Source organism: Pipistrellus hanaki, assembly GCF_964339955.1.
Source record: "Pipistrellus hanaki genome assembly, chromosome: 6".
Lineage (NCBI taxonomy): Eukaryota > Metazoa > Chordata > Mammalia > Chiroptera > Vespertilionidae > Pipistrellus > Pipistrellus hanaki.
The window spans coordinates 44,175,594-44,319,772 of record NC_140508.1 but is presented as its reverse complement, the minus strand read 5'-3'; the positions used below and the strand labels follow the sequence as shown (position 1 = coordinate 44,319,772).

General features: G+C 42.7%; 1 protein-coding gene across 7 annotated transcripts; it reads left to right on the top strand.

Annotated features, from left to right (window-relative positions):
• The first annotated feature begins 25,070 nt into the window (after nt 1-25,070).
• On the top strand, nt 25,071-94,141 carry RNF152 (ring finger protein 152). Of its 7 annotated transcripts, XR_014795422.1 has the most exons (4): nt 25,137-25,307; nt 26,507-26,631; nt 86,108-89,803; nt 89,842-94,141. XR_014795422.1 is itself a non-coding variant. In XM_084888897.1 (3 exons), the coding sequence occupies exon 3, from the start codon at nt 86,133-86,135 to the stop codon at nt 86,868-86,870; it is 738 nt and encodes a 245-aa protein (XP_084745023.1). In that variant the 5' UTR covers nt 25,071-25,106; nt 26,507-26,631; nt 86,108-86,132; the 3' UTR covers nt 86,871-94,141. The 7 variants fall into 7 exon arrangements, 6 of the variants coding, with proteins under 6 accessions (XP_084745023.1, XP_084745022.1, XP_084745021.1 ...); XM_084888897.1 differs by lacking the exon at nt 25,137-25,307 and adding an exon at nt 25,071-25,106 and having other exon boundaries at nt 86,108-94,141; XM_084888896.1 differs by having other exon boundaries at nt 25,137-25,303; nt 86,108-94,141.
• Nucleotides 94,142-144,179: the final 50,038 nt, after the last annotated feature.

The window sequence follows — 144,179 nt, the reverse complement described above, 5'->3', positions numbered from 1 at the left end:
TGCTAGTACCTGAGCTCATACAAGAGGGTATATGACAGGGCCTTGAGCTCGGGGCACAACATGTCTTGGGTAGACTACTGAATTGTACATCCTCATGGTCCTGTAAGGCTCCAGTTTACTCTCTCTGTGGGTCTTTGAGGAAATCAGTTAAGAGTGGGATATGACATGATCATAAAGAATCTGGGAGCCTAAGCTGGTTTGGCTCAGTGGTAGAGCGTCGGTCTGTGGACTGAAAGGTCCCAGGTTCGATTCCAGGCAAGGGCATGTACATTGGTTGCGGGCACATCCCTGGTGGGGGGTGTGCAGGAGGCAGCTAATCGATGTTTCTCTCTCATTGATGTTTCTAGCTCTCTATCTCTCTCCCTTCCTCTCTATAAAAAATCAATAAAATATATTTTAAAAAAAGAATCTGGGAGAACTCATTCCTTCCAGAAATCCTGTTTAGTGCTCCCTATTATCAAGAGACCTTGAGTCAGTGTGTCACATGCCAGGAACATCTTGCTTCTGTCTATTGAAAACAGAAATTTCCTCAGTAAAAACAAAACAAAACAAAACAAAACAAAACAAAACAAAAAAACATGTATACATACCAGGATTCCATACACGTATATTGAGTGCCTACAGTGTACAAGACTTTCTAGTAGCACTCATCTCCCAAAAAAGCAGTTTGGAATAACTTCAGGATTGGCACAGATTCTGAATCACTTTGGACCTAACTTATAATCATAGAACAATGGAAGAGATTGGAATAAACCTTTGAAATGCACTATTTTTTTTTTTGCCATTGTTATTTTTTTAAATTTTTTACTGTTTAAAGTATTACATATATCCCCTTTTCCCACCATTGACCTCTCCCCAGCCGTTCACATCTCAAACCACACCCCTCCCCCAGCACATGCTTTCATCCCCTACTGCAGTGTTTTTCAACCTTTTTTGGGCAAAGGCACACTTGTTTCATGAAAAAAATCACGAGGCACACCACCATTAGAAAATGTTAAAAAATTTAACTCTGTGCCTATATTGACTATATATAAAGTAATTCTCTTGAATAGGAATCAAATAAACACAAAGAAAGTATTTTATAATTACTTTATTATGAAATATTAAGTAAACAAAATAGTGAAAAATTATAAAATTCTTGTCTTGTCTGCACCTACGGCACACCAGGCAACATAGTGTGCCGCGGAACAGCGGTTGAAAAACACTGCCCTACTGTCTGTGTCCATCGATTACGCTTATATTGAAATGCACCAATTTGACTTGGCCTACAGAATCTCCATTTTAAGTGTAAATTGGGATGGCAAGAAAGACCCTCAGATGAGCCTGCAAATGGAAGAGACTCAAACTGGGCACTGATATAGTGGCACCTGGATTCTTGGGCAGCTGAGTGTCCAGGATCAGAGATGCTCATGAACTCCCTGACTCACCCTGAGAATTTTTATTAGCAGGTAAAACATGTTTTCTTTCTTTCTTTTTTTTTTTTTTTTTTTTTTTTTTTTGAAGGATGATTTCAACAAAATAACTGTGATGAGCCACACTCTAATTGACTTGGAAGTTCCAAATCATGCCAACAGTATTTTTTAAGACATGAGCATATATATTTATACCCACAACCAGCATTCTGTTTCACTCTCTAGTTCTGACAGAACTGTAGGAAAAAATATCCTTGATTCTATCCTGGTGTCAGTATGAATTGCGTTCTTTAGTCACTCATTATTTGACGACAGCAAGGTACCCTTTCCCTTCCATCAGCCTTTCCTCACTCATAGATGTTTGAACGGATATAAGAAAAATAAGTTCTGGCAAGCAATAACTTGCAACTGCAGCTGTTTGATGTAAAAAGAAAACAAGGTAAATTCAATCCACTGCAAGGAGAAGCCTAGTGGCTGCTGTCAGAGAAGTGGTATCAAGGACCAAAGGCCAGCTCTTTTTCCCACTAATTCACTGTTTTATTACTTCCCACAGCCGTCTGGAAGGTACAGGCCACCCTTGCCTTATGTGGAAATACTTCTCAGCCGAAACACTAATTGGCCAGAGTCAATGGAGTTGGCTGGGCTGTTCCCTATTATTTTGTTCACAAGGCACCAAAGACAAGGAGGCATTTTTTTTTTTTTTTTTTTTTATGGGCGAGAACCAAATATTGCTATTATAAGATCACTAGAGGCCCGGTACACAAAATTCATGCATGGATAGGGTCCCTAGGCCTGGCTGGCGATCAGGGCTGATCTGTGGGGCAACTGGTGGAGTGATTGGGGCCCCCACTCACACCCACCTTGGCCTAGCGCTGCCCACTCACCTCCTCCACCACCCCACCACAGACCTGCTCTTATCCGAGCCCATCAGGGCCGGCAGCACCTCCAGTGATGCCTGCTGCCAACACTGCATCACTGATGCCTGCCATATTTTGTGCCCCCCCCTGGTGGTCAGTGCACATCTAACTCCTGGTCAGTCAAACTTCTGCCCATGGGGACAATTTGCATATTAGGCTGTTATTATGTAGGAATTTAGGAAAGGGGCTAGGAAGAGAAATATAAAAAAGATAATCAATGAAACTAACCAAAATAAGGCCTCACGCTGCTACCCCTGACTTGGCCCCATTCTAGTTAAGAAATGTGCTCTGTAGCTAGGCATCTATTGATGGGATTTAAGTTCTGGTAGTGCAACTATTGGCAGTTTTAGCATTTATGTGGCTAAGATTGGGGAGGGAGCAGGGTAAAAACTTGCAATTCAAAAAATTGTATTGGAAAAGTTATTGATGAATGATTAATAATTTCATTAAGAACTAGAGGAAAATGGCGATTTCATGACAATGAACCACAAAAAAAGAATTCTGCAAATTTCAGGCAAAAAGCTGATAATTTTTGATTATCTAACAAGACTAATTGGCCATGCATGCATTTTCTATGTATTACTTATCTATCACTGTGCTGTGAGACAAATTACCCCAAACATAGAAACCACAGATATGTATGATCTCACCTGGTTTCTGAGGGTCAGGAATTCAGCAGTGGCTTTGCTGGTGGTCTGGCTCAGGGTCTCTCATGAGGTTGCCATCAAGAAGCTCACCAGTATCCTGGCTGGTGTGACTCAGTTGGCTGGGCTTTGTCTCTCTCTCTCTCTCTCCCCCTCTCTCCCCCCCCCCCGCCCTCCCAATTTCTCTAAAATCAATTAAAACCCTATTTTAAAATATTAAATATTTGTCCTTTATTGAAAACATGTGCCACCCTCTAGTCCAGAGGTAATCTTTGGGCCGGACAAAATTACTCTGTAACATGGGTATGTATAGGGGGGCAAACCTTTTCCTACATAAAACAAAGTTAATTTTATAATAGAAGAATATTTAAAATAAAATTTAAAAAAAAAACTTTTTTTTTTCCCCTCTGAGAATTGTGAAGCTTCTCTATATTTAGGTCAGGCTTCTCTATATTTAGTGATGGCTGCAGAAGAGGGGAGTGATCAGGCTTAAAATTAAGGCTGTAATGTTAATTGGCAGCAAGAATTAGCTTCAATGGGAAAGCCTCTAGCCTCTTTATTTAAACTGCAATTAAGAGAGAAAATGTTCACTCTTATCCCCCGGGGCTGGGTCTGTCAAATGCAGGACTAGTTCATGGAGGAGGGCTTCTTCCTCCCAGCCCACACTCCCAACCTGCTCCCTTCCTAAGTACATGTTCTGTGTGCCTTTGTGGTAAACATTAGACCTCAGCTGCTCCCATTTACCTCTCCAGCATCACCAGCCAGCCCTGCCCCCGTGACAGTGTGTGTGCACGTCTGAACACGGGTACCTGGGCACAATGAACGCGCACACACACACACACACACACACACGCACACACGCACACACACACACCTGTGCTTTGGCCACAAGAACTCTCTGCACACTTGAACTCTCATTCCTCCTGTCTCTGCTTTTGCCGATTCCTCACCTTGTGTGACTGTTGAAACCACTTATTGGCCCCAAAAATCTGGCTGTGAAGAACATGAAACCAAATCCAGTTTCTCTTCGTTGGCACGCGTTTGGGAAATGTGCTGGTCTGTTTCAGGTTTCTGTTTTCGAGCTTTCGTCCCCTTGCCTTTGGGTGAGTGAGAAGACATTCACAGGGTCCAATGAGTGGACTGCTGCCCAGATTCTCCTGAGCTACATTTTAAATACAAAGAGGAAAGTCCTAAATTCACTAAACAGCTGGAGTCTCCAAACCACAGAGAAGTTTCCTGACTTTTTCAGGCAAGGACTGAAGCTTTTCAACTTCTACCACAACTTCCTGGTAAGCCCTGTCTGGGCAAAGCTAGTGTTTTGTCCTCATGAGTGACAAAACACTTGACAAAACACTTGAGGAAGGCCTCAAGGCAGTGGCTGTGTATGAAGTCATGTAGTATATGTTTATTCTAAGAAAGAACGGGTGAACCTGGACACATGGACATGGAGGGATGCTTGGTAGGAGGGTGAACTATTATAGTTGGACTAGGGGCCCAGTGCACAGATTTGGGCACCTTGAAAGAAACTGTGGATTGCAAGGCTACAGTGGGCACAGGGGCGGATCTCGGCCCATCCTTCACACACCCCAAACCCCTCCTGCTGCGGCCCCCAGTCCCCTGTGTGCCAGCAGCCCCGCTCCTGCTGCCCTCGGAGCGATTGGGGCCAGCGCCTTCAGCTGGTGCAAGCTGTGGCTGCTGCTGATTGCTCCTCAAGAGCAGGGGGAGGTGGAGAAGCCCTCAGGGGCGATCAGTGAGGGCAGCCACCACTCACACTACTGATGGCGCTAAGCATGAGGACTGGTGCCAGGCTCTGGCAGCAGGTGTGAGCCGTGGCTCCAGCACTGGCTGCAGGTGTGAGCAGGGCCACCACAGGCAGTGGGTGTGAGTGGGGCCATCACCGGCAGCAGGTGTAAGCACCCGGTGGAACCGTGGTGTGAGCAAAGAATTTTCAGTAACCACTAGAGGCTCACTCTGATAATAGCCCCTTGGTCTGGCGCCCCGCTCACCTGCTCCACTATCCCACTGCGGCCGATGCCCACCATGTTCTGTGCTCTGCCGCCTGCTGCTGATACCTGTCATGTTCCACAGAGCACGTCATAGTGACTGGTTGTTCGGTTGTTCCGCTGTTCAGTCTCTTTGCATATTAGGGTTTTATATAAATAGATTGCTATCTGACATTTTAGGGGCATATTAAACAATCCTGATGTGTCTAGCTTCTTTGCAGTAGTTGAGTTCCCATGATCCAGGGTAGGGCTGCTGTGTTGCACAGCCTGTGTACTTTTGCACCTGCCATGCACCACGGTGGTGAAAAAGCATGGGTCTCGAGGTATGCATTGCCAGATTTGATTCCCAGCTTCAGCATTGGCTAGTTAATTGATGTAAGGAAGTTCCTTAAAGTTCTCCAAATGTATTTCCTCATCTTTCAAATGGGGAGGATAATACACCATTGTGTTGTTAGGAGGAGTCAATGAGGTCATGTATGCCTCTGAAAAAAGTGGCAACCCAGGTACGTGCCTGTGACCAGGCTAAAAATGGACCCGGAGACTCAACGACTCATGAAAACCTAAAATAAGGGACAGAATTCTTTAGTCTAGCAAATACTCTATAAAGGAGACTATTTGTTTTATACTTACAAAGCAATTGAATATATCTCATAGCCTAGAAGAACCCTTGGAGTCTCCCTAAAGCTTTCTTGTTAAATAACTTTTAAATCCCAATGCTACTGGAGTCTTAGAAGTTGTGTTTTTGTTATGAATGATGTCATTACTTAGGAAATAAATATCCAAGCCACATCCTTTTTCAGGATTATATTGAATACACTACACAGGTGTAGATTTTTCTGTGTATGCAGAAACTGTATGCCTTAATGTATACTTGCTAAAGTGATTATGTAAATTTTGGAAAACAAGCAAATATTTGCTGCACAAATATTTCTAATACCTATACTCTATATTACATATCCTAGGAACTATATTTTACCTTTCTATTTGGTTTTGCAAGTATGGCTTCAGAATAATAATGATGATAATAGTCAAAATAGCACTGCATAATTTTAATTGAGAATAATAAAATGCTCTGGAACTTGATAGTGAAGATAAAACTCACACAACTATACAGTTAATTTCTTAATTTATTAGGAAAGGGTTGGCAAAGGTAAAATTCAGCCTGGGTCCTATTCATATAACACTGGTTATGAATTAGTGGCATCTGCATTAACAAAGTTTTCTTTTTAATGACACTGTAATTTTTAAAAAGATTTTTTCAATTAAATAGCATTTTTTGGTGTGTAGTTGCATCCATAATGTCTCGAATACTTGAAAGTGCCCATTCATGAGAGAAAATGTCACCCTGAAGGTTGTTGTCTCAGAGGCAGCTTTTTAAAAAAATCCTCACCTAAGGATATGCTATTATTAATTTCAGAGAGAGTGGAAGCAAATAGGGGAGAGAGAGAAACATCAATGTTTAAGAGAAACATAGATCCATTACTTCCTGCATGTCCCCGACAAAACTTGGGTATGTGTCCTAACCGGGAATTGAGCCTTCAACCTTTTGTGGTACAGGATGACACCCCAGCCAAGTGGGCTACACCAGCCAGGGCTTAGAGGCATCAGTTTTGAAGACATGCCTGATTCATTATTTGTGATCAAGACTAGTTATTTTAATCCTGGGCTGTGTTTGTTCCACAGCAGTCTGCTCTCTCATGATGGCTGGGAGGCAGCATGGTACATGGGAACGAACGCCAGAGTCAGACAGACTTGAATTCAAATAACATTTCCACTGCTTACTAACACGTGACATTAACTTATCTAAGCCTCAGGTTCCACATCTGTAAAATGGGTCCTTCTTCATAGGATAGTTAGCAGAATTGTACTGGACAAAACAGGGATCATGCTTTTCAATGCACCATGTCAATGTCAGCCAGTGATATGAACTCACTCCAGGTCTTCCTCTCCTAAGCCCGGCAGTGTCCAACATCCACAAACGGCTTAGAGGAAATGTTTATGGAACAAAATTGAAATCTGTACCGCTATCTGTACTCGAGGGCTCAAGTGAAAAAGAATTGGGCCTCATTTGATTTTACTGTGGGACAGTTGGTTTGGATTCGCAGTGGTTCTCAACCTTTCTAATCCCATGACCCTTTAATACAATTCATCCTGCTGTGGTGACCCCCAACCATAAAATTATTTTCGTTGCTACTTCATAACTGTAATTTTGCTACTGTTATGAATCGTAATATAAATATCTGTTTTCCGATGGTCTCAGGCGATCCTGCTAGCAGTACTCAACCTGTGGGTTGTGAATATAGGTTGAGAACTGCTGCTGTAGAACCTAAGACCATCGGAAGAGTTGAGGCATTAGAAAGGTTGAGAACCACTGGAAGCATCTCAGAGCCCTTTTAGGTTGGATGCTAGATGAGCCTATGTAGTAATATCAGAAATAGATATTTGGTCTTTGTCCCAGGTTCCTAGCACCGAGCTCCCAAACCCCTTGGGATTTCCTGAGTTATGGGGTGATTGGGCCTTTTTGTTTGTTTGTTTCTTTTGTTATTTATAATGAGCTCCTTTCAACCACTAACATTTTGTTAATGAGGTGACTCTTGATGGGGGCGGTGGATAGCTTCAGGATGCGGGCTGGTGGCCAGAAAGACCAAGCCTAATCAGAAGTTTGGAACTCCCTGGCCTCTGAGGAGGAGAGAGGGCTGGAGTTTGAGTTTCATCAGTAATGGCCAATGATTTTTTTTTTTTTAAGGAACTCTTTCTTTTTAAAAAAATATATTTTATTGATTTTTTACAGAGAGGAAGAGAGAGGGATAGAGAGCTAGAAACATCGATGAGAGAGAATCATCGATCAGCTGCCTCTTGCACACCCCCCACTGGGGATGTGCCCGCAACCAAGGTACATGCCCTTGACCGGAATCGAAGCCGGGACCTTTCAGTCTGCAGGCCGATGCTCTATCCACTGAGCCAAACCAGTTTTGGCAATAATGGCCAATGGTTTAATCAATCATGCCTACTTAATAAAAACTTCATAAAATAAAATAAAAAAAAACAAATTAGGGAGTTCAGGGATCTTCCAAGTTGGTGAACATATCCATGTGCCAGGAGGATGGTGCGCCCAACTCCACAAGGACAAAGGCTCCTGCATTGGGGGCCCTTCTGCACTTGCCCTGTGTAGCTCTTCATCTGGCTGTTCACTCGTGCCCTTTATAATAAACTCTAATAGTAAGTAAACAGTTTCCTGAGTCCTGTGAGTTGTTCTAGCAAATTATGGAACCTGAAAGGGAGTGGGGTGTGGGAACCCTGAAATCTCTAGTCAAGTGGCAGAGAAGTGCGAGGAATCTGGGCATCCCGTTTGCAACTGGCGTTTGAAGTGAGGAGTCTTGCAGGACTGAACCCTTACAACCACTCAATCTGATGCTAGCTCCTGGTAGTTATTGTCAGAATCAACTGAATGGTTGGACACCCAGTTGGTGCCAGAGAATCTGAGCGCTTATAATGACCATTTCCGCTGAGTTTTGTCACCACCCCACCCCACCCATGACTCTTGTTTCTAAACCATTAACTAGAAGGGTGACTGGAACAAAGTTTCTCAGAGGTGTGTGCATTTCTTCCCAGCATCTCCACAGTGTGTGTGCAGTGACACTGAGAGGGCAGGTCGCCTCTCTCTTCGAACCATGCTGTTAGCAGATGGGCATTTTAGAGTGAGAAATTGATGGCCTAAAAGAGCAGCTGTAGGACCAAGAGTCAAGAAAATAGGGAAGTTAATTACTGGGGCCAAGGTCATCCTTGAACTGCAGATGGGGAAGCTGTGTGTATGACCTGCCACAGGTACCATTCCTAGTATGACAGCTTTATAGATATGTTCAAAACACTGCCTGGTCCAGACTGAAAATATCCCTCCTGCTCCCCAGGATTTTCTCATTCACAGCAAATCCTCTGCGGAAGTGGGTAGAGTATAATAAACATAAATAACTATGTCTCATCTTATTTATCTTGCTATATCACTAGGATGAATCTCATTAAGAAGCTTCTTCCATGCCCTCAGAAATCATGTCTATGACTGTGGTTCATATTTTCAATTTTGAAAAGCTTTCTCACAAACCATTATCTTTCACTTCTGAGTCCATGAAACAAAATTAATTTCCTTGCCTCCTTTCTGTGGTGTGTCAGCTCAGCCCTATTGAATTGGAAGCTAGAGGACGTGTGTTATAACGCTCCATGAGAACTAAAAACGTTTTCCAGGTTGTAAATTGTTTTTTGTTTATTTAATTTTGTCTTTCACGAATTATATATTCAGCATTTGCCTCTGGGGTCTTTTATGCATTAACAATTCAAAAACCATTGACCTATAATCATATTAAAACTTTCATTTTATCTCTAGTTTAACTATAATAGAATCCTCTTACAGGAGTTGGGCAGAAGCTTTGTGAATCGATAATCTCGCCTCTAAAATACAAGGGCTTAATGGAGTAAGTAGGGGTTATAAATTTAAATCGTGGGCCATTTTATTATTGTAGATTCTGTCATTACCATACAGTTATAAAGCATTGCAAATTTTATTAATCTCTCTAGCCATCTCCTGATCAGTTTTATTGTATTTTTTATTTTGTCAGGATTACTGACCTGTCCAACAGGTGAAAAGGAAAGCAGTTCTCAGTGGAAGAAGCTGTCTTCAGTTTCCTCCAGTTGGCCAGTGAGACCTGGGCATCTCAGTGATTCAAAATCAAAGCCATTTCCACAATAGCCTGGGGGTGGGGAGTAGGTTATGTCACAAAGCATCTCATCCTTACAAAAAGTAGTTTCAGGATGGACATTTTGATAGTTTAGTTGAAATTAATTTCTCCAGCTAAATTTTGTCCTTAATCATTGAGGTGAGTCCCTTGTCCTGTTCCTGAATGGAAAACCAACAGTGTTTAAAATAGCAATGATGCTAAATGTCTGAGAGGTTTTGATGATCCAAACAAGTCATAATGTCCTGTTAATGATATCTTAATTTAAATTTTATTATTCTCTTTTATTGGGGATTATATTATATCAAAAAGGGAGACAAGGCTAAAGCTGTAGCTAGCTATATTTGGCTATTTAGTTAAACACCTGTGTGGCTGTTTATTTTATTTGATTTTTGCACAATTATTTGGAATACCCTATAGTTAAGCCAACTGGATCATTACAACAGCGAACACAATTGACTATGTAACATTTACTTTGGGCATGTTAGGACAAATGAGGTGATGTTTTAAGACTGTGTAACAGTTTAGTGAATGGGATGGTCTCAATGGATACAAACAGGACATGGCGTGACTTATTTTTTTCTTTGAAGCTCTGTGAGATCTCTGTCCTCTTGGCCTGTGATGGCACCACGAGTATGTCTCATTGTTTTTGAGTGACTTTCAGTTATGAGCACCATCTCACTTAGGAATCTGTGACTCCCTTTCAAGAATTAAAATGTCTCCTCTAGTCTAAATAAAAAGTTTTCCCATTCAAGCTAGAGCTTCTTTCTTCCCTCCCTCTGCCTCACCCTAGGCAGGTGACAGCCCAAAAGGGCTATTTCCTTCACTCTTCTTCCTGCTTTCCTTACCCTTTCCCCCCCTTCCCCAGCCATGATCCCATCTTGGTGGCTTCCAACTTCTGCCCAGGAATGGAAGGAAGCTGCCATTCTGACACCTGACACATTTATCTAATTATTCTTTTCCGTTTCTAATCTTTCTTAAATAAGCTAGAGGTGGACTACGGGGTCCTCCCCCCCCCCATTATTCTCAGCATTAGGGCTATACTGACAACATGTGACAACAAGAAATGTCCCATTGCCCAGCAAGCGTGTTTCAGTGGTTGAGTGTCAACCCATGAACCAGAAGGTCATGGTCCAATTCCTGGTCAGGGCACTTGCTTGGGTTGTGGGCTTGATCCTCAGTAGAGGGCATGCAGGAGGCAGCTGATCAATGATTCTCTCTCATTATTGATGTTTCTGTCTCTTTTTCTCCCTTCCTCTCTCTTAAATAAATAAAAGCACTAAACACGTTTTTACATATATTACAGCACAGGTAGATTCCTGGGTAGCAATTTCACGTCACATGGTCAGAGTTCATCAGAGATCAACACAATTCTTAGAGATTCTTTCATTTATTAGGAAAGAAGTGACTATAGAAAGTGAATGGTGAGTCCTGGCTGGTTTGGCTCAGTGGATAAAGCATTAGCCTGCGGACTGAAGGGTCCCAGGTTTGATTCTGGTCAAGGGCATGTACCTTGGTTGTGGGCACATCCCCAGTGCGGGGTGTGCAGGAGGCACCTGATTGATGTTTCTAACTCTATCCCTCTCCCTTTCTAAAATCAATAAAGATATATTTTTAAAAAAAGTGAAAGGTGAAAGAATAGCCAACATTGACCTTTGGATGCTATTGTTATGGTTGGGGGAGAAGTCCTCATCCCCGGCAGTGGCTGGTGGGAGTGGGCTTCTTGCAATATCCTGAGAAACGTAATCTCTAAGACTTGCATGAGAGGACAAGGTATATAGAAAGTTTTATTTCTGTGAAGTTATACCCCTGAATTTCCAAGGTCCTGTTTCCCTTTGTTCCACCAAGGAAGAAGTCTTATTTTGCCTTTATTTTTATTTATTTATTTTTTAAAAAATATATTTTATTGGTTTTGTACAGAGAGGAAGGGAGAGAGGTAGAGAGTTAGAAACATCGATGAGAGAGAGTCATCGATCAGCTGCCTCTTGCACACCCCCTACTGGGGATATGCTCGCAACCAAGGTACTACATGCCTCTGCCCGGAATCGAACCCGGGACCCTTCAGTCCCCAAGCGGACGCTCTATCCATTGAGCCAAACCGGTCTCAGCCTTATTTTTCCTTTAACAGGACTAAGATCAGAGCCAGTGTCCAGAGTTTTTGTTCCCTATTGAAGCAGTGTCCAGTCCAGCATCAGGCTAGCATAGCATGTGTCCCCTGCTGCAGTTCATCAATCCATTGCTGATGTCACAAAGAAGCAAAAATACTTTTTAAACCATTTTTGTGTGGGGTCCATATGGCTACATGGCCATGGAAGGAACATAGGCAGGAGCAAAGCCAAAGGAACCAGAAAGCTAAGAGAGTCACAATCCAAAAGAGTGAAATCTTTTGTTCAGAGGATTATGTATCCCCAAATTTTCACAGGTTTGTAGTGGCCCTGCCCATTCTTGCCAAGATTTCTGTTTCCAGGTTTGTCTGACTGGCACCTTCCCTAGTCACCTCAACTTCACTGCACATGCGTCTACCTTCTACCTTCCCTTCCCCCAGTGACCTGCAGGGAACAGGCCAGTGGTTCCCTGGGGAGTGTGAAATTGTAGCTTCCTGGTGAAGCTGCCTGAATGGCCATGCTTATGTCTGGCCTCCCTTTTGCTCCTTTGCTATTACTAATAACTAGCTAATTATAATGGTATCACTATTATTTTACATGTTAGGGCCTAGCAGATCTGAGTGTCTTCTTAGGTTATCTCCCTGTGCACATGATGAGGTGACACTGGTGTCCACATTGACAATGATTTTCCCATTGGTCAGAGACAGAATCAGGGCCACCTGTCTCCTCTTGGTACTACATTGGTACCCCCTCTTGTGTAGTGGGTGGTCTGAAGATGGAGAGGCGTTCTGAGCTTGGTGCTGTCTCTACTTTAATTTGTTTATGCTTTCATTTAACTACATTGTTAGTATTAAATCAATGTGGATGATTTTGAAGAATATAATCTAGAAAATTCAATTATTTAGTGCCTGGAGCATTTTTCAAAGATTAAAATGCTGCGTAAAAATGTGTAAGCCTTTATTATTAAAATTAAATAAATGTTTGCTCCATGCAATTAAATTGCATTGTCAACATAGTTTGTATAACTCCTCAAAACACATTTTGTGTTATTTTTATTTCCACTTTTCCTAATTCCCCCAGGCAGAGTTAGAAACAGCTTTCCTCTGTTGCTCCCATAGCTTTTTCTTTACACTTCTATTTTAGGTAGATTCAATTCAATTTGATTTGATTTAGTTTGAAATAACATTTATTAAGGGTAAACTATGTGCTAGTTACTGTGGTAGGCTCCAAGGAACAAAAAGTTGAGTTACACCTTCCTCCCAACATCTAGAGTGCGTGCAAATGTGTGTGTGTGTGTGTGTGTGTGTGTGTGTGTGAACTTTAATGTGCCAAGGAAAAAACATCAGCCTAAGAAAAAGTCTTATAAAAGTTTATTAGAGCCAAAATGATGACAATAGTCAAGAAACAAAATCTCAATGGATTGAATAAAATGCTCCAGGGAATGGCAATTTTGCAGCTTATTTTATACATTAGAAACAAAGCAAGGGATGTAAAGAGAGTGACATGAAATTTAAAATTAAAGACTTTCCTTTGCCTGCAGACTCAGGACGTGACTATCCACCAGGACCCATTTAAAGTTAGGAATTTTGATGTTCAAACCACCCTGTACGGTTACTTTGGTCTCTGAAAAGGAGGAGAGAAACACCTTCCTGTTTACCTCTTATCTATAAACATGTTTCACGGCCTATTCAAACTCAGAAGCAAAAATACTTTTAAAACCATTTTTGTGAGGCAGCAAGTTTGATAGAATATGAGGTTAACTGAGTGTAAAGGATCAATAAAATAAATAAATGGTAAAGATAGGGGCAAAGAAGGTGGAAGAGAAGGACTACAAAATTAATGGAGTAATTTCCATTTTTACATGCTCTGGAACAAATTAGGGAGGATGTGACATTTTATTCCTTGGGAATTTGAAAGACTATTAGTAAAATTATTACATTCTGGATACTTTTCTGGGAAAGTATTTTTTAAATTGTTTTTTCAGCTTATTTTTATTATTTTTTATATTTCTGGTTTCAATTTTGGAAATTTACATTTTTCAGAAAATCACCAGAGTTTGAAATTTATTAGCATAGAGTTGAACATGGTATAATTGCATATTCAAGTCTATGCTAATCTATTTAAATTCTCCTCCATATTATTGTTGCATACTTTACCATTCCTAAATTTGTGTTGTTTCTATTTTTTTGCTTTCTTGAATTTTTCAGCCATGGCCTATTTTGCCTATTCTCTCTCAAACTTGTTGACCATAGTTTGGTCTTTGGACCTCTTTCTTTTTTTTTTTTTTCTTTTGTTTTGTTTTGTTTTGTTTTATCTTCTCCCCCCCCCCCCCCCCCCCCCCCTTAGAGAGATAGATGAAAGAGAAAGAGAGGGAGAGAGAGAGAGAGAGAGAGAGAGAGAGAGAGAGAGAGAGAGAGAGAGAGAGAGAGAAAGAAATATCAATGCCTCTTGTACTCCCCCTACTGCAATACAGGCATGTGCCTTGACAGGAAATTGAACCAACAACCTCTGGGTGCATGGGACCATGCTCAACCAACTGAGCCAGAGCCTCTTTTCTTTCTTTATGGAATTTCCTGGTGATCTCATTCGCATCTAGGATTTTAACCAATGTCTACCTGGATTGCTTTAAAATCTAACCTAGACATAATGTCAGTGATCCAGACTCACATGTGCAATTGCTTGTTGGTCTTTTCCACCTGGATATGTTACCAGCATCTCAAATACTTCTGGCTCCTATATTCACCTTCCCCTCCAGCCATTCTCCTAACTGACTGCCTGGAATCTTGAGGATGACACTGCTACCATTGTCACCATTGTAAACAAATTCCGCAGGACTCTCCAGAGGAATTAAAGAGAGTTTTATTCTGATATGATTTGCAAATCAGAGAATGTACCTTCAGCATGAACTGAAGATATGCTCAGAGATAGGAAGAATAAGGCAAGGGTTTTAAAAGTGAGAGTTAAAGGAAAGGGTTGCTAGGGAAACGTTGTGAATTTACATCTTTCATTTTCTGACTGGATTTTCAAAGATCAGCTGACTCAGTGGTTGAGGTCAGCAAGGGGGGTTGTGAAATAAGAATGATGTGTACTTTGGTTGACTCGTGGTCAGCAGGAATATGGCCAACAGTTGGAGTCGATCTATTGTATGTGGCAGGAACAGCCTCAGGTGTCTGACTAGTGGGGTCAGACCAAACCGAGTTTCAGCAACCTCATAACTTGGGTTCGGGTTAGGAAAGAATTCAAAATCCAGACCCAAGCCGAAGCCGGTTTGGCTCAATGGTAGAGCATTGGTCTGCGGACTGAAAGGTCCCAGGTTCGATTCCGGTCATGGGCATGTACATTGGTTGCGGGCACATCCCCGGTGGGGGGTGTGCAAGGGGCAGCTGGCCGATGTTTCTCTCTCATCGACGTTTCTAGCTCTCTAGCTCTCTCCCTTCCTCTCTGTAAAAAAATCAATAAAATATATATTTTTTTTAAAAATCCAGACCCAAACTATAAGAGAACTTTTATTGGGTCAACTACAGAGGTAGAAAAAGTAATTCCTCGAAGAAATGGGTGTAGGAAACAAGTTATAGATAGAGGAAAAGAAAGGGCCCTTGGAGTTTGGGAGTGAAGAAGCTAATGGTAATGTGCCTGGTGAGTTGGGGTGGGGTGGAGTGGAGGAGGGGAGAGGAAGGCATGTTCCCTGAAGGGAGAGTGCGCTAGGTCCTCCGTCCTAAGGGTTTTAAGGGTGGAGATTTAGGGAAGGTCCCAGGGGAAGATCTCAACAGACTATTCAGCAGTTTTCCAGGTGTGTCCTTTCAAGGTTGTAGTTTCCACAGATTGATTGGCCTGCACTAGGGCAGCTGGTCCTGATGTCAGCGGTGGCTGGTTTTGTTGTTCTGGGCCTGGAGCTGAAATACAAAGGAGTCATAGATGTTATCTCTAGAGAGGAAAGTTCAGGGAGACAAACTGCAGGACCAGTGATGTGCTAGGGGAGGAAAAGTCACCCTGGGGATGAGGTCCCACCCTACAACTGATTGTCCATTGCTAAGCACCTGGGGCTTTTCACCTGATGACCTTCTGTACCTGGCTCAAGGTCCTTGCTCGGCTGCTTTACTGCCTACAACAAATTCATGTGATCAACAGGTGAGCAGAATTGTCACAGGTAGGGTCTAATGCCTCAGTTTCCCTTGGATCCTGCAAAATCCATTAGTAAAACAGTTTTGTGATGAAGCTCAAGCAGACATTGCAGAGAATGCAAATCGTCAAGTAAACAGAGTCAGAGTTTAAACAACAAGATGGCTTCCTTGTCACCAGAGCAAGGTCAGAGAGGGAATTGCAAAAGGCAGAAGGATCTAGATATTTGGTCACAAAATGACGATATTAGAATCCTCACCATCCAGGTTGTTTTCCCATGGACCACTTCTCTGGGGATAGTTGTGGGAATCCAAAGGAAAACGCTTGTGGAATGTTTCCAAGGACAAATTTCATGGCACTGAAAGGAAGTCCAGGGGACAATCCAGAGGAAACAGTGGCCGTGTCTCCACTTTATAGTTAGTCCCTCCCTCCACATTTGTCATATACCCACTTGCTACCAATCTATGGGTAACTTTTGTAGATCGCAAGGAGCAATTTTCTTTTTTGTTGTAACCCTGAGTGCAGCTGTTGCAGATGTGAAGCATCCATTGGAGCCTAGTGAGATGAGGTTGTTGAAGTAAGTTCCTCAGGCTAAAAACTTTGTCATCACATTGGTATTTTTCTGCAGTTACTTGTCAAGCCTCATCACTGATGTTTCCCTATTATCTCCAGTTTTTAGCCAAATTCTCTCCAACCCCCAGTTGGCCTGGCTGGCGCTGTTTTCCAGGGGTTCTTCAAACTGGCTGCCAATTAGAATCTCTGCAGAGCTTTTAAAAACTCCCTTGCAAAACAAACAAACAAACAAACAAACAAACAAATAAAAAACTAGTTTTGCTCAGTGGATAGAGAGCATTGGCCTGTGGACTAACAGATCCCAGGTTTGATTCTAGTTAAGGGCACATTTTTGGGTTGTGGGCTCGATCCCTAGTAGGGGTCACACAGGAGGCAGCCAATCAATGATTCTCTCCCATCATTGATGTTTCTATCTCTGTCTCCCTCTCCCTTCCTTTCTGAAATCAATAAACAAACAAAAAAACTCCTTTGCTCGGGCCTCACTCAAGACCAATTAAATCAGAATCTCTGGGGTGGAGCTTAGCCATCTTATTGTTTAAAAGTTCATCCTGCAATTGTAATGTGTAACCATGGTGTCCATTGGGATCTGCTGCTGTCCTGGTTTTTAATTGCTCTGACCTGGGGAATCATTCACATTTTGTGAGAATCAATTTCCAGTTCTATAGAATGTGATAACACTTGCCAGCAGGATTATTGAAGGAGCAAAGGAAACAGCAGTGTGAAAAGGCTGGATACCGGTAAGGAGCCAGGCACTATTAGTATGATGATCACACTCTCACCAGTTCTAGTCACCTTCTGGGCACATGGGTAATGGCTTTCCAGCTGCTCTCCTCACTTCCACCATCTCTGTGCCCTTCAATTCACCCTCCAAACCAGGACCAGAACAGCTTTTTAAAATCACACTTTTGCTCAAAAACTATCTTGCTTTTCATTTCCAAACAAAGTTCATCACTAGACATCCTCAAACAGAAACTCAAACTACTTTTCTAACTTACTTTCTATTTCACAAGTAGAGCCAGCACCCAGTGAATGTATGAGTTCCTGTCATATCGTAGCATAGGCCTAGTGCTGTGGGGAGATGCATGGGCATGTGACCTGTAGAGTCACACAGAGCCCAACCCTAAAGGGCCAATGCTTCTTTTAATGTTCTTGCCACCGTTTTAACATTTTTAATGACTTTTGAGCCACAGTGTCAGTCTTGGAAGCTACCTGCTGACCTTGAGCTCTCATAGAAGAGACTTTGGAGCACTTGAGATGTCTTAAGCCAAATCAAGCAAAATTTCCCCGATTTTGCGGTGCATAGGAAGAATCTTGGTCTGGGATTTAGGGAAAGTGCTTTGGGTTCCGCAGACCTGGATCTAGTTCCTGTTCTCTGTGTACTGGTTATGTCACGTTGGGCAAGGTGCTTAAATTTTCTAGGCACCAGTTTCCTCATCTTTGAAGAGGGGATGATCATACTACTTCCAATTCCTGCCAAGATGAATGGAAATACAGTAGGTAATGGTCAGCTACACTATCTGGTACATGAGCTCAATAACCATTCACTAACAAAAATTATTGTTATTCACTGATTTTAGACTTGATTTCTCTCCTGAAGTCCCTTGCCTTGTGGCAGAACAATTTGTATTCTTTAAAAAAAAATAAAAATAAAAATAAAAAAAAATATATATATTTTTTAAAGAAAAGTTGTCATTTTATTTATTTTTTTAATTAAAAAAATATATATTGATATTTTATTGATTTTTTACAGAGAGGAAGGAAGAGGGATAGAAAGTTAGAAACATCGATGAGAGAGAAACATCGACCAGGTACCTCCTGCACACCCCCTATTGGGGATGTGCCCGCAACCAATGTGCATGCCTTTGACTGGAATCTAACCCGGGAACTTTCAGTCCGCAGACCGACGCTCTATCCATTGAGCCAAACCGATTTTGGGGAACAATTTGTATTCTTTAAAGTAATCTAATATGTGAACATGCCAAACTGCTGTGGACACTCTGAAGGGGGGAGATATGTGCTTTACTCCACTCCACCTCCCAGCACATTCCACCCACTGGGAAGGAAAGGAAGTAATAGTAGAGGAAAGACATTGAAGCAGGAAGAGGAAGAAAGGAACTGGAGAACAATTTATTAGGCTCTGCCCTGTGCTGACCTCTTCAAAGGTCTGACCTCTGGCTGATGCCAGAGAATGCCATTTCTCCTCCTGACCACTAGAGGATGCCCTAACTTGATCCTCTGGATCCAGAAGGGACAGCAGCAGAGGTTTGTTCCAATGATTGTGGCTGGTCCTGGCTGAGAGCAGAAACATTGGGGGGTAGGGGGGCGTGGGGGAGAGGCGGCGGGCTGGGTGAAGCCAGGTACAGGGGTGCCAGGTCAACTTGGGGAAGTTGCAGCTAGGGATGGAGTACTGAGATCCTGGAGGTACTGGAGCCAGGTTCTGGGAACCAGTGGGGCAAAACATTGGATTTAGATTTGGGTCTTGAAAAATAGTGGTGGAGCTTCCTGCTGCTTTTATTCCTCAAATCTGTACTATTTCATTAACTGGCAGTTGGTATAGTGGCCAAGTAAGGGGAGGAGCTAAGTGGATGCCAGGACCTTGACAGCTGATGGAAAGGGAAAATATGGAGAACAGGAGGAAAGACATGGATGAACAGAAGGCGAAGTGTACCTGGTGGGAAGGAGAATAGGACAGATGATAGAAGTGAGGGACAGAGGGGTAAGAGGAGCTATACCTTCCAATCCTTCTCTGGCTGATCAAATGGAGTCACTCCAGCCCTTTAGGCAGTGAGAACAGCATCTCACATTCATTGTGCAGGAATGGAGTTCAGTGTATTAGACTTCCCTCTGCCATACTTAAAGCAAAGACACTAGCAACTTACTGGTGGGTGTACCCAAATGTTACAAATGTGAAAACACCAGATACCTGCTATTAAGGAGGGCATTCAGAGGCTGGTGGCATCATAGTCTAAGTTGACCTTCAGCAAGGACACATTTTGTTCATGGTCATCACCCAAACTGATTTGTGGATGCCTAGCCTACGGCCTGTTAAACATGTTAACTGTCACTCCTGAGTCACATAATTTCAACCAGCTGTTTTGGATGCCTGTCATAGAAATCAAAGGTGAGGTTAAAGTAGAAGAGAGATGTCTTTGTTCAGCCCATCACTACTGTAGAAAAGCAATCTGGATATGGCTCCTGCAAAATCCTTTGGGGTTTCCAGAACACTTCAGTATTTCGTTCTGATGAGGCTTTGTTGTCCTTAGATAGTAACTGGTTCTAGAAAAGGCGTTATGTTTTGTACCCCTTTCACTCACCAGAGCCATTTGTCCATTGGAATTGGCTTAAGTAGGGCCCCCAAAATAAAAACCAGTTTTGAAATGTATACAACGCCCCCGTCTGCAGGGAGCACCGGGAGGCGGTGCGGACACGGAGATACGGGGCGGCCAGGCCTGGGGGCGCCGAGGGCGGGTCCAGTCCTCCCGGCGTCTCTCCCGCCACGGCCACCGGGCCATCGTCATCGGAGGGTCCCCTCGAGATCCCATCGCCATCGGGGCCCTGGGCACAGCCCGGCGGGGTTCGGGGGGCAGCTGATCTGATGTTTCTAACTCTAACCCTCTCCCTTCCTCTCTGTAAAAATTCAATAAAATATATAAAAAATTCAAAAAAGAAATGTATACAACGCTATACTTAGCAGCCATTTTTAGTAAAGTATCATAGACTGTATGTGCTTGAAGACTTTCTTTTAGATTTTTAAAAAAGACTATATATACTTCCAGGTGATAAATATCCCATAAGGGAAAAATACATTTTCAAACTGAGTAAAAAAAAAAAAAAAAAAAAAAAAAAAAAAAAATCACTCTTCTACCCACATTTTTCTTCTTTAACTTTCACATAACACAAAACACTTCCCTTCTGAGACTTCTGGTCACCAAATGTGTGAATTTTTTTCTCCCACAAGTGATTCTCTGCAACACCAGTTGGGTATTGATAATTTAACTCATTTACTAGGGCATAGTGGCAGATCCCACAGGTTCAGGGCTCAGTCCTACAAGACTGTTCCCCGCCAGGAATTGCCAAGCACAAGTCCAGGTTGTCACCCGTGCTTCTGACAGACGGTTTGTAAATCGGAGGTTCCCAGGGCATGCTCCTCAGGTTTGATTAATTTGCTCACAGAACTCATGGACAGCATTTACTTACTGCTTTCTGCATGGAGCTGCCATGTGCTCTCCAAATGGACACTCTCCCCCCCACCTCCATGTGTTCACCAACCCAGAAGCTCTCTGAACCCCATAGTTTTGGGATTTTTATGGAGGCTTCAGCCTGTAGTTACGATCAATCACTATTTACTCCACTCTAGCCCTTCTCCCCTCTCTGGAGAATGGGGTGGAGCTGAGAATTCCAAGATGCTAATCCTGGTTTGGCCTTTCTGATGACCAGCTCCTATCCAGGCACCCACCAAAAGCCATCCCATTAGAACCACAAGAAGACACTTCTATCACTCAGGAAATTCAATGGGATTTAAGAGCTAAGTGGAAGAGACCAAAATATACTTTTCTAACACAAAAACTTTTCTATTTCATGCAAATCAATTGATTAAACATCTATTAGAAAGGATGATAATGTATTTGGTTCAATATGCCCCTTTGTCTGATCATTGATGGCACATGAAAGTGGTCCAAAAAATTAAACAACAAAAGTGGGCTTAACATGGGTGCCTGCTTCAATGTTTTTATTTTTATTTTATTTATTTATTTTTTTAATTTTATTGATTTTGTACAGAGAGGAATGGAGAAAGATAGAGAGTTAGAAACATCGATGAGAGAGAGTCATCGATCAGCTGCCTCTTGCACACCCCCTACTGGGGATATGCCTGCAACCAAGGTACATGCCCTTGACCGGAATCGAACCCAGGACCCTTCAGTCCCCAAGCCGATGCTCTATCCATTGAGCCAAACCGGTCTCGGCTGCTTCAATGTTTTTAAACAACTTCGTTGAGGTATACTTTATGTATCATAAAATCCACTTGCTTTAAATGTACAACTATCACTATAATTCAGTTTCAAGATTCAATTTTAATGTGTAAACCTCATCCATGTTAAACGGAAAACTCACCATCATGATTGGCCTGATTAAGATCTTTAGGGTAGAAAACACGGAGCAGGATTTGTTTCCCTGTCCTGATCCTTCTCCCTCCCATCCTCCTTCACTCCTTTTCTTGGTTCTCTCCCTCCCACTTAGTGTGGTAGGCATAACTGGGAGGATAATTCCTGCCTTGATCAGAAGGACAGTCAGGAAAAGCAATGAAAGAGATCAACACATTTTTTTGATGGAAGGGTCATCGTGGATTGAAGGGTTGTCCTGTGTAATAGGGGTCACCTTTATCTCAGCCTCACCCAGATTCTGGGAGATTTAAGGGCTCAGCTCAATAAACATTTATCAGGTATCACATGGTGCAATACAGAGATAAGAACTCAGTCCTGTCCTGATTTAAGCAGTTTTAATTCAACCTCAAGAGACTAAGCATCAGTCAATGCTATTGGTCTGACTGACCTTGTGACCCATTTCCAGCATCTTGACCTTTGCCTTTGGGAAAATTCAGGCATACTCCATTTTATTGCATTTGGTTTTATTGTGCTTCACAGATGTTGCTTTTTTTTTTTTTTTTTTTTTTTTTTTAAACAAATCGAAGGCAAGTCCTCCACCAGACAGAGATTATGACTCACTTCATTGTGGTGGTCTGGAACCGAACCCGAAATACCATACCCCGAGATCTGCCAGTACAGACCCTGATAACCAGGAAGTCTTCCCTATTGATTGACAGTGCTTGTTCCACATTTCCTTCAGCTCTCTGTTCCAAAGGCACCTCCTTGAACATGGAGCTAAAATTTCAACCCTCACACAGCCGGCGTGACTCAGTGGTTGAGCATCAACCTATGAACCAGGAGGTCACCGTTCATATGTAAACTTTAAGGGTCAACTAGAAAGCATCTGCCTGCGGTGACATGGAACTAGACAGTTAACTCGATCCCCAGTGTGGGTGTGCAGAAGGTAGCTGATCAATGATTCTCTCATTACTGATGTTTCTTTCCCTCTCTCCCTCTCCCTTCATATATATATATATATATATATATATATATATACACAATATATATATAAATATATATAAATATAATATATATATATATATATATATATATATATATATATATATATATATATATATAATAAAATTTCAACCCTCTCCAATGGAAACATCATAACCCCCTTCCCTGCTTGATTTTTCTCCCCTCCCCCTTTTCACCCTCCAATACAATTTATTTCACTTATTTATTATGTTGTGTATTCTCTGCTTCCTCCATTAGACTGTAAGTTGTGTGAGGGCAGGGCTTTGGATCTGTTTTCTTCTCTGTCCTAACCCTGGTTCCTGACACATAGTCCAAACTCCAGGAATATTTGTTAAATGAATTACTGAATGTCTTCTCCTTATCTTGTTCCCCAGTGCGGGGACCCCACCCTGATAATGTACTTTTATCAAGACCTGGGATGATGCCTTGATCCTATCTCACCCAGGCATGGACAGTGCCTCATCGGGAATGGGATTCTGGAAGCTTTGAGCTTGCAGCTCTGAACACTACCTGGTCCCAGCTGCCTTGATCTTGGAACTGTTTCACTTATGTATCTGTTTCCATGACATGTTGTTGCCTGTTCCTCCCCTGCCTCACACTGTTGCTGCCTGGCTCAACGCTGGCCCCCCAACTAGCCTTAAGAACTGGCTTATCCCAGTCTGCCCCAGTTAATTAACCTTCTCTGTGTGACGGCTTTACAGGACTGGACAGAAGGCAGAACTCCCATGATGCTAGGTGAATTAAAACACCAGCCAGTGGGAATGAATGACCAAGGATGGAAGCATTTTCCCCTAACCATGCTGAATGCTTGAATTCTCCCAGAGAATTGCTTTGAAAGCAGCTGAAAAAAAGTTTAAACGTTTTGGACTCATTACTGATCCCTGAAATTAGTTTCTTAAAAGTAGTATAAAGTCACTCTGGTATAATCTTAATATTTCTAGGCTACATTTTCCTAGTAAAATCTTGGGTGGTTATAACTCACCGTCCTATTCTAAGCCCCTGGCCAACATCAGTTTTTCAATACTCTCATTAGTTTCTCAAAAAAAAAAAAATTTTTTTTTCTGTCCCAAAGTTGAGGCCAAAAATACTCTTAAAGTCTTCTACTCCAAGATCCCTAAGGCTTTTTTAAACACACATATAACTTTCACTGCTGCCAAGTATACGGTAGAAGCTCTAACTTATGAGCCAGGTGAAACTGTAACAGATCCTGGAGAGGACCGACAGTCATTGGGCTTTATCTGTCTCCGGGTGACTGATTTCTCCATGTGCTTGGTGATACCACATTGGAAACACTACTAGCAGGTTTTATCTGTGAACAAGACAAGGATGGTTGAGTGGAGTGCATGAGGAGCTCACATAGAGCCCCCTTTGGTTTACGGGGTTTCCTTCTCATCATCTCTTCCAGGAGCCATACATGGGGAGGTTTAGGATGGCAGTTCTTTTCCGGGGACACGCCTGGAGGACATAAAGCCCGCTCTGTTGGATGACTACCAGACCCCTCAGTGGAACCTGTTGCTGCTTGGAAGGCTTAACTCTCCCAATCATAGCACAGCGTTCTGGGTCTTCATTCTGCAAAGAAACCTGTTAAAAAGGCACCAGACAGTATGGACATCAACCTCTACCGACGAACTCCCTCTTCCATTCTCCTATTTTGCAGGAGATCATTGCTTTTGTTTGTTTGTTTGTTTGTTTGCTTTTAGGGGGTGAGTGGGTGGGTGGGAACTAGACATTCTAAGCACGTCCCTGTGGTAGGAGTTCGGTTTTAAGGTGGAGATTAGGGTGGGCTCGAGGCCCAGTGGTTAGCGCGGCCACAGATTCCTCCAGACTTTCACCTCCGAGTTCCTCTTACCCCATCCAAGGAAGCCGGGCGGTGGGGGTGCACCCAGGCCTTCTGTCCACGAGGGTTGGACTAGGTGAACTTTAAGGGTCAGCCAGAAAGCATCAGCGGGGACACGGAACCAGGCCGTTTGAGTTCACGCGAGGATCTCAACTCCTCCCTCGCTCGCGCCCCGGTCCGGGGCTGCAGACCGGTTCCCGCCGGCCTGGCGGGCGACCAGCTGCCTCCCGCCCCGCCCTCCTGTCAGCTGAGCTCGGCCTCCGTTCACACCTGCTTCCTTCCAGCTTAGGTGCCACCTTCACGCGTGGAGAAGACCACGTCGAGGTCCCCGCTGAGGTTGGGCCCTTGGGGTTGCAGGCCGAGGAGGGCACGAAGGGGAGTGGGCAGCTCCTCACCCCGGGGGTGGTTTGCGATCCCAAACAGACAGACAGACAGACAGACAGACAGACGGACTGACGGACAAGCAGGGGGGCGGGGCTGGAGGAGGAGGAGCCGCCGGGGAGGGCGGTACCGCGGGGAGCCGGGTCTGGCCTCCCGCCCCCGCCCGCTCGGAGCGTTGGTCTGGGCGGCGACACGGGAGCTCCGGCTCGCAGCCCAGCGGCGGGCGGCGGAGTGCGGCGGGAGCGCGGCGGGCGGCGGGGCAGGTGGGGCGCTTCCCCGGCGCGGCGGGCGGGGCGGGCGGGGCGCTGGGGCTGCAGACGCCGCGCTCCCTGCGCTCTCTCCCGGCTCCGCGCCGCGCGTCCGGCGGAGCTGGTGGCGGGAGCTCCGGGACCGGGACCCCCGGGCAAGGCTGCCTCCGCCGCCGCCTCTATAAGGAGTGCCGAGCCCGCCGCCGGGAGAGGTCGGTGAGTTTCGATTTGTGCCTCGGCTCTGCCTCTCCAGGGTGGGGGGCGGCGAGAGGGGCGCCCGGGGGTGTCCGCGACCCCCAGTCTGCCTCCCCGGGAGCGGGAAGCGGGAAGCGGGAAAGGGGAGCCGCCGCCGGGTGCACGGAGGGGCACCTCCTGGCCTGTGGATGGAGGTGGCGGGGCCGCAGGGGTTTCGGGGAAGCAGGGGCGAGGGGCGCCGTGGGGGAGGCCCCGGGACGCGGGAGGTGGTCCCTGGAGTTGCGTTTGTTCGGGGCGCTGGCGGAGTTGGGCTGTCGGCGGGGGCTGGGGAGGGGAGAGGGAGGAGGATGGCGCTGTTGGTGGCTCGGCCGAGTCCTCGGATGCCCCCTGGAGCTCCGGTCCGAAGGCGCTGTCTCCAGCCCGCGCCGCGCGCGTCCCGGCTGCGCCCCCGCCCCGCACACCCCCGAGTGGGTCCCCTCGCCAGCCCCCGGGGGCGCGGCTTCCCCGCCCGCACAGGCTGCCCTCCTGCGCCCCCTGCGGCCCCGCGGCCCCTCCCGGGGGGCGGGGGCGCCGCGAGGGGCCAGATGTTGGGGGTCTTTTGTGCCGACCCACGCGCCTGGGGCGCTGCTCCTGGAAGGGCGGCGGCAGGACAAAGCGGGCTGGGCTCGTGGGACTCTGCCCGAGAAGCGGCGCCCCCCGATCCCGCCTAGGGTGGGGGTGGGTGGGGGGAGCGTGGCTTGGTTTTGGGAAGAGTAGAGACATCGGCAGAGCAGGGACAGGGACTTGGTGAGGTGGCAGACGGCGTGCGGGAGAAGAGGATGCTCGCGAATGCAGCGCTGGTGTGGGTGGCTGGGCGCCCCGCATTCCCCTGGAGCCGGGTGTACCTAGTAGGTTTTGCTGGTGTGTATTTGCCCCAAGATGTTATCCTCCTCCGCTTTCTCGTATTTCGTTCTTGAGAGATTACAGTTGGTAGCAGAGGCGCTACCGCCAGAGGAGAACTTGGGGGGCGGGGGAGACTGCAGATGAGGGGTGGGGGGAGGTGGTTATTTATCCTAGAGAGACAATTAGGAGCGTCCCGCCCCCTCGCAGCCCGCCAGCCCTCCACACCTCCGCCGCCTCCCCCCGCCGCCTCGGAGCACCCGCTCCCCGCCGGCCCGGAGGAAGCTTGGATTTCTCTCTGCTGCGCGTACCTAACCCCGACTGCATGTATTTCACCGCAGGCTGAACAAAGCTCGGACTCAATTGTGCTTCCTGCTTGTCAGCCTCTTGCCTCCCCAAACGCGTACCATTGCCACTTGATGTCATCCGACAGAAGGGGGTGAAAGGGAATCGGTGACAGATTCAGGTAACCCCCTCTTCCTCCCAAATAATCTGGGTAGCCGCCTGGGTGTCCATGGGTCCTTTGGGCCAACAGTGTTTGGCACGGGGCCGGCGGGGTGTTTTCTGCATCACATACCATGTGAGGAGTGGGGGCTGCTGGAAAGAAATCGCTGGTGACTTCAAATCTTCCTTTTGAAGTCGTTGAGGGCAGGCAGGGTGCCTTTGGGGCTGTGTAAATGACACCTGGTTTCTTTGGATGAGAATGTTGATATAATAATCAATACATAGTTGTATCTGAATGCGGGGTTTGGATAGATACTTGCTTTCTTATCTGTAGTAATATATTTTGGCTTCAGTGGGACATAGTGTTTGTTGAGAAGGTGTCATCCTAAGGCTGATTGCAAATTGGACTGGTGCTCCATGAGAGCGCCGGTCAAATGTAGTGACTTTCTTATGATGTTTCTCCTCCATTCCTTCCTTGTAATAATAGTGTTTGCAGCATCACCCTGCCAGCTGTAAGTTCCTGGGAGGTGGGAGGGAGGGCTGTTGGGGAGGCGGAAAGGACAGAAAACAGAGCTTTAGTTAAGTTTCCATTTATAAAGCTGTGAACCATTAGGCTCTCGGTCTGCATTTTATCTTTAGATTGTTGGTTCTTTTCCAAAAACTCTGGCCTGTTCTTTTCTTTCCAAGGATAGTCCTGTTTTGACGGCCACCTAACCAGATCTGGGGTTATCTTGAAAGAGCTCAATGAAAACGTAACCTTCAGACAGCAGTAGGACACCTTGGCACTGGCATTTTCTCCTAGAGGGCAGGGTCCCCGCGTCCAGGGGATGAGCATGGCTATGGACATGGACTCGGGGTTTGTCTTGTGGGAAGGAGGGGCTGCTGAGGACTACAGGCTACTGGTTACTGGTGTTCTTGCTTGCTCTGCAGCAGTGGCAGCAGCACAGTATCTGTGGCAGATTCTCTGTCCCCCCGCCCCTCCCCTCCAAACCCTTAAAAAAATAAAATAACTTGAAAGATTTGTCCTTCACCTCCAGGGTAGTTTTGTCTTGAGAGGTGACTTAAAAAAAAAAATATAGTGACACTGGCATTTATCCTTCTCCTCTAAGCATGCCGGAATCACTGGGGGAAGTAGGTGAGTTACCCAGTCCCAGCTGAAACAAAGGCCAAGGTGTTAGATCAGATTTGTAATGCTGTTTGGATAGAGGTATTTTGACAGTTTTTATGTCAGCAATAATGCAGGGCGTGTGCTGTGTTCCTGCAAGAAGAAAAACCACGTGATGTTGGTAATAGGGAATGTAACAATGCAATAGAAACAAAGGGTGTGGTGTGTGTGTTTTAATAGAAAAAATAAATACCTCACACACACACACAGTTCCGCAGGAGAAAACAGCTACCTGCACATGTAAAATGCGTGTCCAGGAACAAAGATGAACATAGGGCAGTGTTAGGTGTCACTGTGGCTTTAAATTATGTGTAGTAATAATAAATCACAATAAAGTGTCGTGTTGCTGTTCGATTTTTATTTTATTTTTACTTTTTTTAGGTGGAGGTTTTCCCCGCCCCCAGATGTCTGCAGTACTGTGTGTAGCTTTAGGTAGTAGGGGCAGCCCTAGAGGTTATTAGACCAACCTTTGCCTCCAGACCTCTAACTTCAGCATTCATTTAATTCACTCAGCAGATGTTTATCAAGCACCTAGTAAATAATGGGCCTTGTGATAAAGGCCAAGGAGTGGGGGTGTGGTGTGACCATATAAAAATGAGCCACCTTCAGGGAGCTTACAGGGTAATCGAGAAATGATGACCTGATGCTTGTTAAGTTCAATGATAGCTAGTGAGAAAGAGAGGAAGACTAGTCTTTGACTTCTGAGGAGGGGGCATATGGCCATTCAGCCTTTCCTTGAATGCCTCTTTCCTTGGGGCGCTCACTACTCTGTAAGTGACTGGGCCTGTTGTGAGAAGGTGACCTTTTCTTCAGAGCCTTTCAACTCTTCAGCTGAATCTCACGAATGGTTAGGTTGCACTGTTGTTGAAAGGTCATTCTGTTTTCATTCCTTACTCTTTCAGGGTTGTTTGAATGTGTCCATCCTGTCGGCACCCTCCGCATTTCAAGGTTTTATTCATTCCTGGCTGCACTTGAATTTTGAAACAGAGTCTGCTTTTCTGAATAATCCTGATTTAGAAAACAGAGGGGGTGGGGGAGGAGGGCGTCTTTGCAGGTTGCTCTCTTTTTAAACTAGTAATGTATCAGCAAGATAGGTTAGGTTATTCTGCAGTAACAAATAACCTCCACATCTCAGTGGCTGAGTACTGAGTCTTAGTTTCTTTCCTGTGGTGTGTGTCCAGTGTGGTCAGCAGGTAGTCCTGCTCATTGTAGTCACTCAAGGACCCAAATCGACGGAGGTGTGATCTCGGGTGCTTCCAAGATCCCCGCAGCATTGGAAAGGAAGCTAGAGAATCTTGTTTTCATGACATGATCTGACCCAGAAGTGACTTGCATTGCCACTGCCAGGCCTAGCACTGTGACCCCATTTAACCACAATTCAATATTTCTTGTACTGGAAAGGGAAAACGGGATGTAGGGAGCAGCACTAATAGCTTCCACAAGTAATGTGGCCTAGGCAACTTCATAAAGTGTATACCTACTGGGCCTAGCTTAATGCTTTGTAGGTGTACTAGGCATTACACAAGAATCAGTGGAATGAATGAATGAATGAATGAGTGATACATATCTTAATCTAGTTTTGCCCTAATCTAATATGACTGTACACTGGTCATCAAGTGAAAAATGATAAATTTTTCTCTTTCTGCATAGTTATTTATTCTGAAGTGCTAGGCCAGGAGATATTTCCAAGGCTGGTTGATTCTAGGAGGTTCGGTGCTTAGCATTATGTAACCAAGAGGTGTTACCTACAGACTTTCTCTCCCTCACCATCTGCCGCTTGTCTAAGACTTCCTGAGTTTGTTTGGAACAGCTCAGGGTAGAAAAAGTGGCAAAGGGCCTAGCATCAACCAGGGGGTGGCCTCATCCACAAAGATGAGGGTAACAGATGGGACCTAGAACAGGCAAGGAAGGGTGTGGGGAGGGTAGCCTTGTATCACACTCTTGCCACTTTGATGTTTAGAAAGAGCGATTTGGAGAGTTCTGGTGCGTGTGTATTTCCATCAGCAACCATGGTGACTGTGATGGTAATTTTTTTTTTTAAAAAATATATTTTTATTGATTTTATACAGAGAGGAAGGGAGAGAGATAGAGAGTTAGAAACATCGATGAGAGAGCGTCATCGATCAGCTGCCTCTTGCACACCCCCTACTGGGGTTATGCCCGCAACCAAGGTACATGCCCTTGACCGGAACCGAAGCCGGGACCCTTCAGTCCCCAAGCCTACGCTCTATCCATTGAGCCAAACCGGTCCTGGCTGTGATGGTAAGTTTTAAGGCCTTTCTTGCTGCACGCTCCCTACAAACAGTTGGGTGAAACGGGCATTACAAAGAGCTCTGGATCAAGCAGTTGATGGCTGGTAGAGAGATTTGGCTGTGGGAAGTGCTGGTCACTCAAATATCTCGGTTCATGTTGTGATAAATACATGCATGGGTTAGAATTTTTAGGATTTGATGAGGACTTTTAGCAAAAGCATGGAATTGAACAGAATAGTATTGCTTCTGACTCAATCAACTCGATGAAGTCATAAACAGACAGGTGACAGAGTGAGCTGACCTTAGCCCTCAAGTCACAGTGACTAGAGGACATGGGTGTTGACCTGAGAACACAGAGGCTGCCCCCTGGCCCAGTGTCCCTTGAGTAACTAATGGTTGCACCCAAAAAACTTCTGAAGTGGGAGATGAGCAGCCACTAGGGGAACCAGATATAGCCTTGACCTCCGAGAACCAGTGTAGGCTTGGGCTGAGAGCTAGGACAGACTGAGAGGGAAAATTAAGCCCTGAGGGACTAATCTTGGAATATATTTGGGAAGCTCCAAAATACATTTCTATATTTTGTTTGGCCTCTGACTTCCCACCACTTTAATTTCCTAACAAAGCTGGCTAGGTGGACACTTGTGGAATGAACTTGTGGTTCCTGGTGCTGCCAGGGCCAAAGTCACAGCCTGAAAGGAAGAGGCGCTGGTTTTCCTGCCCCTTCCCTCATGGCTTCTGGAGCTGCGCTGGGTAGTCCAGGGTCGGCCTTAATGATAGAAGTCACAATTTGGATAAGATAAGCACTTGTTTTAAAGGATTTTCTACTTCTGCTTGACTTAGTCATTGTCAGACTTAAAGAGGAAGGCCTCAAGTTGTGTATATGCAACTTGCATTTCCTTTGAGTGCCTCTCAGCCTGGGATTTCCTGGTCTGACCTTGTATGGCTGCTTGAGGCTGAGAGGGTATTCCTTGTGGATCTGGGGGTGGGGGTGGGTGGGTAGAGGGGGCAGGGAAGCTGCTTGTGCTGTGCTGGGAAGGGAGGGGATGAGTGGGAAAAGACTCCTTATTCACCAATTGATTTGTTAATTCCTGCATAGATTAAACTCATTGCAAATGCCCTGAATGATAAAAGTTATTCTAACATCACGGGGACTTCCTGGAATGTCAGACCTTCAGACCTTCATGCAAAAAAGGGGTCAAAATGAGAGGTCAGATGTGGGGCAAATGCAGATGTGCCACCTTGGGACAAAGTCAGGATAAAGTTGGGATAAAGTGGAATCACAGATGCCCTATTCCAGTGGTCTGCAGACTCATTAGTCAGCAGAGCCAAATGTCAACAGTACAACAATTGAAATTTCCTTTGAGAGCCAAAATTTTTTAAACTTAAACTTCTTCTAACGCCACTTCTTCAAAATAGACTCGCCAGGCTGTGGTATTTTGTGGAAGAGCCACACTCAAAGGGCCAAAGAGCTGCATGTGGCTCTCGAGCCGCAGTTTGCCGACCATGGCTATTCTGTGCTTTTTTTTCTACTTCTGCTTTTCCCATCTTACTCCTACTTACCAGGAAATGTGACTTTTCTGGCTTAGTTCCTATTTATAAATTCAAATAATCACACTGGATATGGATACACTCTTCACTGAACTTCTGTGAATTAATGAGATTTTGGTAAAAGCTTTGACAGGTAGACACTGTGGAAATAGGGAGCATTGTTATTATATTGATATTCTGTTTATGAATGGGTTAGCTGTCCCTCCTGAGTGACAGTTCCCACCTTTCCCTTAATTTGCTACTGCCCCATCCTGACTGAGAGTCTTGTTTCTCTCTGGGCTATTACTGTGAGTACCCTTACCTCTTGGCTTCCCACTAGCAATTCATATTATAAAAAACCCTTACAATAGCACGCTGTTTAATTGTTTGTTCCCTGTGTAATAACCTTCAGTGGCTTATGGTTTTTGTTGTTTGTGGGAGGGGGGAGAAGCTCATATTCTTTTCTTAAAAGCTATTCCAACCTTGACTTTTGCTCTGCCTGATTTTAAACCACCCCATTAGCTAGGGTAGTTAACCTACTGTTTCTCAAAAACACTTTGCATAGCCTCTTTCTTAATTTTGGAACATTCTGTGGCCTACTGTGTCTTCTCTCTATACCCCATCTTTAAAGGTGGATTCTGCTCTTAACTCGTCTGAAGAAGTTAACTCTATCACTTCGGAACTTACCAGTCCTTCACTCCAAAGTTCTCTGGCAAAGTTGCCTCCATCTTTCATTTCATTCAACATTCACTCATTCATTTTACAGAGGGCACTTATCATATGTTGTCTTGTATTATCACCTAAGATTGATGTGTCTTTTTGTTTCTGTTTAATTGCAAAATACAGAAACTTACTCAAGCTGAAACCAGTTTAGCTCAGTGGATAGAGCGTCGGCCTGTGTACTGAAAGGCCCCAGGTTCGATTTCGGTCAAGGCCATGTACCTTGGTTGCAGGCACATCCCCAGTAGGGGGTGTGCAAGAGGCAGCTAATCGATGTTTCTCTATCATCGATGTTTCTAACTCTATCCCTCTCTCTTCCTCTCTGTAAAAAATCAATAAAATATGCTAAAAACAAAAGAAGAAACCCACTCAAGCTAAAGGGAGGTGTAGTAAAAAGATGTCTCAGGATGTTTTGTGTTTTTTTTATCATCAAGCCACACATCACCGGAGTCCTAGTGAACAGGACTCTTCCAGTCATTGCTGAGTAGGGGGAGAGGATGAGGGGTACGCATCCCTCTTCGAGCTGGTAGATGTAGAGACCAGGACCAGCAGGATCTCAGTTCCTTTGCAAAATCTTTAAGATTAGATGAGGTTTGACCCTATTTGTACCTCTCCTCCTCCTCCCCTCCCGTATTTGTACAAAGTAAAGGGCTCAGTAAATAATCATTTACAATACAGAAATGATTTTGACTTACTGTGATAAAGGAATTATATATACTTTTGGTCTATAGATTTAAAGGGACTTTTAAGAGAGACTTATTTTTAAGAGCTTTGCATACTTGCATTAATAATGATTAAAAATTGAATCAAATTATTAGATAGAGCTGCCAGGCTACAGCCTGCATACCAGTGGTTGGGAGGAGAATGGGCTCTATGAGGATTATCATTCTAACAAAATGAATTGTTATTGACGGTCTGTTTTACAACTTCAATTAGCCGGCTTCTTCCAAAGCAACAACAAAACAAGAACACCCTCTTGGTGACATAAAGCAAGCAGTATTAGAACTTTGCACCCCACCTGGTCACCCACAATCTTAAGGAGCAGGCTGTGCTGTTTGGGTTTGACACCAGCAGGTAACAGTTGCCTACAACTGGCTAACATATCTTCCTAATTATTATAAGTTGTGGTCATGAGTGCCTTTGTGATAGATATCTGTTTTACCTAACTTCTTTTGAATATCACCCACCTGATAGAATATCTTTTTAAAAATATATATGTTTTTATTGATTTCAGAGAGGAAAAGAGGGAGAGAGAGAGACAGACAGACAGACAGACAGACAGACATTAATGATGAGAGAGAATCATTGATGGGCCGCCTCCTGCTCGACCCTTATTGGGGCTCGAGATGGCAACCCGGGCATGTGCCTTCGATTGGGAATGGAACCTGGGATCCTTCAGTCTGCAGGCCAGGACACAGTTTCCACCAGCCAAACCTGCCAGGACTAGAAGATCATCTTGGAATGCTTGATCATTATGGATGGTATTATTATGAAAGAGGGAATGTGCTCTACTGCTTGGAGAAAATGGCCAGGAATACATTAACATTAAAATGTTCTCAGGTTGACAAATAGTGAATGGAACTAAGATAAATGTCCCCAAACAAAGTATTTAGTGTAATGTTCTTGTGCAGTTGTATTGCTCTGGAGCAGGTTTGCAAATTGCTTCCTTACAGGTTAATATGAGATTAAAAGTGGTTGGAGAGCACTGGATAGAGTACTTTGTTGAGAGAATTTGCTCCTTTGTTGCCTGAAACATAAGGATTACTGTCATTTCATGTGGTACCAGCTAATTCAGTCATGCAGGTTGAAAGCCATTTTGAACTGTGGTAAGTACCTGTCGATCCATTACTGCTCCACACGGATGCTTCAGAATATATCTTTTCACCTGTGGGGGTGGATAAAATAGCATTGGAAACACAACACCAATGATTTAGGTATACAATTGTTTTTATTAAATTTTCTTAAATATTGAGTGCCTACTGTTTGCCAGGCATAATTCTGCAAAATTCTAACTAAAATATCTGCCTTGCTGTAACTTAACATGTGAATGAACTTAACTCATAATAAATTTGATTTTCTGCTTTTTAGGCAATGGTAAAGGTAAAAAGGGCAGAGAATAAAAGAAATGAATCTGATACTTTTCTTTCAATTCTTGATTCTCTTGCCATATATGCCCACGTTACTTGATTCAAATTCAGTTGAGTAGTTAAAAACATTATGCTGATTTTTACAGAGAGAAAGGAAGAGAGAGAGAGAGTAGATAGATTTGTTGTTTGTTTATACTTTCATTGGGACGATGCTCTAACCAAACTGCCAGGCCAGGGCTTCTAAACATTTTCAAGCGAGAGGAGTTTGAATTCAAATTTGAGCTCTGCCATAATGACCTTTAGTGAATATGGTCTGACTGAACCTTTGTTTCTTCATCTGTAAAATGGGAGACAATCAACCTCGTGGAGTTATTGTAAGAGTGAGGTCATTCATATGAAGTGTTGCCTTATACCACAAGTGCTACATAAATGGAAATGTGATTGAACTCCATTTTATTCAGCATCTACCATCCAGCAGTCATTGTGCTGGAAATCTCAGGATGAACAGTTTGGTCTAAATGGAAGAAGCTCTTAAACTAGCCACTGAGATAAATAACCACATCCAAATAACTACAGCCTTTGGCATTTATGAGGAATTTCTTCTGTGTCATTGTCATGAGAGCCTTTGTAAAGCTTTGTTTAAATGGCCCAGAGTTGAAAATGATAGGCCTTCTGAGGAAGCCAGAGAGAGCTTGTTCTGAGACAGCCCACAGCCCAAGGACACCACCTTTTTTCTCCTGTGGCTTCACTCCTCTCCAGCAAACCAAGGACCTCCTACAAGGGACCTCCCTCTCCTAGGTCTGGACTCAGTTTGTCCAGCACTAAGAGGATACCTGGGTGGAAAAACTTTCCACTTAAAACCAGAACAATCCCAGGAGACCCAGGGTAGTTTGCTCACTCTTCTTAGGGGTCCTGTCCTTGTCCTGTGATTGCTCGGAACCCTGAGTCAGGCTTTGTGGATGTTTTTCATCGTTAGACAAAGACAGCCACCCTCAGAGAAGGGGCAGGGGAGAAGGCAGGATAGACAGGTGCAGGCAGTGTGGCTTTGTCAGTCCCCTAATTTATGAATCTGCTTTTTGGAATGGGATTATTATTATTTTAAGGAAGATAGCTGTTTAATAAAGGCAAGAAAGCTAGACAATACAAGTTAAATGTAAAATTAATGGGATCTTTAAGAAATTACACTTCAACAGTGGTATCGCTGTGCTTGGTAGGGTTGAGTGGCACAGGATTTGGTATACTGCAGGCACTTGTTGAAGGAATGGTGTAATCAATTCTTCAGAAATAACTTGGAAGAGTGGGGTTTTAGTTCCGTCTGGGTTGGTGCTTATAGGATTTCCGTCTGGGCCCTTTGGGAGCTAATTTGAAAATGCATGAACCTAGATCTGCTCTGGGTTTCTCGGCGCACTAATGTCTGGAGTGTATTTATGTATGAGCCTCTGCTCTTCTTTTTTTAAAAAAATTAATATTTTATTGATTTTTTTTTACAGAGAGGAAGGGAGAGGGATAGAGAGTTAGAAACATTGATGGGAGAGAAACATCAATCAGCAGCCTCATGCACACCTCCTACTGGGGATATGCCCGCAACCAATGTACATGCCCTTGACTGGAATCGAACCTAGGACCCTTCAGTCCACAGGCCAATGCCCTATCCACTGAGCCAAACCGGTTTGGCAGCCTCTGCTCTTCTTGACTTTTTTTTCTTCTTCTTGGTGGAACCACATGATGCTGGCAGACAAGTTGCCTTTTTCTTTTGCAGCTAGGATGCTTCTGGGATGTGCCCATGTTTTGAACATGAGCATAGTGTGGACTGTGATGGGGGTGCTTGTGAACACAGTGCCCAGTGCTCTCCGCCCAGAGAGACGGGAGAGATTTCCTAGTGAGTCTGTTCGCGCCATGATGGGCTGGGAAGGGAAGCAGGCCTGTGCCATACTACTGAGTGGAGATGTCTGAAGCCCTGACTCCTGGTATTCCTTCTCTCTGAATCTCTAACTCCTGAGATTGATGGTGTATTGGACGTTCTGTGGTGGATTGTTTTGAACTAATGACAATTTTAGCTTCAGGCTCAAAAAACTTCTGCCCACGCCTGTTACTATCTAGAAGAACTTGAATTAGTGACCTTGGCCATAGTAAGAGATTGTTGACCCACCTATGTGGCAGGGCAACTTTTATTTACTAAACATCTGCTCTTATCATCCTGCAGTGACCTTTTGAAGCTCCCCCAAAGTGCATGACCTCATCCCTAGCTCTGGATGTCTTACATACCTGTCTGCCTCTTTCTGCCTCTGAACCTCTCCTGCGTAGGGGGCTGGAGGAGTGTCTCTGACTTTCTGTTTTTGGTTGCTTCCTCTTGCTAATCTTGTCTTCTGTCTATTTGATTATCAGACCATCCAGAAGAACCTGGAGGGCAGAGAAAAGTTTATTCCACCCACACAAGGGCAATGGATAAGACCCTTAGATAAGACACCCTTTTCCCAGTGTTTAGCTGATGTCTCAAACAATAACCCTTTGTGTTGTTTCTTCCTTGGAAGTGAAACTGGTTATCTGGGGGTGTTAGGTTGGTGTGCGGGCTGGACCAGCAGCCTAGTGCCAGCAACAAGTCATGAGCAGTCGTGAGCTGGCCGGTCGCCAGTCCTGTGAATCCCATCCACAGAGCACCTGAAGGCAATTGCTAGGCATCTACGTCACCCCTTCTGTCAAATTTCCCCGTAATCGGTATGTCTGCCAAGATATATTCTTTATGTTCTCGATAAGCCAGAGTTCTTCATGGTCTATTACTTCGTCTAAGAAAAAGGGGAATCTTTTAGGCAAACAGAATTCATTTAATAAATTACTTTTATTTCATTTAGTGCACCAAATGAAAAACATCAATTCAAAGAATTAGTGTTTCTTTTCAGAGTCAGTAGTTCACTTTTCCCCCCCCAACACTGGAATCAGGCCTATCAGAAATTAATCCTTCACACACCTTGGAATTATGATAAAATAATAAAGTACTTGAGAATTGCATCCCTTGGTGGTCATACTTCCCAATAAGAAGCTCATTTACAGAAAAATGTCTTCACTAAGAAGTTAAAAAGAACATGTTGAGCCGAAACCGGTTTGGCTCAGTGGTAGAGCATCGGTCTGCGGACTGAAAGGTCCCAGGTTCTATTCCGGTCAAGGGCATGTACTTTGGTTGCGGGCACATCCCCGGTAGGGGGTGTGCAAGAGGCAGCTGGTCGACGTTTCTAGCTCTCTATCCCTCTCTCCTCTCTGTAAAAAATCAATAAAATATATTTAAAAAAAAAAAAAAAAAAAAAAAGAACATGTTGAATTTTCCTCCAGACTTATTTCACCTTATTTGTGGAACCTGTCTGTAGATACAGCAAACCTGTCTTTAACATGCTCCTCTTAGAATAACTCAGAATTCCTCGGAAATTAGGAGGGCTCTAACAGTTAGTTGTGAAGTCTAAACGGGATTCAGCCTGGTTCCATTTTCCTCAGCTTTCATCTAATTCCTTACCTCTGACTTATTGCAAAGGGCAGGACCATTAGATTCTGTTACTGCTTTCGGTACAAGTGAATGGGGTGTCACTTAGACTGAAATCTTAGAAATAAATGGCTGGTGGGCTGCGATGTGGAATTCTTGCCCCAGCATCGGAGGAAGCGATTCTGAACACGCTGGCTCCCCTCTGGGTTCTGCAGTCCATTCCCTCATTTTAACTTCTCCTTTGAGATTCCGACTTGTAAAGAAACAAATTTCTTCCTTTTATGAGGCTTTTTAGAACTAGGTGACTGGTATGTTCAATATAATCTATAGTACTTAACAGCTCAATACACTTTGTTTTCCCAAAGCTGATCACAGTTAAAATAAGACAAGTAGAGAGTGAGAGAGGGAGACAACAGTTTGAGGGAGGAAGAGTAAGTAAAGAGACTAATAAGGGTAAATATTTGTGTAGGAATATGGCAGTTTTAAAATTCAAGTTTAGGTTCAAAATCAAGAACAACTGTTGTCTTACACTGAGATGTTGGCTCTGGAATGAAAAACATCTTGCCCAAAGCAAATTGCAATCAATTGTTCTTAATGATCTACAAAATGACATGGAAGTTGATCAGATATTTTCTTTCCCAAACTATGTTAGGTTACACAATAACAATTTATAACAATTTTGGAGGTGGAGGATCTAACCATAGTACAAGGGTAATAGTATTTAGATATTATATGCTTTAGGTGTAGTGCTAAGCACTGTAAGTGTGTTATTGGGGAGGTAGGTGAGCCTAGCAACTGAGGTGAGTTTATGCCAGAGCTGGGATATGAGAGTCTGGTAGTCCATATTCTTAATCTCATCCTGGGACCCACATTCACCATTGAGATTAAGAAATGGAAGAGGTGAAAACTTAAACAGGTTCAGTGTAACATAATTTAAGAGGCTTGACTTCTAAACTGTCCTATCTTTGGGAACCAAGGTGGATGGTTTTGGTGATTTGATGTGACTTTGAGGCCTGGTTATTTGAAAGAGTTGGCGATGGACTATTTTTGGGGAAATTTGCAGTGAGATTTCTGGTTATTACCTGAGCTTTGCCCTATGCTAACAAGTGTCTGTAAAGTGTGGTGGTGTGAAATGTTTCTGGAGGGTCCACTCTATAGAATGTAGGTGTGAGCGATTCGATCAGCTGCCAGGAGCTGAAAACGTTTATGAATACAGCATTAAAACATGTTTCAACAAAAATCCCCTCCTATCCCAGTTACTATTTTCCCCCATGTCAGAAAGTGGAATAAATTATATCCTTTCATATTGTCTTTGCTTTGTTCATGCAGTTCCCTTTCCCTGGGTCATCCCCTCACTATACCCTGCCGCTCCCCCCCAACCCCCCCCCCCCCAAAAAAAAAAAAAAAACCACCAAAAAACCCACAACATCTTGATGGAAGTTGTAACTATATTTGTGAAGATTTCCCTCTCATTTCATCTGCCCTATGGGTCATCCCCAACCCTTTCAGACAGAATTAACTTTCCTTTTGTTTGTTCTTTTTTTAAAATATATTTTATTGATTTTTTTACAGAGAGGAAGAGAGAGGGATAGAGAGTTAGAAACATCGATGAGAGAGAATCATTCATCAGCTGCCTCTTGCACGCCCCCTACTGGGGATGTGCCCGAAACCAAGGTACATGTCCTTGACCGGAATCGAACCTGGGACCTTTCCGTGCGCAGGCCGACGCTCTATCCATTGAGCCAAACCAGTTTCGTCTGTTTGTTCTTTTTAATCCCACTTCCCACTTACACCTGTGTGTAATAATTCTGAATATGGTTGCACCCCTGCTCCATTGTGAATTCTTTGTCCTTAGGGACCTTGATTTGGTTAGGAGTTTGGATGAATGAATGGGAGAACAGAAGCAAATGAATAAACAAACTATCCATAATGTAGATTTGTTGGGGTCAAGTTGAGTGCATGTTAGTGGAAACTAGTGCTAGACCTGAGCATTGTTGAGTGATTGTGGTGACTGGCTAGATGCTTACCAAATTTCAACATTATTGATATCTGGGACCAGATAATTTTTTTCTTGTAGGGAAACTGTCCTGCCCACTGTGGGATATAGCATCTCTGGACTTTCTCTACCCACCAGATGCAAGCAAAGATGTCTCCAGATATTGCCAGATGTCCCCAGGAGTCAAAATGACCCCTAGTTGACAACCACTGTACAGATTACTTTCTGCATCTAAATGGACCACAGGACTGGTTCCCACTGACAGGATAGGATGTATGTAAAAATGAGAGGCAGTTAGGAATGGGGTGCCTTTTTCATACTTGCTCTTTCTGGTCTGCTGGCCAGCTGCAGGGGTGAATGCTGAGGTCCTAGAGTATGATGGAGCCACAAGGTGGAAGGAACCTGGGTCCTGAATGACGGTGTAGAGCAGAGCCTTCTTTGTGAAGCTGCTCTGGAATGCAGTATGAAGAAGATTAAGGCAAACCATTATTGCCTTAGTCCAGAGAGATTTTGGGGTGTTTATTTTGGCAGTCAGTCTAACTTGTCTAACCTCTCACACTTGGAATGAAGATACTTTGCTGAAGCAGCCATGTTTATATTCCAACTAGTGAATGAATAAAAACAGAGATTCCAACCTTGGAAAAAGAGACAGATTTTTTGTTTGTTCTTGTGTAGCACCAGTCTTATTGCCATAATTCTTATAATTTCTATTTTTATTAGAAAATGAGATGATAAACTTGAATTTGTTATTTTATCACTCTAATCATTCTAACATGTCAGTAATGAACTATAAGTAATTTTAGTAAAAAATAATAAAGCAGTGTCCAACAGTTTTCATTTTACTGTGTATGAATATGTACCAGCAATGCAAGTTCAAGTTGAGATATTTGTGGCAATTTATGTTTGTGTTCTAAAAATTTTGAGGGAAAATGACAGATGTTGGTACCCTCCAGTCACAACTGTTTCCCACACCGCTAATAAATAAATCACTGTATGATGTGATGGCCTTTGAAACGGACTCATATAAGCTTAGTGCTACTGAATGCTGTGGATTAGTGTCCTTTAAAAAGCTGAACTTAAAACCTTGCTTATCAGATATAATTCAGTGCATAGTTCTAGATTTCTTTTGCAGCAATTAATTGCATTTGTGGTGTGTCTATGCAGAGCCACTGACCAAAATGGGTAAGTCAATGGGCTTCATTTGGCACCCATCTGGATGGCTACAGTGGGTTGTTTATGGCAAACAATGGCTGTTTGTGGGCCAGCCCTCAATGGCTAAAAGCTTTGTGTTTGATACAATGGTCTTGCAGCCTGCTCTGTTTTCACAGCATTCAATCAACTGTACAAGAGCCACCCCCAGTGAATACCATCCTACCTGTCAGTCAAAACATCCCTTGTCAGGGAATAGAGCAAATCTGACTTGACGATTTTAAGATGGTCAAGTCTAGTAAAAATCTGGCTAGGCATCTGAACTGTCAAATAGCTGATTCTTGTTTCTTTATTCTTCCCATAGAAAACATTTCCACAATGATAATAAGACTAACCAACATGCATAGCACTAATTATGTGCCAGGCTCTAAGTGTTTTGCATACAATATGTGCATAATTCTCACAGTCTTATTAATATCTTTATTTTAATTTATTTATAAGAAATTGAAGCATGGTGAGACTAACTGACTTACCCAAGGTCACAGAGAGTAAGCGTCAGGGCTGAGATCAGAACCCAGCCTGAATGGCATGAGAGTTTGTGCTAGAAGCCACTGTGGTATGCTACCTCAGATTTTTCCTTCTTTTTTTTTTTTTTTTTTTTAAATATTTTATTGATTTTGTACAGAGAGGAAGGGAGAGAGATAGAGAGTTAGAAACATCGATGAGAGAGAGTCATCGATCGGCTGCCTCTTGTACACCCCCTACTGGGGTTATGCCCGCAACCAAGGTACATGCCCTTGACCGGAACCGAAGCCGGGACCCTTCAGTCCCCAAGCCGACGCTCTACCCATTGAGCCAAACCGGTCCTGGCAGATTTTTCCTTCTTTTAAGGAGACTCACTTTCTTTGAAGTGTCCTATATTTTGATGGCTTTAGCTAACATCTGTATATGATGATTAAACAAAGTTATTATTATTACATGGGCTTATTTCTTTTGCACGGGTTGAACATAATTTTCCAAAGCAGCTATCAGCTGATACTCTTATGTCTTCCATAACTCCTGGCATAATTTCTCCTAACAAGAAAGTACTGACTTACTTAGAACATCGGTTTGATTATTTTCATACAGAGATGCTCCTTTAGGAGGTTACTCCTGTAGGAGTAGGAATACAGGTACACAAGGAACTCACATGCCAGGTGGTTCTGGACGAAGTGCTATTGGAGTTTAGAGAGGGAAAGATTGTTAGAGGTTTCAGAATGGCTTTCTAGAAGAAGTAGCATTTGATGATGTCCTCAAAGGGTAGGCAGTCATCTGGACACGTGGGCTTGCGGAGTGGCATTCCTGAAGAACCAAGGTGGTAGGGGAGGGTGGATCTTGTCTTCTGGACAACAAATAATGCACTGTGACTGGGTCGTAGAGCTGTGTGTCAGACTAATGGGGAAAAGATGAGAAATGTTGGTGGGAACAGGGGTTTTGGATTTGTTTGGCAGGAAGCCATTGGTGGTTTGGGGGATGGGAAGGATGTGGATATGAAGCTGTATATTCTGAAACTTAATTTGGCAGCAGGTGATATGGATTGGAGCAGGAAAGGACAAATGTGGGGGGACCAACCCAGGTCCAGAGAAGATATGGTGAAGACCTGGACCCCAGGGCAGGGCGATGGGAATGAGAAGGATGCATGAATGAAAGACACATGTTAGAGACAAAACTAGCAGAATTTTAGAGACTGATTAAATGAGAGGTGGGAGGTAAACCAGTTTTCAAGTCTGAAGTACTGGATGGATAATGGTAACACATATAACATTGCATCGAAAAGGCCAGATTTGAGAGAAATCAAAAGTTCAGTTTGGAAATGGCATTTAGTAGACGGATCAGAGCTGTGCCTTGAGAGTAATCCCATCCAGATGGTCATTATGAATCTGAGGTTGAACCACGTTGCCAAGTGGGGGAGAGAACCTTTAGGGAGCTGGCTGTGGAAGGACATAGGCCGAAAGAAAAAAGTATAATTTCTGGAGCAGAGGACACGCGTTTAATGAAAACTAAGAGAGATATGTGACTTCATGTTCTGGCGTGGCTTAGTGCATATTTATCATCCCCAGCTTAGTTATGATTTTTCCTAGATTTAAAATGTTTTACAGACCATGCGTGAAGAATGTTCTATTCCGAACCTTGCCTGGGATATTGGGAATCTGCTTGGAAGACCCTCTGCTCATCTGGTCTGTCTGCTAACTCATCAGCCCCAGCTGTGCTGCAGGCAAGCCTGCCTTTCCCTTCTTGCCTCCTTTAGGATCCCTGCCTTCCTTTTCTTCCTCTGTCCTTCTCTTCAAATCCTAACTCTTTCGTTAAAACCCTACTCATATCCTATCTGAATCCTAGATTATTGCAGCTGACAATGACCTAGGCTGCCTTCTCCATCTCACAGATCTTAGTGTATATCCTGGGGATGGCCAGCTGCTGACATGTGGTAGATGTGTGTCCTTTGAGGGCTGTGCCTGCCCTATGCATCTTTATTTTGTTTTGTTTTTTAAAAATATTTTTGATTTCAGAGAGGAAGGGAGAGGGAGAGAGAGTTAGAAATATCAATGAGAGAGAATCATTGATTGGCTGCCTCCTGCACACCCCCTACTGGGGATTGAGCCCTCAACCTGGGCACATGCCCCTGGCTGGAATCGAATCTGGGACCCTTCAGTCCGAAGGCCGACCCTCTACCTACTGAGCCAAACTAGCTGGGGCTTATATGCATCTTTGCATTCCAGATATCTGATATATATATTACCAGTAAATGTTGTCATGAATTGTTATATCTCTAACTAGTTCTTTTTTTAAAAAAATATTGCATTTTATTCAGAATATTGAGATATATCTTTTAAATTATTTATTGTTGAAAGTGTTATATAGGTTCTCCTTTTCCCTTCATTAATCTCTTCCAGCCCACTCTCATCCTCCCCTGCACACAGGCCCTCTCCACCCCATTGTCCATGTCCACGGGTTATGCATATATGCATACAAGTTTATTGGTTGATCTCTTCCCATCCACCTTCCCCTGCCTTCCCTCTGAGGTTCAGTCTGTTCATGCTTCTAAGATTGTAACTAGTAGTTCTTAATCTCTGTAGACACTACAGTGATCTTCCACTTTTTTAAATATTCCCCCACACTATTTGGGCTATGGTAGCTTCATGCTACTGGTTGGTTAAGGACTGTATCATCAGGAACTTTTCTTTTCTCTTGGGGAGGCCCAAAATCTTGGTAGTGGATTCTTATACTTTCAGTTAGTTAGAAGTATAATATATTGTTTACCACCATTGGCTTAGCTTACATTTGTCTACTATTCAAAAGACATATTGACTACCTTGATTGATTTTTTGGTCAGTTAATGCTCTGAGATGGTGGCAGAAAGGGGATTGGATTAGGGCAAATTTTGCCTTTGGTTTTATGTAAGATATTGGGGATAGGTTTGCAGGAATCAAAATATACTCAGAGACCAAATGGGGAACACAGTGGTAGAAGCTAAACATTAGTTTTAATATTTCTGAAATTAATCAGACAAAATTCACATAGTATGTTATGTGGGATGGTTGTGAACCAACAGAATGAAACTGCTTATTAAGGTAGATTTGGAAAGTACTTGGGAGTGCAATGGCTCTCATTTTCCTTTCCTGAGATTTGTTTACTAATATGATCTCATTTCCGTCAGCCTCAAAAAGCCTTTACCGGTAGTAATTAGTACCAATTAGTTAGAATTGTTAGAACTACCCTGCATGCTGGCCATTTTCTCAGAGAACAAATCCACTTTCTTTAGGTTTTGGAGAAAGAACTCTTATGCCTTCAGAGAATATGTGGACTGATGTTCATAAATGACTTTTAAAAAATATATTGATTTCAGAGAGGAAGGGAGAGGAAAAGAGAGATAGAAATATAAATGATGAGAGAATCATTGATCGGTTGCCTTCTACATGTCCCACGCTAGGGATCAAGCCTGTAACCCAGGCATATGCTATGAATAGGAATTGAACCATGACCTCCTGGTTCATAGGTCAATGCTCAACCACCGATCCATGCCTGAGTAAAATTTTAAATATTGAATATCTTTGAATTGAATTTATAAATTGAAGAGGTAATTGCTGATGTGAACTTGGCAGTAACAAAATCCAGAGCATTTGTGAAGCTCTAAATTACCCAATTAAATTATCAGAATAAGTCCAGAGTAGGTACTGTTTTTGTCCCCAATTTATGGATGAGCAAACTGAGGCCCAGAGAAGTTTAGGAGCTTGCTCAGGATTATGTTGCCAAAGACAAACCTGATGGAAATCCCAAATCTGATCAGTGGTAGCATTGGTATGCCAATGCATTGCATAAAGTGGGTTTTCTTTTTCTTTTTCTTTTTCTTTTTTTATTTATCCTCACCCAAGGATGTATTTATCAATTTTTAGAGAGAAGAATAAGGGGTGTGTGTGGGGGGGCAGTAGAAGAAACATTGATGTGAGAGAGAAATATCAATCTGTTGCCTCCTATACATGCTTTAATAGAAGATCGAACCTACAACCTAGGTATGTACCCTGAATGGGAATCAAATCCTTGCACTCCAGTCAACTGAGCCACTCAGCTGAGCCAGCTGAGCCAGCTGAGCCAGCTGAGCTACAGTGGGTTTTCAGACCTTGCAGAAGTAGTTACTGTAGCAGGAGAAGAGGGAGAAAAGCGGGAAGGGGGGGGGGGGGGTTGGGGTAGGGGTGGAGGGGGAGAAGCTATCAGAAACAAAATATACTAACAATAAATGTCTCTAGTCATTAATTTCTGGATATAAAGATGAACATGATATTAAAAATGAAATACTAAAAATGTTAGCATTTTAATTTCATTTTCTCTGTGCTATATTCATGGTAGAGTTGTGAGTAATTATCTTCTTGTGGCGGTGTTGTTTCCACACCAAAATTTTGTCTGGAAATTGTAGTGCAACAAATAGCTGCTGAAATCATGATGGCAGTGATTATGTCCATGACATAATTGTGCAAGTATAGAATGATGTGGTTATTCTGAGGGATAATGCTTTACTAGAATGGTGAATGCTTTTCAAATGTAGGACAAGCCAGAAAGGAAGAAGGCCTAATTATGGGTTTGTAATATATAATGGAAATGGATGACTTTTCAGGACTGCTTTAAAGATTAAAAATTAGACAGCCTAGAGTTCATTCAGAGTTTTTAACCAGACCATTAATAATATTTTCAGCTCTGGTAGTAAGTAGTTTTTTTTTTTTAAATATGTTTTATTGATTTTTAGAATGGGGGTGGGATAGAAACATTGAGTAGAGAGGAACACCATGGATTGGCTGCCTGATGCATGCCTCCCACCAGAGATGGAGCCCACAACCTGGGCATGTGCTCTGACCAGGAATTGAATGGGTGACCTCTTGGTTTCTGGGCGGACGCTCAACTGCTGAGGCAGGGCATCTGGTAGTTAAGTTTTTAAAGAACATTGTTAATCTCTAGCCTGTCCTCTGAAGTCTTCATGGGAGTGACTAACATCACCAGTTTGCTGCCTTCTCTACTTCAGGGTCCCTTTCTGGAGTCTTCCCAAGAAGTTTTAGCTTTTGCCATGAACATATCTAGGAATTGGGACCTTACCACATCCCAAGTAAATTGTTTCCATTTTAAAGTTGGGAAAACCTTGAGACTGATTGAGGTAGTTCACAGGTGGGTAGAACATGCCAGGCTGCACTTGGTCATGCTCGGGGAATCGGTCTATGCCCATCTGAGCCCTTCCTTCTGATACAGCACACCACAGGACACCAATGTGATCTCACCCTGGGGGCCTGCAGTGTCCATGGTTTCACCACTAGAGATTCATTCCTTGTGGGGCCGAAACAGCAGGAATTGTGGTCACTTGGTAGGCTGAGGGCCATGTCCCTACTCTGACGGATTTATCAGCCTTCTGATCATGAGTAGATGCCCTCATTTAAGATGAGACCAGCAATACCTATCTTGGGGAAGTCACAACGAAGGTTAATAATGGTCATGGTTGTATGTGGTGCCCGTGTCAGGTGCTTTTTAAAATATTATGTATAACCCTCCTTTTCTTGCCCCGGTGGCGGAGCGCCTCCCTCTGGTGGTGCCTCCTCCAGGCCCACCATTGAAGAGGTTGACTAAGCCAGCTTTGAGCATAGATCTAGCATTGTTCCACACAAAATATTGAAGGACCCAAATTTGTAGCAAATTCCATGGCAGTTTTAAAAGTTAAGCTGCTATATAGTAAATAACTGGGCATTCTTGATACTTGAATACGGACTGTGCACGGGGAAAGGAAATATAATGCACTTCATAACTGTATTGTAAAGTGGAAAATGTGATGTCTTAAATAAAACTTATTTATTTATTTATTTATTTATTTATTTATTAAATATATTTATTAAATATATTTTATTGATTTTTTACAGAGAGGAAGGGAGAGAGATAGAGAGCTAGAAACGTCGATGAGAGAGAAACATCGACCAGCTGCCTCTTGCACACCCCCTACCGGGGATGTGCCCGCAACCAATGCACATGCCCTTGACCGGAATCGAACCTGGGACCCTTCAGTCCGCAGACCGACGCTCTACCACTGAGCCAAACCGGCTTCGGCTTAAATAAAACTTTAAAATTGGCAACATAAAAATAAAAGAAAATATTTTGTATATGTTAATTGATTAAATCTACAAGGCTAGCAAATCTTTTGAGTCTGCTTTGTGCCAGCCCCTCCGGGGAGCAAGTGCAGAAAGAGCGGGAGAATAAAAAGGCACTTCTGAGGCTTGGGGAAGGATGCCGGCAGGGACTCCAGAGGTGGTAGGAGGAGTAAGGTCAGCATTAAAAACAGAGCAGGAGGTGTGGACACAGGAAGACACAGGCACTGACTGTAATCTGGACCGTTTGCCTGGGATGGGCCAATCCCTCACCTGGCTTCTTATTTATTATTTTGGATTGAAGAGGTGAGATCTATAAACACACTGGTAGGAAAATAGGACATTGATCCTTTTTCTTTCTTGGTTAACCTTAAAGATCTCTTTCTTTCCACATCCTTAAGAAAAAGGTAGAGTCGAAACCTGTTTGGCTCAGTAGGTAGAGCGTCGGCCAGCATACTGAAGGGTCCTGGGTTCGATTCCGGTCAAGGGCATGTACCTTGGTTGCAGGTACATCCCCAGTAGGGGTGTGCAAGAGGCAGCTGATCGATGATTCTCTTTCATCGATGTTTCTAACTTTTTAATCCCTCTTTCTTCCTCTCTATAAAAAAATCAATGAAATACATTAAACAAAAAAAAAAAAGGTAGATCGAGAAAAGTGATGTCCTGAAGCAAAACCTAAATGGAGTGGGGCTTGGGTCGCATTTGGCCAAGACACAAACACCAGACTGGACTTTGGATCCATGGAGTCATCAGGGACTTGAAGTCTTTTCTCAAAGGGAACAAGCCAGCTGTGAAGGACCAAGGGTGAGGGGACAGACATGGGCAACTGAAAGGAAGGTGTGGTCTCCACTCTTTCTTGCTTAGGTAAAAGGAAACCAGATCAGACAAAAGCATTTGTTAAAAAAAAAAAAAAAAAGCTATGTGGGAGGCAAGGAGATTATGTGTATGGCATGAAGTTGTTTTTTTAATTTTAAAATTTTATTTTATTTTTTAATCCTCACCTAAGGATATATTATTGATTTGAGAGAGACACACACAGAGAGAGAAAGACAGAGAAAAGGAGAGATAGGGGTAAGAGAGAAACATTCATTGGTTGTCCCCATACGTTCCCTTATCAGGGATTGAACCCACAATCTAGGTATGTGCCCTAACTGAGTGAGAATTGAACCCACAACCATTTGGTGCAGGGTACGATGCTCCAAACAACTGAGCCACCCGGCCAGAGCTATTTATTTATTTTAGAGAGAAAGAATAAGAGAGGGAGAGAGGGAGAGAAACATCGATTTATTGTTCCACTTATAGATGCATTCATGACCAGGGATTGAACTTGCACACAACTTAGTGTTTAGGGATGATGCTCTAACCAACTGAGCTATCTGGCCAGGGCAACCTGAAGAAGAAATTCTGTGCTTATGTATATTTGCAATAATAAATCTCATCCTCTGAGCAGTAAAGCCTGCTTCTCTTTGGAGTGCACGTCATGTCTGCAATGAAATTTGTCCCCTAAGGCTTCCTCTGTGCTTTTTACTCCCCACCCCACCCCTGTCTCTAGAATTCTGACAGCAGGGGATTAGTGTTAAATATGTGTCCAGTAAAATAATATTCTTATATTTTAAAATTATTTCTTTCTAAGAGAGGGTGAGTGAGGTTTGGGAGAAATGGAAGGATATGATTGACAAGGTATATGGTGTTGCCTAGTCTGAGTCAACCTTCGTGGGTTGAATTCAGAATGAACAAGCTCAGTGTATAAGTCTGTATCAGAAATTACAAATGTGCAAAGTGAATACTAATTTAACTGTTAGTCTCATGGTTTCCTGCCCACATCTGCTTATATAAACTTCCTAATTTTTTGTTTTTGTATTGCTTGTATAGTTAGCAGTGGGTAGGAATGGTGCAGGCAGGTGACTAGGCTGCGAGGAACCCCAGCACTCCATCCATGGATTTGACTAATTAGAACTTTGTGATAATTGAAATGGTTAAACTGGTCCCACTAACAAAGAAATGGAGAACCTAGGGTAGGCATTGGACGTTGTAAGGCCTTAGAATGTTCAAAAAATCTTCTAAAAACCTCAAGTGTTTGTGACAAAGACCTTTGTCCTTACAAATGATAAACACTTTTTAGTTCTATTTAATATTAAAGAGGGAACCCTAAGAACCTCAAGGATAAGCAATTTCTTATCAATCCACTTGTAAGTCATGCATGAATAATCCTGTATGTCATTGACCTTTTTATGAGGTTGCCTGGGTAATGCCTACTCCTGACTTTCCTACATACTGTTCCGCTCTGCATTTTTCCTCCACTTAACTGCAAGGCAAAGTACTGATTTATGCTCTTATTCCTTTGCAGTTGCTTTTAAAGCTGGGACTGATTCTCCTGACCTGACGAGGCCTTGTTCAGGGTCCTGCGGGTCAGCTGAGGCCGACTGGCTGGACTTAACTCCATCCTGGAGTCTTTCAGCTGACACTGAGCAGGTGTGGCTGCTTTTCAGACATGGAATAAACAGAAGAAAAAAAGAAATATTGGAAAATGTTTTTAAGTGCTTTTTTTTCCAGGGAGGAACAACCTTAAACATAACACAGACATATATTGTAAGCCTTGAGCAACTCTTGAAGGCCAAACCTCTCTAGTCATCAGCTTGTAAGGGACAGGAAAACTCGCTTCATTCCTTACCATGAGCCTCCTTGGACCTTGTGTGAGAAGCAGGCGCCAGGGCATCCAGACGGCCCTCTGGGGCTAATTAAGTTCTAAGAAGGTGAGCAAAATGCAGTTGATAGTTGTTTTAGCTAGCATATTAGTTTCAGGTGAAATTTACATAATCATAAAGTGGTTTTTTTTGGTGCATTAAGTGTCTTTTTAGTGCACTGTAGGTTTCCCCGGAGAATTCAGATGCCCTGGGCATTTGTAACTGTTTTATGGGATGTAGAAGCATTATTTTACATTTTTAATGATTACTGCAAGTTACAATTGTTCTCTCTGCTTTTCGTGCTGCATTGCTGTTGGTATCAGGATTTATTTGATGCTAAGTTCACAACCTGGAATGGATTCCTGAAAGGTTTAAAAAAAATAAATAAAGACTTCTTTCAGATATCTCTGCTCCCCTCCTGCTGCCAGGAAACGCAGATAAAAAGCAGTGTGAGTTGTGGGTTCGGTTTGTCATCTCTTTGCCTTTGTAATGCATGGGCAATCTTGCTTCCTAAGCCCATTAGCTAGCGAACAGATATCTGGGTGTTCTCCCCATCAGTGGGTGTGACATTTGGATGCTTGGTGGGGGGAAAAACTACCCTGACAGGCAGAGCTTTTAAAAAGTGCACACAGCCAAAACCGGTTTGGCTCAGTGGTAGAGCGTCGGTCTGCGGACTGAAAGGTCCCGGGTTCGATTCCGGTCAAGGGCATGTACATTGGTTGCGGGCACATCCCCAGTAGGGGGTGTGCAAGAGGCAGCTGGTCGATGTTTCTCTCTCATCGACGTTTCTAGCTCTCTATCCCTCTCTCCTCCTCTCTGTAAAAAAATCAATAAAATATATATTAAAAAAAAAAAAAAAAGTGCACACAAACCCTTCCTGTCCCTGGCTGAGTCAGTTTGGGATGAGCCCTGCAGTCTGCTGTTGGTTTGGTTTTTGCTTGTTAACTGCTGACTTGCCAGAGCACCCTCATTAGTTCTGAAGGTGATGGGCCATCTGACCATGGCCCTTTAAGTTACGGGGATACAGGGGCAGCCAGAGCTGTTGCCTTGCAGGCTTGAGACATGCGTCTGCATCCCAGTGTCAGTAGAACGTGGGGAATGGTACTTCAGGAGCATTTAGGTGGGAGCAGGGACACCAGGGGTTGGGCAGTGAGGGGAGAGGATGGGGTGTTGGGGAACATCGCAAAGCATCTCAAAGCCCTCCAGGAGGAAATGAAGGAACAGCCAGACGGGGTGTGGATGGAGAAGAGGGTGTGGGTTAGATGAGGCTGGAAAGATAACCAAATCATCAAAAGACCCACAGACCCTGGTGGGCATGTGGGCCTCACCCCCTTAGCTTCCAATTGGCGTGGCATCCCCAATGGGTCAAGGTGTGGGCAACTGGGCAGGAAGTGTGGATGACAGTCTTAGCTCTGCCAGTTACTTTGTAATATGAGCAAGTATTCTGAACATCTTTGTTACCATCTCTTGATCTGCAATATGGTGACAATGGGGCCACCTTCCCTGAGCTGTCCCAAGGATAAAGGAGTCATCATATGTAAAGCCCTGGCATGGAGCAGTCCTGAAGGCTGATGGGGATCTGACTTGTCATTGAGGAGTTTCCAGGGTGGTTGGAGTAAGGGAGAGATTGGAGATGAGGGACCTGGTTTGCAGGGCTTTTGTGGAGTGGCTAGCGGTTCCCAGCAAGGGATAACCTTTGGGACAGAGCTCTGGGAGTACCCCTGCCTGTTTTTCCACTAGCATAGGGTTGTTGTAGGAATAGACCTAAGAAAGTGTTAGGGGGTAGAATAGCCAGGGTTAGGTGAAAGCTAGAAACATTGTATTACCTTGTCTTGGATGACAAGGTTACTCCAGTGCCCACTTGTTCTAACAGAGAGACAGGGGGTTGAACCTTAGCTGGCTAGCCTGCCTTGTAATCCTGTATAATAAAAGGCTACTATGCAAATTGTCCCCTGGACCCGAGGGCCCCTCCCCCTGGCTGGCTCAGCCCAATCGGCCCTCACCCCGTGTACGAATTCATGCACCAGACCTCTAGTCTAAAATAAAATGGCCATTTTTAGACTTTCATACAGTTTTTTGGGGGGGAGATGTGGACAGATATGATGGGGATATTTGCCTTCAATTTAAAATGAGTTTCCTTCTAAATCTTGGACTGTGAGTTTAAACACTAATGTTGAGAAAAGTCTTTTCCGAGGCACAAAAGCCTTCATCCATTATGTTCCTTTTCGAGGCAAGAGAGACTCTAAATTCCACAAGTACTCTTAAGTTCTAAATTCCTAGCAGGGGATTAGCGAGGCCTTTGGTTTTAGTCAGTCTGCAAAAACAATTCAGCAAAGTATAAAAAGGCAATGGGGGGAAATCATGTTTCCTTTCTGTGCTGCCAACCAGGTTTGTCACATGGATTAGTCATTTCGATAGGGACAACCATGAATCACTGCTTAGAGTTTCCCATTTAATTTTATCCCGGAAGCAATTTCCTTTCACATTTTCAAGCTGTAGTTATCATTAATGAATTTAACATTATGAAATCCAGAGAATTACTAATTCATTTTGGAGAAAGTAGACATTTAAAACTGAAAAAGAAAACCTACATTTTTTCAGTGGTGTTCAATATTTTTCAAGATGACAAATGTGGAACATCTTTTTGAGGGTGTCCTTGCCCAAGGGGGTCTATGTGTCTGGTGTCTTGGTTGCAGGTTTGGGGGCAAGAAAAGTGAAGTCAAGATTTCTCAGTGACCAGGTGCTGGGTATTTTCAAAAAAGAAAAGCTGGAAATTTGTGGAGTAGGCAGCTGATGAGAGTCAGAGCTTCCACCCCAAGTTTCTTTTCTTTTTTTTTAAAAAAAACATATATTTTATTGATTTTTTTTTTTACAGAGAGGAAGGGAGAGGGATAGAGAGTTAGAAACATTGATGAGAAAGAAACATCAATCAGCTGCCTCTTGCACACCCCCCACTGGGGATGTGCCCACAACCAAGGTACATGCCCTTGACCAGAATCGAACTCGGGACCTTTTAGTCCACTGAGCCAAACCAGTTTTGGCTCCACCCCAAGTTTCTTTTTTGTTAGTCTACATCCAAGGATATTTTCCATTGAGAGAGAGAGACAGACAGACAGACACATTGATGTGAGATATACACATCAATTGGCTGCTTCCTGCACACACCCCAACCAGGGCTGGGGATTGAACCTGCAACCCAGATATGTTCCCTTGACCAAGAATTGGACCCATGACCCTTCCATGTGCGGGCTGATGCTCTAACCACTGAGAAACCCTGGCCAGGGTACAAACTACTTTTTAATTACACTTTATTTTTCTTAATTATTATTGCATAATAATTATCCCAAAACATAATGACTCCTCCCCTCCCTCCCTCACCCCTGCACCTTTTTTTTATTTTTTATTTTTTATATATATTTTATTGATTTTTACACCAGAGAGGAATTGAGAGGGATAGAGAGTTGGAAACGTTGATGAGAAAGAAACATCGACCAGCTGCCTCTTGCACCCCCCCAATGGGGATGTGCCCGCAACCAAGGTACGTGCCCTTGACCGAAATCGAACCCGGGACCTTTCAATCCGCAGGCCAACACTATCCACTGAGCCAAACCGGTTTCGGCGACCCCTGCACCTTTTTAAGAAGACTTTGGTTTGTCAACTGAAGTTCTTTTCAGGATGGTCATCTCATCTGGGGCAGCCTCTGATCTCTGAGCCTCAGTTTCCCTGTGTATAGAATGGGGTTGATAATACCTGCCCTCCCCCCAAAAATATGTTGGTCATGATGATTGGGTGAGATCATGGGTATGAAAACACCTGGCTAGTCCCTTTCTACAAGCATGTGAGGCAGATAGGAAGGGAGGAGAGGGTCAGGCTGGATGGAGGACGCAGGCCTTAGTATGTAGACAGGGAGAAAAAGCAATTCCCTGCATGCCCCCATTCCTTCCCCGACTTAAGACCTGAATTAAATAGCTTCTTAGGGAAAGAAAGTGTCCTCTGAGGGACTCAGGGCCTTGTCTTTCTCCCTGCAGTCCAACCAGGCAGGTGGTCATGTGTGGAAGCCATTCCTGAGCACAGACCTGCATTTTCTCTTTCCTGTTTGGTGCTTCTTCTAAATCAAGGGGTCTTTATGGTTACCTGGTTGTTCATTGCCCCCTTGTATTCATTTCCTGGGCTGCCTAACAGAGCACCACTAAGCACGTGGCTGCAGACCACAGAAATGTGTGATAGTTCCGGAGGATAGATCCTGGTGTCAGCAGGGCCTTGCTCCCACTGAAAGCAGTGTTTTCCAAAGTGTGGTATGCGTACCCCCAGGGGTACAGGAAGGGTTTGGTGGGGGTACGTGTTGCACCGGAGTTTGGTGGGGATATGCACTGCACCGTGCTTAGCTGTGCCTAATTCTACATTCTCATGAGTACGACGGGTACTCAGCGTTACGAAAATTATAGAAGGGGTACACATATGTCAAAAGTTTGGGAAACACTGCTTAGGGGACAGTCCTTCCTGCCTCTTCCAGCTCTGATGTTGCCGAGATTTTTGGCTCAGATGCAGCCCTCCGATCTCCACCTCTCACCACATGGCCTTCTCTCCGTCTGCGTCTGCGTCTGTCTCTTCTTAAGCACATGAGTCATGTTGGATTAAGCGTGCTCTGCCCCCTACCTCTCCTCCCACTCAGTCCAGTATGACCTCATCTTAACTAATTACATGTGCAACAACCCTATTTCCCCACAAGGCCACGTCCTGGGGTATTGGAGTTAGGACTTAAAGAGCCTGTTTGGGAGACACCATTCAACCTAGGACAACTCCTCACCCCACGCCAGGTGTTTGGAATCCATTTACACCACAGCGTCTAGTCCATCTTCAGAGGTAGCATATATCCCACCCTGGATGGGATGCAGACCTCTGGCTGTTTCCAGAACCGGCAGCCATGACATCATGCCTGTAATGACTGTGGAGCACGGGGAACACGGACTGTGAGAGTTACCCAGCATTTCGGAAGCGACTCAGAGTTTGAATTAGCACCAAACAGCCTTCCTGCTCTGCTGCCGATTTCACTTCAGTCAACTAAGCTCGAAACTCAGCAGCTTAGATGGTGCCTCTGGGAAGCACAGAAGTCCTTCCAGTTTTATTGGAAACAATTGGTTTTATCAGAAGTACTGAGGTGGGAATTTGAGCAAATGCTACTGTCCCATTTTGTGAGGTCGTTCGAGTCTGCGGTGGCATCTGAATGGTGCAGGCAGGTGACTGGGCTGCCAGGAACCCCAGCTCTCCTCTGTCATACCAGGGGAGGCCAAGGGGCATCAGGTTGGGGAGAAAGTGCCTCCTGGGCCCTCAGCACTCGGTGATTGGCATCACCTGAGGGTGCACAAGAAACCCAGACTTTTTCCAAAGGTAGTTCACTCAGGAAGAAGGAAGCGAGGAGACCCTGAGTTTAGTCCTGGTTTTGCCCCAGTCTTACTGACTGCACTTAAGCACATTTCTTTTTTTGTTTTGTTTGGGTTTTTTTGGTTAATCCTCATCTGAGGATATTTTTCCACTGATTTTTAGAGAGAGTGGAAGGGAGGGGGGAGAGACAGAAAGAGAGAGAAACACCAATCTGAGAGAGGCACACCGATGGTTTGCCTCCAGCACATGGATGGGACCGAGTCTATAACCGAGGTACCTGGCCTTGACTGGAATTGAATCCAGGACCTTTCAGTCCACAGGCGGACACTCAATCCACAGCCAAACTGGCAAGGGCAGTACAGTTCTTAAAAGGGACCCCAGGCTTCTCATCTCTGTGAGAAAGGTGAAATGTGCTGCATCATGATGTCTGCAGGGCAATGAATAGGTTGCTGTGTGCAAGCCGCTGGCAGACCTCAAGTAAAAGGGATGGAGGCGGGGGGTGGGGGGGTGGGGGGGTGGTGTGTGGTGTGGTGTGTGTGTGTGTGTGTGTGTGTGTGTGGACAGGCACTCACCAGCTCTCTCCTTGAAGAAATAGTAACATTTAACACACAGGCTTAGACAGAGACATTGAGGTCAGGGCAAGGTCTGACATGCAGACGCTCTGTTGAGGAGCTGCTGGTCTCAGGGCCTGGAGCACCTGGGAGGAGCCCCAGATGGGAGCCCTGCGTGGACTTCACCTGCAGAAGAAGTGGAGGAGCTTCAGGAGGGTGGCTGACAGGTTGCCATAGGATGTTGAAGGAGACAGAATTGGTGAATATTTCCAGAGGTGGCAGTGTCTTGGGGACAGGCTCCCGGTTCTAGGGTGCAGGGATGTAGGGACGGCAGGTCCAGGTGGCTTGGGGGAGAATGAAATGGGCAGCCAGGAGTCCTTTGAGCTTTAGACCTGGAGGGTTAAAGAACCCCAGATGAAGGGAGGGGAGCCCTGGGCAGGAGGTCACTGCGGAGCTAGCAGTCAGGGGGACTTAGGTGGGGTCCCAGAGGGTTGCACCAAAACTGCCTAGATGCCCCCATTAAGGGTAGGGCTGGACTTAGAAATGGGAGTGAGGGTGGGGTGGGGAGGAATTCCAGTTGGAAAAAAATGAGGCTGGGCGCCTGACTCCAGGTTGGGACACACCATGCCTGGGACTGAGCAATTGTCCTGCTTCATTTACTTCATACATGTAGTAGCAGAAAAGGTCCCAAAATAAAATGTACCCACCACTTTAGCACCGACTGAAGTTGTTTTTGCTGCTGCTGTTGTTTGAGTTACCTGATTATTTATAATCCCTGGGCAAATGCATCATTTTGGAAAACACTGTTGAACGGAAGTGTTTATATATGCCCATGACAAACTTACTTTAAATGACTATTGATTTATAGGGCTGAGGCTGATACGCGTTCTGTGATAGGGTACCGTCCAAAATAGAATGAACAAAGATCCACAGTTAGAGCCTTGATTGCTGGCCAGGGCCTGGAAGATATGGAGTGGGGGATTATTTGCTGCTTTTGAGCCCCCTGTAGGATCAGAATGGGACCATGAACCACAAGGCGTGGTCATAGGAAAGAAGGGACAGTAGTTGAGGAGGGAACTGCAGTAATAGACTTTTTGCCTTTTGCTGTTGCTCCTTGTTGAAAATTTGCTTCATTTTGCCAGGATTCAGATCTAGTCTTCCGAGTTCTTCAGCGTTCAAAGGCAAGGAGGATCAGCCAAAAGATATGACAGTTTGTGTTTTAAGTCTCAATTTTCTCATTAGCAAATGAGAAATATGTTTACACTTTCTCCTTCGGACAGTGTTGGGTAACACAACAGCAAAAACTGATGTATCCTACACCTGATAAGTAGGAATTATCAGCACAGAGCTCAAAAGGCAGATTTTCTCTTTTCTTATGCCTGTTCTTCTGCTTCTATTTTAATTATACTCTTTCCTGAGTTTTGATTGAAAAATTCTGGGTTTTACTTATTTTACTACTTAATTAATTTAAAATGTTATTAAAATGTTACCCGGAGTAATAGCACTATAATCTAGATGAGGGCTGTTTGAAGAGCAGGAATTGTGCAGAAGGATGTTTGTAAATAATGTTTAGGTGACACTATTGTGATAATTATGGCTTTTTGAAGATGATTTTTATAGCAAGTCCTCAATTTTCCTGTCACTTTTTTTTTCTGGGCTCCCACTTAAGCAAGCACATTTGTTTCACAGAACTAGCTGTTCTGGGATCTGAATCCCGAGAGAGCTCAGCAGCTCTGAATCCAATTTTCATTTTAGGTGGCTAATTTTGCAGATGCCAAGAGGACAGAGGTTGCTCTGTTGCCCCTTCCCCAGGCCTAATACGGACAGGAGGAAGGTGTAGCACGTCCCCTAGACACTCTGTTCCTGGATCACAGTGAACTGAGTGCTGAACCCTCGGTGGCCAGAAGGGCCCTACTGGTGATGCTCTGGGGAATCTGCACCCCAAGGCTGACCCCCAATATCATTCATCCCTTCTGTGCCTGTACTTGAGGCTCCGAGTGATGGAGGTGGCATAAAAAGGAGGTGGCAGAGAAGTATAAGTGCCCTCAGGTGTCATTGAAACAAACTTTTGGGACCCTCAGGCTTTGTGGCTTTCCCAGAAAAGGGACCCATTTTATATTTCACCATGCCATTCTCCAGCTTGTGTGTGTTCTCCAGCTTTTAGTTATTACAGAGTCTGGAACATCAGCTCCATTGTCTTCACTTGACTCACTATTAGAATCTAATTTCAGGTAGAAGTCAGCCAGTTCCATTTTGTTAGTGGATCGTTGGGAAGCATCTAGATTTAGAACTAGAGGAGCCCTTGGAGGTCATTTGTCCAGTTTGAAGAAAACTCTTGAGACCCAGAGAAGTGGAGGGACTGGTCCAGGTTCTGCAATGAGTTAACAACAAGAGCCAGGACAAGAACTCTAGGCTCTTTAATGGCCTGGGTGTAGGGAAACACCAAGGGGTCACACTGAAGTATGGAGTAAGGAATACTTAGCAGGTTACTCTCTTGTAATTCAGCCAGGTTATTTCTGAGGCTATGGTATTACCACCATAAAGAGTCACATGGAGTAGAACATCCTAATTTCCTTCCATGCTTGTGGTTGACTGCTGGTGAACCAGAATTCCCTTATGATGCCACTTTTGTTGAAAAGCTTTACCAAATGCATTTGTTTGCTTTTCTGAATTAGTGACCAAAGCTGAGTTGTAGCTATCAGGGAATCTTGCTGCCCCTTAGAATCATTCCAAATATTGGTTATGATCGTGTACAATTATAGCTTCAGAGGATGAATTTGACATGCACTTGAGCCACAGAATATTTTACAGCACTTCCTCTTCTTATCTTATTTCAAGTATAATGTTCCTGTTCAAATGCTTCCATTCTTTAAAAGCCGTATTTGCTGTTAGTTTATGGTTTTGGGGACAATTGATAAGTTGTTGGTATACCAGGTGCCTTCTGATGTGGCATTGATTTTTTGTTGCTTCTTCCCCATCATTTCCACATCAGATTGAACACAGACTCAGGAAAGGCAGCTTGGCGGTGAGATTTGTGTGGGTCTTTACTTTCCCCCTCCCTGTTGGTAAAGTGGCTGTGATTCAGCACCAGGTTCTCCTCTCCCTGATTGGCTAGTGAGAGCAGAGAGATGTGAAACTCCAAGTCATCAATGGAAGTGTGACCCTCACATTAGAATATCGTTCATGTAGAAAGCCTTCCCCACTACTTCCCGATTATTCCAGCTAAAATATACCACTTTGTAGAAGAATTCTAGAGACTCCAATTCCACCCCTCAGCCCTCTTGAGTTCTCTCAGTGGAGAGGAAGAAAGAAAGGAACATTGGAAAAATCACCAAGAGGACAGTTTACTATAGAATCCTGAATAGGTTGTTTCCAATCTGTATGGTTTGGGCATCACCTGTTATAAATTTTCTTGGAGCTGGATACTGTGTGTGTATGTCTTAGCAAGTTCAGTTGGTGTTGCTATCCTCAAACTGAGAGCTTGCTTTTCCCCCGTGTACTTTCTTGTGTGATGAATCTCTCAGACTCTTGTGGCATCGTGGTCTATGGCTTGCTGGTTCTTCAGAGCCGTAGGGAGGGATCTGTTTTGAGACAGTTCCAAAGACTGTGGTGCATGGAACTGTATGTTGACATTGGCATGTATTTGCTGAGGAATGGAGATAACAATTGGGGCTGAAAACACTTCTTTTTTTTTAACTGGTGAATTTTATTATTCTATTGTGATTAAATGACCTGCTCTAGGTCACACAATTATTAAATAACAGAACTATGACAGAAACCAAGAAACCTGGAGAAAGAGAATGGCTAATCTTACATTCCACAACTTCCTTTCCTTTTCCAGCCGTCCCAAACTTGAATTGTCCTTGTGCGTTCTTCTTTGCTTGCAACTTATGCCCTAGCAGGGTCCATGCTAAACCGATCTAGGTCCCTTTGAGCCATCATCACCCTGTGGGCAGATGGAAATCCAGAGCTCACCTGAATGTGATTTACCTTTCATGAAAGAAATGAGCATCAGGTGCAATTTGCTAGTTTAGAAACCCACTTCCAATGACATAAAAGAAGATAGTCTCTGTAAGAGCTGTCAATTGGAAATTTACCTAGGTATTTTGGTGCAGTTGTCCAAGCCCAAGATGGAGAGATGAGAGACTTTGTAGTTGCAGTGCCACCAACCAACCAACTGTGGGCTTTTGTTTTCATTCCACAGATATATACTTTTTCTTTTTAAGCTTTTAAATTGATTTATAGAGAGAGAAGAGAGGAGAGAGAGAAACAGATTCCTACCCTCAGATTCACCATAAGGAACCAGCTATGCCCATACTTTGACTTTAGCCCAAGGAGACTAATTTCCAACATCTGGGCTCTAGAACTATAAGAATAAATTCATGTGTTAAGCCATTGAGCTTGTAATAATTTGTTACATCAGCCAATAGGAAACTAATCCACTTACCTACCTCATAGTTCTCAGGATGCTTAAATGTGACTGTATTTATATATGTTTTTGTTTTTATGAATATTAAAGGGCTACCTAGATATTAGTACTTCTAAAATGAATTCTTCATACATATGAGCCTAACCAGTGGTCGAGGACAGTAGGGGGGTAGGGGCAGGATTGGGGGTGGATTGGTGGGGGATTGGAATGGGTGATTGAGGTCAAATATGTGATACCTTAATAAAGAAATTAAAAAATAAAAATAAAATGGATTCTTATATTCATCTGGATTTCCAGGTTAAAGTGGGCAAGATATGTCAGGAAGACCAGGTGAATAGTAAGCAGGACTTTTCAATTAGGCAGGAAGCAGTTTGTATCTGGAAATTTATGAAATAATTCTTAATTGTGCCATTGTGGATGATCATTAGTACCTGTGATTCACTTGTTAGTGAGCAGGCAGGTTTGTGCCTTACTTTCTGTACCTGTGGATCTCAACACTGGATGCTTATTAGAGTCACCAGGAGAGCTTTTAAAAGTCTAGTGTCCAGGCTGCACCCCAGGACAGGTATATCAGAATCTCTGCAGGTGGAACCCGAGCATCGCTAACTTTTAGGTTCTCCAGGTGACTGCAGTGTGTTGTGTCTGCTAATGAGAGTTTAAATCCAGCCTCTTTGAAGTCTGGTAGACTAGATGTTCCTTTGAGTTTTTAGGGAAGTGCTCTGCCAAAGACTGTCATATCTTCCAATGCTATTAACATGTCAGTTTTGAGCTGTGCTGTGTTCCCGCCAAGAAACATAAAAGTATTAAGGCCAGTATTCTTGAGATGTTCAGCACAAAGATTGGTGTGTCCTGGTGGCAAACATAGTTTCAATAAGCAAACACTTTCCCTCTTACATTGCCCAAAGGTTTTTAAAAGCAATTGTAAGGGGGAGAAAAGAAAGATGTTGAGGCTTTCTCTTCAAATGGCTGAGTGTCTTGAGAATTGATAAGCATTGTTTTTACATATGGCATATTTCCTTATGTCTCTAGTCTGGAGGAGAACAAAATCATTTTGACTTTGGAACCACCGTTGAAAATATTCACTGTTGTTTCTGGGCACTTTGTGCTGCAGTGTGTCTCTGAGAGTATCTCTAGGCCCCCAGCACCCTGGCCTTTGATGTCACGAGGAAAATATTGGATAAAATTGTTTTTATAAGTCACAAATTGAAGATGTTGCTGTTGTATTTTCAGTGGGAATTCTGGGTTGAAGTTAGAAAACTGATGGAAAGCCTGTAGCATAAGCTTATTATATTTATGTATAAAAACAGATGGAGAGGGGGGTCCTTATTTTCTAGGGTTCTTAGTGATCAAGTAGAGACACTGACTCTAGTACCTCTAGATGGAATGTGCTTTCTTACTGATCATTTAATCAGTTGGGCTTAATTTTCTTCTTAATGGAAGCATTAAGTGCTTCGCTATCTTAAGGGTGCCCTAGGTGAAATTGGCTGTCCTGACAGTAGGGCAGTACATGAGTGTAAATATTGCCTCTTAACACATCCCATGTGTTCAGGATTCCTGTTCAGAGTCCGGTTTCTGGAGAAGGCCGCACATAAATGAAAAGAGACTGGAAAAGAGTTAATTTGGGAAAAATGGGGTATGAGGGGGAAGTCCACCTCAAAAGGGGGGACTACTGCTAGGCTCTGGCCTTGCTCTCCCTTTTATTGAGATTATGGGATATACCCATTACCCTTAAGCAGGTTTGGGATACACCCATAGCTCTTAGGCAGGTAATAATCGGATTATCATATCAGTAAGAATTTATATGATTACAAGATGGGGAAGTTGCCTCAGTTACCATTGTCCCAATTAGATAGTGAGTGGTTGGCTCTGACTTTTTAGAGCTTCAAGGTTGAACAGCCTTTTACATTTTTCTATTAGTGAGACAATGATTGGTTTCCGGCACTTAACTGTCTGGGGGACACTTGGGAAATTGTTTACCCTCCTGTACTTCAGTTTCCACATCTGAAAAGTGGAGAATAACATACCTCTTCATAAGACTGTTGTACATATTAGCTAAGGCAACCTGATCTTCTGCTTCCTAACCCTTGACTCTTTTCCCTTTCTTCAATACCTTCAATAAATATTAATTGTACACTTATTTGTCATAGGAACTACACTATGGCCATAAGTTTTATGCAAGTAGACACTCTTGTCAATAACTTGAATTGTTTAAACATTTGATTTAAAATATTGATACTGTACTAAGAGGGCAGGGTGGGGCGAGGCTAACTCCTGACTCCATTTTGTACTGTGGGGCAGGGCGGAGCTATCCTCCATTTTGTAACTGGAGTGTAGCCCTCACCCAGCCAATCAGGGTCAGCCAAAGCAGTGACATCACCACCCTTATAAAACCCCTTGACCTGCCGAAGTTCGGTCTCTCTTCCACCATTTATGGTGTTTTCAACTCCACCTTTCAAGACTAAAAAAGATAATTACTTTAAGGAGCGAGGCTAATTCTAGAGAATGCTCAAAGAGATTTTGTGCTTTCACCAGTTCTACTTAGAACTACATAGGAAAAATGATAATGAGAATCATCATGGTGACAGTGATTGCATTCTGTTTTCCAGTGTTAATTCTATGTGTGACAATATCCTGGGGGCTTTGCACACATGTTCTCCTTTTATCACCCAGCAAAAGGTTTAGGGGGATGCTATCTTAGTTTTCACATGAAGGCAGAACAAGGTTGGATAATTTGTCCACATTCAAAGGGCTCATCAGTGGAAGGTCTACCATTTGACTCCAGATGTGCTTTCCACACTACTCTATTTCAGCCTTAGGAGAGAAGTGCCTCTAAAAGAGGTGGAAAGGATCTGCTGGCTAATTCACTCCAGTATGTCCCTGACAGGTGTGGATGAGAATTTATTTTAGAGATACGGACACTGAGATGCTGAGAAATTGAAAAGTGTTTCAGGCCACTAAGTTAACTTAATCCAGAAGCCAGATGCTCCTCAAACTCATTCCACAAAGACCCGACCTACACACTTGCACAATATGCATCAATTCAAATGAAGTGGTGAGGGAGCAATCCGGTTTGTTTTGGGTAATACATAACCAGAGGTAATGGATCAAATTCTGGAACTTATTTTTAAAATATATTTTAGAAAACTGCACAGGCTTTGCCAGTGGTTACTTTGGGCATGTTACTTCAACTCAGCAACAAATACTTCCTTTGTTTGGCTGTTGTGGGTAGTATATGCTCATGAAACCTGGAGCATTGTAGGTATTTGCTATCAATTGCTCATTGCCTAGTCTCTTATAATTTTATTAATTTTAAAACAACTTTAGAGAGAGCAGAGTTCTCAAAACTGATCATGGGTCTAGGGAAATTCCTCAGGGTCAACTCCAAGATATCAGAAATGGAGGTTATCTAAAAAGGAAACCCTGGCCATACCACATAGCAATTGCAGCTTAGTTTTTGTGTGTTGAATACTAGAGACCATTTGCTTTGGACAAAGGAGTTAGTACTTGGATTATGAGCTGTTAACAACACTAATGACTTCCTGATACAGACTTGGCTTCTAAATCCTAAATGGTCAACAGATAACAGTGAGTAAATGGGGAAGTTCACTGGCCCCTATCCAAAATCCCTTTCCATGCTTTTCCCTGGATTGGTCAAAAGTTCAGGAGCTCTGTTGGCTAACAAAAGTGTGCTGAATATTCTCCACTTCTCTTTCTAGATCATTCTCCCGGCTTCCCAGACTTTTTTGGGGGGGCTGCGTTATGCTGGCTCTCTTGTCCCCTGGCTTCAGGTTGGGTCTGACCACTGGCAGAAGATGGAGAAACAGATAAGAGGGAAGTTGGAATACTTCTTCTCTCCCCTACAACCCTGCTCCCTCCCTGCTGGAACCCCATTTCCTTTCCTGTCTGTAAGCTCCTGCTGGGTGGCCATCTTCTGTGGTCCATGGCAATGAGCTTTTAATGATTCTGGTGGCAGCTCCTTTCCCTGTTCTTCAGCCCTGAGGTTGGGAGGAGTCTTGACAGGACACTGAATCCTGCACAGACCTGTATAGACTCACTTCCTTAGCCTATTCTCAAACTCTCCTTAGGAAAATGTAGCTGAGTCCCACAGAGGCCATGCACAGGCTTTATGAAAAAGCAAAGCATATGGATGTTGCTTGCTCTTCTGTTAATAACTTCCATATTTATCTGGGGGGAAATGATAGTAGTGGAGACACTAGTACATATAATCTTCTCTTTTAGTATTTAGTTCATCTGTGGTGTAATTTATTATTAATTTTTTTAAGTATATGTATTTTTATTTTATTGATTTTTTTACAGAGAGGAAGAGAGAGGGATAGAGAGTTAGAAACATTGATGAGAGAAACATCGATCAGCTGCCCCTTGCACACCCCTATTGGGGGTATGCCCGCAACCAGGGTACATGCCCTTGATCGGAATCAAACCTGGCACCTTTCAGTCTGTAGGCCGACACTCTATCCACTGAGCCAAACTGGTTTTGGCCATGGTGTAATTATTAATGATCAGAAAAATTGTGGAAGAACTATGTGCTGCATAAATATTGGGAAATAGAACATTGTAACTGGTGTGGTGGGATATGGCGGGAGGGGGTGGAGGATAGGGCACTAAGAGCTTGCTTTTCCTGCTGCTTCATAGGCTTTTGTTGGCTGGTGTGATGGAAGCTCAGAAGCTGTTGCAATTGAGTGGCTACCATGTGTCAGACACAGTTCTAGATGCTGGGGATGCATCATGGATTCAGACACATGGGAGCTCTTGTTGTGGGGACTTAGGGGTGACTCCAAGCAAAATGAAATAGTTGACTTACATAAGGTATTAGAAGATGGTATATGTCTGGACAGAAATAACCAAAGGAAGGGGAGAGGGGATGCTGGGAGGCATCACAATTTGTAGAAAGACAGATGTTTGAGCACAGACTTGTAGGAGGTGAAGAGGAAAGACACATCAATGTCTGAGAGAAGAGATAAGCAAGCCTGGAGTGGAGGGAGCAAGGGAGTAAGCAGGAAGAGGGGACTCTGGTGTGCAGGGGGAGGGCACCCTGGGGTACAGGGCCCTGTGGACCACTGCAAGAACTTTGGTTTTACTTCCTGAGAAACCTTTGGCTACTGTAGGTTTAAGGCAGTGGTCGGCAAACTCATTAGTCAACAGAGCCAAATATCAACAGTACAAAGATTGAAATTTCATTTGAGAGCCAAAATTTTTTAAATTTCTTCTAACGCCACTTCTTCAAAATACCCAGGCCGTGGTATTTTGTGGAAGAGCCACACTCAAGGGGCCAAAGAGCTGTATGTGGCTCTTGAGCCACAGTTTGCCGACCACAGTTTAAGGAACCCATAAACTTCTGTGGTCACACCATCACTCTGGTTGCAGTCCCGAAAGCAGACTGTAGGGGAATAACGGAGGGATTTGGAGCCACCAGGATATTGTCAATACCCATCATAGGTGTGGTGGCCGGGACCAGGTTGGGGGCAGTGGCAGACAAAAAGTAGTCAGATTCGACATTTTAAAAAAGATGAAGCTAGTGGGGTAGGTATACTATGGTGTGACAGACTGAGGATTCATGGGTGAGACTGAGGGTTTTGGCCTCGGCTCCTGGGAGTTCCAGTAACCGAGCTGAGAGGACTGTGGGAAGAACAGGCTTTGGCGTAGTTTGGAGGAAGACCAGGAATTCCATTCTGGACATGTTAACTTTGACATATCTACCCCGCCTTGATCTCAAATGTGTGGCTGTTGTCTATGTTTGTATGATAGTTTTAAGTTTCCAATTTTACTGCCTTGGTGGCTGGCTTTCTCTGATATGTGTTTTAAGAAAATATTTACACCATGGCTGTGTGATTTTGAGAGCAAGCCTCAAGGCAGAATATTCAATGCCTATATTTTCCATTGACGCAAAACCATCTTTGCATAGTTAACAGATTCAGGGACACTTGTGGGAATTTATTCTGAGCCAAGAGACTTTGGCACCATTTTACCAGCTCTGACTATAACGACACCAAATCTTTGGAGGGCAAGCTGCCTAGTGGGGTATTGTGCAAGGCGGGTTTCACGTCAATCACAACAGCGGACCTCATGCACATGGAAATAGCACATCTGGCAAAGCCCCGATTCGCTGTGTGTTAAAGCTTTACTGTCCTTTTTTTTTTTTTTCTTTTTAATATATTTTATTGATTTTTAACAGAGAGGAAGAGAGAGAGATATAGAGAGCCAGAAACTTCAATGAGAGAGAAACATCGGCCAGCTGCCTCCTGCACACCCACTACCGGGGATGTGCCCGCAACCAATATACATGTCCTTGACCGGAATCGAACCTGGGACCTTTCAGTCTGCAGACCGACGCTCTACCACTGAGCCAAACCGGCTTCGGCTAAAGCTTTGCTGTCCTTTTAGGTAGCTTTTTGCTTTTCAATGTTATTCTGGTATGTTTTCTTTGTACTTTCTTGCCACTTTTTTTTCTTTTTTCTTTTCTGAAAGTTCTGTTTTCTTGTTGACAATGCCGCAGTTGCTCCCAAAGTGAAGTTAGACTACGTAGGGAAAAGAGGATACCAGTGTTGATACTGGTATATCAGCAGCTATTACATGGTTATTGAGCTGGATACCTTACTAGCTACTCATTTAATTCTCAAAACAGTATTGTGACATAGGCGGGATTGTTCTTGCTTAACAGACGAGGAAACGGAAACTCACTGAGGTTAAGTGACTTGCATAAGGCCAGAAGAGGTTAAGTTCCAGTCTGGATTAGTGAATTTTCAAGGACTCTGGTCTCCGCCCTGCTTAAGTGAAGTTATCTTTTCAGGCATTTTAGTTCCTCTAGGTATTGATGCATTGCTTTGTCTGCCTTTCCTCCTGCGGAAGAAGAGGAGAGCAGTGCCAATTGTCAGCTTAAAGATTCTTTCATAAATGTTTCGAAGAGTTTACCAGAATGTGTGGTGCACATCTGCCATGTGTTCAGTGGTGGCAGGAAGTCCTGGAGCTTAAACTCCAGCAAACATCAAATAAGGAATTACATGGGAAACGATGTGAGAATAAGGGAGGAGCAGGAGTTTTGTAAGCGTGCGTAGGTCTGTTTGGGATCACCATTCAGCCCATCTTGATCTCTCAGCCAAAGACTTGGCTAGCCAAGGAGGCGGGGAGGAAGCCCCTAGCAGCAGGAACTGCACAAACGAGGGCCGGAGGTCGAGCTGAGGTTGAATTGGAAGAGTGTACTCAGGTGCTGTAGGCAGTGGAAGGCAAAATGGGCCAAGGGTGGATAAAGTGGTCTACTCTTTCTTTGGTACTAAATGACAATCATATACTTTAGAAAGTGTTCCCCTCTATACATCCAGAAACCACCTGGCCCCATACATATTTATCGTAATATTATTGGCTATATTCCCTAGGCTGTATTTTAGATCCCCGTGACTAATTTGTAACTACCAATTAACTACTTAATCTTCCAAACCTGTTGTAATGGAAGAAACCTTTTTGACTATAAAGTTCCCATCCTAAATAGAGGAAAGGTTGATGCTTTCTAGCACAAAAGCTCCCAGGTGGCCCGGTTGGCTTGAGCAGCGGCCAGAATGGTATGCACTGTGTGCCCAGCTGGCGTGAGCCGGCATGTGGGCTTGGCGAGAGGTCTGGCACTCGGGGCGTCTTCATTGTTTAACCGGGTTTAATCTGCGATCCCTGACGTTTCCCTGCTTAGGCAGCACAGCCAACACTGTCACCTCTGCAGTGAATAAGAAAATCGTCCCAGCCCAGCCTTCTGCTAGGACACAAACCCTTCAGTGTCACCAACATTTTTCTGCCCCGTGTCCACCTTTAGCCCCCAGGAGGGACAGAGGAAATAAAATGAATGAAATGAGCTCTTTGTTACTTGCCCTACATAAGTTGTACATCACTAGGGTGAGGAGGTGAATAAATGCCTTTTTCAAGGTCATTGTAGATATCTAAAGGTCATCAGAGCCTTTAAAAACTAGGGTGAAGTGCATTTTGCACATTCCCTTGAGAAATCAAGTTTCATTGCATCTTATTGCCCTCATTGGAGTTCCAGGTTTTAAGCACATATGATCTATAGCCCCGTGTTCTCATTACTTTTGTTCTCTCATAACCTGCAGAGTTACTGGGTAGATGAAAGACAAATCATATGTCAGACTATTTGTGCTCATGATTTAGAGAAAGAGGCTTACCTTCTAGGTAAAAAATGCTGATGTGAATATCCTACAATCCCGAACACGTCTCAGACACAAACAACAATGACAAATACACACAAAAAAACACAAGAGCCAGTGTGTCTTGTTCCATCAGACACCAGATGGAGCGATGACTGTTCTTTGTCATGGTGAAGGATGGCAGTAGGGAGTTGTTTTTATGATTTCCAGCATCCTGTTACTCACGGCCCTTTTCCCACTAGTTCTATGAGATTTTGTAGAAGGCGTGTGCTCCTGAATTTTACTTCCGCTTCCCTACAAAATAAGCATCATTTATGCTTTGTAGAGTTTTACACTTGTGCTTTTTAGACACCTAGGTACTTACTGTTGCAAGTTTTAAAACAATAGCCAACAATCCTGAAGAAAGTTAATATCTAATTTGAGGTGTGTGTGTGGGGGGGGAGGCACTTGTCTTACACCATTGAAAATGGCTGGAAACACACCATCAGCCCAAGTCGTTTCTATCTGGAGCTGGCTTTTCTGTAAGAATGTGCATGAGTTGGAAAGAAAATAGTTTCCCTAATCACTGGGAAACAGTTGCCAAGGTGCTTTGCTGGTTCAGGCCATTCTGAAATTCTTCCACAGAGCAGGTAAGCAGGCACCTGGCCAGGTCTGACCTTAAGGACAGTTGGGAGGAAATCTGTGTAAACCACATCCATTCTGTGGAGTCAGACTATTGTGGCTGAAGCGAGTTGCCAGAACAGGTCAGGGAAACAGGAAGTGACTGTGTGAAGCTTACGCAGGAAGGTGCCTGATAGTCAAGCATTTGACCTCTTACATGAAGGAAAGGACAGGGCAGCTATGAGCCCGGTGCCCATCCTAATTCTTGAGAAAACAAGTCTCCAGGGAAACAAGGCCCTTCTGACTGTTGGCCTGAGTCTGACAGCTGCCAGGCTTGTTAAAGAAATGACAGTGGCCTCCAGGAGCACAACAGCCGCTTGGAACACCAGAGCGTGTTCTGTGTCCACGTCTGGTGGGTGGTTAGCTGTCAATCAACAGAACTGTGCCGTGAGTTAGAAAACAGGCCACAGGGTCTTTCAGGAAATGTTCACAATGTGGAATTATTCTGACCCTCATTGTGTCCACTGGAAAATGGAACAATGGCTTTTTCATAACAAATTGTTCAGTAGGAAAAAATGTAGTAATGTGAATTTCTGGTTAAGTATATAACTAAGTGAATATGATAAACGCGCAGTAAAAATAAACGTGAACCCTTAGAAAAAATCAGAATGGAGTTTAGTTTTGTGATTTGCTTATTCTGTCTTGTTCTGGCTTTGAAGTAATGTGTACAAATATAGTCATGGGCCAAGTCCAGGCCATGTTTTGTTTTTGTAAATAAGGTTTTATTTGTTGTAGCACATCTGTAATAATAAAAGCATAATATGCTAATTAGACCAGTAGTTGGACAACCTTACAGACAAGTTGGCGGGGGGGGGGGGGGTGGGGGGTGGGGGGTGGGGGGGGTGGGGGGGGGAAGACGGCAAGCTGAGAGGGCCGAGCCCCTTCCACAAATTTCGAGCATTGGGCCTCTACTAGTATATACAAAATAGTTTCAGAATTACTACTACATTAGCACCAGTATTGACAATAAACCAACTAAGTAAAGTTCAAGATTGCTTGGAAGCTTTTGATATTATTGCTGTTAAAGAATGTGTCTTTAATGTCTTACTGTTAAAGAATGTAATGAATGTAGTGTTTATGTTCAAACATTACATGAATGTGGTTATGTTGTCAACTTGAATTCAGTTCACTTGTTTCTGTATATATTTGATTTAAGGGTTTGATTTTGTTCTTCTTTTTTAATTTAGTTGCTTTCTTTGGATATGTAAATTGTTTGCATGACTCAAAAGCCATAAGGCCTACAAGGTACACTGAGAGAGGCCTGACTCTCACACCCTTCCTCGCTCTTCCCACCCAACCTCTTATTGGTGACCATTTACATTAATTGGTTTGTCCTCTGTATTTATTTTTGTAAAAATAAGTAAATTCTTACTTTCCTCCTTTCTTTCACCTTGCTTTTTTCTTCACTCAACCATATAAATCTGTTGTGATTTCAAAGCAGTTCATAGACATCTTCATTCTTTTGCGCCACCACTTCCTAACTACTCCATCATGTGGATAGAGCAAGAAGAGAAGAAGACCTCTTCGAGTTGGTGTTGGACATTTGTGCTGAAATTTTCCAGGTCAAAAAAGGGAAGGACAGAGTTTTAAACTAAGAGAATGATGTGTGTGCAAAGGCTTAGAGGTGAGAGAGGCATGTTGTGTTGCTTTTAGAGATGTTCAAAGGACTCAGAGTGGCCAGAGTGTGGGATTCCAAGCCAGGAGATGACAATAAAAAGGCTGGACAAGTAACCAGAGGCTACGTGATTTGTTCCAGTGCCTCGTGCATAGTAGGTGCTCAATAAATCATTGGATGATAGTGGATGGTTGATTGTGGAATAGACCAGTTTTGCAGTAGCAGTTTGTTAGCCACACTCACAATAAAAGGAATTCATGTTCCCAGTGTATTTGATAATTTTATCTCATAATAAAACTGATATATTTTTTAAAAATATATTTTATTGATTTTTTACAGAGAGGAAGAGAGAGGGATAGAGAGTTAGAAACATCGATGAGAGAGAAACATCCATCAGCTGCCTCCTGCACCCCCCCCACTGGGAATGTACCCCCAACCAAGGTACATGCCCTTGACCGGAATCGAACCTGGGACCCTTCAGTCTGCAGGCTGATGCTTTATCCACTGAGCCAAACCGGTTTCGGCAAAACTGATATTTTTTTTTAATGCAAATGGAAATCAGATTATGAAAGTAGCCATAATTGAGAAGGGTCACCTGATGATGTATTGCTCCATTCTGGATTGATGGACAGGAAGGAAGTTCTTCAAATTGTTGTCATGATGCTCCTGTCTTTGTCTGTTTATTATAATCTAGCTCTGAGATAGAGCCCTAGGAGTGTTTCCCTTTAGCTAAAGAAAAACAAACAGACGAGAAAGCAGACACCCCGTGTTCAGTGATGTCAGCTCTACAATCACTTCCCCAGGAAATTGTGTTTGTGTGTATCTGTGGTTCTGTGGTCTCATTGATATTCCATTAGAGGGGAACACAGCAATTAAAGCTTGAAGGATAGGCATAGCAGTGGAGCACTGGGAATCCCTGTACACTTACATTTCTTTGAGGCTTTGCTACCTCTTCTCTCCTTTTAAAGTAGGTTAAATTTGACCTTGCTTTAAGTTACTCAATAACTAAGAGCATTAGAGAATTATTTTCTGAAATGGACTGGCTATCTCAATAAACCAATTTAATCTGATTCCTGTGACCTACATCAGTTAGTGCTTTGAGAAAAATCTATTTTCATTTAAATCTATATTTGTTCTTTTATTCCTATTCTTGCTATGTCTCTATGAAAAGTGCTAGAATGTGCACAGAGCAAAGGAATGGCTATTTTCTCTGCTGGTAAATATCAGTGAATTTTTTTAAAAATTTTTATTTATTTATTTGAGAGAGAGGGAGAGACAACAATTTATTGTTTCACTCATTTTGCATTTATTGTTTGATTCTTGTCTGATGTTTAAGTGACTCTCAATTGTTGAAAAATATGACTTAAATGTTTCACTTTCCCTATAATTGAATATATTTAATATTATGAAGAATAATTACCATAACTCCATAACAAAACAAGGTTAAGTCTTAGGAATTGTCTTCCTTTTAGTTAAAAAAATGAATAGGATTTTATGTGGCCTACATATATAAATATGCTTATAGGTCATGACACATATATCCCACAGTGCTATATTAGAATATGTATTTATATTCTAAAAGGTTACATAACTATTAAATAAAATGTTTTGGAGGTAAATTGTTTTTTATTGGATGATGAAACCTTTAAGCTTCAACATGTAACAAGAGAACTTATTTTTAATAGAAAACATTTACATGTGAAGTTCTTTAATAAAATGAATCATTGCTCTCTGTTGGACTTAAAGATTGTATTTTTATAGTGTTTTTTGCTCCAAGGGAACATGGTGGGAATAGGGGTGAGCATTGTGTCCTGAATTGCCCAGTTTTTTTCTCTTGCAGCTTAAATACTTATGCATAGTCTTGGATATAAAAAATTTGATCAGCCCTGGCCGGTGTTGCTCAGTTGGTTGGAGTATCATCCTATACACCAAAAGGTAGCAGGTTCAATTCCCGGTCAGGGCACATACCCAGGTTTTATATTTGATCCTGGTTGGGGCATGTTCTGGGAGACAATTGATCGATGTTTGATGTTTCTCTCTTTCTCTTCCTTTCTCTTTCTAAAAAATCAACAAAGCCCGGCTGTCCTGGTTCAGTGGTTGAAAGTCAAACTATGAGCCAGGAAGTCACAGTTCGATTCCCGGTCAGGGCACATGCCCAGGTTGTGGACTCAATCCCCAGTGTGGAGCATGCAGGAAGCAGCCAATCCATGATTCTCTCTCATCGTTGGTGGTTCTATCTCTCCCTCCATCTCCCTTCCTCTCTGAAATAAAATATATATATATTAAAATAAACAAACATACCCAAGGTGAGGATTAGTAAAATATTTGGATCATTTATAACCTCACCTTTCAGTTTTGGGCTCCTTGGACTGAACATGCTTGTTCTTGAGGTGCTAAGAGAGTGAGTGGCAGGCTTGCACTTTTATCCAGGTGTCATTGAATGGAAGTGCCCACTATGTGCTATCTACCCTGCACACAGCTTCATTAATCTGTAAAGATGAGTCAGTTTTTAGAGGAGGAAGGAACTCACAGTGAATTAGGAACAAAGGGAAAGAGGGTGAATCTAGCATTTCCCCACATTGATTCTGTGATGCCAGTTGCCAGCTGTGTATTTACAAGAGAGAAAGGAATTTACAAGGTAAGAAATGGCTGTGGACCGGGAGATAGTGTCATTTGACAATGGGATGACCTAATAAACGGCTCTAGCACGGCTCCACAGAACTGCCTACAAGTCTTACTATAACTTCATAGATGTGAAGAATTTAAACACCATTAAAATTCTGTAAACATTTGTGCCTCAGTCTCTTCCCCTCCCCTGTTTTTTTCCAGAAGGCCTATTGATTAAAATATCTTTTTTGGCTGAAACCAGTTTGGCTCAGTGGATAGTGTTGGCCTGCGGACTGAAAGGTCCCAGGTTCAATTCCAGTCAAGGGCATGTACCTTAGTTGCCGGCACATCCCCAGGAGGAGGTGTGCAGGAGGCAGCTGATTGATGTTTCTAACTCTCTATCCCTCTCTCTTCCTCTCTGTAAAAAATCAATAAAACATGTTTATTAAAAAAAAAAAATATCTACTTTGTTGTGTAATACTTGATTGGTACATATAACTTCATGTAAATAAAATTATGTGGTAAAGCTAGTTTCCCAAGTAGTTATCTAAATTTCACATATAAGTCAGGACTTCCAGAGGTAGGCAATGTCAAGGTTGTGAGTGTTTGACCACCTGTGATCTTCAGACCCCTTGAGGAGTTGCTTCAGAGCAGCACTCCTCACACATGCTACCTCTGTCCAGCTGCCTGAACTGGGAACCTACAGATCTAGTCCTCTTTCTTCATTTGGTCCCCACTCCTTCCCCTCCCTCCATCCCTACTGCTTCATTCTTAGCTTTGCCCATCCCCCCACTTTCAGTCAAACCCCTTGCCAATTGTTCTCTGTTCTGCTGCCAGAGGAGCTTTTAAAAATAATGCACAATGGGCCCTGGCTGGTGGCTCAGCTGGTTGGAGCATTGTCCTGTACACCAAAAGGATTCCGGTTCTATCCCTGATCAGGGCACATATCTAGTTTGTGGGTTTGAACCCAGTTGGAGTCTGTAAGTTGTGGGGAGGGCAATTGGTTAATGTTTCTCTTTCTCCTGTCCTCTCTAAAATCAATAAAAACATATTCTTGGGTAAGGCTTTAAAAATTATGCAAATTGGAAATATTACTCAGCCATAAAAAAAGATGACATTCTGATTCATTCTTCAACGTGGATGAACCCTGCAAACATTTAGCAACTAGGCCAGTCACAGAAGAATAATTATTACCTGATCCCACTGATAGGAGGTACCCAGACTAGGCAAGTTCATAGAGACAGAAAGCAGAATGGAGGCTAGAGGGAGGAGGGAAGTGGGGATTTACATGTTTAATGGGCCCAGAGTTTCTGTTGGAAAGGTAAAAAAATTCTGGAAATGGCGATGATGTTTACAACAGGATGAATGTACTTACTGCCACTGAATTGTACACTTTCATATGGTTAAAATGGTTTTTAAAAAAATACTGATAATACAGGTATGATTGACAGGTCCTACTCCTTACGGGGTTCAGTCTAAAGCATGCACAGTGGGAAGGGGAGGGGCCCCTCTTCTATTCCTTGGTTTCCCACCTCTTCTCACCAGATAAGAAGTAGTGCTTCTGTCCTCTCCCGGAGCCTCAGTGCTCAGTACCCTCTCTGTGGATGGAAGGAGGAGGGGAAAGCATTTTGTTTTGCATCCTTCCTCCTCCCCAACCCCCCTCCTATCTTTTCTCTCTCCCTCCCAGACTTATCTGCCCTCCTGGGGGTCAGGTTTTGCTGTCTACCCCTGTGGCCACCCAGTGACCTGGCCTTTCCCAGCCTGCAGGGACAGCTGCTCTGTTCATTAGGACCAGAAGGTGGAGGAAGTGCCATTTCAGATTTGGGGCCCTGCTGTTCCCTCCAGTCTTGCTTTGGAACAAGGCCCGAGGCCATGTTTTAGCCTCCTGCTTCTTCCCTGGGCTCGGATTGTGGAGGGAAGGACTGTCTGCTTCATTGGTTGGGGTCGGATTGTGGAGGGAAGGACTGTCTGCTTCATTGGTTGCCGAGTCAGAATGGCTCCAACCCCACTGCCTTGCATGGCATGCAGACTGGCCTTCTCTTTCCTACCTCACCCATCATACCAGGAACAGCCAGGTACTGTTCTAAGTGCTATACGTATGTTAATGCACTTTACTCCGAACAGCCTATGAGGCAGGTGCTGTTGCTATCACTCAATGATATTTGAGTCACTTGCTGGAGATTCCAGGGTCTGGTCCCTGCCTACTCACACTCAGTCGCTCTGCCTCGTCTAGGCCTCTGTGCTTTTGCATTTGCATGTCCTCATCCTTGAAGTTAAAATAATACCACCTTTTCCTCCTCTAGGCCTCTGTGCTTTTGCATATGCATGTCCTCATCCTTGAAGTTAAAATAATACCACCTTTTCCTGAAAAATCTATCCTGGGGTCTCCAGACAGGCCTATGGCGTCTTCCATGTCGATATGATCCCCATCTTAAACTCAGATTTCATAGTGCCCCCGTTATTGGCATGACTGTCTTTGCTGGGGAAGGGCCCCATCGTTTTATCTATAGATTCCCCCAAACCTAGAATAGTGCCTTGTACTCAGTACATATTTGTACAAATGCATTCGTGGTAGGGTTTGTTATACTAGTGTTTTCTCTGGGAAATGAAGGTGAAGTTGAATGAACACCTTATTTCTAAAATCACAGCCCTAAGCCAAAACCCATAGGTAGTGTTTTAAATACACAAACAAACTTAAAGATGGAAACTGTATAGTTGATGAATTTTATCTCAAAGTTAACTTAAGTAGAAGCAAGAGGGGAAATCTTTGGGATTTATTATGTGTTTAGAAAGACGGATTAATGACTGGTGGCATTTAGTTGCAGCACTGTTCAATATCGAGTCTGGAGTTTTGTCCTTTTTTTCTTTACCACTTTACCTTGCCTAAATGGAAAATCAACCCTCATTGAGTTACTGCAGCTGGGAGGGAGAAAAAACCCCCGAAGTAATGAGCAGACTGACAGCTGACTCCCCACAGCGTGTAATTTCAGTACCGATGCCTGTAGGAAATCTTTGCAACTTCAGTTGGAGGCTCAGCTCCTGCGATGAATTATGGATATTGAGGGGAGGGAGGGAGATTGCAGCAATAAACACTCTGCTCAAAGAGAACGATCTTATGAATGGCTTTCGAATAGACTTATTTAAGGAAATATCTATAAAACTTACCAGGTTTTTAATGTACCATTCTTTTCAAGTGTTTAATATAGAATGTTCTCTGGGTAATCTGAAGAAATCATAAGAAAAAAAAAATGTTCAGAGGCACTTTGAAGGGATGCTTCCTGTGTGGGGGGACTTTACCCAATGTCCCTTCTGGGTGAAGGTGAGCCACCAGAAGGTGCTGGCTGCTGGGTAGAGTGGAGATTAACCTGCCAAATCTAAAATTGTTCAGCTGCTTTGTGGCTGCCATAACTATGCAAATGGACATGGGAGTGGTATCCAAAGTTCAGAGGATCATCAGGTTTCTGAAGTTCCAACTGAGGGTTGCCTTTCACTTGGAGCTGTCATAATGAGCTGCCATAAAGAAATAGATCTATATGGGGTTTTTTTCTTTTTATTTTCTTTTGTTGATCCTCATTCAAAGATATTTTTCCATTGATTTTAGAAAGAGTGGAGGGGAGAGGGAGAGACACACAGAGAAAAACATCAATGTAAAAACTATACATCAATTGATTGCCTCCCTGCTGTACCCCAGCCAGGACTAGGGATCGAGCCAGCAACCAACCAAGGTACGTGGCTTTAACCAGAATCGAACCTGGGACCCTTCAATCAGCAGGCCAACACTCTATCCACTGAGCAAAACCAGCTAGGGCTAGATCTGTATTTCTAAGTGTGAAGGAAAGTTTGCAACTCTGTGTGTATTTCTTTCTTTTTTTTTTTTTTAATATATTTTTTATTGATTTTTCATAGAGAGGAAGAGAGAAGGATAAAGAGTTAGAAACATCGATGAGAGGGAATCATCGATCAGCTGCCTCTTGCACACCCCCTACTGGGGATGTGCCCGCAACCAAGGTACATGCCCTTGCCCGGAATCGAACCTGGGACCTTTCAGTCCGCAGGTCGACGCTCTATCCACTGAGCCAAACTGGTCCTGGCTGTGTGTATTTCTTACTAATGGTCTTAGTACTTGCTGTTGGTGGGACAGGCAAACAATGGTGTGTTTTCATGTGCTTCGCTCAGCTCTTTTTCCTCCAGTTGTCTGGAAGTGGTCACCGGAAAAGATGTTGCATCTGTAAATCTGGTATTTCCCTTAAGTAACTATGAAAATGTTTTGCATTCTGTTGCTTGACAGGAAATTCAGGTGAGATGATTCATGTTAGAGCAATACGTTAATTTGAGCATTGGTGTCTCCAGAGTAATATACGGAATTTAGGGGATTAAGGGCAGGGCTGATGAGAAATCACATAGTTCTGGGATCAGCAAATGATGACCTGTTTTTGTAAAGGAATGTAGCCTTGCCTGATCTTTTTTTTTTTAATATAGTTTATTGATATTTTTACAGAGAGGAGGAAGGGAGAGAGATAGAGAACTAGAAATGTCGATGAGAGAGAAACATCAACCAGCTGCCTCCAGCACAACCCCCACCGGGGATGTGCCCGCAACCAATGTACATGCCCTTGACCGGAATCGAACCTGGGACCTTTCAGTCCGCAGACCATCACTCTACCACTGAGCCAAACCAGTTTCGGCTGCCTTGCCTGATCTTTGACATGTTGTCTGTTATCTAGGACTGCGTGCACATTTTGATGGCAAAAGTGTCTGTGAAGCCTAAAAGCCTAAAATTCTTCTTGCTTGCCCCTTTACAGAAAAGGCTGTGGGTCCCTGACATAGGTAAGATGTAACAGGAAAACATTTGAAAACGAATTGCCTTAAGGTTTCAGTTTGCGCTGGAATCTGTGGTGGGGACTATGTATTATGAAAATTCAATATTTACATTGGAAGTTTGGGCCTTCGGAGAAGCAGGGCAGGGCCAGGGAGAGGAGCTGCAGAGAGAGATCTGCTCCCCAAGGAGCTTGCCTACTAGGAGAGTCTCACAGTGCCAGGCTCCCAAACCCTTCCAGCCAACAAGGACTTCATGTGCAGCCCGTGCACTGGGCTGTCTTTAGTCTGCCCTGAGCTACCACCTTGAGGCTCAGGGCCCCATTGTTGCCTAGGTTGGTGCTGACATAGGTCAGATGTGATGCTTAATCAAATAAAGAAATTGTGGGTGTCCTTTCTTGCTCTCCAGTGTCTCTGCAGTGGAAGTAACAGAGGGCTAGCTTGTGAGCTCCTTGGGTTCCAATACCCTTTCCGGCTCTAACAGACTCATTAGAGTCTGGCTCATTAGACTGTGCTTTGCTTAGTGGTTCTAAGCCCTCTGCAGGGCCAATTGAAAATATTTGATCACCTGATGAAGAGTCTCCCTCAGTGCTCTGTCTGCCTTTCTCCTTCCCAATGGTTCCCTGTACATGATCTTCCTTCAGGTGGCACATCCAGGCCCCTTGGGGTCAGATACTTGTTTGCCTTTGAGTTCCCCAGTACCTTGAGCAATGTTTAGCACCTTGGTAGGTTCCCAGTAAATATTGGTTTCCTCCCACATCATGTTTTGCCCTAGGGCAGTGGTCGGCAAACTCATTAGTCAACAGAGTCAAATATCAACAGTTCAATGATTGAAATTTCTTTTGAGAGCTAAATTTTTTAAACTTAAATTTCTCCTAACGCCACTTCTTCATAATAGACTCGCCCTGGCCGTGGTATTTTGTGGACGAGCCACATTCAAGGGGCCAAAGAGCCTCATGTGGCACGTGTGTTGCAGTTTTCGGACCATGGCCCTAGGGGATGCCCAACTATATTGGGAAGACTTAGCATTTTTATTTGTTCTCCATTTCTTTGGCTTTACTTCTGTGCTTGACTCGTTAGTTCTTTCAGCTCTGCTCATAATTCGAAGAGTTGGGGCAATTGATCATTTTCCCTTTGTTCTGCCTGTTTGTCTGTCTGATGGTATCTTTTATCATCCCTTCTCTCCAGGGAGCCACCGGATCCCCTGACAGTCTTTTATATCTCTTCCCTGCTTTCATGACTGTCCACAACTTTTTATTCGCTGTCACTGGGTGACTGGAGCAAGTGAAGGTGAAGCAGTGTGTCTGAGTAATGCCCATGTTAACCTTGGCCTCCGTAGAAGCTGGGTAGCCACGCAGGCCTTTTTCCAAGGGAGGGTTGGAACTGCCTTCACCTAGTAGCAAGTTTAGGTATAGGCATATCTTACTTGATCTGGGAAGATTGTTGATTAGACATAAAATAGTTGTTCTTTTGATGGTTGCTACCATCAAACTTGTGGCTGTTTTTTGTTAAGGTGTTAGTGCTAGTTAGACTCATTCATTAAACCAAAAGCATAAGGAAGTCTAATGTAAGTTGCCTCCCATTTACTTAGATGCTCAGTAACTCATGTCATTATGCATTTTGAGATCATTAACAGAGATTATTTACAAATTACCTATCAGGTATAATAAGTATAGAACAATCAGTCTGACAGCTCTTGTCTTGCTGTCAGAAACCCAGGAGTGTGTTTAGCAGTTACTGAAGTCATAGATTATTTTTACTAGATGGCACTCTAGGGATCACCTAGTCCAGTGCCCTCACAGATGAGGACACAGTGGTGCACAGAGAGCTGATTTGTTTAAGGTAACCTATATACCTAAAGGTGGAAATAGAGCTAAAATTCTCATTTCCTGTTCCCTAATAGTAATAATTACTTGATAGATATTAAAACAAACAAACCAACAACAAAAAAAGTGGTTATCATCACTCAACAATACTGAAATTTATCTTTAATTCCTTGAAATGTCTTCATTCTAATATTCTTTGATTTTTAAATGCACATCACTATACTGGGGATGATTCAAATTCATTTATCCTTTTTCCTGACTCAACTCAATGAAATACTCCTGAGTAAATACATTTCTGGAGACTGTGGTTTTGTTTAAGCTGCCTTTGGGCTGTATTTTTGCAGCAGCAGAATCAGCACATGCAGATAGGCAGGTATGGCACCTACACTGTGGTCAGATCCACTTGGCCAGTCCTTTAGTAGCATGGTAAGTCCCCGTTGATCTTGGCATTCTGACCTATCTGTTGCTCTCTGTCTGTTTCATCAATGATCTCTCTGTCCCACTTGGGCCGATCTGCCTCTAGCACCGTCACCATCCCCTGCCCCATCCCCTATGGCCATTCAAGACTTTTAGGACAATTTTCACTTTCTGGATTCTTTGCACCATCAAATACAGCCAACCAGGAGAAAACAGTGCAAATATTAGAGACTGAGCCAATGGAATTCTCATTTGAGGTGTGTCCGAATTTGCTGTCTTCTCCATTAACACAAAGACAGTAGTTAAACCGATTGTGCTCAAAATGGATTAGGCAGTTGTGCCCTGAACGGACTGCTCTGTGCTACCAGAGGACCAAAAGTCAGTGACATCTATCCCTACCAAGCCATTCCCTTTCTTGCCACTAACCCGAGTGTTTACTAATGTCTTATATAACTAAGTGATCTTGCCAGCTGAAATAACAAGTTAAATGGAATTGTAATTATTTTGTCTAAACCCATTTCAAATATTTATATTTTCTCGAAGAATTAAGAAGAGTTGGGGCAATTGATCAAGAAAATGGCCCGCATCAGAAAAACATGTTGTTTTAATAGTATAAGAAAAATAGTAGAATGTCTAGTTTCATCTCTGACTGAGATTTTTTTTTCAACACAACCATTGAATTTAAGGTCCTCATTTAGATCGTCAAATGGAACAATTCAAGGTCAGACAGGCGTAATCAATATCAGTTTTTGCAACAGTTCTGAGGCTCCATAATGAATGCCGCAGTTGCAAAGCTAAATCAGGATATATGAAGAGTCTTTGAAAGAGTATAGGAGTCAAAGATTATAAGGGTAGAACTCTCTGGATTATTTATTTCATTGGCTTCATTGGCTCCCCCCCCCCCCCCCCCCAATGCCTGGACTTCTAAAAGCAATAGAGATTATAAAAATTCAGTGTTGGAGACTTTTGTGATTTAACCAGTCCCTAAAGTCATATCCACACCTTTTATAAAGATGCTTAAAATTACAGAGTTCTTTGTTTTGTTGTTGTTGTTGTTTATTTATTTTTAAGGAAGAAATTTTAGCCCTGGCTGGTGTGGCTCAGTTGGTTGGGTGTCATCCCATGCACCAAAAGGTTGCTGGCTTTTTCTTGGTCAGGGCACATGCCAAGGTTGTGGACTCAGTCCCTGGTAGGGGGCATCCAGGAGGCAGCAGCTAATCTGTTTCATTCTCACATTGATGTTTCTCTCTATCTAAAAGTCAATTAAAAATATTTTAAAAAATTATTTTGTGAAAATATGTAATGTTATAAAGTGCCAGATATCTACTGCCCCAAACAGTAGCAGCAATAAGACCCTTGTGGGTTTTGATAGCTTTCCCCCCAAATCACTCCTCTCCCATGTAAATACATCTCCATTCGTATCAGGGTGGGGGTTCCCTTGGGGCATGGGGCAGCCTGGGGGAGGGGTTGTGGTGGTTTGTAGGCTGGCCACAGCCCCCAGCAACCCAAGCGGAGGCCCTGGTATCTGGGATTTATTTATCTTCTATAATTGAAACTTTGTAGCCTTTAGTGGAGGCCTGAGCCAGCCAGGGTGTGTGAAAAGCTTGGCTTCCTCCATTGCTGGGAAAACCCAAGCCTGCTCACTCTGTGGCCACAGCCATCTTGGTTAGTTTGATTTGCATACTCATTCCTGATTGGTTGGTGGGAGTGGCTTGTGGGGCAGTGGAGTGATGGTTAATTTGCATACCCCTCTTTTATTATATAGAATAAGTTCTATCTTATAAGCCATAATTATTTTGAGAATGCCATCCCTTTTCGTGGGATCTTTCAAAATAAATTGTGTGACATTTAGTCATTGTTCCAATATATTTCAGTGTATACTTGTTCTTATATATTCCAGCAAGGTATTCTTTCCTTTTAAATTTAATGAGTATATGGGCATCCCATTTTGCCAAACACGGGCTTTTAAAGCAGTCACTGGTGTGTGTGTCTTTGACTATGAACTCGGAGTTTTCTTTTCTAGCTAATGTCCTGGTTTCCATTCTCTTTGTTCTATATTGACTCACATCTTTTCAGTGTATGGTGAAAGGGAGGAAGAATGATTCATCATTAGCTTCGGTCCATAGTCTCATAAATGTTCTTCTCTTCACCTAACTAATCATCATCATTACTAGTTATGCTTCAGAAAGTAAACTGGAATGCAATACAGGCTGGCTTAATAGAGATCAAATCGGTGAATAAATCAGAGAGGCTGCTGTCAAAGTGGCTTGAGTTGTTGAGAACAGAGCTGTGTCACTGTTCTGCTTTTGTGTTCAGCCTGTATGGTAAGGGTTAGAGCTTACTTGGATGGAGTTGGAAATTTGAGTAGTATAATCTAATTTGAAGGAGGCTTAACAGCAATTAAGTGAACATTACTCGGAACATAAATTCATGAGTAAAATTGCGTGTTGGTTTTGTTGGGGTGGGGGGGGGAAGGTATGTCAGGTCTTGGGGCAGGGCCAAGGGGAACGCTCATTCCTCCCAATCTGTTTGAAAAGGCAGTTCTTTGAGAGCCCGAAGTGCCTCTGGGCAGGTCACACACAGCGTAGCAGGGACAGTCAGAACTGGCACTATGTCCCTCACTGCCTGGCAGTATGTGGACTCTGAACTCACTTGACCTTCAGCCACAACTCCATCCTCCCTGCTTGGCCAGTGAGGAAGCAGCCTCATCGAAGTACATGCCCTTGACACGTGCCTGGCTATGCTTATCTCTTCCCTTCCTGTAGGACTTGCTGTCCCTGCCTGGGCGTGTGGGAGGGTGCTTGCAGGTTCTGTGAGCACTCTGTTTCTTAACAGGTATCTGTATCAAAAACCTCAATGTAAGAGCTAAAACTATAAAACTCTTAGAGATGGGATCTTTAAGTTAGTCTTGTTAGAAAAAAAATCCCCTAGTCAGTGTCACACCTGCTATATAGAAATAATTCTGTGGTTGTTCACCTCCTTTCCTTTGCTCCGGCTGATGCTGACCTGAAGAGGACCTGCCCTCTGATTTTACATGTCTAAATCCTCTCCATAATCCAGACTTGTCACTGAGCCATCCCGATTCCTCCAGTTCCTGTATGTCACACGGCACTTTGTGTTTCTAACTGCGGAGTCCTTTCAGGCTGGGAGCTTCTTACGGGCAGTGACAAGGTCTTAGCTACAAGGAACAAAAACAAATACCATCGTGCTTGAAACATGGTAGATATTCAATGAAAATTTGAATGAATAAATGAATGGAAGAGAAAAAGATATACATAACTTTAAATTGCTTAAGTGTTGGTTTTGGGGCTGATTCTTCTTAATATCCTACAGAAGCTGGATTTGTGCGTGATAGATATTCTTTTTTATTTTTTCAGCTTTATTGAGACATAATTGACAAATACAATTATAAGATATTTACAGTGTGGTGATTTGGTAAATGTATACATTATGAAAGGATTCCCCCCATCTAGCTGATTAACATATATGCCACATAACATGTTAAATAAGTTCTACTCTTAGTGAATGTTAATTATTCAATAAATATTTCTTGAATCAGTAGATGGATAGTTTATTATTATATGATCTTGCTAAATGCTGTATTGCTATATTTTACTTTTAATAATGTAATGTATGGGGTCTTACTACAGCTAAACTATTTTTAAAATATGTCACTCTCTTGATTGTCACTGGTAATTTTTTTTTTAATCCTCACCTGAGGACACATTTCTGTTGATTTTGATATATATCCATTGCTTTCATACATGCCCCGACCAGGGATCGAACTCACCACCTTTTGATGTACAGGATGAAGCTCCAATCAACTGAGACACCCATTCGGGGCATCACTTTTAATTTTTATCAGTGATTATTTCATAGAGGAAGTTAGAAAAAGAAGGTTCACCATAGCTGATTTGGCTCAGTGGATAGAGCACCGGCCTGCGGACTAAAGGGTCCCAGGTTCAATTTCTGTCAAGAGCACATGCCTGGGTTGCAGGCTTGATCCCCAGTAAGGGATGTGCAGGAGGCAGTCTATCAATGATTTTCTCTCATCATTGATGTTTCTATCTCTCTCTCCCTCTCCCTTCTTCTCTATAATCAATAAAAATATATTTTAAAGAAAAGAAAAAGAAGGTTCACTTTTTAAGAAAAACATGAAAGAGCTTTTCTATATCGTTCCTGCCTCTGTGTGTGGGTGGACTTCCAGGAGTAGCAATTATTTCTACAATAGTGGTTGAGTAGTTCCTTTCAGAGTCATGGCTCTACCCAGAGACACATAATTTGGATGCTTTCAGTAGGAAATGGAGTTGGGCAGCCTTTATCACCACCACCAGAGCATTAAGGGGTTCCTTCATTCCCAGTTAAGTGTTACCCAGTGACCCTGCTGCTGGTGCCTTCCAAGAGGACAACACTGTGCTCCTTTTTTTTTTTTTTTTTTTTTTTTTAAATGGTGAAGCCTGCCTGCCAGTCTTCTGACAACCTTTCACTATATAATACTTGGTTAGGATCAGTTCATTAATAGTCTTTGCTTGTGGTCATGTTTCTTGGTACAAGCCTAAGTAGGAGCGAAATGAATAGAACTGCCTGAAAAATATTCGTGGTCCCGTGTGCCTTTGTGACCCGGCTGCCTGAAGGGTCATTGCTGCCGGTGGTTTTGGTTGTTGTGTCTTAGATTTTGTGTCTTGTTTTGTTTTTGTCTCTTTTGAAACCAATGAACAAGAACTACCATGGTTCAAAGAACTTGGTGGAAAAGATAACAGATGCCTGCGTGTGTTCTTTGCATCATTCCAATGACTTATGAGGGAGGAACAGGCCTAACCCACTGAAAGTGGCAACTTAGTTACACAAAGTTCCTAGGTTGTAAAGTTGCCTGGTTTGGCAATGAGTACCCACAGGATGATGAGGAGAGTCAGCGAAAGAAGGTCAGAAGATCGAAGGAAAGAAATTTTCTTTTAGAAAATGCTGCAAACTTAGTGGAAGCAAGAGAGTTTCTCTGATGTATTAGAAGAATAACCCACTGAAATCCACCGTATATTTCAGGTCCACTGAAATATACAAAACAAACAGTCTCCCCCCTTTATGAAATATGGGGGCACTGTGTACCCATCCACCCCAGAGTCATCCGTGCCTTTAGAAACAAGCAAAGTATTTGCCATGACAAGCCATTCACCGGCCACTGGACATTACGGGAATCCTACAGCCTCACAGGTGGGGCAGTTTTAAGCTCCTGACCTAGTGTCAGGACGTTTGAGCAGTGGCGTAAATCCATCAGATATGTTGCTCTCCCAGCTTGTTTGAAGTGGCTAACTTTGTCTGAATTTTTTGTCTTCTTCAGAAATGAACCCACCTGAGCATGCTCGATGCCAGTGAGCTCCCCGATCACCGCACCACGTTGGGAAGCCTCAGAGCAGACAGGTGCCGGAGCAGTGGCCTCTGAGAGCAAGCTTCTTCCCTGTGGCCTTGACCTCCCTGTTCCCCCGTCCACGATGGAGACGCTCTCCCAAGATTCCTTGCTGGAGTGTCAGATCTGTTTCAACTATTACAGCCCCCGGCGAAGGCCCAAGCTGCTGGACTGCAAGCACACCTGCTGCTCGGTGTGCCTTCAGCAGATGAGGACGAGCCAGAAGGACGTGAGGTGCCCCTGGTGCCGAGGCATCACCAAGCTGCCCCCGGGCTTCACCGTGTCCCAGCTCCCCGACGACCCCGAGGTCCTCGCCGTGATCGCTATCCCGCACGCCTCCGAGCACACCCCGGTCTTCATCAAACTCCCCAGCAACGGGTGCTACATGCTGCCCCTCCCCATCCCCAAGGAGCGCGCGCTGCTGCCCGGAAGCATGGGCTGCCGCCTGCTGCCCGGGAGCCAGCAGAAGCCGGTCACGGTGGTGACCATCCCCGCGGAGCAGCAGCCTCTGCAAGGCGGGGCTCCCCCGGAGGCGGCGGAGGAGGAGCCCGACCGGCGGGGCGCGGTGAAGAGCTCCACCTGGTCCGGGGTGTGCACTGTGATCCTGGTGGCCTGCGTCCTGGTCTTCCTGCTGGGCATCGTGCTGCACAACATGTCCTGCATCTCCAAGCGCTTCACTGTGATATCCTGTGGCTGAAGCGGGCCGCGGGGCCGGGGCTGGCGGGCGCCACCTCGGGGTGGAGCAGGTGTTGATGATGGGACTCCGGTGAGAAGGTGGGGGCGACGCTGATCCTTTGGTGCCCAGCGCTGGCCTCCGGGGCTGCCACTTGATGAACCCGAGACGGACACGGAGGGGGCGGAAGGGGAGGTCTCGGCCAGATGCCAGACGGGTCGCTCTGAGCATAGATGGCGGTGGCAGCAGCTTCGAAGACGATTGCATGCATCCTCTTAGTCATTTATTAAATGGACTGTAACTTAATGATTTTTCCCCCCAAAGTCTCGTGGTGAGATAGACCTCGTCTACTTAGATGTCGAACTGTGCAAGTGCTTACGGTGTGATCTTCTCTAAATGTGGTAGATGAAAACCAAGATGCTATGTGTGTACAAGTAGAATCCAACCTGAGAATGAATCCATGACCAGTGCAGTGACAACTCGCAGTGCTGATTTCTTTCCTTTGACAGATGAAACCCAGTCTTCACTTAGTTGCTAAGGCTTTTTTTTATACTACATGGCGCCCGAATTAAGCCAAGTTAAGCGGACCGTCGCTTTTTGAAGAAACTATTGGAACAAGTGTTTCCAATGTGTTGTGTTTTGTTTGTCGTGTTCCTTCATTTTTCTTCCCTTGTAATTAGAGCTCGATGTTGTGTTTATTAAGTGGAAAGCTCAACGGGGGAGCCATAAACTGAGTAATGATGAGAAATGCCTAATCCCACAGGAAAACTATATGCCAATTTTTCTCAAGCCATCTCACAAAATAAGAATTTTCAATGTAAATATTGTGTATTTATATGTGTGTGCAATTTGGTTTACCTCGGGTATTGAATCTTTTCAGAAGAATCTTGGTAGTGAGACTCAGTAGGCATGAATGAGTGCAGGGTCTGAAATGGTGCCACCTACCTCCTGGGCACTGGGACCCACCCAGTGAGGAGTCACACACTCGTCACTTCCAACACCTGCTCCTCTTCTGTGCAGTCGAGTTGTGAGGCACAAACGGAGAGTAACAGAACCTTCTGTCTTTTCTCCCAGTTTGGGGATATTGTAATAGTCACGGGTGTTGTTAACCGGTGATAAACCTGGACTGGCATGTTAATAGACAGTCCACGGTTATTTTTTGAAAGAGATTAATTATTGTCCCATGAGAGTTGAATCATTCTGAATTCCAGTTTCCTTTTGTTGTGTAAGTAAGAGTATCTCTTGTATCTGGGAATGTGTTTTCATTGAAAAAAGTGGTGAGATAAACCTACAACTCACATTGTCAATTTAAATGGACCAGTTCATCCTAAACTCTTAAGAGATTTGCTAGATGAAATGACGAATTCCTATGCTGGGTGTGTGGCGTGTGGAAATAGCTGTGAGCTTTACAGTCCTCTTCTAATTTCTTTTATGACATTCCTGAAGCAAGTGATACGTGACAAGGACTCCTCTCCTAAATATATATGTTTATGTTCCATTGAATCCATGAAAATAGGGGAGAGGAAGATAAGCAGTGACTGGTTCCAAAAAAGCAAAGCTGGAAAGAACCCTCCAAGTTGGAGACTATTTAATTTACTTATATGCTAACTAAGACCTTCAAGCAGCACAAAATATGCACATTAAAGGGGTGGAAATTAGGAGAGATAAAATGACAATATAATGATTAGAATCCAGAGCCAACACTGCTCATTGGTGTGAGGATTCAATTAAAAAAAAAAAAAATGAACTCGGGCTTTTCAAATCTTTCAAATTTTTCGTAAGACCCTTAGGAAATGTATTTGAAAGCTCAAACTAGATATTAGGTTAAAATGCCATTTTATTGTGCAAGCCATTGGGCATTATACAACAAATCTAGGATTTATTTGGTATTAATAATTTAGGTGTCATATTAGCTGAATGCTATCCTCTATTATGTAACGTAATATACTGTTGGGTTAGTGTCTATTTCTCCAACTGAACCAGGCTGCTGTAATGCACATCTGACCCAATTTCTATTTCTTTTTTGGGGAAATAACACACCAAAAACACAGAAATGTTGCATTAAGAACACTACATTTCAAATGGACTTTACCCTTGCAATTTTAAGCCATGCCATATTCCAATTAATTTTGTTACTGATATCTGCATATGTTTATGTACAGTAAGAAATGATCAGCTGTGTAGTGTAGTATTTGATAGACTTCTATGTGTTAAGTAGGTTATATATAGACTCTAAATCTAAAGTATGTGACAGTACAGTGCCCTGTGTTTCTTAGTGTAAAAATATTGAGTCAAGTTAGCATTAACGTAACTGTTACTTAAAAACAATCCGATGCTAGACTGCAATGAAGCAGTGCAAAGTTAATCAGCTCTGTGATAGGATCTTGACTTTACAACCTAGGATAACAATAACTACCCAAAGCAGAATTTTCTATGTGAGTCTTACTGACAAAAACAAAAACAAAAACACACTGTTTGAATGAATTCTGCCTACAGTTACTTGTGCACCTGTTTGTTAGGGTGTGTGTGTGTGTGTGTGTGTGTGTGTGTGTGATGTCAGCCTGCCAGATAGAATGTTTATAGACTTGATGTTTTAATGGTATTTGGCATCCCATTGCTCTGGCCTCTTCTGGCATTAACCCATAACACTAACTACCCTATGTGACCAAAGTCCAGTGGCACAATCGGCCACAATCTACAGTTGCATATCAATGAAAAAGTCACAACTGTAAGCACAGAAAGTTAGAGTTGAAAGCAACCTCTAGTGGCTTCATTTGTAGGTGAGTCCATTGAGGCCCGCAGACTGACAGAGCTGCTTGGAATTCTGCAGCAAAAGGGAGACAAGAACTTTGCACTTCTTCCTAGGCCTGTCAACTGCTATGCATGAACTTCAGGGTGGATGAATACCCTTTACTAGCTCAACTCTTGCTTTAAGGTGTGTGTGTGTGTGTGTGTGTGTGTGTGTGTGTGTGTATGTTTGTGTGTGTCTGTGTAGCTTTCTATACTGATATTCATTTTAGTTAGCATCTACCTCTCTGGGAAATGAAAGGAAAGTTGATTTAGGGGATGAGTACAGAAGTCTAAAAGAAACCATCTCATTTGAATTTTTAAAATTGCAAGCCATTTGTTTCCTTCCATCCTTCCCTTTTGTCTAAAGGACGAGTGTTGTGTAAATAGTAATGTATAAGAAGCATGAGTTTTCACCTTTATTAATGATCTTGACATAAGCAAGAGAATGCTTAATATGTTGAGTAGAGCCAAGTAGGCTATCAAAAAGCATTGTCTTTGGAACTTTTTTTTTTTTTTTTTTTTTTTTTTTACTATAACCTGGGGCATAAGTTGTGATGTAAAGGCAAATCATTTCTTAGTTCCAGTCATACTTTATGATCCGAAAGCTTTAAGGTATTTTCTTTAAATGTATAATTAAATTTAATCTTGCTCACAACTGAGTAGTAGATCCCTCGAAGGTTAAACCAATGGGGATGCAGTCCTTGGGATCTTCTAGGTTAGCACTGCTCAGTAGAACTTTCTGTGATGATGGAAATGTTATGTAGCCCATGCAGTCCAATGCAGTAGCCACTAGCCACATTGGCTATAGGCAGTTGAAATGGGGTTAGTTTCCTGAATTATTGGATTTTGTGTTTTAGTATTTAAGTTTAAGTTATTTAAATTTAGTAACTCATTTGGTTAGTGGCTAACTCATTGGATAGCACAATTCTGGATGGTTGTGCAGTGGTATCTAGCATCAGTGTTAAAAGTAACAGAGTAAGGTTAAGACAGTTTGTGGTTTAGTAGTGACATGCAGTTGGCTAAAAAACAAACCTTTCTGGATTTAAAAGTATATGATCTCAAGTATGATAGTAAAAATTCATTGATTGCCCTTTGGGGTTATTACTTGGATACTTTGAATCAAGGCACGACCAGTGAAGCTTTAAAGAGTGCTTTATGAAGTCCCTTTTCTGGGATCATTTGCTGCATGTGAATTTATTGTCCAAAAATAGTAGTTGCACCGTAGCTGTAAAACATTCGACTTGCAAGTTATGCATGACCTGTAACTATGAAAATGTGTTTCGGGTCTTATGGCCAAAAAGTAAATGTTAAGTGGGGGGGAAAAAAGCCTCATGAAATCTCTCTTCACTTCCAGCATCTTACCCAGACTTCACTGCTGCATTAGTAAGGTGTGAGGTAAGAGCAAGCATGTATCACCATGCTTATAAGAGTGTTTTTGTTTGCCCTTGAAGTCTTCCAGCTTATTATTGTATGTGGTGTGGGCATTTGTGGGCATCATTTTTCATTTGCCAGACTAAAACATAGGTACTATTTTTAGGCTCAGATTTGATGTTGTTTGATCTTGCGTTTTATTTTTGTTATCATGGAAAGAATAGAAGATTTGCAGCCTGGCACAAAGACACTTTTTTTTTTTAACATTAAAAATATTACCCATGGAAGTGACTAATATTGCTTTTTAAGTGAGTAAGTGGAAGCAGAAAACTCAGTTTGAGATTATATATATATATATATATATATATATATATATATATATATATATTAGACTCTTCCTGCCTAGTACATTATTCCACTCTAGATTTTGATTTAAAAAGTTCTCATAGCTTTATTTGAAAACCTATGCTGTGTCAAAAAAAAATTGCTTAGTCTGTTTTTAATTATTTTTAGAATATAATGTAAACCAAATGCATTTGCTTCTAATTAGCAGACTTGAAGCAGGGCCCCCTTGATTGCCCCGCCCCACCCAAAATAACTCATCAATGGGCATTGACCATTCTCTTTTTAGCTTGTTTTTGAAAGTTACTAAAAATTATTTTTGCCAAAATGATAGCTTTTCTTTAGACTTACAAGGAAGTTAGAGGTGCAAAAGTTGTTGGAGGAGTGATACGCAAAAGATTTGAATTTCTTCTCTGAGAAAAATGCTGCGGCTAATCCGTCAGCATTTTGTTTTCACACAAGACGAGTCATCAGTCAGTTACTCTGTCATCCTTGACCTAGAAGAAAGGAGCTGTTCCTTACCATTTCCATCATTCTCAGTAAAATATCTCCCACAGAATACTCCTTACCAAAACAAACTCCAACGAAGAGTGAGATAGTCAAGGTAATTCGGTAACTTTTAAAAATAGTAGTCTACTTCAAAAGTGATGATGATTAGTTGCTGAATTTTGTTCAACATGAAACACTTCTTAAAAGTGGATATTTAAGCCATTGATTTTTCTGACAATTGATTCAGATATAAGTAATAGGTATATATGTAGATACACAATTTAACGGTAATAAGAGTAAAAATGTTGTTTGTCATGTTTCCAATTTGTGGGTTATACAATGTTGAATTTAGATGTCAATATCTTAGTAAATCGTATTGACAACATACGTTACGTCAAACTATCCACTTTTGTGAATGTCTATGTAACCAAAATCTTGAGACTTTTCAAATCTAGGAAGGGGTGGATTCTGCATACATTTTTTTTGGAAATCTATTGATGATTGAAGACCATAAGCAGGTGGGGAATTTAATTTCTGTCTTCCAAAAATACTTCTTATTTGGTTTTGCTCAAATGGTCTTGGGTAGAGCCTATTTTTCCTGAACTCTTAGAATGTGGCTCTGATTTTTCTGCACAGGTTTCCTTGCTCAGTTGAGCCAATGACATTTATTTTTTTTATTTTTTCAGGATTCACTGCCTGGGATATCCCACCATGTATATCTCACTTATGGTGTAGTGGTGCTTGAAAACACTCATCTCATTAACTAGACTTTATTATTCTAGCCTAAGGTTTTTGATACTATTCATACTATGATCTTTTTTAGGGACAGTCAGTAATATTTGTGGTAAAGTACTGAGGGGTCTCTTGAAGTTTGCAACAGCATGTACTCTATTTGTTTTTTTTTCTGGGAGTGTTTTCTATAGCCGTTCCTGTTCTAGAGCACCACTCTGAACTCACTGTGGGATGTAGGGCTAGCAGCCCACGTGAAAGTCTTCTGTAACCTCCCTGGGGTGTGAGTTATTGAGCTGTTCTACCAAGAGTTTTCCAAAGGTATGCTCAGTTTTTAATTTGACATTTGCTTTTTGATATGATGGTGATGAAGGAGCCTCGACTGTAAGAGGAAGGAAATAGATGAGGCAAATGCCCCTTAAAGGGGACGGAGTTAACATGTCATCTCTGTTTAAATAGTGGGAGGGTGTATTAGCTGGTATTTTACACTTGCTTCAGATAATTCCTATTCAGGTTTTCCTACCTGAGGGGTAAAGCTGAAGTAGATCCTATGTGGGAGAGATGGAGATGTGGCCTTGGGTCTAGAGCAAAAGGTGGACAGATCTGACTAGCATAAAAGGGAAGGAAACCTGTAATGGGATTATAGCTCCAAAACAAATTGTGTAGGAGCTCGCGGTCAGTCATGGCAGGTTTCAGCTGAAAGAAATTGGGAAATAATTGCCAAGCACAATTGGCCATTCCAGTGTGATCTCCCAAATTCAATTCAGGATGTTTAAATTGAACACGGATTGTGAGCATCCTGGACAACTTCAGAGCCTGCTCTAGAGTTGGTTGCTGAGTCATAGACAAACACTAATCACATCTTAGCCATGGAATGCAATGCCTGTACCTATGGATGTAACTTGACTTGAACAGGTTGATACTATTGGAAAGACTCTTTCGAGAATATTCGGTTTCTATCTGGTTGTTGTCATTTATTATATTTTTTCTTCCATCACTTGTTCCTGTTTGCCCCACTTGACAGTTGCAGGTGGGAGGCTGGTTTCAGCATGGGGTGGTTATGAACTCCCTACATGAGCCATGCAGCTGCTCCACGGGTTCCTGCCATTATGATTCCACTGGTGGGTTCTCGGGCTTCTGGATAACTAATACTCCAGTCAAATGGCTAGATTAATGCTGAGTAGAGGCTGTTCACTCAAGTCCTTGACATGTTTCATTTAAAATTATGTGTATTATTTATTTTAGGAGCTTTTCTTTTAAAGGGTTGAATCGCCCTACAGATAAATGAGCTGCTGGGCTGTGTAGGAAATATTGTCCAAATGTTGCCAAATATTGACTTCATAAGGGGGATATCAAGCTGCTGTTTATAAATCTGAATGTCTTGAAAGCATTCTTGCTTGCTTTCTCTGTTGTAGATGGTGTCTTAGCAAGTCCTGCGTTTTTCCAACGAACCCAATTTTAATATATGGTATTTTTGTATGCCAAACTGGTGTCTTGTCCTTTGTATATGTGGTAATGTTGATTTTATGACTACTGTTAAAACACATTTGCTATGATTAAAATTCATAAAATGATTTCAAATAGACTCATGTGTTGGTTTTTCTCCCCTGACCCCTCAGAGATTTAAAAATATAGCTGGAATTTTCGTCATCAGCTATTCTTAGAATTTTAATAGATTGAGGTGATAAAGCAACAGGGAGCTCTCCAGCCAAGGATTTTAAGTGGAGGTGACCTTCAAGTGGCTTCTCTGAGAAGCCAAAGAATGCATTTGTAACGAGTATGCCCAAGCATGTTTTTGCAAATTTTGTGTGTGTGTGTGTGTGTGTGTGTGTGTGTGTGTGTGTGTAGCTTCTGGTGGCCCTACCTTTATCTTCCACTTTTAGAAATGACATTCTGTATGTATGGCCCCAAGTGAACATCTCATACTGAGTGGAGAACAATTTTATGCACGTGAGATGAGAGGCAGTGTGCCTTGCCTGGGCTCTGAATCTGGAAAGGTATTCTTCAATAAATGTTTTCATCAATGGGGTGGTGTTTTAGAAAGCATTTTTGTTTTTGTTTTTATTTTATTTTTTTTATTAAATTATTATCTGTGTACATATTTTACCATTGCCACCCCCCCCCTACATACCCACCCTCCCCAGAGTTTTGTGTCCATTGGTTATGCTTATATGCATGTATACAAGTCCTTCGGTTGATCTCTTATCTCCCCCAGATCTCCCTACCCTCCCCACTGTAATTTGACAGTCTGCTTGTTGCTTTACTGTCTCTATATCTATCTTTTGGTTCATCAGTTTATAATGTTCTTTATTATCCATAAATGAGTGAGGTCATGTGGTATTTCTCTTTCATTGACTGGCTTATTTCACTCAGCATGATGTTCTCCAATTCCATCCAGGTTGCTGCAAATGATGAGAATTCCTTCTTTTTATGGCAGCATAGTATTCCATTGTGTAGATATACCATGGTTTTTGGATCCAATCATCTGCTGACGGGCACCTAGGCTGTTTCCAAATTCTGGCTATTGTAGATTGTGCTGCTATGAACATAGGGGTGCATATATCCTTTCTGATTGGTGTTTCTAGTTTCTTGGGATATATTCCTAGGGGTGGGATTACTGGGTCAAATGGGAGTTCCATTTTCAGTTTTTTGAAGAAACTCCATACTGTTCACCACAGTGGTTGCACCAGTCTATATTCCCACCAGCAGTGCACGGGGGTTCCTTTTTCTCTGCAACCTCTCCAACACTTGTCATTTGTTGATTTGTTGATGTTGGCCATTCTGACAGGTGTGAGATGATACCGCATTGTTGTTTTGATTTGCATCTCTCAGATAATTAGTGACAGTGAGCATGTTTTATTGTGCCTCTTGGCCTTCCTTCTGTCTTCTTTTGAAAATATTCTATTTAGGTCCATTGCCCATTTTTTAATTGGATCATTCATTTTCCTTTTAATTAGTTGTATAAGCTGTCTGTAGATGTTGGAGATTAAACCTTTATCAGTGATAACATTTGCAAATACGTTCTCCCATATAGTGGGCTTTCTTATTGTTTTGTTGATGGTTTCTTTTGCTGTAAAAAAGCTTTTTGTTTTGATATAGTCCCATTTGTTTATTTTCTCTTTAGCTTCCATTGCCCTAGGGGCAGTATCGGTGAAGAAGTTCTTTTGGCATATGTCTGAGATTTTGCTTCCTGTGGATGCCTGTAATATTTTTATGGTTTCCCGTCTTATGTTTAAGTCCTGTATCCATTTTGAGTTTATTTTTGTGTATGGTGTAAGTTCGTGATCTAGTTTCATTCTTTTGCATGTATCTGTCCAATGTTCCCAACACCATTTATTTATTTATTTATTTATTTTTTCAGAAAATGTACCATTTCCCCATTTTTTCTTTCTTGTTTGTTCATATAGTTTGGTGTATTCCGTTCCTAACTCTCTCTCTCTCTCTCTTTTTTTTTCTCTCTCTCTCAAATTTAATAAATTTTTATTGTTCAGATTATTACAAATGTGTTCCTCTTCCCCCCCCCCTCAATTGTGCCCCTCCACCAGGTTCCCACCCCACCCTCTGTCTTTTCCCCATTGCCCATTGTCCTCATCCATAGCTGTACAGTTTTTGTTCAGTCTCTTTCCCCACTCCCACTCCCCTTTTCCCCAAGAATCATCAGTCCACTCCCCTTCCATACCTCTGATTCTATTATATTCACAAGTTAATATTGTTCATCAGATTTTTTAATTCCTTTGACTTTTAGTTTCACTTGTTGATAGTTACGTATTTGCTGTTCATAATTTTTATCTTTATCTTCTTCCTCTTCCCAAATAACCCCCTTCAGCAATTCATATAATTCTGGTTTGGCGGTGATGAACTCCTTTTTTAAATTTTTTTATTTGTGAAGCTCTTTATCTGGCCTTCAATTCTGAGTGATAGTTTTGCTGGGTAGAGTATTTTTGGCTGTAGGTTCTTGCTATTCATCACCTTGAATATTTCTTGCCATTCCCATCTGGCCTGCATGGTTTCTGTTGAGAAATCAGCTGACAATCGTATCGGTGCTCCTTTATAGGTAACTACCTGCTTTTCTCTTGCTGCTTTTAATATTCTCTCTTTGTCTTTTGCTCTTGGAATTTTAATTACAATGTGTCTTGGTGTGGTCCTCTTTGGATTCCTTTTGTTTGGGGTTCTGTGCGCATCCTGGACTTGTAGGTCTAATTCTTTCACCAGGTGGGGGAAGTTTTCTGTCAATATTTCTTCCAGTATTCTTTCGGTATTTTGCTCTCTCTCTTCTTCTGGGATCCCCATAATTCTGATGTTGGTTCGCTTGAAATTGTCCCAGAGGTTTCTTACACTATCTTCAACTTTCTGGATTCTCTTGCTTTCTTGCTTCTGCAGAGGAGTGTCCTCTGGCTCTTTGTGTTCTAAATCTTTGTCTTGATTCTTGCGATCTTCCAGTCTGTTTTTAGGACTCTGTGTAATATTTTCTATTTCAGACAATGTTTTCTTCATTTCTAGTTGATCCCTTTTCATATCCTCATAGGTCTCATTTATTTTATCGGCCTTTTTTTTTTAGGATATTATTGAAAAGCCTTATAACAGTGGTTTTGAACTCAATGTTCATTCTTTTCTTTTCCTCCATCTCCTTCCTTTGTGTCCTGTGCCTTGTCTGCATTTTAGTTGTTTTCCTGATTTGAAGGAATAGTTTTGTGTATTAGGTGTTCTGATAGAGCCCAGTAGCACAGCCTTCCCAGTTACCTGGGACAGTCTTGGTATAGCCCTTTGTGGGCTATGTGTGCAGTCTTGTTGTTAAGCCTTGCTTATCACTGGGAAGCGTTGATCTCCGAGCCAATTGGCTGTGAGGCTCAGCAGTGTCTCAGCTAGGAAGGCTTCTGTACTCCACTTGGATGGGGTGGGGTCTCGGGGTGGCGCAGGCAATCTTTGGTTCCCTGTCAGTCTCTCCTTAGAAGTCCTGTTTGTGGTGAGTTTCGGAAGATTGGTTGCAGCCTCGCGCACCTCTTTGGTGAAGGCACAGACAAGCTTTGGATTCTGGCCAGTCCCTCCTTAGAGAAAGCCAGCCTCTGGGAGAGCTTCTGTGCTCAGCTTGGATGGGGCAGAGTCTTGGGTGGTGCAGACAAGCTTTGTTTTCCCGTCAGCTTCTCCCCAAGTCCCGTAGTAATGGCCTCTGGCTTCACACACCTCCAAGAGATCTCTGCCCACTGCCTGACAGTCTGGCCTCTCCCTGTAGGGGCGTCTATCAGAGCAATAGGGTGATTCTGTTTTCCTCTCGAACAAGAAAGCCAGCCGCGTGTTAACTGTCCACCCTCTCTACGTGCTGGGAGAAAGCCAGCAGCACTCGGTTCTTCCTTTCCGAATGCCGGGATTAAGCCAGCGCCCTTTTTGTGCGCACAGTTCTCCGTACCTTCACAGTTTCTGAGGTTCAGCGTGCCTTCTCTCACCTTCCCAGATGGCAGAGCCTCCTCTCAGCTAGCCGTCCGGTGCTTCAGGGCAATGCCTCCCCTGTTTTCCAGTTTTAAATTCAAATTTATTGTGGTAGGCTGCATTCGGGTGTCTACCCTATGCCGCCATCTTGGTTTCTCCCAACACCATTTATTGAAGAGACTATCTTGACTTCATTTTATATTCGTGCCTCTTTTGTCAAATATTAATTGAGCATAGTGATTTGGGTTGATATCTGGGTTCTCGATTCTATTCCATTGGTCTATATGTCTGTTCTTGTGCCAGTACCAGGCTGTTTTGAGAACAGTGGCTTTGTAATACAGCTTGAAATCTAGTATTGAGATCCCTTCTATTTTACTCTTCTAGAAAGCCTTTTTATTAAAAGCATCCTGTCTTTCAATGACTCTGGATCACGGGCAGAGGGTGGGGTGGGAACCGGGTAGAGGGGAGATATGGGGGGAAAAATAGGAATAATTGTAATAATCTGAACAATAAAGATTTACTTAAAAAAAAATTTCAATTTAGCATGTGGCCTATTCCTAGTTAAGAGGTTATCAATGAGCAAATGTACACAGATGCTAGGGTAAGCATGCTTTGGCTCTGGCAAGTTAAAAATAGCCCCCACAGTGTAAAAAGTGAGAGGTTACTGTGATTCAATATCCATTTCTTATACCAAAAATGAAGCTTTGGACTGGGAGCCCAAATTTTTGAAAGTATGAAAATTTGTTTAGCATATTTTAGAAGTTCTGGCGTAGATTCCCCTGGTCCCAAGTACAGGCACCAGGTGGGGGATGGAGCGGGGAACGGGGAGGGATACTCAGAGAACTGCTTGCTCATGCTTGAGGTTTCCTATCAGCTAGCGATGCATCAGCTTCTCCACGTCTCTGGTCTTCCATGCCAGGACTGGATTGAAGGAGACTTCTCTGTAGACTTAAGAGAAGAGGGAGTCACAGAAGAACCCTCCGTGTGCATCTTGTCTGGGGATAATCCACCTTGGCAACTTCAGATGACCCTACTTCAAATGGCAACTTCAGATAGCACAGGCTTTCTGCCTCTGGGGGTAAGGCTGGAAGGAGAGGGTGTCAGCTTCAAGATCTTTGCTATTCTGGCCCCTCCCTGCCAAGTGAGTAGCGGAGGGTCCAGAAGGGATGTTGGAGGGTGCACAGGGAGAGAGTGGAGCCACGTGTTCACTGGGTGTCACACTCACCTTCAATCCTTACATACAACCCCCCTCCAAATACTTGTCCAAATTTTCTGAAATGAAAGCCTGTCTATCTGCCGGTATGTTACTTTTCATACTGCTTTTGTTTCCGGTGATTATTCTGGTAAGAGAAACCCATGTTCAGCGTACACTCTGAAGCGTAGCACCAGGGCTGGGTAAATGGCACCTGGGGACAGGGGAAGGAACCGATCCTAGAATTAGACTGAGTCCCTGCTTTTCTTTTTATAGGTTTGAAAACTTTTGCATGATTTTACTTGAACCCCCAAAATGGTAACAGCTGTAATTGGAATCGGTCTCTCCCATTCCATGTACTTATAGCCCGCTGCGTTCCCCATATCTTCACACTATTGTGCTTGATAAATCATTGTTTTTATTATTTTTGCAAGAGTGAATGAATGTATAGATGTACGTGTGTATGGGTGCAAACATGTATTTGCTTGTATACACACATATATGTATACACATATATATGAACATTTCAGGGACTCGACACAGACTTTTTTTTATAGGTTGAAAGAGTGAAGATCCTTAGAGAGAGATCAGCACTCGGATTTCCCTACAAAGAAAGGATAATTTATATAGACTCATGAGGAAAATTAGGGAGAGGAAAGTTCCCTTTAATCATTTGGTCCTTCATGTGGACAAATCACCAGGCACTAGGGCTGCTGAGACAAACGGCAAGCTGGACATGTCCCCTGTTCCCGTGGGCCTCACAGTCTTGTAAGGGAGACAGGCATTACAAAACAAATGATGGAGCAGAGAGAGGCATGTGGTGTTTGAATGCATTTAACAGGGAAAAGGTGGGCTGCCCTGGTGGGTTCAGAGGGGTGTCAGTCAGAAAAGGCTTTCTGGAGGAAGTGGCTTCTAGGATAAGACCTGAAGCATAAATTGGGACCAGTGAGGACCTTTTGAAGAAACACATTTCAGAAGGGACAATAAGAGACAAAGGAGGCCTGAGGCCCTTTAGGAGACAGAGCCGGCCTTTCTTGTTGGGCTCCTACCATTTCTGCCTCGCCTTGTACCCTGCTGCGCGGAGGTGGGATGACATTTCCGTATGACTCTCCGGTCCCCAGGAATATCCACAAAGGAGCATCTTACAAAAGCACAGTGTGGGGTCTGTTACACCGGAACATATTTTCATCAGGGATCACTGCATGTGACACTCACTCCACAATGGACATTGCAGCTCATTGTGCTTGCATAACACGGGGTTATTTTCCTCTGCCTATGCCCCGTGCAGAGAAAAGGGCATGTGAAATCTTTTGTTCCAATATTTATGTTATTAGTTTCTGAATCAGGTGGGCTTAGAATCTGTGGTTGCAGACAAAGGATACACATCAGCCTCTGTCTAAGGTAAAGTCTTGAGAAAAGCATTTCCCAAGCTATATTTTGAGATATTAGTAGGGGTTGTATGAAAAATGTTTTGTGGTTAAATAGACTGGGAAAATACTCAGTTCACGTAGTGTTTTAAATTGCAGAATTTTTCAGAGCTTTAATATGAGTATTCATTCTAGGGAAACAGAACCAATAGAATGTGTGTGTGTGTAATCTCTTCCCCATATATGTACACATGAGGTCTAATATAGAATGCATATATTTTTATCATATATACAAATATAACACATACCGTGTTTCCCTGAAAATAAGACATCCTCCGAAAATAAGACCTACTTACAGGTTTCCTTCTGAGTGAAATATAAGGCATCCCACCAAAAATAAGGCCCCCCCTAGGCTAAACATGAGAGATTTGGTCCACTGATTCTGAAAGAAATGGAGTCACAAGAAATTCACCAGGAAATTCAGGAATTGGATTGTTATGATGATGTTCCAGAATATGATGACATGATTGTCATTGAATAAATGATTTAATTCTTGATACAGTGGTGCCTCACACAACGAACTTAATTCGTTCCAGGAGCAAGTTTGTTATGCGAAAAGTTCGTTATGTGAAATGCGTTTTCCCATAACAATACATGTTAAAAAAAATAATTCGTTCTGTAGCATAAAATATGCTAAGATGACATAAAAAAGATAAATTTTTTGTTATTATTTTTATTTAGATACATCTAAAAACATAATTTAATTTAATTTAATTTAATTCGTAATGAAGAACGATTGCCGCGATACGTGCTTAAGTTAAGCGCAGTGACTAACAACTGCCTGCAGTGCCTGCGTGGAAGGATGCAATACATCGGCAGCGATCGTGGAAGCTCGGGCGAAGCAGTTGTGGAAGCTCGGGCGACTTCGTTGTGTGAAACGAAGTTCGTTGTATGAATCATGAAATGAAGTTCGTTGTGTGCAGCGTTCGCTGTGCGAGGCACCACTGTACTGTAGGATTCACAGTTTGTCTGGTTTGTGTTGACAACTACCGTACTACCGTACCATATACAGGTAATAAATTTCCTTTATTTTCATTTAACAATAAATGTGTACCGTATTCTTCTTCATGAAAAAATAAGACATCCCCTGAAAATAAGACCTAGCGCGTCTTTGGGAGCAAAAATTAATATGAGACACTGTCTTATTTTTGGGGAAACAGGGTAGTATATATCTATAGCTATACATATGTATCTATGTATATGTCTCTATATATCTATCTAGCTGTCTGTCTATCATTTACATAGAGATTTATTTTAAGGAATTGGCTCACATCATTGTAGAGGCTGGTAAACAAAATCTTCAAAGTAGGCCACTAGGCTGCAGACCCAGTCGATGTTGCAGTTTGATTCCAAAGACAGCCTTCAGGCAGAATTCCCTCTTCCTCAGGAAGTCAGTCTTTAGGAACTTCATCTGCGTGAACAGGCCTATTATGGAGAACAATCTACTTAATTCAAAGTCTACTGATTTAAATGTTAATCTCATGTAAAACATACCTTCACAGCAACATCCAGACTAGTGTTTGATCAAATATCTAGGTATTGTGGCTTATCCCAGTTGACACTTACAATTAACTCTTACATTATGCTAAAGGTCCTTGCAAACCTCTAAAAGGGAAACACAATATATGTATATTGCTTTCCTCCAACTTATCTGAGTAAAAAATCCATTATTTGCAGAACACCTATTAACATCTGGTAGAACACAGTTTGGGAAATATTGACCTTGAGTAATGATTTATATTTTTAACTTACTCCAGTCAATCAAAATCTGGGGGGAAATGCATTAAATGCTTATAATCCATAGATATAAAAGCCTAAGTGACCATCTGACCATCCAACCTGTAGCTATGATGCACAATGACCACTAGGGGGCAGATACTCAGCACAGGAGCTGCTGAGCTGCAATGACTTGGTAGCTGCAGTTCTCGGGTGATACACCCACCAGAATCAGAGAGTAGGGAGCCCGATTCTGGGGTGAGTCACCTGAAAATCACCCTCTCACAATCCATGACTTCTCAGGGGTTGTTGGAGAGCTGGTTTCGGCCTGATCCCGGCAGGCCAGGCCAAGGAACCACACCAGTGCCCGAATCTGTGCACCATGTCTCTAATGTGTATAAGATTAAACCATTAGCCAAAACCAGTTTGGCTCAGTGGATAGAGCGTCTCTGATGAGAGAGAATCATTGATCGGCTGCTTCTTGCACGCCCTGCTGACTGAAAGGTCCCGGGTTCGATTCTGGTCAAGGGCATGTACGTTGGTTGCGGGCACATCCCCAGTAGGGGTTGTGCAAGAGGCAGCTGATCGATGATTCTCTCTCATCGATATTTCTAACTCTCTATCCCTCTCTGTAAAAAAATCAATAAAATATATTTAAAAAAATAGATTAAACCATTAGCTCATATGTTTGCTTCTTTATTTTAAAACAATATCATGCAAATGTAAAATAACTTAATACTTGTGTTAGGTTTACTTTGATGGTAGATTGTAAGTATTTTGCATGCTAAAATTCCATGCACTGCACACATTGCTAGTAAAATGTTCTCACATTAGCAAATTATAGGGGGATGATATATGCATACATTTGCTTTAGTAATAAGGATGTGGATGATTTATACTTGAGCACAGTACATACATACTAGAGTAGTTTTGGAAAATTATAGCCTAAAAATTCTTAACTATTCATTAGTACATACTGTGGAGTTAAAAACAACCCACAAGAAACTAAATTGATAATGATGAGAAAAACAAACAATAATTTGCTATTAAGAAACAAGAAGAGCAGCAATTAAAAACCATGATCATTGGAAGCAATCCTCTGTAGCAGATGATCAAAACTGTCTGACACAATTTGAGCTTGCTATAGCAACAAAGTCTAACCTATTTTGTTGTTTTCTCCTCTATGAGACAAGCCATTATATAGACTTACTGTAAAAAAAAAAAAAAAAAGATTATTCAAGGCTTCAAAGTATTACTAATATTGAATCTGTGTCCCTCCCCCAAGTTGTAGGAGTTCAACTATTTGCATACACACATGTGCAATAGGAGTCATGTGCAAATTCCATAATTTACAAAATTTAGTAAAATACTGATTAGTAAAATATTCAATTGGAGACATGCCTAACCTTTGTAAACTCCAAAAAAAAGTATTCATGCTTTTATTTTAACTTTTTAAATATATTTTTATTAATTTCAGAGAACGAGAGAGAGAGAGAAATAGAAACATCAATGATGAGAGAGAATCATTGATCGGCTGCTTCTTGCACGCCCCACACTGGGGATCAAGCCTGCAACCCTGGCATGTGCCCTGACCAGGACTTGAGCCATGACCTCCTGATTCATAGGTAAATTCAGCCACCGAGCCACACCTGCCAGGCCATGTTTTTAAGCTCTAAACATTTTTAGATATATGTACTCAAACTATCTTAGCTTCTATGAATTCCCATCAGTTTTGTGTATTTTTAAGCATGAGTTCCCACTACACAGTTATGTTCCCCATTAAATTACATTTCTCTATTCCCACCATTTGAGACAAAGCACATCTCTTTCATAGCTTCATGTGGGGCAACAAGAAATAGTCTCAATTTCATCCCATGCAAACTGCCTCATCCTCTAATCATCAGGAAGGGTAACATTCATTCCAAAGTAAAATGTTTGTACCTTCTAAAGTTTCATCCCAGCTCTCCTAGCTTTTTTTCTGAGGAAGATATTTTGAGGGTTTTATTTTATAGAGACCACTATTAATTTCAGAATGACTTCAGTTTATGTAATTCTGGCAAACGGATTTTGCTTAAAAAAAAAAAAAAAAAAAAAAAGAAGATAGACTGCATATGTAAATTTTGAAGAGATACAGAATTAGTGAATGTGGGGTTAAATGGGAAAAGACTTCCTGTAAGAGATTTCCCCATCCGTGATGGGGAAAACCCTGTTGAGCCCGCCCGGGATCTGTTCCTGTGAGGCTGGGACCTATCTGTGCTTTGCACTCACCTATGCACCCCCAGCACCCAGTGGAATGATTGATGCTCCGTAAAGATTTGCTGAATGAATGAGTGTCTTGTCTGCTGAGATAACTCAGTAGCAGCAGGCTTTGGAGGCGCTGACAGTTTTGGAATACCTGGGAGGTTGGGGCTCTCTTCTTTGCAGATCTCATCACTGTCTGCCCTTAGATTCTTGCTATTGCTGTGGGGAATCGTTTGCTTTCTCCTTCCTGTCCATCAAACCCAGTTTAATGAGCTCTTCCTGTTCAGCTGTCTTCCTGCAAGAAGTCATTTCCTCTCCCTCAATATGTTCATGCTCCAGGCTCACTGGCTTGGCAACTTCCCTTGTTAATCAGAATTCGCTGATGAGTCTACACTAACCCTCTCACTTTGACCACCTGCAGATATTGTGCACTCTCCAGTCTGTTCATTTAAAAACATGACCAGCTCTATTTTTTTATATTTAATTGTGGTATGTGGTGTGTGTTAAGGAGGGAGGTGAAAAGGACTGGGTTAGTGTGAGGCTAGTGAGGCACCCAAGAGATGCTCACTCTCTGAGAGGCTCACTCACCTCACCCCTGTCCCAGCTCTGGGAGGAGGAAGGGCTGGTAAGTGTGAGTGGGAGCGTGTGATTATCAGTAAATGTGAGTGCGTGTGTGTGTGTGTGTGTGTGTGTGTGTGTGTGTGTGTGTCTGACTATCAGTAAATGTGTGTGTGTGTGTGTGTATTAGTCTTGACCATGACTGGATTGAAGGAAAGATCCAGACACACATCATTGGTTTTCCCAACAGTTGCTAAGGCAGTCTTCCATACATACTAGTAGTGGGTGCTCAGCAATCACTGGCTATCCCCAAGCAGAAAATTATCCAAATTACAAGCTCACACTTCATCTTCCCAGTTGTAAGATCTAGAAAAGAGTAATGTGAGTTAGGCCAGCTTGAATACATAAATTTACACAGGGGTAGACTGCAAATGTCTGCTTTAAATATACTCTACTTTAATTGTGCAATGCATTTTAAATGTTAGGTAGTATTTTTCTCTTATCCCTTTAAAAAGCAATTTTATCAAGTGGCCTTTATAAGAATCTAAAATGAGCAGTTCCTTCATATTATAATGAGGATGATAATAATACTAGTAGTACATTGTTTATAGGGTTGCTGTGAGGATTAAAGCAGTTAATGCAAATAAAGGGCTTAGAACAGTGCCTGGTATATTGTGAGGTCTCAACCAAGGGTAGCTACATGTATACAAGTGTGTGTGTGTTTCTAGTTCATGTGTCTAACCAAAGTAGAACCCTCTTATTCAAAATATATGAACCCCATATTAGGAAAGATGGTAAAAATGTGAAAATCTGGGTTACTTCCCTCTTTCTGAGGGTAATTGTTTGAGGCACAATCTTATCTTGGGGTATATACAGTAATTGTCTAGTAACCATCACTCACTCTACTTTTGAAAATACCTGAATTCAAATGTCAGTGGACAGTTTTAGAAATATAAGGTGAAATGAGGCTACAGCAAAAGGCAGTTGGAAGACAAGCCCTCAGAAATAACAATGCCTGTGAAAATACGATTACCTTTATTTCTGGAAAATTTTTATGAGTTTTGAGTGATTTTTCTTCTCTCTTTTTGCTTTTTTATTTTTTTTTAAACAAAGAACCCATTTCTTATTTCATTAGTCTCCACTTTGCTCTTCAAGACTGAGTGATTTTTAGGTATGTCTAATTCACCTGGATTTATTTGAGAACTTCAAACACTAATTTATTTATTCCATTTATTTTTACAGCATGCCCATTACCCAGGGATTCTGGGCACATATAAATGACCTGCTAGGCAAACAAGGACTGGTGATGGATGGAGAGTGAGCAATCAGTCTAAAAACATTCGTCAAAAGAACTCTTGCCTTCCAAAAATGCTTCTTTAAGCAGCTGGTCTTCCAGTTTTCTTGGATCCTGTCATTTTAGTTCACACTGCTTGCTTTTTTATTTGTTATATTCAACAAGAGAGTGACTAGAGAGGAGCCCCATGCAGAGCAGGGGGGACCCAGAGGTGAGGGGCGCCCCCCAACCATCTGCAAAGGACTGGGTTTTGTCCCTGGGAGGTCTAGTTTATGATTCACGAAAGAGAAGGCTTTGCGGTAGATGATTCTGTGTATCCTTGAAAGGTCTCTCTGATAGTTTCCTCTACTCAAAGGAGGGGGAAAAAGGAAACATGCTAATCTCCACTAATAGGAGGGAGCAAACCAGAGAGGAACAAACCAGAGGAACCAAACTGGTAGTATCTGAAGGTCTCCACTCAGGAGAAAAGCACTAACATGGAAATGATGAAAGAGGAGCCAGAATGTCATCCCTGTTCCTCCTTTGAAGTCCCACCTCTACTGAGGAAAGCTGTTAGGACAACACTGTCCCTGTCATTTGCTTTGAGCAGGTCACCTCGCCTCTTGGAATGTCCATTTTCTTACCTGACAAAGAGAGGAAGCTGACCTGCAGGAGAACTCTCAAAGAATGTTCCCTGGGAGGTCAGGGGCCACCAGTGGAGGAAGGGGGGATACTGAGGGAGGCTGTGGCCACCTCAATTAATTGGCATGCATTTGTCTGGTCAAAGGAGTTCTACCGGGAGAAGCCAACTTGAAAGTCACTCTTCGTGGTGATTTCTAAGGGTCTCTCCAGTTCTCTACTTTTCTCCAGCAGTCTTTTCCTGCTCATATGCTGACTCCCATTTGGGTCTGAACTGGAGGTTTTGGCAACCTCTCCCACGGGGGTTCTGGAAATTGCCAACACAACCTCTTCAAGGTCATTAAGGGTGTGTACCCGAAGCCATTGATCACTTTCACGAAGTTTGATAGGATAAAGTAGCAGATTTTAGAAAAGCAGTATCTAAACAATGTGGCTTTGTATGGTCCGTTCCGTCTAAAGTGCTCTCTACGTGGGAATTATTATTACAGCAGGATTCATCTCTGTGGGCAGCAATAGCACACAAACCTGGTCACTAACTACAGTGGCCGAATCAGCCCGATTGAGCACTGAAGGGAGCATAGAAAATGTTGTAGATCTGGGAGGCACAAGAATATGACAACTGAGCAAGAGGTGGGAGATAGGACTTTGCCTTTTTGAAGGCCCTTGTGTTTGGGACACAGGCGAATGGAGATGCCAGACAGAATTAGTGTGAGTGAATGGGCAGAACAGAGCTCACCTCCTGTACCCACAGATGGCAAAGGAGCCTAAGAGCAATTAAGCCTAACTGGGTCACCAACTGCTTTTTGGTTTTCCTCTGTGATCAGGACAGATCCTTATGCCTCTTGGCCTTTCCACCTAATGCAAAGGTCTTACAGATCCCGCCCCGGCAGCTGGAAGAAGGCATCCTGTCAGCCATTCCATGAATCCTCGTTATTCACTGTGCCGAGCTGGGTGGGGGATAAGTGGTTTGGCTGCTTACTTAGAAAACAAACCAGAAATAGTCCTGCATTTCATCCCGTTTGCTGGGCCTTTTGTGTCTAGATCAATGACTAAGAATTCTATAGTTTGCTAAACGTTTTGGCTTTCTTTGAAATTTTCCATTTCCCTGATGGATAGCCCATTACCAAGCAGATTTCACTTCCTGGGGACGCATAAGTAGAAAAATTGTTTTGAGCTATGATGTCATGGGATGAGAGTGGAGGGTACATCTGGACCAGAGTAAGATTTGGATCTAAGCTCGGGCTTCCCAGCTTGTTATCTGTGTAACCTTGGGGAAGATGAATTCAGCTCTCTGAGCCTCACTTTCTTCATCTGTAAAATGGGGATAATATTATAGAACTGATTCCTCTGCTCTTGTATAGTTACTCTGGGGATCAAGCAAGATAATGAAGCTTGTAAAAATGCTCCAAAAAGCTTAAAATATGCATCCATGAAATGCTCCCATTAACAGTGGATACGCAGTATTAAATACCTGCTAAATGAAGGACTAGAAAGACTGTAAGAGATAAACAGAAAAACTGCACGTTTCTTTTTTTTTTTCTACATGATTTTGGCCACTGACCTGATTTAGATGCTCAGCAGGAGAATCCAATGGACTGTTGGCTCATGTCCCTGCTCTTTGCTCTCTCTCTTCGCCCTGCTTTTCATCCTCTTTATTTATGTGAGTGTGTTTTTTCAGAAACTACAAACCAGAAAGGTTCAATAACATTCCTCGTGCCATACAATAAGTTCATGGTGGTGCCAGGGTTCAAGTGCAGACTGTTGGAATAGATTTGGAAAAATCAGGTTCTTTTCTCTTTAAGAGAATCAAAGCTCTGAACGATGTATAATATAGGTAGTTTTTATGCTAAAAGCATTACTCTCTTTGTATGCATTAACCACTAAAGTAGGGAAAGGGCTGAAGAAACACGGGAAAAGGAACAAAGTAAAAATGGAATATTTGCTACTACATGGACCTTGAAAGCATTATGCTTAATGACATAGGCAGACACAGGAAGACAGATACTGTATGATGCCACTTACATGAGGGATCTAGAAGAGGCAAGTTCAAAGAGACAGGGGTCTGTGGGGACTGGGAGGAGGGAAGACTGGGGAGGTGCTGTTTAATGGGTACATGGTTCCTATTGGAGATGATGAAAAAGATTTGGGAATGGATAGTGGTGACATAGTGCAAGGCACTGTGAATGTACTAAAAGCCTTAAAAGGGTTAAAATGCTAAATATTACATATATTTTACCACAGTAAAAAAGAGAGAGAGAGAGAGAGAGAGAGAGAGAGAGATAAAACTTCAGAGGGAAAGTAGGGGAGGGTGGGGGTAAAGGGGAAGAGATCAACCAAAGGACTTGTGTGCATGCTTAGGGGCCTGGCCAGTGACCATGGACAACGGGGGGGAGGGGGGGAAGGGTGTGAGGGCATATGTAGGGAGGGGTTTGGAACGGGATTGGGGGGATGAGGACAATAAAAAAAATACCATAATCAATAAAAAAAAAATGGGGAAAAAAAGTGAATGGGGAGGAATGCAATAGCGGTTTTATAATCATGGACAGCAGCTTCCTCCTGAGGCTGCCAGAGGAGCTTGAAGCGTGATTGAGGGCTCTGCCATTTGCTCTCAGCAAATAGTTTAATTAATCACAGCCGATCCCCCATCAGCCGCTCTCACCAGCACGGAGCAGCTCAGGACAATTACTGTTGACACAGCGGAATTATGTGCAGGGGGGCGGGCAGCGGGGAGGATAGCTGAGATTTCTTCTTCAAAATCAAGGAATTATGCAGTCAATGCACTATGTCTGCTATCAATTTAGCCAAGGTTAAATATATTCTGCATACAGTCCAACTCCCAGAGTCCTTTGAAATGCAAAGGCTCCATGAGAGAGAAGAGAGAACTTTTCTCAAGCTGCCCACCTCATTGACCTGCATCAGTGTTGCAAAGCGCCAGTCCAGTTCAGCCAGAAACTGACCCACAACGGTGCTTATGTGACTTGCCAATATTTAAAAAATCTGTCTCTTTCTTACAAATATCTGGCATTGTAACTTTTCTTGAAAATCAGAAGGTTTGGTAGCACAGGCCCCACCCTCCTACACAGCAGAGGGGTCCTGGCTGCCAATGAAGACTATGCAAGTGGAATGAACACTTCTATCCCATACAAGGCTCACACACTCATGCTCTCTGCTCAGCCCCGTGCACATTTGTGTTCTTGTCTCTAGTATAAGTCCTACTCTCCCTTTATCTCACCTCCTCAGTAGCACTTTGCCCTGTCCCCAGTCCCCTCCCATGGTAGGTCTTCATTCCTGTAGCACACAGTGTGTCTACTCCACTCCTGGCCCTTATTATGTATTATTTTTCATAAGGTAACATAGACATGACAAAACTGCAAAAACAATAAGCATAGACTGTAACTTTAGATGATGATTAGTGTTGTGTCATGTAAGGCTCAGTGAAGCGATATAGCATGACTGGGGTTTAGATAAGGTGCCCAGGAAAGTCCATGCTGAACGTGTCTTTGAATTATACAATTCTTTTTTCAAATAGTAATTAACATGGCAGGACTGTGAGTAGTGGTACTGTGTGGGATTCTTATAGATCTTACCCTCTGGGGATTTTGCTGTAGAGGAAGGCGGTAGAAGCGATTTAGACTACAATAAAGTTGAAATGTGATTTTTAAAAACGTAGGAGTTAATATTTCCTGTCAGCTACATGCCAGGCTCTGTGCTAAGTAAGCACTTTCCATGATTTAACTTATCCATCCAGTGGCTACCTCATTTTTCAAAAAGACAAATAAACATGAGCTATGACTTAGAAAAGATAAGCGATTTGTCCAAGGTAACACAGCTGGGAAGCAGCAGGGCTCGGACTCAAAGACAGTTCTCTGTCTCCAGAGTTGTGCTCTTGACTTGGTATCCTGTTGACCTTTCTAAATGTGATAGTTATTCCCACAGAGGTGTAACTGAAAGGTGAGAGTCTACTTAGGGGGAGGGATATCAAGAAAGGCTTCTTGAAGGAAGTGGCATTTGACCTGGGCCCAGACAAATTACTAGAATTCAAGGGGATAGTATTTGAGGAGGTTCTAATATAAAAACGTGTGGCTTTACAAGGACACAGGCCATGTAAAGAGAGGACAAAAAAGTTGGGTTTGGCAAGAATTGGTGGATAGAAAGAATGGAAACGAGTTTATTAAGAACATCTGAGGTCAGATCACAGAAGATCTTAAATGCCAGGCAAAGAAGTTAGGACTTTGTTGGGGAAAAGAAAATGCAATTGTAGCTATTGAAAGTTTAGAGCAGAAAAGTAGAATGAGGAAAGACTCTGTCTTAAAAATGAATAAACAGGCCAACTGTGTGAAAAGATTTGGGATAGTCTGGTCAGGAAGGTCAATTAGGAACCTTGAAAAGGACAGTGTATGTGGAATGAAAAAACATGAAGTGAGCCGTCATGTTAGGAGTACAATGAATAGCACTTGTAATGAATAGGGTCAGAAGGAAGAATAAAATATAACCTCACCTGGTGAACAGTCTAGATAATTCTTTATTTTCTTATAACTTACACGTTGTTTCTGCTTCTAAGACTTATCTTTGATCCCAGACAAGGGTCAAAGGGAATTTTACTACAAACTCTTCTTTTCTTTTGTGATATTCAGTGAATGCAAATGGAACAAAGTTACTTAAATTATGAGCTTGAAAGCTTCAAATCTCCTCTCCCAATGAAAATCTCATTAGCCTGCCATTTGGAAAGTAGCACATTCAAATCTAGCTTTGTTTGGCTTATATGGTTTGATCCCTTCAAAGTGATAGTTTTTCAGGAGTGTGGCAGGAAGCCTGAAATTTCAATTAGCTAAGCCAGAGGTTTACCTGTTGGAGGAGAGAAGGCATTATCTTCCTGTTGCTAGGTGATGGGTCTCTAAAGCAATAGGCCAGTCTTAAAGGATCAGAGCTCTTTTGAAATTCTCTTTCTTTTGAAAGCAAACAACAATTTAAAACTAACCCCACTGCCCCACTCAGGTTTTATAAAGAGTAAAGCTACCTACCTGCCATAAATCCACCAAACCTTCTGCTCTTCAAACTAAAAAACCCTGATATACATGGATGACCAGCCTTTATTGTATTGTAGGGCATGTAGGAATAATGACCTCAAGATTAATGCTAGGAGCCATCCTCTACTCTGTATGCTTTGTTGAATCACCATTTTATGACATATGTACTATTTTTCTTCCCTTTAATGGATGGTGTCATGGTTAATTTGTGTGTAAGCTTGACTTGGTTAAGGTGCCCAGGTGTTTGGTCAAACACTAGTCTAGATGTTACTGTGAAAGTATTTTTTAGATGTGATTTACACCTAAGTAAGTACACCAAGTAAAGCAGCTCACTTGCTGTAATTTGGGTGGGCCTCATCCAATCAGTTGAAGCCTTAAGAGCAAAGACCAAGGTCCCCCTCCCACAGAAGAAGAAATTATCCTTAAGAGCACAATGGAAAAATCCTGCCTGGGCTCACAGTCTGCTCCCTGTGGAGCTCAGACTCAAGAGGGCAACATCAATTTTTATCAGAATTTCCACCGGCTAGCCTATCCTACAGATGTCATACTTGCCAGTTGCCACAACTGCATGGATTGCTTTCTTTAAATCAATCTCTTTCTCTCACATATTTATCAAGTAGGTTTACAGTTGTTAGTATGCAAACACAGAGTTTATTATTGTATCACTATTTATTAATTACTAGTAGCCCTGTGCACGAATCCGTGTGACAGTAACTCTCTGCGGGGCCTAACTGCTCTGCGCCCACTGCCCATAGGCCCATCTCCACAGCCCAGAGGCCCATCTGTACCCTGACATGGCCAGAGGCCCATCCTCGGCCAGGTGCAGAATGCTTGACTTGTTGCCAAAGCTACGATGCAAGCATCCTTTCCCTCCCCTCACGACTCCATGCCCGCTGCCCAGAGGTCCTCTGCCAGGCTGCTCACACTGCCCACTCTCAGAGGCCACACCCCCGGTACTGGAGGACTTTGGTAGGTTTGAGAGAAATGGGTACCACCATCTTGTGGCTATGTGCGCTGCCATATTTGTGATGGAGTGACAGTTAATTTTTAATTTGCATATTACCCTTTTATTAGAGAGGATTGTATTATTTATCTGTATTGTAACTGTAAACATACTTTTGCCCACCCTGTGTGTGTGTGTGCCTATATCCGTATCCATATCTATCTTTATACCTATTGGTTCTGTTTCTCATTGAAGATTACACAGGTAATAGGTAATAAGTGATGGAAGAGGACCTGAGAGAAAAACCACTAGACTATACTACCTCCTACATAAGGATAGTGAATTATTCATGGCAATTATATTCAAACTCAATATACAAAGATAAGACTAAACAAAATTTTAAAAATAAAATTTATCAAATTCTAAATAAAGAGATGTGGATAATAGAAGGGACCCTCTGGCTTTTTCTTACTAATTATACTTTCTCTCAACTGTAAGGGGGATAGCTCCATTCTGAATTGGCTCAGTATAGTTTCTCTTTCCTGAGCCTTTTTTTTTTTTTTTTTTTTTTTTTGACCTGGCCCATGAATTTTGAGTTTTCAATCCCTTACCAATGGTTCTAACAATAATTCATAGTTTTGAACTAAAGAAGAGAACGTAGTTTGGATTTGAGTTCTGGGAAACAGGTATTCACAGCAGTATGCAATAGAGGTCTTCTATATAGACCTTCTCTAAATATAAACTTTTTGCTTAGGTACCCATCTCTCTTTCAGACCTCTTACCCTCCAAAATTAGACAGATCCATTTCTGTCTCATCACCCTTGGTACCTGCCAACATGAGTAATAGAAAGACAGACTTCTTTCTCTGCTCTTAAAGATTCAGGGGTTGGTCCCCATGGAGATAAGGTATACATGGAAATATGAGGCCACTTTAAGATAAGAAAGCATGGCCCCCCAGCAGTGGAGGTTAGTGCAGTCCAGGGATGGGTGAAGTGTGCTCCTTGAGACCCCAGAACTACATGAAAGGTGGTGATGCAACAAGGAGCCATTGTCCCTGGGCTGCATTCACTGGAAACAATCAGAGCTGAGGGTAATATGTGGGGCCCAGGACCAAAGGGGGAATTTCTTGTATAAATTAGCACTTTATAAGAGATTAATCACCTAAAAACCTATACCTAGAAATGACAAGTAGGAATAGATTACTTACACAAATGGCCCCAATAATTGTACCAGTATCCTCCCACATTGTCTCAGCATAGCCATGTGAGTTGCTTTGAGTGGTGTACAATCTCAGACTAGTTGAGATTTGGGACTTTCTCTCTCTTTCTGATTTCTGAAACCCAGACACCCACGCAAAGAAGTCCAGGCTAGCCTACTAGAAGAGAGGCCACTTGGATGAGCCATCCCAGCTGGAGGACTCCAGACCAACCTGTCTGCCAGCCACCAGTCTTGGGAGTGAGGCCTTCTCATCTGTTGACCATGGCACATGAGAGTGCCCGACAGAGATCAGCTGAGCCACTCCACAAGGAACTCCCAGCTGTCCACAGAATTGTGAGCTAAATAAAATGGTGGCTGTTTCAAGCTACTTCCTTTCAGGGAAGTTTATTATGAAGCATAAACTAACTTATACATATTAGTGCCCTTCAATAAATCATTCTAACAAGATTCTAAACATGCCTATCAACTTGAATAGACCCATAAGCATTTAACCTTATGAATGAACTTGAATTCATTGCTTTTCTATACTTTATATGATTTATGACTTATACTTCAACAATCCAATTGTTACACTACACCAATATCAAAGCATATTAACTTCCTCTAAAGTCAAACTAAGAATATTCCATAGTGAATTTTAGTGTGTGTTTTTTTGGGGGTTTTTTTTGTATCTTGATGTCACTATAATGGAAGGCTAAACTGATGTCAATATTATTAATGTATAGAATTTACATAATATTTCACATTTCAAAAGATATCCAACTGTTTTTAATTGGATAATTTCAACAATATTTGGATAAATGGGAAAGTATACATACAAATATGTACTCACCTCAAAAGAAAGGAATTTCAAAGTGATAGGCAAACAAGCACTTATTGAGACTAATAAGAAGAGCTATTAGAGGATCATTAATTCAGGTAGAAGCGCAAAGAATGTTCCAAATCGAAGACACAGGCCATGGGCATTTATGAAAAGGGAAAGGGGAACAATTATATCCACAGAAGAAAGGCATTTCTGTTGGTGCAGATAACTTAACATAATGATGTCAATTCTAAACAATGTTTTTAATAATCAGTCCAGTAGTCATAATAACTGCTTTCTGATTATCTTTACAAATAGTTCTTTGGGAAACAAGGTCGATTTGGCCCAGCCAAAAGGTTCTTTTGCCCTGTGCTTGATGTTCCAAGGTGTGAGGTATAAGACATGTAAGGCAGTTCCTCGGACACGGCAACTCCACTCTATTTTGAAGCGGCTCTGCTTATGTTATTGTTTACATATGCCACCGGAACACAAACTCTGTAAGAACAGCTCTATTGCCTGTTGGATAAATTTTTTGGGCACAGCATCTAGAACCTGAAATCTATGTAGTAAGTGCTCAATCCATATTTTTTTGTAAATGAATGAATGAACTATTATGGACTCAAAAGGCTTGGTTAAGTGTATAGCTCTCCTTTGGATATTGTAAAACATTTCTTTGTATTCTCTATTCTCTATAAGTGGATTGCTGCCTCTTCTTAGTTATCTCTCCAGCATACTATTAATGTTAAAGAAATATTCAAATAACTCCTTTTTAGAATTAATATGTGAAATTTCCTTAAGATCTGCAAGTCACTTACTATTTTAAGAGTTCTAGATTGACTGGGTTTGTATTATTTCTATTTATATTCCTTTTAATCCAACAAGGAAGAGAACCCTCTAAGACCTGTAATAACTGATAAGGCCATTCGTTATGCAATCTGAAGGCACCAACCATGATAGTGATTAGTCATCTTTGTTTGAATGAATGCCAGTCATACTCTCAACCTTGGGCTGCTACATTAGGGAAAAATATTGAGAAAACCTGGAAGAGTTTAGGCTGTGGTTTGATCAGAAATTATTTTTTTAAAAGGCTATTGAATTCCAGCTGTAATGATTGCTGCCTACACAGTTGAATCACTCAAGCCATTAAAAAAATTACACACACACACACACACACACACACACACACACACACACACACATATATATATATATATATATATATATATATATATATATATATATATATATATGAAATTTGTGTATGGAGGGGTATCCCTCAGCTCAGCCTGCACCTCTCCAATCTGGGAGATGTCTGACTGTCAGTTTAGGCCTGATCCCTATTTAGTCAGACATTCCTCTTGCAATCCGGGACCACTGGCTCCTAACCACTCATCTGTCTGCTTGCCTAATTGCCCCTAACCACTCTGCAGCCAGCCTGCTTGCCACCAACCCTCCCCTCCCCCCACCCCCGTTGGCCTGATTGCCCCTAACTGCCTCTGCCTCAACCCCACCACCATGGCTTTGTCCAGAAGGACATCCGGAAGGTCTCCCAGTGTAATTAGCATATTACCCTTTTATTAGTGTATTAGTGTGTGTGTGTGTGTGTGTGTGTGTGTGTGTGATTCTATATGGCATATGGGCCTGGATATAGGGGTACTCTCTGGACTCTGCTCAGTTTTTCAGTAAACCTAAAACTGAAATCTAAAACATGAAATCTATTAATTAAAAGCAAGCAAGGAAGATGGACATACAGAAGGTACCAACACACACACACACACACACACACACACACAGGCAGATGCACAAACATTGTTTTTCTGATGCCTGGTCCCCAGACCAAATGAATCAGAAACTCCTGAGGCTGAGGCCTGGGGATCTGGATTTTTTAAAGCTCCCTAGAGGTTTCTAATGTGCAACTAGTTTTGTGAAGGATTGCCTTAGGTACTGCAGTTTTTCTGGCCAGTGGAAGTAGCTTCGTGATGGCAAATGGGTAAAGAAGCTTGGTTTTGCTTTAAAATGTCTATTAGATGCTGAGTGGAAATGATGTATAGAGGTGTTACGGGTCCAGAATTGAGTTCATGTCTGGAAACAGGGAAGCACTATTAAGCAATGCATTCATCACTATTGTGCTCATTCACCAATTGTCTAGGAAAGCACTGTTGAAATCAGCCATCTTATTTTATTCGAGCCTCGGCTGCCTGTCTGCGCAAGATAATGGTTTAAATTTAGCAACTATGAGCACAATGGGTTCAAGGAGACAGCCTCCTCCCCTCATATGTTTATAGTGAGATAGTCTGGGGGTTGGCTCAGGGTCCTAATTACAGTAATAACCGAGCATCTTTCACAACAAGCTGCAGGCAGAATCCTAATTAATGAGCTCAGTTCATCTGGAGCAAGGAGTCCACCTACTTCGCAGGAGGGACGCGTATCCATCAAGCCCGAGTAGACGGGTTCTGTTAGTGCCATTTGATGCCTTGGATCAGAGGCTCTCCGAGCCCTTTATAAACACTCACTCTCCCTGCACTCTTGGGAAAATTACTGATAACATGCTGACTGTCGAGTGTGAGCAAGTGAGCCTTTGCCTTGGCTCACCCTGGGAGATCTGCCTCATCAGCAGCTGGCTGGGGCCCTGGGATCCCTGGGGCTGTCCTCACAGCCCAGGCTACAGGGAGGCCGAAGAAAGAACAAGTAGTGGCTGGTAGGCCAAGAGAAGAGACAACGTAGAAAGTGGTATTTCTGGTCCAAGTCCTGACTCAACCCTGACTGGGACCTGAGGCAAATCTTTGCTTTCAGCACCTCCATTGAGAAATAAGGGTGATGCCTCTTCCCAGTTTAAAAAATGTCCAGGATGCATGCTCCCTCTCTTTTAGGTGCTCTGCCTGCTTCTTCTAGCCCTGGACTGTGGTCCCCCACCTCGCCCCTGCAGTACAGTATCCCAGTAAAGAATAAATGAATTAGCCAGGCCTGAGTTTAAATTCTAGCGGTGTGACCTTACACTCATAACTCAGCATCCTGGGCTGCAGTCTCCCCATGCCCCAAAGGCACCAAAGTAGTTAGGATTGTTGTGAAAATTAAAGATATTAGGATCCTCATTAGGATTCTGTTTGTACTCACTTTGTGAACTGCCTCAGATAGTGTCAGGGTCACAGTTACCACAAAATGTGACAATTTTTACTGTTAGGGTTGCCCCTGTCCCTTGGTGTACGACTGGAGTAGGTAGATCAGTCTTCTAGACCATTATGTAATCCAGCCAAAATGGCACGGGGCCGAGTTGGGAGCCATTTAAGATACAACGTGTTGGTTAGGCTGCCACTTAACTCTGTGATGGAGGTTTTGGAGGCCTCCCTTTTGACTCCTGTTTTGTTCCCACCCAGGCGTACCCCATTGTTTTCATTTCCTAAAGCTACTATAACAAAGGGCCACGATGTGGGTGGCTTCAAACAGCAGAAGTGTATTTGCTCACAGTTCTGGAGGCTAGAAGCCTGGCATGAAGGTTTCCTCTGAGGTTTTCAGGAAGAATGTTCCATGTTGCCCTCCCAGCTTCTGACCCCTGTGGCCATCCTTGGTGTTCCCTGACTTGCATACACATTGTTCCATTCTCTGCCTTCCCCCGGCATTCTTCCCTGTGTCTGTGTGTCCAAATGTCTTTTCATTAGGACATCCATCATCAGAATAGGACCCACTCTCCTCCAGTATGACATCATTTTAACTTGATTACATCTGCAAAGACTCCTTTCGAAGTAAGGTCCCATTCATAGGTACCAGGGGCTAGGCCTCCAACATATCTCTTTGGGGACACGATTCAATGTACAATGCCCTTTATGAGGTTTCCGTCACAGCAAAGACAATTCAGTAGCCAACCATATTGTTTCATTTTCTTGAATTTTATTGCCATCACCCTGCTATATGACATCTTTGCTCCGAGTAGTCTGGGAAGGAGGGTCTTGGAGGGTCAGATGATGCAACTTCCTACTTGCAGTGAGTGAGCCAAGTGTTTGAGCTTCAGAGGGGCTCTGAAAATCTGGGTGAGCTTCCAATAGGCTTTAGAGGAGGAGACAGGGGCTCCCTCAACCAGGCCTTCCCAGCAAACTCCAGCTGACTGCCTGCTTGCCACTTATCAGGGCTCTAGGCCATTAATACTGATGCCTTATCATCTGACAACAGATGTTGTCCCCAAGGCTTCTGGAAGCAACTTATCACATTGGCCAATATTAACATTAAACACACATTTTTACAAGAAATACAATTCAAATGTTTCAAAAGCAGACTTTGAAGAGCATATTCAATGGCAGGTTACTACATCATCCCAAAACATTACCAGCGAATGTCAGTCATCTGAATACTCAAATCCTTTTTCCTAATACACAGATCATACCACCATTAAACCACTTCCTTTAGCTCTAGCTCAGCTGGTTAGAGCGTCATTCTGAAACGCCAAGGTTGTGGGTTCAATCCCCTGCCAGGGCACATACAAGGAATATACCAATGAATGCCTAAATAAGTGGAACAACAAATCTATCTATCTATCTATCTATCTATCTATCTATCTATCTATCATCTATCATCTAGCTCTAGCTCTCAAATCAATAAAAGCATTTAAAAAAAAATAAAATAAAAAACATTTCCTTTGACACACTGTTAAGCTTATCAGTGGCCTCCCAGATGAGCAGAGCATCATAAAGTTTCTCCTTAAGGACACTGGCTTACCTGAGATTTTCCAGTTTTCCTGGGTAGGTAAGTCAACTTGATTATAACTGATGGGAAATGGGCATGAGTGAAAAGGAGAAAAAAAGATGATGTGAACTTTCCAGTTGGGGTATTTAATGGTAATCCTGCCACTTTAAAAAGAGTCTTTTGGAGGAGGGGCTGGTATAAGTGTGTAGGGGAAGGGCCAAAATGAGTTCACATGTGAACAGTTGTAGGTAGTTTCACAGTAAATGTTTTTCTCCACAAGCAAATTGGCCTCAGGCCTTTTCACTGCATCACTGATGGGCTGTAAAAGGTAACAGAACAGAAAGTAAAAGAGGGATATTAAAAACTTTTGGTTTTGAAGTGTGTGAGGGATGACCGTGCTCGCCGGAGGGATTTGCAAATTTCTATTTGATTATTTTCTAGCATAGTGTGTAATCTGGCTTCACACCAGTCTACTCCTTACTGTATAGACCACCATTAGGACTAAGATTTGGATAACATAAAAAGGAAAGTAATGCAAGAACTTTCTCCATGGAGAAATGAAACCACACTGACATTAAGTCTGTCAAATGTATAAACCCAATTGGCATCCATCTTTTACAGCAAAATTACCTTAATGCCAACTAGTGATACAACCAAAGTGTTTGCAGCAAAGATGTTTACGTTAAACCTGCAGACGTTAGTTTGGGTGAGTTGTGTTTGAAGTGTTTGTGAGGCACCCAAGTGGAGACGTCCACAGGCCAGTGACTGCGGGTGGAGGGCGGAGGGTGAGAGCTCTACCGTGCACATTGACTTTGGCATCGAGTACGGGTGCTGGTGACTGTGGCCAGAACCTGGATGCAATCACTCAGAAAGAGTGCCGAGTGAGAATACCAGAGAATCCAGGATGGAACTGCACCCTTCCCCCACCACTTCCCTGGCACTAATGCATATGGGAGGAGTGGCCATGATGAAACCTGAAGGGAAGATGGAGGAGACTGAGACCAGCTGTACCAGACAAGCTGGGAGTCCTGGAGGAGACCGATGTGACAAAAGAGAGACTGAAACAATTTAAAGAAGGAGGAGGACGTCAAGGGATAAACTGCTGCTCTGTGATCCATCCAGGTAAGGACTAAAAAGTATGCCTTGAATTTTAGGGAAGGGAGCCTTAGACTATTATTACTTTGCATTGTACAGGTTAATCCATGCTTTCCTGTGGGAAAGAACCATCTGATCTATGGGCTGATTATAAAGTCTATGAAAGCAGGTTGTATATCTCTTATTGCCGTCCTTGCATTCTCTGCTATACCTAGGAGAGCTGAGAGGGTGAGGTTGATGTGGACAAATGTCTCCTTGAGAATGTGAAATAGGTTAGCTCACTCTAAACAGGAAAGTAATAGGCAAACAGCTGAGGCTGGAAAGGATTATCAAGTCCCAAGTATGCCCAGAACAGTGAAGAAACTTGCTTAAGAGCATATAATTATTTAATGGCAGAGCTGGGACTTGAACTTGAACTCCTAACTTTTGGACCAATGCTTTTTCCCTTATACTATACTAGAGGCCCGATGCACAAAGATTCGTCCAAGAATGGGCCTTCCTTCCCCTGGCTGCCAGCACTGCCTTTGCTCTGGTCAGAGCCACCTTTCTGCCTTCCCATGGTGCCCAGAGGCCCAGAGCAGCTGGGGTGGTGCAGAAGCCTGTGTCATTGTCGCAAGCATCCCACCCCGCCTTCACCTGCTTGGGGCCTGCATATTCAAATTAACCCATCATCTTTGTTAGGTTAATTTGCTTACCTTCTCCTGATTGGTTGGTGAGTGTCACGAAGGTATGGCCAATTAGCATGTTTCTCTTTTATTAGTGTAGATGGGTGAATGTTTTACTGGTGATATCAGCAATTTCAGGCTGAACTTGTTTCCCCTTGAAGTGGAAATTCACAACTCTGATTGCTCTATGTGTCCTGTTACTCTTCAGTCACAAGAGCAACTCTAATTGTGGCTTATAGTCATGTACATCTTCTTTTAGAGATTGAGAAGCAGGGTTTTGAAAGTGATCCCAGAGGACCTTCAGGTCCTTCTTGAATACCTCCATCTCTGAGCAGCTCCTGGTCTCAACAAAGGAGATAAAACTTCTTGGCCACCTTATTGATCATGTTAACTTAGCTCTCAATTAGGCTTAAATGAGGTCTAATAAGACTTATTTCAGGAATGTGATGAGCAATAATAATCAGATTAAGTGATAATTAGATGGACAGAATGGATTTTATTCATGTTGTAATGATGACCAGTGGCTAATATTTCTAGATTAAATTTATCACTCTTGGAGGCCAGGGTGCTTCTCAGGGAGCATATAGCTCTTCCATAACTACCTATTCATGGAGATGCTGCTTATTAAGAGCTTGAATGCTGACTAAGCAAACATGGGTTACCATAACAAGTCACTATGGTTGTTCAGTGAGTTGTTAACATTAAGTGGTGACAGAAATCTTTGCTAGGAGTACGGCTAAATCAAAGATGCAAAAGACCTGTGGAGGTATTGAATGTTAATTATTTGACTTAATTATTTTGAACAATATTTGACTTAATTATTTTGAACAAATGATGATTCTCTTTATTTTCATATATTAGTAGCTTCCTTTTCATGATAACTCATGTTTTACATTTCCTAACATGCTAAATCTCGACTGTATCTTCTCTACTCTAACAGATCCACAGCTGAGTCATTGTTATTCCTTTTCTAAAGTTGCTTTGTAAATTATATACCGTAATTAACCAAAATGTTTCAGTCCCCTCATGGAAAAAAAAAAAAAAAAATTACTAATGTTGCTATTCCCTAGGAGAACAGTCTGCCATAAAATAACAAATTCAGCATTTTTTCTTTTAGTGGGACGAGATAATTTTATATCACCACTAAAAATGTATAATCTTTCTTTTAAAGGCTTCATTTCCAATCCCCTCTCTTCTACCAAATTATCATAAAATCTTAGTTTTCCCATGGAAAATTATAAAAATTCTGCTATTGTTGACACTGTCTCTCAAATTATAGCACACAGGCCACGTATTCTAATTCCATTACCCATAAGTCATCACTACATTTATAGGTAGATTGTAATTCATTTCTAGAAATTGTTGTCATAAAGTGACTGTCATAAAGCAAGCTATATTTTCCCAGGGGAGCCATATTATAATTGGGGGTTACACTTCTGATAAAAAATGCAGTATAAAATAAATAATGGCTATGCGAAATATGTGCCATAAAGTCAAATATACAAACTGTTAACCTTTTCAATTAATTCAAATAGTAGTGTCTATAAATTGGTCACAAATGCACTGTGCATATTATACAACAAGCTTCCAATGGGCCATAAAGCACAAAAATATCACATAAAAATTATAAGTGGCCAAATCAAAGATGTGACAAAATTAGAAGCAGAAATTCATTTTTAAATCATAAGTGAACAATATTTCTGCGTGTTTTATTAGGCAGTGGAAAGAAGTTTCTCTGGGGGAATGTTTGTACTACAAAACCCCTAAGATCATTTTAGAGAGTGAGTCCTGGGTTGTGTGAATAGTGCTATTAGCTTTTTTCAAAGCCTCATGGAGACAGTAACATTTGATAAAAGCCAGGACCCAGCCTGGAGTGTCTAATTAGAGCTATATGCATAAGGCTGAGACTGAAAGTGCTATGTCCCAAGGGTAATGATGAATTGGAGATAAATCCACACCCAGGTTAAAGGGAGGGATTGGGGAAATATAAGGAAACTATAAGGAAAAGCAAGTCAAGCAAAACAAATCTTTCTTGAGAATTCAAAATTACAAGCTTATCTTTATAAATATTTGTTGTCAAAATTTACAATTCCTGGTGATTCCTCAAACCTTAAGGCAGGAGGATGTGAAAGGGGCTTCAGGATGAATTGGTGCTATAGGCATATGGCAAAAAAAATAGAAATCCTCTCTGGAAGAAACCATCTGCAACACAGGCCTCAAAGATAAAGTTTTATGTAATATGAGTAATCAGTCAAAAGTTACAAAATAACAAATAAACAGAGCACAATCAATGCAAGCTATTTTAAAAGAAGTTAAGATACATGAAGCTAAAGTAAAAAGTTCTAATGTATATCTCATCTGAGTTCCATAAAGGGGTGTGTGTGTGGAAAAAAGGGTGGAGAGGCTATACATAAAAAGATAATACCTGAAAATCTTCTATGGCAGCTTGCTTTTCAGAGAGGGGGAAAGAGGGGCAGCCCAACATGGAAGCCACAGTCTTTTGTAACCCAGTTGTAAAAGTGACAGCCTATCAGTTTTGCAGTAGTCTACCATTAGAAGCAAGTCATTAAGTTTGGTCCACTACATGAGGGTGTGACTATGAGGAGGTGGGGGACAGTGAAGGCCATCTTAGAGGCTGCCTTCATTAGTTATCAATGATATGCAAATTAACACCAAAATGAGATACCACATCTGTTAGAATGACTAAAATAAAAATAAGACAATAGCAATGTTGACAAAAATGTGGGGCAACTGGAATTACTGGTGGGAATATACGATGGGGTATTAACATAAAGTAAAGCAAAGAAACAAATAAAAAAAATAAAATGAAGTAACTGGCAAGGCCAGCAATATACAGAAAGGCCTTGACTGATAAGAGCTCGAGCTATCATTTATGTATTCATCTGTTGTTGGCATTTAACACATCATTTTATTATTATTTTTTTTACTTTTTATTTTATTTTTTTTATTAAATATATATTTCATTGATTTTTTACAGAGAGGGAGGGAGAGAGATAGAGAGCCAGAAACGTCGATGAGAGAGAAACATTGACCAGCCACCTCCTGCACACCCCCCATGGGGGATGTGCCCGCAACCAACGTACATGCCCTTGACTGGAATCGAACCCGGAACCTTTCAGTCCGCAGACTGACGCTCTACCACTGAGCCAACCCGGTTTCGGCTTTTTTTTTTTTTTTTTTTTTTACATTTCTTATTAAATTATTATCTGTGTACATATTTTAACATTGTCCCCCCCATACATACCCTCCCTCCCCAGAGTTTTGTGTCCATTGGTTGTACTTATATGCATGTACATTTTATTAAATTCTTTCAGTGATCCTTTGGGATATCTCTTATTATCCTGCTAGAGGCCCGGTGCATGAGATTTGTGCATGTGTGTGTGTGTGTGTGTGGGGGGGGGGTATTCCTCAGCCTGGCCTGTGCCCTCTTATAGTCTAGGAGCCCTCAGGGAGATGTCCAACTGACAGCTTAGGCCCACTCCCCACAAGAAGTCGGACATCCTTAGTGCTGCTGCAGAAGCCAGAGAGGCTCCCTGCCACTGCCACTGCGCTCGCCAGCCAGGAGCCTGGCTTCTGGTCTTCTGGCTGAATGGTGCTCCCCCTGTGGGAGAGCAATGGCCACCAGGGAGCAGTTCCTGCATTGAGCATCTGCCCACTGGTGGTCAGTGCGCATCATAGCGACCGTTAGTTCCACTGTTCAGTCAATTTTCACATTACCTTTTTATTATATAGGATTTTATAGAAAATGAATATTGACTCTTAGAGAGGTAAGCTAATTTAGTCAAGATAAGTTGTAAGTGATGGAATGGGAATTCATCATTTCTTATCTCACACTTGTGTTCCAAAATGGTATTCACAGCCGAATCAGGTGGGTGAAATTGAGATAAGGCTCTGCTATAGGTGGGGTCTCTTTTCAATCAACAGGAGGCCAGGCATAGACAGTCCCTGCAGCCACTACAGAGGGCACATTGCCAAGGGAGAGAGAGAACAGGGTTAAGGAAAATAGAGGCCATTTTCAGCCCAGAAAGATTTGTGCAGCCCCAACAAGAGGAGAACCCGAATAGAATAGAGCAGGAGGAGTGAGGAAGGGGAAATGCAAAAAGGGGTCATGTGAGACTTCCAAGGTGAGGATTGGTGAGTGATGCCGTTAACATGGCGGGAGGTGGCGGAACCCCTCCCAGCCAAGCCCAGCTGACACTGCAAAGGGCCGGGATCCCGCCTGCCGTCCTGAGAGGCTGCTCTCTGCAGATAAGGCTGTTAGTCAATGTAGTCTCTCCATACCCCTTCCCCCTTTCAGAGGAGAACAATTAACATTACTCATTTCGAAGAAAGCCTCTCCTCAGAATTTCATCTTTCAGTAGGGAGCTGGGATAAAAACAGTTTAGCAGACGTAACTTGGGGCATAATAAGTCAGCAAGAAGCAGAGATTTCTGGTGAGGCGTGTGTGCTAGAAACTTTACAGATGCTTTTTTGGGGGCAAACCTTATTCTGTATTGTGGGCAGAAGTCTGCATTTTCCACTTCTCTTCCCCCCTGTGACCCATTTTACTCCCAATAACCACCTCTTCTAAATTGGCTTTGCCCTGAGGAGTTGGAGGTGCAACATTTCACAAAAACATGGCCTTAACACACTTAGGTTTTGAAATGAGACTTGTGAAATATTCAGTGTCAGTGATGTCTCCCAAGCTGCCAGTCAGCTGCATTATCCAGGTGGTAAAACCGCAGCTTTCATGGTTAGCCAAATTCCTGGGACCTCATAGCCACTGTCTCCTGAAATGTCCTTAAAAATAAAACAGTCACTCCACCCCCCCAGAGCCGAGCTGGCAGCTCAGTGGCATGCTCAGTTTTTTCAACTCTAAATCTCACTCTCCAAATTCTGCTTACTTCTGAAAACCCACTGAAAACTCAGTTCCCATGCAATCAGTTCCCCAGCAGAAAACATTGCTTCACTTGACTTCATGTAATCAAACTTTCTGGATGAGAAGTTGCACCTCAGGCATTTAGCCCTGGTTGGTGTTCACGGTCAATAAATGGATAAATTAAAGAGCTCCCTGACAGCTGTGGTTTCTGAGAATAAGAACCATGTTGCCTCAGTCATCTGACTTCATTTCCTCCTCCCCCTTCCAAGGTTGAGGTGAATTTGGTGAGTGGATCATTTCTATTTTTTTTTTTCTTCTATTAGACTTTGTAAATTCGTAACTATCAAGTTAATAACCCAAAAGGGTTTCATCATAGCAGCAATTTCTATACTTAGAGAATTAGAATCCAACTGAAATAGAGTGGTTTCTCATGTTCAGATCTTCTTCATTATTATTATTATTATTATTATTTTATTTTATTTTTTAAAAATATATTTTATTGCTTTTTTACAGAGAGGAAGAGAGAGAGATAGAGAGCTAGAAACGTCGATGAGAGAGAATCATTGATCAGCTGCCTCTTGCACACCCCCTACTGGGGATGTGCCCGCAACCAACGTACATGCCCCTGACCGGAATTGAACCTGGGACCTTTCAGTCCGCAGACCGACGCTCTACCACTGAGCCAAACCGGTTTCAGCTTCTTCATTATTTTTTTATTGTGATAAAATAAAAGGTAACATAAAATTTACCATTTCAGTTTTTTTTTTTAAGTGTATAATTTTGGGGCATCATATATTTACAGTGGTTTGCAACCTTCACCAGTATCTTCCAGAACTTTTTATCATTCCAAACAGAAACTCTATAGCCATTAAGCAATAACTTCCCAATTCCTCCTCTTTTCAGTCCCTGGTAACCACTATTCTACTTTCTGTCTCTATGAATTTTACTATTCTACATACCACATATAGGTGGAATCATATTTATCCTTTTGTGTCTGGCTTATTTCACTGAACATAATACCTTCAAGGTTCATTTATGTTGTAGCATGTGTCAGAATTTTATTTATTTTTATGATGAATAATATTCCACTGTACATATATATATATATCACATTTTGTTTATCCATTCATCTATTGATGGACATTTGTTTTTTGTTTTTTTTTCTTCTCTTTGACTCTTGTGAAAAATGCTACTGTGAACATTGGTTTTCACAGGTCATCTATTTGAGTTTAAGCTGTCAAGTTGTTTGTGTATACTTAGGAGTGAAAGTACTAGATCATATGGTAATTCTATGTTTAATCTTTTGAGGAACCAGCCCCTAATTTTAAAAGGATTTTAAAGGATTGGGAAGGACCTATTTTTTTTTTTGTTTTTTGTTTTTTTAAGATCATACTGATTAAGAAGGTTTGGTTACCATATATTTTGTTTTATATGTACTTCTTCCTACCTCAGAATACATCTTAAGACCTTTCAGAGAGCAGAAAGTTTACTTAATTCATCTTTGGATTCCAAGTGACTAGCAGTGCCTGATACATGATCAACATTCAAAAAATATTCTAGATCTTTATACATCAAATTTGAAAATGAGACTATTTCAGAGACTCAAAGCAAAAGAATAGATGGCAAGTAACTTCATGTTCTGAAGTGAAATGCTGGATCACCTTTGTAGGGCTTGCAAACGAGGTCTCTATGGTCCTATGTAAAAAGAGATTGAGATTGAAGACAGTAGGATAATTCCTTTGTTAAGGTGTTGGTGTGCTATGGCATTTCCTTTCACTGAGGTGGCACTGTGGGGAGAAGGCTGGGCTTCCGCTGATGGTAATGCAGAGCTACCCTTTACACTAAATATAGGCCACTCCGGGGATAGCTCACCCTAGATGGCATCTACCAGGAAGGGGCTGGAGGTGCTCTTTTGAATGTAGAAGCTGATAGGAATGTCCTAGGAAGATAGTTGGAGGGGAGCCTTTGCCTTTTCAGTCAAGAGACATGCAGGTGGGTGTTTTGTAAAAGGTGCCCATGAGAGGAAGTTAGCAAGAGACTCACCCATATTCACGGAACACTCGAGCAGGCCTTGGCCATGGCAGCCAAGTAAGCTTTCTCAGGGGTTCTCTTTCTCCCTAATCCCTTGGCTCCCAGTCCCACCTTCAAGCTTCAGCCAAGAAGGATTCAGAAATGTAGGCTGCACAGGTAGGGTAGAGGAAGGGAAAGACATGAGAACTGGTAAGTCAGCGGAGCCAACCCTCTTCCCTGTAGGTTCCCAGCCAGGAGCAAAGCTAATTTGTGCAGGCAGGAATTTTCAATGAAATTCATAGTTTTATTATTACACATGAGAGGATTTTTAGCTACTGAATGGAGGCTGTCCTTGGTTCTAAAAGTGACTGGAGAACTTTTTTCTAATCAAAGGGTTCCTGACACAGATATGGGAGCTAGCCAGGAATTTATCCAAGATGATGCAGAACAGAAATAGCTCAAACAGTAAAGGGAAGAAATAGAGTTGTGTTCTGTTTACATCCTATTGAGTTACTCTTTTTCAAGGCTTAATTTAAAGTGCATCAAAGTAAGTTTTTGTTTTAAGAAAATTATCCATCATAAGTTTACTCAGACTAACTTAAATGTTAACTTTATTTGTTTCTGATTATTACTTAATTGACTGCATATTTTATTAAAGTAAAAATACTTTTGGCTATCTATCGTCCAGTACCTATTTTAATAATAGTATTCAGTTTCCTTGTGGGAAATTATTTCTCCCTCACTTAATATAACTTTGTGGACTGTTACTCAAGATGATTGGTGAGATTGTTACTCAAGGTGTCCTGTCTTGCACTAGCTCAGGGCTGGCATCATGGCCCAAGCTATCCTGGAATTTAAATTTTGAGCAGAATGAGAAAAAGACTGAAAATACGTGGTGCCTATAGTTTCCAGAGGCAGCACCCCAATAAGATTATAAGTAGTTATCTAAGCTCTAAAACCTCCTCCCCTCCCCCAAATCTAAGTTCCTAGACTTAGTTCTGCTGGATCTGATCTACTAGGTACCTTGCCAACACATAGCCCTAATCACAGTTTCTATATCTTATAACCAAAGGAATTTGTTCTGTTGGGAGGTTAGCATATATTTATTTATGTCATTGGTTCATACAAACAACAAAATAATTTTTTGTTTATATATGCAATTGGGTTGGGAGATACTTTCACAATGAAAATTGATGGGTGTAGCTACTTTAAATGCTAAGTGGGATCGTGGCAGGCACTGGAGAAATAAGACTGATGTCTCCCTGGTCCCATGAGGCTTATAGTGTAATGGGGCATGCACAGTCATAATTAGCACTTGTTTTGTTGAATATTAATTGACTATGGTTAGAAAACAAACAGGTGTTATGGGAACACATAGAAAGGTAGGGAGTGATTTCTGGATAAGAAGTTGGAGTCACTGGGCAGAGTGGAGAGGGGCTGATAATAGTGGTTATAATGGGCAAGAAGTAGTTTTCTGGTAGAGAGAAAGGTGGGCAAAGTGTGGTAGACCAAAAAGTGCCCTCTGTCTTCAGAGACTTGAAGGAAGACCTTTGTTGCTTGGCTTTGGAAACTCGTAAGCCAAGAGACTGACTGTTGATATTGGGTGAGAGAATGGCAGATGGACATCTGCCATTTTCTTAAAACAAAATGTTTTCTTAAAACAAAAACTTAACTTTGGGGAATGAATCTCTCTGTGGAATTAAGCAGATGTATCATCTCCTCAGACCTGGTGCAGGGGATTTTAGAAGCCTGGGCAAGCTAGTGAGAATCTATCTATATAAAACCATAATATACAATTAGACTGAATGGTGGAACACCCAACAATTGGTTGCTAAGATGTGTGCCTACCACGGGGCGGGGAGAACACACAAAACATGGCAGGTGTAGGCTGCAGCAGGATGGTAGAACAGGTAAGTAGAAGCACCAGACCAAGGTGGGGTGCCTGTTGCTATCATTGGGGTGAGCCTCTGGTGGTTACTGAAAATTCTTTGCTCCAATTCACTGCAGTCCCGCTGGGCACTTGCACCCTCTGCCAGAGCCTGACACCGATCCCAATCGCTTGGTGCAGTCAGTGGGTGCGAGTGGTGGTTGTCATTCCCAATCACCCCTGAGGGCTTCTCAACTCCTCCTGCTCCGGAGGAGCAATCAGGGCAGCAGCCACTGCTCTTACCCACTTGTACCCACTGCTGGCACTAGCCCCAATCGTTCCACACTGTCAGTGGGTGTGAATGGGGCTGGTGCCATCAGTGTGTGGGAGTGGTGGCAGAGGGAGAGGGGTTGCTGGCAGACAGAGGACTGGGGGCTGTGGCGGGAAGGGCAGGGGCATGGAGGAAGGATGAAGACCTGCCCCTGTGCCCACCACAGCCTTGTGGCCCACAGTTCCTTTCAAGGTGCATGAATTCATGTACTGGGCCCCCAGTATGGACATATTCCTTTGTGAGTTGGGCTGGAGTGTACACTTCAAAGACCTGTATTCACTGACTTTTTAACCTACACTTAAAAATGGTTTTGCCAGACTGAATACAATCAGAAGCAGAAACCACTACAATTATCCCTGGAGTAATGGATTCAGCCCTTTTGTTTCAATTCAGTAAGTTTGAAGAAGAGCAGAATAATAATCAGTTTGAGGAGATGATGCATGTCACAGTTGCACAGATAAAAATTGGCAGATCTGGGACCCTGAGTCACTCTCTGGTTATTCTACTCCCCGTCCTGCCCAGTGAGGGAAGAACACATAAAAGGAAGGAACAAATGACATCATGCTTCCTAAATTACTCGCCTCTATAGATCCCTTTGAAAATCAAAGAGTTGAAAAACTCCAGGTGGGGACCACTGAACAAGGTGTGTCTTATAAATATTGAGGCTCTACAGTTTATTTTAGGGATGCCACGTAGAACTAATAAGATGGAAGTTCTGAATGTTTTGAGGCAAACCGACCAGTTTCCACAAACACTTACTGAGCGCTGCCATGTGACCAGCAATGTAATCCCTTTAATTCTCTTAGACAAATTACTTACTATGTGATGATATGAATTGTCCCTAAGGAAAAGACATCTATTATTGTCAACCTACATTAGCATGCATGGCATAAGCTAATGATTAATAACATGGCACAAACCTCTATTATACCATTAGAAGAACTCAGGAGGAGAAAAAATAAATTTTTATTGGACAGGGGTTCGATGGGCCTCATTTTATTTATTTTTTTCTACAACCTTGAAAAGTATACATTAATGGCCTATTCTACAGATATAGAAACTGATAAATGGAGGCGAGGTTAGAACTCGCCTACAGTCGTATGACCAATAAAAACGGGAACCTGTGTCTCTGGTCTCAGTGCCCACTATTTCCTGCCGTACCAAGCTTCCCACAGAAGCATTCTCCCACCATCTCATCAGATCCTGGCTGTGCTTCCCCAGTGCTTCTAAACAGACCGTTGATGTCATTTAAATAAGTGATGAGCATATAGGTTAGAGAGGCTTCTTTTGTATGTTTCTTTTATTTGTCTGTCCTAGATGAAACTGGCCAGATTTTGGTCTGAATCATCACAGGAGAGACACGCTTTTTGTGTGCCCATGAGTCTTTTGCTCCGTTGAATCACACCCTGTGACCCTAAAAAGTCAGGGTTGACAAGAATCATTTGCTGTAATTGAAGAAGAAAGACTAATACTTGCTGAGTGATAACTATGGTGCTGTATGGGTATTTAGGTGATATATCCTCCACTGCAATGATCCCTATTTTTTAACACTTCTGGGCCACCCTTCTTCCTACTGTTACAGTCTGTTACAGATTCTGACAGCTGTCAGCCCCATAGCAGGAGGATGTTGCTAGAATATAGCACATATCCAATAGTTGTTTTTTTTTAATTGAGTGCCTGAGTACCACAAACTATGATAGTGACTTCTTTGGACACTTAAGCTCCACTGAATTCCCAGGCAATTATTATCCTTACTTTCAGGTGAGAGAATGAAGTTCAAGAAGATGAAGAAACTTCTTTACTTTCCCACAGTTAGCAAATGGCACATTAGCGTTTTCCAGGCACTCCCTAGATTCCACTCACTGCTCTGTCTAAGAAGGGGTGAAAGAATGCATCCAGGTCTAGAAAGCCCAAGGGAATTGGTTATCAATGGGGGGGAGGGGTCCCAAAAACATGGTTGCAATCGACTGAATGATTGTGTCTCCCCAAAATGTATATGTTGAAATCCTATTTGGAGGTTGGGCCTTTGGGTGTGATTAGGTCATAAGGGTAGAGCCTTTATGAGTGGGATTTATGCCCTTATACAGGAGACCCCAGAGAGCTCTTTCACTCTTTTGTTCATGTGAGGACATGGCAAGAAGATGGACATCTGCAGACCAGGAAGTGGGCTCTCACCAGGCGCTCAACGTGCTTGCTGGTCCCTTAGTCTTGGATTTCAGACACTCAGTCTATGGTATTTTTGTTATAGCAGCTAAAATGGACTAAGTTGTGATTCATATTCATAAACATAATTTTATGTTATTTATGGCCCTGTCCCAAGCATACCTCTGAGTCTCATTTCCAAAGGGACTGGTCACCTTTCTATACACTTTCTACTACTGCCTAGCCTCCACCCCTCCCGAAATCCTCTCCTTCCATATGTTAGATGGCCCTTTGTATCCTCAGAAGAGGTGCTCCTATGAAGATTTCAGGGTTGCCATCCTTGGAGTTTTAGTAAGAAGATGCAGAAGGAATAATATCACATATAAATAGCTTAAGTTTTGTTTATAGCTTGGCCTAAGATTTTAAGTGTAATGCCCAGAGCTTTAAGCAACATAAAAACCATCTTTGGATTCCTGGGCATTTTCACTGATATCGTGTTTCGCCAAAAATAAGACATCATATAAAAATAAGACCTACTTACAGGTTTCCTTCTGAGTGAAATATAAGGCATCCCCCGAAAATAAGGCCCCCCTAGGCTAAACATGAGAGATTTGGTCCACTGATTCTGAAAGAAATGGAGTCACAAGAAATTCACCAGGAAATTCAGGAATTGGATTGTTATGATGATGTTCCAGAAGATGATGACATGATTGTAGGACTCACAGTTTGTCTGGTTTGTGTTGACAACTACCGTACTACCGTACCATATACAGGTAATAAATTTCCTTTATTTTCATTTAACAATAAATGTGTACCGTATTCTTCTTCATGGAAAAATAAGACATCCCCTGAAAATAAGACCTAGCGCATCTTTGGGAGCAAAAATTAATATAAGACACTGTCTTATTTTCAGGGAAATAGGGTAGTACTCAGGAGATGAGGGTTTGTGAGTGGCAGTGAAACAGAGCTTGGGAGTGTAGTGGTAGAGTCAGCAACAAGCACAGCTTTTTATTTTCTCCTGCAAGTGCTAAGCTGTGGAGTCTCGTTTTCTTTAGAAACACAGAACTCAGGCCATGGATCTTAATAAGAGAATTAAGTAGTTTTGGTCACATAATCTTCATGCTCTATTTTATCTACATCTTGAGCATATTTTACAGAAAAGCCAGAACCTGCAACTGTATTTACCGAGCAAATTCCATGGCCAGGTGTTCATACCAAGAGTCAGTGAAGAACACCAATTTCTTTTCTCCTTTCAGGAAGAGGAAAGACTTAAAAAATGGCCTGCCAGCAGAAATGCACTTTGGTTACTTATAACCATTCTTTATGCCTGAGTTCTGGAAGCAGCCAATCTCTGAGTACCAGAAGTCCCATAGCCCAGGGTAGCTGATCAGGATACGCTGCCTCAGTGTCTTCAGTTGTCACTGTCATACAGCTGCTATATCTGGCATGCTTTTTTCTTGCACTCATTATTATCAGAAGGATTCATGATTAATGGCATAATTCCTGGAAAGTTCTTAAAGCTTTTCGGGGGAAAAGATCACATTTCAATGAATTAGAATACAGCCTAAGACTTAAAATGATCCAGATCCTTTCAATTTCTAGGTTGCTTCTCCCTGACATGCGTTCCTTTAAGAGCTATATACTAGTAAATTCTTTCAGTACAGAGATGCTGTCAGGATACTTAATAAAACAGGAAATACATTCATTTACTCAGTCACTTAGTCAACAAACACTTCTTGAACACTCATTATATGCCAGAAACTATTTTAGCTATGGGTGCTATCAAGAGTTCTAAAGTGATTTTTCTGAGATCAGAAATTGTTCCGTGGTAGAGTGTTTTGGTGTGAAGTGTTGCATTATTCTCAAACATCACAGGGAAGTAGATTTCATTATCAGTACCATTTTATTGATGAAGAAACTGAAACCCAGGGAGTCCAAATGCTGTGCCTAAGGACTTATATGTAAAACCTACTCTCCAAATTTCATTCTATTTCCAATACATTATGCTGTATTCTCACTTTATATGAACTTTAGTTACTGTGTTTTAATCAAAATAGACCAACCAAAGTCAATACACAGACCAGACCCTTGGCATTTGAAGATTTAACTTTCTTGGCATTGACTATTTGCTAGACTATTCTTGGGTACCATTAATGAAGGACCTGGAAGAGCCATGACTTAGGGATTTAAATTGCTGAGACATGATCTGAATCTCTTACCTTAGAGACAGGGGTGTGGGGACGGTCTCTCACGTTCAGAGTAGCTGGCCAAGCATGTGCACCTCAATGTGACTCTGTTTCTTTATGTGTTTTACATGAAAATGCTACAATGGCCTGACAGTTATCAAAAGTATTCATGGATATTGGAACTTCAAGAGAAAGTCTCAGGAATTGTCCATTATAAATGTCAATACTATATTAAAAATTGCTAACAGGGAATGAATAACTTCAGTGGGAGGATTTGGAGATGGAATGGGACAGAAGGCTTTGGTTGGGGTTTTTTTGGTGGGAACTTGAGCAGTCATGCCCCATCGATCAAAACCTTTAAAGAGATTCCTCAGGGCTCTGCAGGCTTCCACATTTCCCAGTAGTTATTTCTTCCGAAATCAGAACAGGTTACCTCGTGTCTGAATTCATTCAGGCTACTTTAACAAAATACCATGGACTGGGTGGCTTATAAACAATAGAAATTTATTTTCCACAATTCTGAAAGCTGGAAATCCAAGATCAAGGTGCCAATGTGGTTGTGTTCTGGTGATTTCTTTTGGAGAGCCTTCTATCTGATTCATAGCTGACACCTTGTCCCTATGTCCTCACATGGTGGGAGGGTCCAGAAGTCTCTTTAGAGCCTTTTTTACAAGGGTGCTAATCTTATTCATGAGGGCACCATCCTTGCTTCATAACCTAGGTACCTCGCAAAGCTCCTCCCACCTACCACCATCATTTTTGGGGTTAGGATTTCAACATATGCATTTTTTTTGGGGGGGGGCGGGGTTCACAAATAGTGAAACAGTTTGTGGGTATTGCAGGGAATAAATAGTTGAATGTAGCCTTGGAGATTGTACTGGTTTATCTACCATGAGATTAATAGAATGAGCAGGCATTTTTCAGAGCTGCATTTACATGTACTTTGTGCTCCTTATCTCTGATGGGAGCCTAATCTAGAGCAGTCCTTGACCCTAAAGGCTTCACTAAACATTCCATTTCCATAAAATGCCCATTTGGAAGAATTAAAAAAAAAAAGATATTATTGATTTTTTTAGAGAGGAAGGGAGAAGGATATAGTGTTAGAAACATGAATTGGAGAGAAACATCTACCAGCTGCCTCCTGCATACCCCTTACTGGGGATGTGCCCACCATGGTACATGTCCTTAACTGGAATTGAACCTTCAGTCTACAGGCCGACACTCCATCCACTGAGCTAAACCGATCAGGGCTGGAAGAATTTTTATGTGAATGAAGCACTCTAATAAATGGATTTCAAAATATTTTTAAAAATTGAAATACGTATTAATAAAATAAAACTATTAGTTAAAGGCTATTTTAAAAAAGTAGAAAAAAAGATGAATGGGGTTTGTAGCATCAAAATCACAAAGCAGAATTTAGGATAGTGGATTTGGATCAGTGAAGCAATCTGTAATAATAAAAGTGTAATATGCTAATTAGACCAGACAGCCAGACAACCTTCCGGACGTCCTTTTGGATGGACTTCCAGACAAAGCCTGGGCTGCGAGGGCCGAGGCAAGCCACTGCTGCTGTGAGAGCTGAGCCCCTGGCATGAATTTCATACATTGGGCCTCTAGTAGCTTAATAACCAACACAGTTATTTCCAAAGCCTATTCCAATGAGTGGAACTCATGGCTCAACAATATGATAGCACCATATGTTCTGCTACAGGACTAGTTTTTGTTTTGTTTTTTTTGAAAAAAAAAACTCATTTTTTTATTTTTATTTATTTATTTATTTATTTATTTATTTATTTTTACCATTAATCACCAATGGCTTGAAACATCAAGACAAGATTCTGTGAAAATATCCTTATTGACCACATGCTAATTTTCTTATAACTATGGAATTTTATTTAACCAAATATTTACATTTGATCTTTCTTGGTTACAAATAAAGATAGTTTATTTATTTCAAAACTGTCTGCTTTGCCATTTATCCCTATTATGTAAGAATTTGGGAATGTTTTTTCAGAGGTCAAGAGCAAATCTGTTATATCCTGGAATGAATTGCATGCTGAATAACTTCTGTTCTGCTCCTTATTTGTCCAAGAGAAGAAAAATCAGAGTTGACCTAGACAATAAAAAACTAAGGAGAAATAAAACAAAATACACCTTAGGTTTTCATGGCACTGGTCTTATCCTCAACACATAGAGCTTCAAAGCTGGGCCTCAGCATATTTAAATATTCTTTAAGAATAAAGAAAAATACTGCATCTGAAAATGTAAACATCTAAATACTAATCAAAGCTTTACTGCAATCCTGCAGAAATGCATAATGAGATTTCTTAGCTGTCAGTCACTGTAATTCAGACAGCGATAATGTGATTCTGGCTTAATGTGCACTTCTCAATAACTTGGGGCCTGGAGCAGGTATTATTCTCTTCAAAAAATAACTTGAATGTTGGAGAGAATGTGGAAAAAAGGGAACCTGTGTACACTGTTGGTGGGATTGTAAATTGGTAAAGGCACTATGGAAAAGAGTTATGGAGGTTCCACCAAATACTAAGAATAGAGCTTCCATATGATCCAGTTACTCCATATCTGGGTATTTATAAAAAGAATATTAAAACACTAGTTTGAAAAGTTATAGGCACCTCTATGTTCATTGCAGTGTTATTTACAGCTAGAGGCCTGGTGCACGAAATTTATGCACGTGGAAGTTGGGTCCCTCAGCCCAGCCTGTACCTTCTCTCAGTCTGGGAGCCCTTGGGGGATGTCTGACTGATGGCTTAGGTCTTCTCCCTCCAGGCCTAAGCCATCAGTCGGACATCTTTAGCACTGCCATGGAGGCAGGAGAGGCTCCGCCACTGCTGCTAACTCTCCAGCTGTGAGCTCTGCTATGGCTGAGTGGCACTCCCCCTGTGAGAGCACACTGACCACCAGGAGGCAGCTCCTGCGTTAAGTGTCTGCCCCCCTGGTGGTCAGTGTGCATGTAGCAACTGGTCATTCTGCCATTCAGTTGATTTGCATATAGCCTTTTATTATATAGGATAGGCAGTATATGGAAACAACTTATATGTCCATCAAACAATGAATGGATAAAGAAGATGTGGTGTATATAGAATGGAATACTATTCAGCCATAAAAATGATGACAGCATGCCATTTGCTGTAACATCAATGAAACTTGAGGGCATTATGCTAAGTGAAATAAATCAGATGGAAAAAGGCAAAAATTGTATGATTTCACTCATATGTAGAATATAAAACAAAGAAACAAACAAAACAAAAACACACTACTAAATATGGATTGGTGGTTACCAAAGGGAAAGGGTGGAGGGAGGGCAAAATGGGTAAGGGTGTCAAATACATTATGACAGATGGAAACTACATTTTTGGTGGTGAGCATACTATACTGTATGCAGATGTTGAGTTATTGAGCTGTATACCTGAAACTTACACGATGTTATAAACCAATAATATCCCCTTCCTTGCCCCCACCCAAAAGACAACATTCAGACTGTCAATCAAGTTTTCCCATTCAGCCCTCCTTGGGCTAGCATGAATAGGGCCACATTGGAATTGAGGCAGATAAGGGGCTGAATTTCATTCCTTCTCTACCTCTACCCATTGTTCAAAGGAATGATATTTCCAACTGCAGGTGGTCTTAAAGAGTGACAGTTTAGTGCAAAGTCATCTAATCTGGGAAGGCCACTTGTTTAAACTTGAGAGTTTAACTCTGATTCCAGGAGAAAGATCTCTGGTAACAGGAAATTAGTTAAGTGTCAGTTCTCTGTAACAGAATGTATTTACTGCCATTTCTTTCGAGATAATAAAATACCACTTAAATTACCCTCTCTTCCTGGAAAATCTGAGCAGAAAGCAAACTCTGAGATTCCTATCATTCTGCAGAGCCTGAAACCATATCTAGTAATCACTTCAAGTCTCAGTGGGGAGGAACCGCAGGTAGGGAGCTATTTGGGATTTATAGTGCCACTTACTTCTACAAGCAAAACCAGAGTCATAAAATGCAAGAGGAAAGAGTTCTTGAGTCCCCCCACCCCCACCCCAGGTAAGGAAGGGAATACACTTTAAATTCTGATTTTTGTTATCCTAGGCAGAATAATACACTTAGCTCATTCATTGCTGGAAGACAGTGTCAGCCTTTCTCTGAGGCTGTTTTTCTTTTCTTTCTTTCTTTTTTTTAAAAAATATATTTTATTGATATTTTACAGAGACGAAGGGAGAGAGATAGAGAGCTAGAAACGTCGATGAGAGAGAAACATCGACCAGCTGCCTCTTGCACACCCCTACTGGGGATGTGCCCACAACCAAGGTACAGGCCCTTGACCAGAATCGAACCTGGGACCTTTCAGTCCGCAGACCGACGCTCTACCACTGAGCCAAACTGGTTTCGGTTGAGGCTGTTTTTCAACTTTGCCTCTTTGTCTCCATTGAGCTCAGACAGGTCTGGTGTTTGCTCTCCCTGACTCAGTTTCCTCACCTCTGAAGGGGACCTAATAATATCTGTCTGGTTCTTCTAGCATCTCACGTAGGAGACAGTAATAAAAGGTGTTATCTCCGGGTTCTGAAGTTCTGTAACAACAGCCAAGAATCACTGAAGCAGAGAAATCAAAAGCGAAATGTAACATTTTCTCAACCTTTTCATGCTAAAATATGCCCAGGATATACCCTCTTTCTGTTTCTATGTCATTAGTCTCCCTCTTTTCTTCAGGACATTTCACCTGGGGTAGCAAAGGCAGGTGGTGAGAGGGAGACAGATATGGACATTGAACCAGTAATATCTGAGCTTTTCTAGGTTAACTTGGCTGTGACTCAACGAGGCAGCCAGAGAAACCTCACCAGCTTACACCTATTAGAGAAGCGGCCAGTCTGAGGCCGTGGGAAGTTTCCAATGTGAGGCTCTTAGCAAACCATTCTAAATGGAAAAGGATCTCTGCTCCCTTGCCTCTTTCCCATCCTTTCCCCCTTTAACTGGCAAAAAGGAGCCCTCCTCCTGGTCCTGGAGTCTGTCCTTTTTCTCTTCCTTTTGCTCTTTTTCTTCCTACCAAACTCACTCCCTTCCTAACATAAAATAGTAATTCAATAAAACTTGTTACCCCTTCTGTACTGCTGCCCTTCCCCTCACACCACACAGGGGCAAGGGACACGGGGAAAAGCACAGGCTGGAGGTGGGTTCAAATCTTCGCTTTCTCTTTAGCTGAGTGTCTCTGGGAAAGTGGTTTACCCTCTCTCCCCTCAGCTAAAACAGAAACAAACAAACAAAAAAATGATGATATCCTCGTTGGTTTGCCTCAGTGGTTGGAGTGTTGGCCTGCAGGCTAAAGGGTCTTGGTTTGATTCCAGTCAAGGACAAGTACCTGGGTTGCAAGCTTGATCCCTGGCCCTGGTCGACCCTCCTGTGGGAGGTAACCAATCAATGTGTCTCTCTCACATTGATGTTTCTCGAAAAAAAAAAAAAAAAAAATCAATGGAAAAATATGTCCTCAGGTGAGGATTAACAAAACAAACAAATAGTGATGATGATGCTGGTAGAAGTTATGAGGCTGAAATGACATCATGCATTTTAGGGCCCAGCATAAGACCAAGCTTTCCTCCTTCCATGGATACATTGGCTGGAAAAGTGGTTGGAACCTGCCACCTCCCCTCCCCTTGCTTGTCAGGCACTGGGGGACTTTCATTTTTGCTGACCTTGTGCCCACGTAAGAAGGGTAAACAGCGCCTCTGCCTAGAAATCCCGCCTGTGCCCGTTTCCATGACACAGTGCTGCTTGGGGGCAGTGTACACAGCAGCTCACAGAATTCCCTCTCACGCTGAAGTTGAGCATCAAAATGTGTGGCCGGTGCTCTGCTTTCCATGTAGGAAACTGCTTCCTCAGAGCACCTGCAGCCTAGAGTTTGATCCCTAGAATTCCGGAACACCCTAGATGGGGTGGGGACCTCACCAAGTAGTTTTTATTTCAATGCACTCAATTTCAGAAGCAAGCCTGGGCCTCATCCTTGCAGTCCCAGAGCCAAGGATTTGGGGAAGTTGTGCCTGCTCTTTGGAGTGGGTTAATACCAGGTCAGCAGAGTGTATCTAACCTCCCCCGCTCCTCCTTGTTCGCTTATTTGGTGACTGTTACTCCCATCGAGTCCCACTTCTGAGGCACAAGGATGGGGCAGTCACAGCAGCCAGCAGCAGTGCAGCCTGGTAAAAGCTGGTCCTCCTGTCTCAGCCAGGAGCCCATTTCACCACCCCTTTGGCCTGCCGACCATTTGTCTATAGACAAGATGCCAAACTCTGTGTGTTTTATGTAAACAGAGGTGTTTGTGGGGAGACAGGTGAGACAAGAGAATGGGAACCAGACATAAATCAAAGGAGCTGGAGACAGGCTGGCTGGGGCAGGAATCTGATGGATGGAAGGCGTGAGTGGAGTTAGCTGCTCCGTAGCCGCCAGGCCAGGAGGGAGCTGAGGAGTTTGTGTGCACGCGGAGACCGAGGGTGGGAGCTGGAGTACCAGACAGAATCCTTGCAGCCGGAAGACTCGCAAGCTGACCAGAGGAAGGGAGGGCAGTCTGGGACATCGGCTCCTCATTTGTAATTGGAGGAGAGAACAGAGGGAACATCGCAGGAGAAAACAGAGTCACAACCTTGAGGCTTGGCAGAAAGAGACTAAGTGAACTCCTTCCTTTCTAAGCAAGAAAGCTGCTATTCATGGAGGGGAAATGGTATGGCAACAGGTCACTGAGTCGGTGGACAGGAGTCACTCTGCTCCCGCCGCTTAGTTACCCAGACCTTGTCGGTTAAATGTCCCTTAAAAAGATGTGTCTAAGTCCTAACCTCCGGTGCCTTTGAATGTGACCTTGTTTGAAACCAGGGTCTCTGTGGATGTTATCAAGTTAAAATGGGGTTATCCTGGAGTAGGGTGGGCCCTTAACCCTGTATGACTGGTGTCATTGTAAGAAGAGGACACATGGCCAGACACAGACACAGACACAGACACAGACACAGGAAAGCCAGGATCTGAAGATGGAGGCAGAGATGAGAGTGAGGCACTTACAAGGCAAGGACGCCACAGATTGCCAGTCACCACCAGAAGCTGGCAGAGAAGCAAGGAACAGACCCTCCTTCCCTCAGGGCCTTCCAGAAGGAATCAACCTTGCTGCCACCTTGATTTGCAACATCTGGCCTCTGGAACTGTGAGACAGTGATTGCTGTTATTTTAAGCCACCCAGCGTGTGGTGCTCTGTGATGGCAGCCCTGGAAAGTGACACCAGGCTACGGAAACTGGGCACTTAGGGAGTGTAGAGCTTCCTTATAGATGAGCAGAGCACACCTGGCCACCTTTAATGGCTTTCTGTAGAGAATAGATGCACCTTCTACAGGTTCTAGGTTAACCGTGAGGCCCGAGCAATTGTGGAGAAGTGGCAGGGGACCTGGGAAGCAGGACAGAGAGCCAAGGCCAGGCCGGGTGCTGTGCTCATCTCCCTTCATGCATCCTGCTCCTGGGTTAACAGGCTTCTGGCCCAATGCTGCTCCTGGCCTGTCTTGGTTCTTATAAGGGCATCTGCCCTATGACCCTGACTGATCTCCTGCCATGGTAGACTGCAGAATGTCATGTAAGTGTCCCAAAGATCTTCTTCCCCTTCCTCCTGCCCTCTCTGAGAGCCCTGTCACTCTTAAATCCCACCCAGCCTGGTTCCTCACCACCACCCATGCCCTTCAGTCTAGCCCTGTGGACCCATCTGGAAGGGGTTCAGCAAGGAATTGTCATAAATGTGTGATCCAATGGGACCTCCAGTTCCCTGAGCCTCCAAGGCCCCTCCTAGAAGAGGTAGGATGGGAGAAGGGGAAGAAGAGGGGTAAAGGGGACACTCCTTAATGCCATCATAAGAAAATACAAAATAACCAAATAACTGGTTCCAGGAGGAACAGGCTGAGGCTTCAGGAAGATGCCCCCAAACCCCTTAGGGAACACCAGCTCTCTATGGTTCTCCAGGGTTGGGGTTACCAGAACCTCGAACCTAGGTGATCCTTTTCTCTCTCAGGCCTCCCCAATCTCAGGTCCCCTCAGTTCCCACCACTGTTAATGGGTTACTCTAGTACTGTTACTCAGGCCCCATTTGGATCTAGGCCTTTAAGCAGTGGTTCTCTACATCTGTGGGTCCTTCACTCAAGTTTTGAGGCTCACTCCAGGGATTCCACTTCTGGAGGCCTTGGGATGTGGCATGGGGTGTTTGTGTTTTAACCAGCATCCCAGGTGATTTTGCTGTGGGTCGTCCTCATGTTAGACAACGTTGTCCTGCAGATGATCTAAAAGCTTCCAGTGTCTGAGATATTGGGGACAGTAGTATTGGTAGAAGGGACTATTTTGACAGCTGTAATTCTCTGCATCCTTTCGATGGGGACTTCATCCCATGAAGCTGGGTATTGCCCCAGAGCCTGTGGGTCCTGGAAACTTCCCAGAGGTATCTGGGCAGAGACACTGCTGGCCATGGTTGTAAAACTGCAACTGGGGGAGGGGAGAGAGGGAGGGAGTCTAAAACTGGAGAGAGACACGTAACTGTGGGAGGAATGCTGTAACTGGGGTGGGGGGAGTGCTATAACTGGGGGAGGGGTTTCTGTCACTGAGGGAGGGGTGCTGTAACTGGAGGAAGGGTGCTGTAACTGGGGGAGAGGCACTGTAATTGGGGGAGAGGCACTGTAACCAGACAGGGTGTGGCCTGGCAGGAAGTTTTCTGCAGGAGAGTTTGGGAAAGAGGGAGGAAGAGAGAGCTAACAAAGAAGGTCAGAGGGTCATGGGGTTCTGTAGACTGCACCCCTGCTGGCCAGTCAACCACAACTCACTGGCCACTGCTCTGAGCAGCTGCCTTCTCATCTGTGGGAAGGACACATCCATCGGCTTTCTATGGAAAAAGCTTGCACCTACCTTAGAAAGGGAGAAAAAGGACAAGTGTTGTAGTCCATCTGGGCTACTACTATAATGAAAATAAATGCCATAGACAGTGGTTTGAGCAACAGACATTTATTTCTCACAGTGTGGAGGCTGGAACATCCATGATCAAAGCGATGGTAGATTTGGTGTCTGAGAGCCCGGTTCCTGGTTCATAGACAGCAATCTTCTCTCTGTGTCCTCACATGGTGGAAGGTGAGTGGGGTCTCTGGACTGTCTTATAAGGGCACGAATTCCATTTATGAGGACTCCACTTTCATGACCTCATCACCTCCCAAAGACTCTACCACCTAATACCATCACACTGGTGATTAGATTTCAATATTTGAATTTTGGCAGGGACAAAACCATTCATTTTCTAGCACC

Bases quoted from the DNA above. Each gene is read 5' to 3' on its own strand.
- RNF152 (XM_084888897.1), top strand. From the start codon at position 86,133: ATGCCAGTGAGCTCCCCGATCACCGCACCACGTTGGGAAGCCTCAGAG.